Source organism: Cygnus atratus, chromosome 1 (genome assembly GCF_013377495.2).
Source record: "Cygnus atratus isolate AKBS03 ecotype Queensland, Australia chromosome 1, CAtr_DNAZoo_HiC_assembly, whole genome shotgun sequence".
Lineage (NCBI taxonomy): Eukaryota > Metazoa > Chordata > Aves > Anseriformes > Anatidae > Cygnus > Cygnus atratus.
This window is the reverse complement of record NC_066362.1, coordinates 101,704,186-101,814,452: the sequence shown is the minus strand read 5'-3', so window position 1 is coordinate 101,814,452 and position 110,267 is coordinate 101,704,186. Positions and strand designations below refer to the sequence as shown.

General features: G+C 40.2%; 2 protein-coding genes across 4 annotated transcripts; both read left to right on the top strand.

The window, feature by feature from the left end:
• Positions 1-18,108: 18,108 nt before the first annotated feature.
• On the top strand, positions 18,109-27,314 carry PARP11 (poly(ADP-ribose) polymerase family member 11). Of its 3 annotated transcripts, none has more exons than XM_035545674.2 (9): positions 18,137-18,244; positions 20,153-20,260; positions 20,810-20,938; positions 21,034-21,154; positions 21,995-22,070; positions 23,701-23,773; positions 23,865-23,995; positions 25,525-25,676; positions 26,129-27,314. In XM_035545674.2, exons 2-9 carry the CDS (start codon positions 20,198-20,200, stop codon positions 26,440-26,442), a joined length of 1,059 nt encoding a protein of 352 aa, XP_035401567.1. In that variant the 5' UTR covers positions 18,137-18,244; positions 20,153-20,197; the 3' UTR covers positions 26,443-27,314. The 3 variants fall into 3 exon arrangements, with proteins under 3 accessions (XP_035401568.1, XP_035401567.1, XP_050566006.1); XM_050710049.1 differs by lacking the exon at positions 18,137-18,244 and adding an exon at positions 18,376-18,459; XM_035545675.2 differs by lacking the exon at positions 20,153-20,260 and having other exon boundaries at positions 18,109-18,244.
• A 20,116-nt stretch (positions 27,315-47,430) lies between these two features.
• CRACR2A (calcium release activated channel regulator 2A) lies at positions 47,431-103,327 on the top strand. The gene is given in 19 exon segments (XM_035545673.2): positions 47,431-47,614; positions 54,261-54,498; positions 58,357-58,468; positions 60,660-60,825; positions 62,477-62,623; positions 67,151-67,241; positions 70,897-70,992; positions 73,812-73,999; positions 75,965-76,036; positions 78,905-78,950; positions 79,769-79,860; positions 81,297-81,621; positions 86,170-86,302; positions 88,690-88,771; positions 89,831-89,895; positions 89,898-89,944; positions 91,587-91,688; positions 96,675-96,751; positions 100,857-103,327. Coding segments are annotated over 18 exon segments (2,100 nt in total). The 5' UTR covers positions 47,431-47,614; positions 54,261-54,330; the 3' UTR covers positions 100,948-103,327.
• The last annotated feature ends 6,940 nt before the right edge of the window (positions 103,328-110,267 follow it).

Below are 110,267 nucleotides of genomic sequence, written 5' to 3'. Positions count from 1 at the left end.
CTCTAGTCTTCTTCCACTCAACTCACATACTAGACTTTGTAGTTGGCTACAGTTGGGGAAAATATGTGAGGTGAAAGGGAGGGTTGAGAACCCTGGAGCTGGAAAGTATATGCAGTCTGAATGAGAAGATCAAAACCGGATGGAGAAAGAGGAATTGGTATGGAATCCATGTGTGCTGAGAGGAGGAGAAATGGACTTTCAAGTAGAAAAGGCTCTGTGTGCGGAGAGTGTGAGACCAGGAGAAAGGGGTCATGTGCCTAGGACAGAGACAAGGCTGGCATTGGAGGGTATATGCTCAGAGGGAAAGAGACAAAAGGTACAAAATAGTGTAAGATAAGAGGAAGAAGACTAATAAAGCAAGAGGATATCTGTGTTGAGGGCAGCTCTATCCCTTCAGAGACAACAGTCTGCAGAGAAAGACTCTCTTTGCAGCTTTCACTTGGTTTTAGCAGCCCCTTCCCAACTCCACTCCAACTGTCCTTTGCTTTCTCTTTCTGTCAACCCTAACCAGAATCCAAACTGGCCCACAGTCCAAAGACCCCATACCTTGAATAGAGTCAAGAGCTGTTCATAGATGAGTTCCAATTATAGTCTGTATCATCTTGTACAGTCCCTTGCTAGCCCCACTGCACATGTAGCACTCCATATTCTCTTAAACCTTAAGTTCCTTAGGGGCCAGGGACCCCTCTCTCCAGATCCTGTCTTTCTTTATTAGCAGGCCTTTTTCAGTCCCACTCTAACTATAGCTTTGTGCTTTCCTCTTTCTGTCAACACTAACCTGTAGGCTCTAGTAAGACCCCAATTGTGCCAGAAACTTGGTTTCCCTCAGAGTATTTTTATTTGTAGCTATTGCTTTTCTTTTGGCAGTCCTGTTTGAGTCACTATTGCGGTCTTTGTCTGACTTTCAATTCTAACCTAACTCCATGGATTCCATAATCATCAGAAAAGATTTCCTTTGCAGCCCTGACTTTCCTTTGACAGGTTACTGCAACTTCAATGCTGTACTTGCAGATAACTCAACCGTAACCCAAACCTTATGCTGACCCAGAGGTCAAGGACCAGGTTGGATGGGGCTTTGAGCAACCTGATTTAGTGGGAGGTGTCCCTGCCCATGGCAAAGGGGTTGGAACTAGATGTTCCGTGATAAAAGCTCATGGTAACGATGCAAGTCTGAGGCTAAACTAGGCCTCAGTCAATCAATAGGTCAGGGTTAGAATGAAGTCCAGTGATTGCCAGGCTTGTTCATAGTGATAAGACAGGGCTAAGGTCAAGCCAGGAAGTCAGTCCACAAGCTGAGGTCAAGAGGTTTCATTTCCTGCTCATTGGAATGGACCACTCTTGAGCTTGGAGAAGGTGATATCTGAATATTGACCAGCTTTACTGGACCACTCCTCAGGTCCATATCCCATGAGATTCCTCCAAAGATATCCCTGAACAGGTAAAAATTTACTCTCCTGAAGTCCAGGGTTATGATTTTGCTTTTTGCCTTGCAGTACCCTGTCAGGATCCTGGAGTCCTCCATCTCATGATCATTACAGACTTTAATCTTCAAATTCCCTTCCTTGTTGATGAGTATGAGGCTCAGTAGAGCACATCTCCTTATTGGTTCCTCTATCATTTGGGCAGAGCTCCATGCACTCCAGCTGCTCTCTCACCCAGGCAACTCCTGGTCTTCTTGTCCTGTCCTTCCTAAAGAGCCTGTGTCCTTCCATTGCAATGGTCCAGTCATATGAGCTATCCCACCAGCTCTTTGTGAACCCTGTGTTAATTGTAGACTTACAACTGCACACACACCTCTAATGCCTCATGTTTATTTTCTATACAGCATGCATTAGTGTGCAGGCACTTCAGAAAGGCACATCAGGGTGTTGATTTGCCAGAAAAGTCTGTGGGTTTTTTTTTGTTTGGTTTCGTTGTTTTTTTTTTGTTTGTTTGCATGTTTGTTTTCCCATAATGGTGCCTTGTAGCCACTTCCTTGCTTACATGCAGATACTTGAGGTGACCCCGCTTAAGCCTCGATTTGTTGATTTTGTATTCCCTTACATTCACATCACCCCATGCCCTTTGCTCATCAACCCTCTCCACCATTCCCTCATAGGGCTGCTGGTGACTCTCTCCCTCCACCATCATTCCTAGTTTAAAGCTTTTCTTATCAAGTCAGTTATCCTACTGGTAAAGATACCTTTTTTCCACTTAGTGCGGTGGATCCCATCTCTCCTAAGCAGATACTGATTCCCCAACAGGCTCCAGTGGTCACAGAAATCAAAATCTTGTTGCTGACACCAGCTCCCCAAACAACTGTTGACACACAGTATCAGTGCCTTCTTCCTTACATTCTTTTTCCCCTCAAGAGCAGGTTTGAGAACAATGCCTGGGCCCCCCATGCCCGTGACTCTGCCCATGACTCATGCCCCAGCACTCTGTAATCATTTTTAGTACTGTCCACGTTGCCCCTAACAATATCATTGGTGCCCACATGGAAGAATAGCAGGGTGTAATAGGCACAGGGTTGGACAAATTCTTGCAATAGTGTCCCAGATCCAGGCTCCAAACAATCAGTAAACTTCTCTAGATGACAGGCCAGGTCAGCAGATGGGTATCTGTCCATTGCAGAAAGGGGTTCCCCACTGCTATTACTTGCCTCTTCTTCCTGGTGGTTCAGAGTGAGCTGGCCCAGATGCTTTACTTGAAAGCACAACCAGCTCCTCCTCAATTTTGAGGGCAGTGAACCTATTTTGCAGTTGTAAGCCTTTAGGTGGAGCAGAACCTTCCTCTTGGTGCCAGAGGTCATCAGCTTCCATTCTTTGTCTTCTACAGAGGTTGCAGTTACCATTCAATTAGGGACAGACTTTGCCTACGTCTCCACTGAGGTCCAGAGCTCTTCAAGCTGTTGCATCTCTGAGAATATAATGTCTCTCTCTCTTGTCTTCTCTCATCTTCCTTCAACAGAATGTTCTAATAAAAGAAAAATAGGTCTGAAAGATCCACAAAAATAAGAGAATTGTTTCTGAGAGCCTTGCAATATAGAAAAGAATGTGTAAGTGTCCCAGAGGATACAGAATAGCCTAAGAGAGGACAAAGTAGTAGAAAGATTTAAAGACGTTTGTAAGACACTGAGAAATCTCAAAGGAACCATGAAAACTGATGAAATACTAGGACAGATGAAGAGCACAGGATAGTCCTCCAAATGTCTACTGCAAAGTAGAAGATGGTGTTGAAGATCCCCGGACAAAACAGTGGAACCAGGCAGAAGCCAACAAAGGAACAAAGAGTGTGCAAGAAATTCAGAGAAAATAAAGTAGCCTAAAGGAAAGGAAGTAAGCCTGTCAGTGCCGGAGGGAATAAATTGTTGCAGTGTCAGAGAGGCCAAGAAAGAAATCAACAAGCCAAAGGACACCTCCCCTCACCTCCCATCCCCGAGAATAAAGAAGAGCCTCAGAGATAGTAAAGTATCAGAGATTAAAGGACCCTCAAAGCACCCTGCAGTGCCGAAGGTGACCTCAGAAAAGAAACACACACAAAAAAAGTAAAAAGGCAGAAAGTTTGATAGTACCCCAAAAGAGTAGCATCAAAGAAGAATAAAATGAGTCGAGTTCTGTAAAAGTCTCAGAGCGTACAGAGTAGCCTCAAAGAAGCAGGAAAAAAATAGTTGAATGCTTGAAAGAACTATGGGGAATATACCACAGACCTCAGATATAACAAGAAAGCAGCAAAGATTATGAAAGTGCACTAGGGGAACACATAGTACCCCTACAGCTGCTAAGAAAGAACAGAGGCTAAAAGAGTGACAGAGAATAATAGCCTTGGAGTAGAGAAGAAAGAAGCTGGCTTTCTTCCTGGAGAATGAAGAGTAGTTGCAGAGATTCCAAGAACCTTGAAGACAGCCTGAAGCAGCCCCAGAAAACCCAGATTAACCTCATGAAAGTGGAAAAAAAAAAAAAAAGAAACAGCAGTAAGACTGAAAGTGCTCCAGTCATCTTACAGAGAGGAAAGAACAAGACCAAAAGCCTGAAAAGGAGCCATAGCAAGTTTGAAAAGCCAGGGAAGAAATGGAAAGGTTGAAAGAGTCCCAGAGAACACAGAGTAGCCTTGCAGAGGCTGAGAGTCTAAAAGAAAGCCTGAAAGAACTTCAGTGAAGTCTCAGAAAAGGTAAGAAAATAGCGTAAAGCCTGTAAATGTGAAGGACGACAGAGAGTAGATTCAGAAAGGTGGATAAAAGTAGCCAAGGAAGAGACACAGCATACAGTGTCCTTGGAGAGGTGAAAAAACAGAACGAAAACAGAAAGAATGCAAACAGAGCAGAGAGTAGACTCAAAGAGACCAAGAAAAAAAGCACAGGTGTTAAAAGAACCCTAGGAGAACATACACTATCATTGGAGGACAAAGAATGTAGGAGACAGTAGAAAAACGCTGGTGAATGCAGAGTACACTTATGTTTATAGGCATTGGAGCAATGTTTTTTTCTCACTAGACAATATGCTCTTCCTTATCTTCAGAGGAACAAAAATAAATGTGCCTTCAGGTCTTTGTCTTCTGATACTTGTTCAAGTGCATCAATTTATATTTATTCACTCTTGATATATACTATAGATTAAGGTACTTCCTAGACCCCTCAAGAAGGATAGAGATGGATCATCAGAGACCAAGTCTACACCTCAGTGAAGCCAGGAAAGCACTGGTGCACATTTGCATATGATAATAATAATAAATAAAATAATAATAATAATAATTTTAAGGTGGAAGGGACCTCTGGAAATCACCTTAGTAAAACTTTCCAACTTACATCAGGCTGCTCAGGGCCTTAGCCAGTCAAGCTAGGACTAATATCACAGACAGTCTACAACCTCTTTGGGCAACCTGTTCTAGCTTTTGACAACATTAATAACAAACATTTTTTTCCTTATAGCTAACTGGAAATTTCCATGCTCTGACTTAGTCCAATGCCTCCCATCCTTTCACTGTACACATGATAAAAGCCTGACTCTGACTTACCTATACTTTCTTCTTAGTTAACTGAAGACTGGAAGTGAGATTTCCCCCTTTTCTTCCTAAGACCAAACTCAGCTTTCACAAATGTTGCAGCCCCCAAATTATCTTGAGGGCATGCCATTGGACTTGCACTGGCATGTCATTTTCTTTCTTCTGCTGGGAAGCCCAAAACTGGGAACAGTAGTCCACTTCCAGATGCAGTCTCACAAACACCTAATGGAGTAGAATACTTTATCTTCCTTGATTCACTCGCTACACTTTTGTTAATACCACCTGATACACGCTCTGGCTTCTTCATCACAAGGGTTTACTGTTAAGTCATGTTGAACTTGTTCATGAGATTTCTCACGTTCTCTTCTGCAAAGATGCTTTCTTTCAAATTGGCCCCCAATCTGTACTGTTGAATGGGCTTATTCCATCCTAGCTACAGTATTTCTTTCATTTGTCCTTACTGAACCTCACAAAATTCCTGTCAGCCCATTTCTCCAGTCTGGTGAGGCCTCTCTACATGGCAGCCCTTCACTCCAGTGTATGGATCACCTTCCCACCCATTTGATATCATACATGAACTTCCTGTGGGGCACTCCATTCCACTGTCCAGGTGGTTAATAACAATAAACAGTGTTGGCACCAGTACCTACATCCAAAGGGGGCCACTAACAACCAGCCACCCATGAAGTACCTGATGGCAGCAATGAGACCAGGTCACACCCTCTTAAACTCTCTTTCTCTAAATAACTAGTCCAGTTCTCTCAAATTCTCCTTGCAAATCACACGTTCCACTCCCCCGAATGATCCTAGTGGATCTCTCCTGAACTTAATTTGGGATGTCCATGTCTTTCTTCCACTGAGGAACCCAAAACCAAACACAGTAGTCCTGGTGCAGAACCAAATAAAGTGCATGTCCCTTGAATTGCTGTCAAAAAAAATAAAAAATAAAATAAAAAGAAGGCATTAAATAATATTGTCCCCATATCAAGTCTAGCCAGTTCTTCACCCACCTCATCTTTCACTTAGCCAAACTGTAGCTCAACTGTTTGTCTACAAGGTTTCTATGGAACACTGCAGTAAAAATGGTCAAGTCCAGGACACTCTCTGCTCTCCACTCATACAAGTGAAACAGCTCACTGTAGAAAGCTATCAGACTGGTTAGACGTGATTTTTTTTTTTTTTTTTTTTGTCCTTCATGTAGCTGGAAGTAGTTTTCACGAGGATTTGCTCTATGTTATTCCAAGGGGGTGAGATTAGGCTGATAGTTATCTGGATGTTCTTTCTTGGTTTTTGGGGAGATGGAGGATGTACTATATGGCTCTTCAAATCATAAGGAACCTCCCCAGATCAGTATGACTACTCAAGGATGACAGCAGCTTCACAATGACTTTGATCAGCCGCCTCAGCACCTTTGGACACATCTCAGGTGGACCCATGGACTTGTGTATATCTAGCTTGCCTTTTGGTCTCCAATGTAGTCTTGCTCTACTGTGGGTAATCCTCCACATTGCCAGATTTTGTGACTAAATTCAGGGACAGGCTTAAGGACAGCTTCTAAGGCTTAAGGACAGACCTTACAGAAGTAAATACCAAGGCAAGGAAGGCACTGCCTATTTCAGAAAGTCCTCTGTGTCCTTTGTCACTAGGCCCCCTACCCCATTTAGGAGAGGTCCGCTTTTTCTTAGTCTCCCTTGTACTGCTAATGTATTCACAGAAAGCCTTGATGTTGTGGTTTAACCCAGCATGTAGCTAAGCATCATACAGCTATTTACTCACCTGCACATCCCTCTCTCCTCCCCACAATGGGACAGGGGAGAGAATAATAATAATAATAATAAAAAAGGTAAAAGTGCAAGAACTCACAGGTTGAGATAAGGATGGGTTAGTAACAAAGAAAATAAATAAAGATAAGAAGAAGAACAACAAAAATAATAATAAAGTGATGCACAATTTAATTACTTACCACCAGCCAACTGATGCCCAGGAAGTCCCCAAGCAATGGCACTCCCCCCAGCCAGCTCCCCTCAGTTTTATTGTTAAGCATGATGTCATGTGGTATGGAATACCCTTTGGTTAGTTTGGGTCAGCTGTCCTGGTTCTATCCCCTCCCAGTTTGTTGTGCATCCCCAGCCTCCTTGCAGACAGGGCAGCATGAGAAGCAGAAGAGTCCTTGACTCTCTGTAAGCACTGCTCAGCAGCAGCTAGAACATTGGTGTGTTATCAACATTATTTTTCTCCTAAATCAAAAACACATCACCATATCAACTACTATGAAGAAAATTAACTCTATTTCAGCCAAAACCAGGATAATATTGCTTTCTACATTCCTCACTAGCTTCAACTCCAGCTGGGCTTTGGGCTTTCCAGATTCCACCCCACCATACTCAGGCAATGGCTCTATTCCTCCAGAGTAGCCCCAGTTCTGCCTTCTGTGCACTTCCTTTGTGCTATCAATCTCAGAAAGTTCTCTGCTTCTGCCAGGCCTAGTAGGCTTCCTACACATCACAATGGATCCTGCTTGTTCTTTGAGGAGGTTGTATTTGAAGACAGGTGCTGAATAGGCAAGGGTAGGATTCATGATGGCATAGCCCAGCAAGAGTGAGCTGGGGTGCCCTCAAAGGGTATGTCACAGCTTGAATAACTGCATTGTGCAGGTTGACCAAAGTCTGACCATGACCATGGTGGTCTTCCCCTTCCCCATGGTTCTCCAGTGACACACAGACTCACACAGACAGAGATAAAGGGAAGCAAAGAATTCAAGTATTGAATAACACCAACCTATGAATCAGCAAGAATGCCCCTGATGCTAACTGCCAGGGAAGACATGATTCAACCCCACGCAGCTCATCATGAATGGCGAGGGAATTTGGGGGAAAACTGATACTGGAGGGGTGGCTCATAGGACATAGGTGAGAGCAATAGTTCATGCATCTGCATTATTTGGAGAAAGGCCTTACTGAGTCAACAGATTGTAACTACTATCTAGCTGCAGGAAAGAACATTTTTTCTCTCTTTTCTTTTTAACTTTTTTTTTTCTCTCCTCCCTGTTTTTCCTTGACTGACGTTTCTTGTGAACAATTGCTTGATTAGTCCCAGAATAAAAAAGAAATCCTGGACACCCCTCTACTGGTGTGTCACACACAGTTACCACTAGTCTGGATTCAATGGTACTGAAATTCACACTGAACCTGAGGGCTTGCAGAACCCCCAGGATAGGAGGGGAAGAAATAACATGGATTAACAATAACCATATGCCCAGGACACTGTCCATGATTATGGCCAACCTCGGGTTGAACCATTTCCTATGAGGAAAGGAAAGCGAAGAAGCTGACAATGGTGAGTATGCCCAATCATGTTATTCACTGGTGTGGCCACACAGGGCTGAGCAATAATATTCCAAGCCATGGTGGATCAAACCCTCACATCCAACAACCAGCCAGTGCATCTGTACTAGGTGTATCAGTTGAAGCCAGCTCCACCAGCTGCTCCAGTTTTCTCCGGTTTCCTCAGGTGGACATGAACTAAAATGGCTTCTGTTCCTCCCTGCAAGACTCAGAGCTACAAAACAGGATCTTGGGGGAGGTAGACTTTTGGTGCAGCCTAGAGGGGTCTTGCAGGGAGGAAGGTGTTTGTAAATGAGTCCACTGAGTAGGGGCAGTGAAGGGGTGTGTAAAGAAGCACTTAATGTGCACTGATTTGTGCCAGAGGTTCTGACAAGACTCTTGGAAGAGGGATCACTAGGTGGTAGTTTAAGGTACCTTGAGCACATCCCACTGCACAAATGGAACCAAGAGCAAAGGCACCAAAGCCTTCTACAACAAGGGAAGCTGGAGAGCAGGGGAGAGGCTGCAGTCCTTATCATGTGGAAATACCAAAGAGAAAGTTGGGCTGCAGAATGTGGTAATACCAACTCTGGAACACCAGCTCCTTAGTACTCATGTAAAGGACAGGGACAGCAAAAGAAGAGGAAGAATTCGGGGGTAGTTTCAAGGATGCGCTGAGCAGTTTTCACAGAATTATTGAGGTTAGAAGAGATATCTGGAAATCATCTTGTCCAACTCCATTTCTCAAAGCAGAAGCCTTGTCCAGTAAAATTTTGAATAGCTCCAAAGATGAAGACTGCACATCCTCCCTGGGCAACCTGTTCCAGTGCTTGATCATATGTAAAGCAAGGGTTGTTAAGTTTTTCTTATGTTTAATTGGAATTTCCTGTATTTTCATGTGTGCCCACCACCTCTTGTACTTTCAATAGATGCTACTAAGAGTCTACTTCTGTCTTCTTTATTCTGTCCCCACCATCAGGTATTTATACAAATCGGTGTGTTTTACCCTTGCAAACTTTCAGTTCTTACAGCTAAACAATCCCAGCTTTCTCAGCCTCTTTTTATATGTCAGATGCTCTAATCCCTTAATCATATGCATGACCCTTGTGCCACTGGTCACAACCCTTGAGCTCAGCAGTTCAGCCAGTTTTCAGTCCACCTCACTGCATTTATCTAGCTAGTGTTTCATCAGCTTGAGGATGTTATGGGAGACGGTGTCGGAAGCCTTACTAAAGTCAAGATAAACAACATCTACTGCTCCTCCTTCATTTACCAAGCAAATTATCTCACTGCAGAAAACTGGTCAGGCATGATGTACCCTTTGCAAATCCATGTGGACAACTACCAATCACCTTAATAACTTTAGAAATATCTATGGTTCATGGGAGGGTTTTTTCCATCACCTTTCCGCAGATCGATGTGAGGCAGATTGGTTTGCTGTTCCTTGGATCCTCTTTCTTGCCTTTTTTCTCAGATGGGTATGACATATGCTTTCTTCCAGACCTCAGGAACCTGTGATTGCTATCACTTTCCAAAACACCTGAGAGTAATGTTGCAATGACGTCAGCTGGTTCCCTCAGTATTTGAGGCTGCATCCCAACAGGTCCCGTGGACCAATATATGCACAGTTTGTTCAAATGTTCATTGACAAAGGCTTTCAGAGAGACCCTTTGTATCTGGCAGTAGGAAAGGTACTTCCTACAAGGTATTCCCAGAGAGACTTGACATGTGCTCCTCCTGTTTTAAGGAATACTGGGGTTAAAGCATGGGCTCACCCCTTGGAGAACAGTCTTTTCCCAGGGCCTGTGAACTCTTCACAGCCTACAGGTGATATTACAGTAATTTGAGCCGCAATAAATAAAAATGCATAAGAAGAAGAAAATGCATAATAATCAATAAAAAAAAACAGATAATAAATAATAAAGAAAAGGCTGCAAACACCAAAGATTCTGAAAATCAGCGTGACCTTGATTTATTTTTCTCATTCAGAATATCTTGATCAGAGACAATTGTGTGGTCAGCACAGAACGAGAAGTCCTTGTATGCCAGAATTCACTGATGAGATGTACAGCTCTAAGAAACCTGTGGTTATAGACACTGATGTTTGCTTCTACTTCACATTAAGGCCTGGAACTGGATCTCTGTGTTCAGCCCAGGAAGGAGCCACACTGTTACTTTCATCTTGTTCTTAGTGCAGGCAGTAAAGAAAGTCTTGAGAGTGGAACCTTATTTGGGGAAGAAATAAGTTCTTTTATGTTCTCTTTGCTGTTTTCAGAAGGGATCAACTGCAGAGTGGGTGGAAATAAAATCTGTAAGTTGAGGGAAGGGTCTGTGTAAACCATTCTAAATCCTATTCAATTTCTCCAGAGAGACCTGATTACTGTAATAGGCTAGATGTGTTTAGGGACAGAAAAAGATGAGAGAAAAAGGTAGGTAACAGGTAGGAAATGGGTGTGAGAGGGCATGGAAGAAAGGTGTAAAAAAGTGGGAATAAGGGAGTGGATAACAGAAGTGAGGAAGTCTATGGAGGAGAGAAGACAGAAGAGAGAAGGAAAGAATAGAGTGTGTGAAAACATGAAGGCAGGGGGAAAGAGATGGAAGATTTACAAACTAGAAAGATGAAGAAAAAAGGCAAGAGCAGGCAATTAAACTAATAATTTCCTGGGGTGAAAAGGAGAGGACAAGACAATTATAGAATGGTTTGTGGTGAAAAGGGCCTTAAAGATCCTAGTTCCAAACCCTTCCTGGGGCAGGGACACCTTCTACTAGATCAGGTGGCCCAAAGCCCCATCCAACCTGGCCTTAAGAGGGGCACCCGCAACTTCTACAGGCAACTTGTTCCAGTGCCTCGCCAAACTCATAGTAAAGAATTTCTTCCTTATATCTGACCTAAATCTATTCTCTTTTAGTTTAAAGCCATTACCCTTTGTCTATCATCACATGCCCTTGCAAAAAATCCCTCTCCAGCTTTCTTGTAGGCCCCCTTTAGGTATTGGACAGCTGCTGTATTTCTCCCCAGTCTTCTCTTCTCCAGGCTGAACAACCCCAACTCTCTCAGCCAGTCCTCATAGAAGTGCTGTAGCCATCTGATTATCTTCATGGCCCTCCTCTAGACTCACTCCAGCAGGTCCATGTCCTTCTTATGTTGGGGCTCCAGAGCTGAACACAGTATTCTAGGTGGGATCTCACAAGAGCAGAGGCGAGAATCACCTCCCTCGACCTGCTGGCCACTCCTCTTTTGATACAGCCCAGGATACAGTTGGCTCTCTGGCCTACATATGCATATTGTCAGCTCATGTTGAGCTTCTCACCAAGAACCACCCCCAGGTCATTCTCCTCAGAGATGATCTCAATCCATTCTCCAACCAGGCTGTATTTGTGCTTGGGATTGTCCTAACCCAGGTGCAAGACGTTGCACTTGTCCTCATTGTGGTGGTTTTACCCTGTTGGGCAGCTAAACTCCACCACAACCACTCTCTCAATTCCCTCCTCAAAGGAAAAAGAGGAGAAAATATGATGGAAAGGACTCAAGGGTTGAGATAAGGGCAGAGACATCACTCACCAATTACTGTTGCAGGCAAAACAGATTCAGCATAAAGGAGATGAATGTAATTTATTATCTATTGATAGCAGACTAGAGCAATGAGAAATAAAAGCAAACTAAAAACATCTTCCTGCCCCATCCACTCCTTCTACCTCCTCACCCCCAAGTGGTGCAGGGGAACAGGGAATAAGGGTTACTGTCACTTTGTCTTTGCCATTCTTTCATGGTCACTCTCTGCCCCTATTCCAAAGTCAGGTCACTCCCACGGGATGCCATGCTTCCCAAACTGATCTTATGTGGGCTTCCAACAAACTGCAGTTCTTCAAGAGCTGCTCCAATATGAGTACATACCACAGGGTCCATCTGTCAGGAGCAAACTGCTCCAATATGGGTCCCCCATGGGTGGCAGCTCCCCCCAGATCACCTGCTCCTGCATGGACACCTCTCCACAGGCTACAGGTCCATCCTGGAGTCTACTCCAGAGGGGACTCTCCATAGGCCGCAGCCTCCTGCAGGCCACATCCACCTGCTCCACTGTGGACTCCTCCATGGGCTGCAGCATGGAGGTCTGCTCTGCCATAGTACACCAAGGGCTGCAGGGGGACAGCCTGCTCCACCAGGGGCCTCTCCACAGGCTACAGGGGAACTTCTGCTCTAGCACCTGGAGCACCTCTTTCACCTCCTTCTTCACTCACCTTGGTGTCTGCAGGGCTGTTTCTCACTCCTCTCTCCCAGCTGCTACTGTGCAACAATATTTTTCCCCTTACTTAAATATGCTCTCACAGATGCACAACCAACATCGCTTATTGGCTTGGCTCTGGCCAGCAGCGGGTCCCTTCCGGAGATAGATGAATCTGGTTCTTATCTAATGTGGGGATGCTTCCAGACTCTTCTCACAGAGGCCAACCCTGCAGCCCCCTTGCTACCAAAATCTTGCCATGTAATACACTCATTGAACTTTATAAAGTTTGCATGGGCCCACCTCTCAACCCTGTCAATGTCTCTCTGGATGGCTTCCCTTCCCTCCAGCATGTCACCGGCACCACACAGCTTGCTGTCAACTGCAAGCTTGCTGAGGATGCACTCAATCTCACTGTCCATGTCACTGACAAAGATGTTAAACATCACCAGTCCCAATACTGATCCCTAAGGAATGCCACTTTCCTAACGTCATCCCTGGCTGCTTGGACAATTTCTCTGTATTCTTCCCAGGCAACCTGTCCTTGCTTCCTTCCTCTGTGTGCTTCCTTTTTTGAGTTTGTCCAGAAGCTCCTTGTTCATCCAGACATACCACCTGGTGTTTTTGCCTGGCTTTGTCTTTCTTGGGATGCATTGTTCCTGAGCTCGTAGGAGGTGATCCTTGAATATTAACCAGCTTTCCTGGGCCCCTCTTCCCTCCAGGGCTTTGTCCCATGGTACTCTACCAAGCAGATCCCTGAAGAGGCCAAAGCCTGCTCTCCTGAAGTCTAGAATAGTGAGTTTGCTGTCCTAAGGATCTTGACCTCCACCATTTCATGGTCACTGCAGCCAAGGCTGCCCTTGAGCTTCCAGAGGAAAAAGAGTTTCCCCTTTCAAGTACAAGACCATGCTGTGGACATAGGTCCTGTTTGCATGGGAGGTTTATGATCACCACTTTATCACCTGACTCACAGTGTACCTTGACACAGTGTACTGAAAACATGTAGCTGAGTCACATGGCTTCTTGTTAGTTGCCTTGCCACTTCCAGTTAATAAACCACTGGATGCTACTTGGCTTCCTTCACCCCAGGTAACTTGTACCAGTACATGGGGAAGTAAGAAGTCACTCTCAGGGAAAAGTTCATTGAGGGCTATGTATTCTCCCATTCTGATGTTTCTGTCTGTTAGTTTAAGAAGGATGGAATAACCATGAGGAGTGGGGGTATTGTGATAAAAGGCCTTCCAGGGAGTACCTGCGGCATCAGCAGCACATAATACAGGCAGAGATGTGTGACAGAATAATGGACAAATCATGTTGGGGATAGGCAAGGTAGGTAAAGAGTGTGAAATATGACAGTGGTAGACTGGCAGGGAACAGTAAGAAATGATAGTCACGTGCAATTTCAAAAGACATGAATCCTCCATAGCTGGCAGGGTCTATGCATCTGTACGAGCACACACTTGAGTACTGGAACATGTAAGAGCTGTGTGAAAGCCTGACTGTGTGAACAGCAGAGGGACTTTGGAGGTTTTTCTTTCTCACTTTGTGGTGGGTTGACCCCAGCTGGCAGCTAAGCACCACAGTCATTTACTCACTTATCCCCAACCTAGCATGATGGGGAGAGACTAGGAAAAGTAAAAGTGAAGAAAACTCATGGGTTGATAAAGATAGCTGAATAAGCAAAGGAAAGAGGAAGGGGAAAAGAAAGCAACAAATAAATAATGTAAAAGCATCACTCACCACTTCCCACAAAGAGACCAACTACCAGCCAGTCTGAGCTACCTTCCCAAAGTCCCCTTCCCCTTAGTTTTTGTTGCTGAGGATGACTTTATATGGCATATAATATTCATATGGTAAGTTCGAGTCAGGTGTTCTGCTTGCGTTCCCTCTCAACTTCTTCAACCTATTTATTGCAGGGGGTGAGCAAGAAAAAGAGAAAGCCTTAACACTGTCCAAGGACTGCTGAGCAACAGCCAAAACGCTGGTGTGTTATCAACACTATTTTAATCACAAAACCAAAACGCAGCACCTTACAAGCTGCTACAAAGAAAACTAACTCCATCTCAGCCAGACCCGGTATACCCTTCTATGTCACTTGAGTGTTGGAGGAAAGAGATTCCTTGAGGACATACATAGACGTGGGATGTAATTTTGCCTCTTCTTCTGGATGGTGCTCCTTTCCTGACTTCCCAGACAACCACAGGCTCCCAATCCCACAGTTTGTAGTGTATGATTTTCTCTGGTCATCTCAGTCTCGCTCACTTCATTCCCCAGGCTGGGAAGAAACTACTGACAGTTGCTTCTGCTGCCCAGTCTAATGGGACACAAAAGATTTTTTCCCCTCAGAAAAATCTTTGCTCAGCATTGTGAGCAGAGACAGAGAGGCTGCACAAAGAGGCCACTTCCTACAAGAACACTAAGAGTTGAGCTGGACAGGTCATTGAACAAGTTGCTAGTAATTACTGTATCCTTTTCCTAGGGCACTGCAATGAACAGTAGGAAAGAAGTGCACCATGCTGTAGAAAAGCCTCTTTTCCCCTATATATGGAACTAATCTTTGTATTGAAATCTTAGGTTGATGGATGTATTGGGTCTGTCTGGGATGAAGTTAACTTTCCCTGCAGTGGCCCATACAGTGCTGTGCTCTGCACTTGTAGCTAGAACAACATTGGTATTTTACCAGTGTTGTGTCTACTGCTGAGCAATACTGGCACAGCATCAGGACTTCCTCTAACCCCCCCAGGAGCCAGCAGGCTGGGGTTGGGCAAGAGGTGAGGAAGTAACATCACCAGGGCAGCTGACCTAAACCAACCGAAGGGATATTCCATACCATATGAAGTCACACTCAGCAATAAAAGGTGGAAAAAGGAAGAAGAGGGGAGGGGTGGGCTTTCATTGTGAAAACGTCTGTACTCCTGAACAACGGCTATGTGCGTTGAGGCCCTGCTTCAACGATGTGGTCAAGCATCACTCGTTGGTGGGAAGTAGAGGTTAATTTCTTTACTCTGCACTCCCACATGGCCTTTGCTTTTTTGTTGTTTTTGTTTTGTTTTGTTTTTCCTTTTCCTCTTTTCCCTTTATTTAAATTACTTAATATTCTTCCCTTCATAATTATTTTTCCTTTAATTAAATTATTCTTATCTCAACCTGTGAGTTGTTTCTTTCCTTTTCTTCTTTCCCTCCTCTTCTGAGGAGGGGGAGTGAGAGAGTGGTTGTGGTAGAGTTCAGCTGCCTAGCAAGGTAAAACCGCCACAATGGAGTTCAGTGCTGACATGATATGCACACTGGAGCACAGAAAAACTCTAGTACACACACTGTAAGGAAAACAGGTTGAGGAGCAAAGTTTAGTCATTAAAACAGGCAGCAGCCCCATTCAGCTGTTTGTGTCATACTTGAGAAACTGCACTGGTGCTGGCAGCCTCTCTGTTCTTGATGTTATCTCATTTCCTGGCTCTGTCTCACTGTGTTTCAGCTGTTTGACTCTGACTTTAATGTCATTATGCTGGGCTGCACTTAATGGTACATGGCTTTGTTAACCTAGAAAAGGTCTGTATACATAGAAAAGGTATATATTTTAGGCATAAAATAATTGACAGCATCTTTTCAAGGAAAAAAAAATGCATTCTGCAACAGCTAAGGTGATCATCTTCCCTTACTTCTATCCATGTACAGATTAACAAAGCTAGGCCACACAGACAGGACATGTCCCCACAATCATTATGGCTGTTGAACCATGTCAACATGGATATCACGTCTGGAAAAAGATGTCCCTACTTCTGGAAAATTGCTTCATGCCTGAAGCATCGTGTTCATGGTAGTGAAATACCCTCAGCAATTCACTGGATGCTGTTCTACTTTTTAACTCAGAAAAATAACCTTTTCTACCTATGCACTGAGAGGTGAAGTAAACTCAGCCAGAATCTATACTTGTCCTGCGTGACACTCCCTCAGAATATGAGAAACTCATCATTTTAAATCCACCTGTTTTGTTGTTGTTGCTGTTGTTTTGTTTTTGTTTTTAGCTTTCTCTTGTATTGGTTTTGGCTGGGATAGAGTGAATTTTCTTCATCATAGCTTCTATAGTGCTACGTTTTGGATTTGTGAACAAAACAGTGTTGATAACACACTGAAGTTTCAGCTATTGCTGAACAATGCTTACACAACACTAAGGACTTTTCTGTTTCTTATACTGCCCCATCAATGAGCAGGCTGGGAGTGGACAAGAGACTAGGAGTAGGCACAGCCAGACAGCTGAACCAAACTGACCAAAGGGATATTCCATATCATATGACATCATAGTCCGCAGTAAAAAATGGGTAAAAGAAGAAGAGGGTGGTGGGGTGGTGGTAGTGGAGTTATGGCATTTTCTTCCCAAAGTAACTGTTATGTATGATGAAAACTTGCTTTCCTGGAAACATCTGAACATTTGCCTGCCAATAGGAAATAGTAAATGAAGTAATCTTACTTTGCTTCTGTACACACTTTTTGCTTTACCTGTCAAAATGTCTTTTAGACATTTTATCTCAACCTGCTAGTTCTCAAACTTTCACCTTTCCAATTCTCTTCCCCACCCCACTACAGGGAAGTGAGTGGCTGTGTGGTGCTTGGATGACTGCCAGGGTTAAACCACAACAGCTGCTCAATGAAGATCCTTCATAGCAGGATGTACTTTACTGGCTTTGCATAACTTTATGATGATGGCCTATCTGGAAGTTTCCAGCTCAATCTCAAGTGACTGCAGCCTGATGTAGCAGGCCACTATGGATTGGTCACTGCCTGCTTTTCTAGCCAGCAGCTCTCATCTTAGAGTCTCTCAACTGAAAGGCTGGGACGAGCTACATTCATGGCTACATACTCTTACCATGAAGTCTTTCCTATGGCTGCTGCTTCTTCTAGATTTCAACTATAGTGTAAAGGTGCCCACAGAGTGCTCATTTTTTAAGCCCTGAAGGTCTATTTGATGAATGCCTGCAATAGACTGGAGTTTTTATTGATATTTGCACTAGATAAATCTCTTAAAACTGTTAATTTTGCAGCCTGACCTGGTGCTAATATGGTACAAATTCTTTAAAATGCTATGTATAAAGAACTAAATACATGTACTGGTTCATGTGGCCCATGAGAAAAACCATAGACTATGAAAATCTTTTGTAGAGAGGAAGCCCATTGACTACCCACAAATGCAGCCAATAACTAAAAGAACAAATTTGTGAGGTACAGAGAAATGACCCCAGATGGACACTTAAAAGACTCCCAACCCCCACAGAACTGACAGGTGACTGTCACATGGCTTCTCGGGGAGGTCGACAGATTCCCACACAGCCAGCCAGCCCAGCCACGGCCCAAGGCAGAGGCACACTGTGCATCTTCACTGTTCTTCCTCAGGCACGACACATCATCATCATCATCCCTCGTAATCAACCTCCTCCTCCAGCTACCTCGCCAGCCCCGCCTACCCCGCTGGAAATTTGCATGCCAGGCCTCACCCCCCCCCCCCGTGACGAACAGATATAGTGCTACCCCTAGCAGCTGCTGCCCCTCCCCTTTCCCCTGCCATCGGTAACGGAAGCGCCCGGACCCTGAGCAGTGCCGTGATCCGAAGTGCGGCGCCTGGCTCGCTTCCTCCCCGTCCTCCCCCCCCCGCCCCACAACACACACGCTCCTCCCCGTCCTCCAACCAACATGTGGGGAGCGAGCCCGGGGTGGGCGGCGGATGCGGTGAGTGCGCGCGGGAGGGGGACGGGGGAAACGGCCCCTCCTTTCGCCTTGCTGCTGCCTCCGCCCGCCTCCTGGCGCTGCGGGCCGCACGCCGTTTCCCGGGCCGCCCCGCCCCGCCTCGCCCCGCCCCTGGCAGTCGGGGGGGCGACCGTGTTGCTACGTTGGGGAGGAGGAAGTGGCGGCGCAGGCCACCATCTTTGGGGGAAGCGTGGAAGGCAGGTTGGGGAGGCGGGGTGTGGGGGTGGTAGTGATAGGGGTGTTGTGGTTGGATTACAACCCCCGCCTCCCGTGTCCTTGAGCTATAAATGAGTCATCTCTGGGGGGAGTTGGTAAAACGGGGTGACTACAGCAGTGGTCCTCTGTAGTGTAAAGGGGGAAGTGTTGATATAGCTGTGGAGGATATCATCTGCTCTGTCCTGTGTGTGCTTGTGCTAATGTAATTTGCCCTCTCACTTCCCCTTTCCAGCCCTGAACTCTTACTTCAAGTCTCCTGATCAGGTACCCTGTTTGCTAAGGAAGGGCCAGAGAGTCCTTTAACACTGCTTGTGTTCTCATCAGGGCCCTAGATAACATTATTTATAGGCAAAACAGCCTTCAGCAGTAAAGCACAATCCACCAAATGGAGAGTATAAGAAAGCAACCCATCAGGATGCACTTTAATGCATGCTTATTCAAGCTTAAAATTGCAGCTAGGTAAATGAGACCATGCATTAACAGTAATTAAAAAACAACCACAAACATATGTAGTCATAGCACAACACACAAATGAGCATTCATTCTCTTTAGAAGGGTGTTTTTGCTGTCAAAAGTAATTGTGTTGGCTTTAAAACGTTCCTGGTCAATATGGGACCATTAAAAACAGTGGTATTAGTGGAAGTTGAGAGGACTTCTGTTAGCAATAGCATTGCTAATAAAATTCTTATTGCTGCGTCTTTGATATTTGACATCCTGTCATCCAGAAAACCCACTGAGTTCTTTTTGCTAACTGTGCGTACATTCAGAGTTTTTGGTACAAAAAGCTACCTGTTTCTTATAAGTGGTGTGAATATGTTTTTAAATCCATCAGTAAATTGAATAATTTTCTTCAAGCATTTTGGATTTGTATCACTTTTGAGAACAGCTCTTTTGTTGTGTTTTTGGCTTTGGGTCGTTCTTCCATACTACCATACATACCATCCTGGAATCTACCTGTTTACCCTAGACTTTGTGGCTTACTGTAGCTTCAAAAGCTATGGGTATAACTGTCTCATTGATAAATTATTCTGGAGGTTGTGTTGCTCACAAAGGCATACAGATGTGTTGATAGGGCATAGATGAATATGCCTTCTCTGTAACTTGTTTGAAAGCCATTACTGATTTGAATGATCAGATTCAAAGCCCTGAACTAGCATTGGCATGGAGTTGTGGTGTCTGGCCATTTTGGCAGAAACATGAGGAAACTAAAGTTTACTAAAAAAGCCTGAATTGCTTTCCTCTTAGCTGTTAAAAAAAAAAAAAAATGTAGACTACTGTATGTCAGCCTGTAGGAGAGAACATGGCCAAATACTAAGGTAAGCAGAAGAATCAAGTTGAAGGTGGAAGTTTATCATCAAAAGATCTTGGTCAGTTGTGCTTTAACACCAAGTGAATATAGGCTCTATGATTTTGTATTGGTGTGAAGAATGGAAGAGGTGTTGGTAGATGCCCTTTGTAACAGAGGACATTTTGCTTACTCTTGAAAAATATTTTTGTCATGCAGCTGATGTACCTCTGGTATAATTTTGCTGGAACTTGAGGCAGCTCTCTATGTAGTTAGCCTTGCAGGCTCTCATTTCTACTAAAGTACGTTTGCCCTCAAATTCTGTATTTTAGAGATGTTGTATAGGTCTATCACCAATTCTCCTTTTTTTTCCATTTATGTCTTTATAGCCTTCTAGAGCTTTTGATGATAAGGGATCGTTCCTTTTTTGAACTATGGTCTTTAGCTGTTGCCATGAAGAGGTTTCTAAAAAAATAAGGCAGAACAATAGCCCTAGGGTAAGTTTGCTGCTCAACTCCTGTCCCAGTAGTACTGGCCAGTTGTTACCTACTTCTAGTTTCTCATATATGCCTTCTTCAGGCCTCTCTACCTTTTTGTGGGTTGAAGTGTCCAGGAAACAACTGAAACATCTAGGAGATTAAGTGAACTTTATTTGACTTATTTGTGCCAAGTGTATTGTTCTGCTTCTTGGAAGAAAAAGTTTAGTTGAGGAAATTGCTGGGAAGAGTGCCTGTCATGATTAAGCAGTTAGATAAGATGAATTGCTAACCCTTTTTGGGAGGAGGTCATGCCTCTTTCTCTGAAAGATTACCCCGTGCCCCCTAAGCATTTTTGCTGTTTGGTGGGGTGGTGCCATGTTAGGCAATATCATAGAATCATAGAGTTGCTTGGGTTGCATATATGTAGTAGAGTCAAGTACTTTAAGAGTTTTCAAGATTTTTTTGTTGAAAAAGAAAGAACAATCCCAGACAGCTCCTAAAGGTGTTCAGGCATAGCAAGGTCTGGGAAAAGTCTTTTTCATGATACTATGTATGTCAATGTTTCAGGAAGTGCTTCAAAGAACATCTGAAGAATTCTTTCGAAAGATGGAAAGTTCAGTTGAAGAGATGGATACCTCTGATACCCAGTGGGGCTGGTTTTATTTGGCTGAGTGTGGTAAATGGCATATGTTTCAGGTAACTACATACGAAGTTATATTAGTTATGATTTCTGTATGTCAAGCTACCTATTGTTGAATTTGTCTAAATGTGCTTTTTCATTTATTTTGAAGACTGATTCAAACAGTCATTGCTCAGTTAGCAGTGAAGATATTGAAAGGAGCTTCAGAACAAATCCACATGGTTCTCTTTCTTTTACTACTGCAAAATTTAACTACGTGCTAGATTTTTCAGGTATGTATCTTCATTGAGTAAATTTAAATAACAGAGGTGTCAGATAGATGAGTTCATTTGTTGATTGAGGAAATAATTGTCCTCATCTTACACGTCATGTTTGTAAAGTACAGAAAATTACTGAATTCTAATATATGTATCTAATTATTGTGTTCTTTATTTTAAAAAGTGTTCTAATGACTTTTTTAGCTTTTTCATCAGTACATTATTTATCTTTTGAATAAGTTCTGAAACAGCTGTGTGCTTAAATAGAAGCCTCTTCCAAATCAAAGAAAATAACAGTATTTCAAATACGGATAGAAGGGAGTGGGTAAAACAGTGATGTACTTGGCATAAAGTAGCATGTAACAGTACAAGGAGTTTGATGTTTATTTATGTTGAAATGTCTGTTAAAGAAAAAAAAGTTTCACATCTGGAATAAAAGCAACATTAAATGCAAATGTTCAATGACATTTTTTATTGTACTGTTTGTAGATCATGAAATTTTGCATTAAGAACAATCTTAAGTCATCCTAGTAGTGTTAAAGTCAGTCTAACTTTTGCCATTGATTTAATGGGTCTGAATAGCGGCTGTTAGAACAGTGTTCTAACAATAAACATTTGGTTTGTATAGTATTTGCAAGTTTTGTCAACTCATAAATGGCAGAGATCCTGAGGCCAGTATTTCGAGTTTATCTAAAATGCATATTTGTTAATTGCTGAAATAGGAATTCCTGTCAAGCCACTTTTGGTGTAGTAGTTTTATTAAAAAAAAAAAAAAAAAAAAAGATATGTAAATGCTTTATATGCATTCCCTATGAATTCTAGAAACATTCATCCTAACTCTTGTTTTATTCTCAGTGATGAAACAAACCAACCTAACTACCCTTAAACAACGTCCAATAAAGCGAGCTCCCTTTTCTATCAGTGCTTTCAGGTAAGGAAATAAAGTGAAGCCTCCTTATTTTGATTTTAGTCCTGATTTTTCTAAGTAAAATTAAAGAAAAATGTTTTATATGTATTGTTTATATTTATTTACTTTTTGCATCAGACAGTGTGAGAGTCGGACTAAAGTGGGAGAGCAAGTCAAGTGAAAAGAAATTTTAGAGGGAGAGTGACAATTTTTTTTTAAATTTCTTTTATATATATGTATATATTTTATTTTGTTTTAGAAAGTAAGGAACTTGTAGTAGGAGAGGCAAGGCATACTGAGTACTGATATCATTTGGCAAGATTCTTAAATCTGTATCTCACTTTAGCTATTGGAGGCACTTGCTGTCGAATGTACCTGTTGCTGTCGAATGTACCTGTTGCTGTCGAATGTACCTGTTGAATCAGAATTGCTGATTAGAGAACTGGAGAAGCAGCAGCAAAAAGTGGAGTAGTTTGGTCCATTGTAACATGACTTTATAAATTATTTAGAAGGAATATTGTAACAGTAAAAAATTATATTTTCTTGCCTACATGTTTTAATCATTTACTCTAAAATGTTTTGAAATGACCAGAAATTGCATCCTAATGACAAGATTTTTTAATGAGTCTAATTGCTTTAGATTGCAAGTTTCTTACTTTTTGATCAGTGATTGGATGTAAAGCTCTGGTGATGTAAATCTGATATTCAATAAATGGTAAATATGCAGTGATACTATTGCAGATAAAATTGACTATCTGGATTGTGGGTTATTTTTTTCCAAAACAGTACTTAGAAACAATTTTAGTTCTGAATGTTGTCTCATTATTCTTTCAAAAAGAAAATTGGTGTTTATAGTAAGAAATGTTCTTAGCAAACTTTTTAAACTGACATTCAGGAGAGGGCTGGTTTTTTTTTTTTGAAGTATCAGCTGTTTTTCAGTGGATGTTCCCAGAAGTGTACATCCAATAATGAGGCAATTCTGTTTCACTTTTTGTTTATTGAATAATTGCATCCAATACTTTATCAAAATATTCTCTTTTCACATGCTGACACCATTCTTTAGTTTCAGATTGCTTCCTTTTGTGCCTGTTTTTGGGCTTAAAAGATATTACATATGCGGTGTACATGCCTAAAATACATTTTTATTGATGTTGTGAGACCAAATTCAACCAAACTTTTCAAGTGTGTATTTCTACCGTGATGATTTTAAATACTTCAAATGAGGGCTTGATTTTCAGAGGTTTGGACTAGTTTTATTTCCTGATTCGCTGGAACATTTGGGCTGTATGTGCACTCTCACATTTCTAAATCAGTGTTGCTCTCCAGATGTTGCAGACATTTATGACCGTTTCTTTTGATTTAAATTTCTATCTTTTATTGGATAGACGGTGTAATAAAATTGTTCATTACCATGGTTTGTTTATAATAAGCTAAAGCAGAATTTGATTGCAAAGTAAGACCTTTGTGTTTGACCTTACTTGCTGACAACAGGCTTTGTTTGAATTAAAACCCTAAGTAATTGTGTAAGTTTTTTTTTTTTTTTTTTTTTTATTGCGTACTGTATTGTTTGAAGCAAGAGATTGACTGGAGGAAGAAAATAACTCTTTTCCTTGATGTGATGTGTTTTTATCTTTTTTTGTTTGGTTGTTTGAAGCGTCATTTGTGACAATGAAGCTATCCCTGTTCCTTCACACTGGGAGAATGTAAATCCTGAGGAGCCATATCAGGTAAGAGTTGGTATACAAGTTGGACAAAACCACATGATAATGAAATAATACTTCACACTGAAAATGTACTAACCTCTTTTTTTTTCCCCAGCTTATTCCTTTGCAAAAGAAAACAAATGAATATATTGAAGTTTCTGGTCTCTTTGGAAAAACAATGGATAGCCACCGAATTAAAAGAATTAAGAGAATACAAAATATAGACTTGTGGGAGTTTTTTTGCAGGTGAGATTATTTTTAAAGCCAACAGGTTTACAGTTGTTAACAGAGCAAATCTTGAAGGCGTTCAGTAGGAAAATGTTTAGCTGCTTTTATTATTATTTAATTAAAATGTTAGTTTTAACAATTTTTTCTTCATTTGCTCATCTGTCATTCTTCTGATTGTGTTCTGTTTTCAAGACTCTTAACTTCTACAGGTGCAGAACTGTAATACTTGTTTAAATGCATTAGATGTAAATGTAGCACAGATGAAACATGCATTGAAAGATGCTGGAATTTATCATCTTAAAGTATTGTTCTAATCCAAGAAGTTGCATATAAATTGGTATGTAATATCTTGCTGTCACAGTTGTTTGTGAAGTATACATTACTTTTGAACAGTAAAACAAAATAAACATATCTTTCAAGCTAAATACTGCAAGGTTTTCAATCCTGTGAAATGTATTTATTTATAAATCCGGAATAATTGAAATATAATACCATTAATACGATGAAGAATCTTCGCTGCCTGTCTCTTTCCCTGGACTTGGTTGATAGAACTGACTGAATTCTCCAAACTGTAGTCCCTGAGAATGCTTCCCCAGTTCAAGTCTGTACTACAGACTTGAAGCAGATTTATAAGCAGATTGCTTAATTTGATAAACCTAAATATGTGCCTTCTCTTGCTCCAGGCATTGTGGTTTTTATGGGAAGAAAATTCAGGTACATAAGCAAGGACAAAGCTATGATATACTTCAGCTTATCCTTGTCTGGACAGTCAAGGGATCATAGCTATAAACAGCTTAGTGATTTAGATGTGGCTTCACAGTCCAGTTCTTCAGGGATCTTAGGAAAATGCAGTTGATAGAAAGTCGCTTGAAAAAAGGTTGATGAAAAATACATTTGTTCTTTAATTGTAGGTGTTATATGGCTTTCTGCCCATAAATCTGTAATACAGGTTCACCTGTAGTATAAAAGTTTAGTGTTTTTTTCTACCAAAATTCTAGAATGATAGAACACAAGATGTAGCTCTATAGAAAGTATGTGAACCATAAATTCAGAAAACCATGATCATGTTGAAGAAATTCTACCTGAACACTAAGGTCATTTTATTTTTAAGGTTTTTGCTATTTTACCAGGATAATTACTCTTAATAATCTACTAACGTTGCCATCCCTCCAACCATACTATTTAAGCAGATGAAGAGAACAAAAACCACATAATAGGAGAACAGCGCTTTTTATTTTCAAAATGTATGTTCAGGAAATGACTGTATTGAAACTAATGTCACGTGAACGAAGTTGATAAAATTTTTTAAATACCTTTTTTCCTAAATGTAGATTACTTCTGAAAATAGTCTACAACATACAGATGTGCAATATCTAAATATGTACCTAAAGAATTCTGATCTCTTTTAAAAGCTGTAATCATCTAGACACTTGCAAAAGTGGAATTTATGAAGTGTTTTAGGTCTGTTCTCCCTGCAGTGTTTTCAGCGTAGAAACTTGATTTATTTGTGTGAATGTTTGTAATACTATATTGTGTGTTCTCTTTAGGAAAAAAGCTCAACTGAAGAAGAAAAGAGGTGTCCCAACTATTAACGAGCAGATGTTATTTCATGGCACCAGTAATGAATTTGTAGAAGCAATATGTATTCATAATTTTGACTGGAGAATAAATGGGATACATGCTGCTGTGTATGGAAAAGGTAAGTATTTTTGTCACACACAGCAGTTTGGCAATCTGAACAGTTAGTTCAACATTGTTACATGTTCCCTATAGAATGTTCTTTGTACTCTTTGTTTTTCTGGGAGCTGTTTAATGTAGCTTTGCTTTTACATCAAGTATAATTGAGAAAGTTAGGGTACAATAAAGAACGTAATCGGTGCAAGTGGCTGGTAGGGTTGGGGTGGGGGACAGATGAACAGCAGAGCACCGTTGGTTACAAGGTCAGTGTCTCTATTAAAAATGTTCACACTAAATATTTGTTCATGTTACTGTAGTTTTAACAATTTGGGGAAAAAAGTGATTGCTGCTGAACATAAATGGACAGACATCTTTCATTATTCTGATACCCATATCCATGCATTACCTGAATCAGTTAAGTTGTCACAATAAGAATGTCATCAGATATTTTTTTTTTTTTTTTTAATTTGCAAGGGACCTATTTTGCAAGAGATGCATCGTATTCCAGTCGTTTCTGCAAAGAGGACATGAATCATGGAAATACCTTTCAAATTCATGGTGTGAATCTGCAGCCTCATCCACATAGACCAGATAAAGTCATGTTTCTTGCTCGCGTATTGACTGGTGACTATATTAATGGTGATTCAAAATACATGAGACCTCCTTCAAAAGATGGAAGTTTTGTGAACTTGTATGACAGCTGTGTGGATAATACCTGGAACCCAAAGATCTTTGTTATCTTTGATGCCAACCAAATCTACCCTGAGTACTTAATAGAATTTTGTTAAGTTCGAAAGGAGCTGAACTGAATATTTGTTTGTCTTCTTGATACTTTTGTTCCTTTTTCAAAGATGACAATATAAAAACATGAAGTGTAAAAGGAGGGAGGTGAAAGAAAAGCTAGCATATGTTTATGGAGGAGGGAAGCTATCGAAAGTTTGAGAGATTGTCCAGCTGTTAAGATCTGTGAAACAAACTTTACTAATGCCTTTTTCAGATGTAGCAACTACTACAAATCTGAAAGTGCTTAGTGAGCCTTAGATACATTGTGCATTGGTAAGTTTTCAAAGACAAGATTTATGTATAAAAATATATTACAAGTATTTATTCATGTGGTAGAAATATGTTTCCTATACAGTATGTATATGATGAAACTAACCTTTTATAAAGATTGTCTGTAGAACTTAAAGCTAAACTCAGGTGACTTTTCCTATGTGTATGTATGTCTGTGTTCTGTAGTACACATTGCTTTGCATTTGGAGGTCTCTTGGTTTGAATTCTAAACCTGCGAAAGAAATCCATCTGGAGACAACAGATAAAGGACCTACAGTTCACCAAAGCTGCTATGTTTGACTTGAAGGTAAGCTTCAACTATATACTTGCTGGATTATAGAATTGCACTACAATTTCAACTTTTAGTTTTAGGTTGGATATTAGGAAAAATTTCTTCACTGTAAGGGTTTTGAAGCATTGGAACAGTCTGCCCAGGGAAGTAGCTGAGTCATCAACCCTGGAGGTATTTAGAAGATGTGTAGGTGTGGTGCTAAGAGACATGGTTTAGTGGTAGGCTTTGCAGTGGTAGGTTAATTGTTGGACTTGATCTCAGAGGTCTCTTCCAGCCTAAATGATTCTATGATCTCTGATCACAGTTGAAATCTCTAGGTCCTACTGTTCCAAGCATGGTTCACATTTGATTCACTAATATGGTAGCTATGCCAAGGGCACACTCTTTCCCACATTGTGTGAAATAGCAAATCGTGGGGAGCTTCTGCATTACTGACTCCTTTTTATTCTTAACCAGTAGTCTACAGAATATACATTTCATGAAACTAACAAATACACATACTGTTACTTTGATTTGTTCTTTTACTTCATCAGAGGTCTGAACTGACCTTTCTAGGTAAGGAAACTGAATGGGTTTTTAATGTCTCACAAAATATTATCAACTATACTGATCTTAGTATCTTTCCTAATAGTTTGTATTCTGTTCTCTTGCTTACTACTTAAAGAAATTGAATTGTAGAATCTTAATCTCACTACATCACTGCACAATTGTAGTTTTCAGCTCTTCTTTTAATGTACTGTTCTCTTCCTGGTGATCTTTTTGCTGATGAATCTTGATACTGCACATATCTGCAAAGCAGCCATCTTCTTGCTGGCAAGGAGAGAGATTATTAGTGCAAGCAAAGTCCAGAATGGTAATGGTCACCAATACAAAAAATAGTTGGACTTAATAAAAAGAACAGAGGAAAAGGAAAGGAGAATAATTTTTGGATTAAGGAACATTAAAGAAATGAAAAGGGGTTTGGTCAGACTATGGGGAACAAAAGCTGCTGTTTTCAATTACTATTGTGTGTTCTTTTATGTGCCTTAAACTGAGGTAAAATTTTCTTATTAAATTATTTTTGTGGCAGAATGTTTTCATGTGGGCATAACATTTCAATTTGAGCTGATCTTATTTCTATATCATATTGGGCTTCCTCTTCCAGTTTTGCTTTTTAGAATGGATGTGTACTCAGTTATGCTGAATTGCCTCATTTCATCCAAGGCAGTTTAGGAGTTGATCTTCATTCCAGTTCATTTACAGAGGCAGTTTGTGCAAACTTTTAAGTTAAAATCTGCAAAACGAAAAGAATTTAGCTTTTTTGTATAGAAGCTGTCCCAGCACCAAGTGCCTTGTACACTCACATCTAACCTAGATGTTAGATGCGTAATATACTAACTATACTTAATGACTTAAATTCCAGAGTACATTGGATGCTAGTTTAGCTGGTGGTTTGAGGACAGGGCTGATCCATCTTAAACCGTCATCAGCAAACAAGATCCTAGCGGGAAGGCTAAAGTGACCTTATGCAGTCTGCATAGGTAGAGATTATTACTTTCAGGAAGAAGATTTGTCAGTAATTAGTGTGCTTTTAATTGGCTACCTATACAGACTACATCTGATAAACATGTGTTAGTCTTAAAATTCCTTTGACTGGTATGTCGATCTGTGCTGTAATTGTAATGGTTGTTAGGTACTGTCCAAAATAGCATACTCACCAAAATCAGGTCTATTCCAGTTTCCAGTTTTACCCTGCTGGGCAGCTCAACTCAACCACAACTGTTCTCTGACTCCCCCTCCCCATCTTCAAAGGAAAAGGGGGAGGAAATAAGATGGAAAGGGCTCAAGGGTGGAGATAAGGACAGGGACGTCACTCAACAATTACTGTCATGAGCAAAACAGACTCAGCATAGGGATATTAATATAATTTATCACTAGCAGACTAGTACAGTGAGAAACTAAAAGCAGACTGAAAACACCTGCTGTCTCATCCACCCTCTTGTAAATTCTTCCCCAAGTGGCGTAGGGAACAGGGAATGGTGGTTGTGGTCAGTCCGTAAAACTTTGTCTCTGCCACTCTTTCATGGTCACTCTCTGCCCCTGCTCCAACGTCAGGTCCCTCCCATGGGATGTTGTCCTTTGCAAACTGATCCTACCTTGGTTTCCCACAGACAGCAGCTCTTCAAGAACTGCCCCTATATGGGTCTGTACCACAAGGTCCATCTGTCAGGAGCATACTGCTCCTGCATGGGTCCCCCACGGATGGCAGCTCTCCCCAGACCCCCTGCTCCTGTGTGGTCTCTTCTCCACAAGCTACAGGTCCATCCCATAGTCTGCTCCAGAGAGGACTCTATAGGCTGCAGCCTCCTGCAGGCCCAATCCACCTGCTCCACCATGGGCTCCTCCATGGGCTGCAGCATGGAGGTCTGCTCTGCCATACACTATGGGCTGCAGGGGGACAGCCTGCTCCACCATGGTCCTCTCTACAGGCCTCAGGGGAACTTTTGCTCTAGCACCTGGAGCACCTCTTTCACCTCCTTCTTCACTCACCTTGGTGTCTGCAGGGCTGTGTTTCTCACTCCTCTCTCCCAGCTGCTACTGTGCAACAGTTTTTTTCCGTTTCTTAAATATGCTCTCACAGATGCACAACCAACATCGCTTATTGGCTTGGCTCCGGCCAGTGAGTCCCTTTTGGAGCTGTCTGAATCTGGCTTTTATCAAGCATGGGGCAGCTTCTGGACTCTTCTCACAGAGGCCACCCCTGCAGCCCCCTTGCTACCAAACCCAATACATCCACTATACTCCTCTACTGTTAGAAGACACCAAAAAACTGGGAACAAAAAAAGTGGGAACTGAGGGAGACTTTGTAAAGTGTTTTATGTTTCCTCCATGCTTCTCTTGCTTTTTTTTGCAGTGTCACAACCCTGGAGAGTTAGTGATGGAATTTAGAGAGAGGCATGATCTCTGAGCAGCCAAAATAATATTTTTGTTGCTTGATTGCATTTCTTTTGTCTTTGTTTAACAAAGACAGAATCCACTGACATTGCTCATGAATTCACTGATTTGATTTCCATCATTTATAGGGTAGAAAATTTTGTCAGCAAGCTACATTAGAGGTCAATGCTTTTTGTGAAAAACATAATTCATAGCAAATAGCGTGGCCACACGGGATGGTATCCTTGTGGGTTTTTTGCTTTTTCTAGGCTTAGTTTTGGAGAATGATACTCAAACCTTTCCAAATAAAATGAATATAGGGCAAGAGAATGAAATTCATGACCAGTGCAAGGTGATGACAAGAAAGAAAACCACTGACTCTAAATTAAGAAGCAGTGCTAAGGGATGTTGAGTGTGGCTGCCTCTCCCAGCCACTCCAGCCAAGGACTCCCTCCTCCCTGGCTGCTGGAGCTCATCCCAGGGACCTGGGGTCTCTGTCCAGATTTAGGGCTGTAACTGATGATTTTTCCTTTGTAGGTTCAGCCAGTAGTGAAGCCAAGCATGTATGCCACAGGCCCACACAGAGTACTGCCAGAAAGTACTGCCTTCATTAGCACCTACACATAGGACTTGCCTAAAACAAAAGCTGGTAGGGATGCTAGAAGGGTGCTAATGCAGCCATTATATATTTAGGTTCGCAAGCACACACACATTAATAGATCCCTTGAGTACTGGCGCAATCCTTCTGTCTGTCTGGCAGCCCTGCTTGGATCCTGGGCCCTGTTACCTGTCCCCTGGATCTCCTACTTGCCAACTGGTCCAGCTTGATGCTTACTGAGAACGCACAGCACTCACACACTCATCCCACAGGTGCCGCTCACTCATGTCCCTCCTGAATACCAGAATGTGCCCTTGCCCACTTGATACTCTGGCCTGGACCCGAGGCACCCCTACTCACCAGCTCATCTAGCTTGAAGTTTGCTAGTGTATACATACACATGACCTATGTACACCAGATTGTATGAAGATACAGATCCTTGGCCTACCCTCAGCAGCTGGTACCAAGCACGTGGGCTGTGACATGTGACCCTGCACCAGGCACCAGTGCTGAGCCCCTCATTCACCCCAGTCCTCCCAAGCTGCCAGTTTTGGGAGTACACACTGTTGTTGCTCCAGTGGCTGAAAGTTAAAGACCCTCACTCACTCCAATAGCTGATGCTAAGACTGCCACTCGCTCTAGTAGCTGGCATCACAGGCTGGGTGTGCCTAGATCCTCAGTCTGACTCCAGTAGCTGACACCTAGTCCACTCCACTCCAGTAGCTGGCAGTCTGGGTTCAAAGTCTGTAGGACCCTTCCTAGATCCAGAGAGCTATGGTCCCTCCAACTACTGAGGCTAGGACACTCAGTCACTCCGGTAGCTGGCACCAGAGGCCAGATATGCCCACTCCCCCAATCCAGTAGTTGGAGACACACACATACAGGTTCTGCCAGTAGCTGGCACTTAGCCCTTGTAGCATGCATACACATGGGATAGAAGGTGAGATTGCGCACAGGGATAGTTAAGGAAAGGTTTAATAAGAAGATATAATGAGATTGGATTGTCTGCAGCAATCAAGCGCAGGGCTCAGCCAGACAAACATACTGACCATCTCTGTTTTACACATGACCAGCCACTTTTGTACCTTTTTCTATCTAAACCCGCTCTGTTCCTTCATCTTACTGGCGCCAAAGTCCATGCTGATCTTCCTGGAAGCAGCACCTGTAGTTTCTTAATCAACTTACGTGACTAGTGAGATTTCTTTCTTGTCATTGTCTCCATGTTTGTTTTGTTAGGTCTGTGTCTCTGTATACTTTGTTTCCAGTTTCCTCATTTTCCTTTAGTTTTCCAACTGACAGGATCCCTGTTCAGATAACCTGACTGGGATAAGCAATCTCACACTCTCATGTGCCAGTTAGTGCAACTGACCAGGTTTGTCTTCATCGCGGCCTCCCTTACCATGTCAGTCAGGTTTGGTCCCTGTATGTTTTTGTTTATGGCTTCCTCCCTTTCTTACTATCCCTTGTTACATTGGAAAAGTCTTTGATCAGATATCCTTAAAGGTGCAAACACTGCTTCCATGTATTCTTACAGATTATTGTTTAAAGAACCCACTTGAATGTGCAGGTGTAGGAGAGCATTTGCTGTGCAGTGAAATAAGAAAGAATTTGCACTGTAATGAAGAGTGCGTGTACAGTATAGGAAAAGGACTATCTGATGCAACATTCAAACAAAATATGTCTGCCGATGCAGATATTAATCAATTCCATAGAATACTATAAAATGAGTTTCTCTTCCTGGTGTGCTTTGAGTTGTTATGAGTTTGATATTGTTGTCATATTAAGTACAGTAAACCAGCTGGTCCTGGCATTTTGCAGACTTGTTATCACATTTAAAGTTTTCTTTCACACCTACTACATTTAGAGTCTTTTGTGGAAGAGATTGTAACTGGCTTGACAAAGAACTCCACTCCTAGAAACAACTGCCTAAAGTTATGCCCTTTTCAGCTATTGACTTTGTTAAATGGAAATATCATTAAATTCTGGTTTTGTACTTTAGCTGCATTGGGATGCTTTTGAAGTCTTTTTGTTTCAGTATTTTCTTTTTAGAAGAGTGTAATTTGTAGATAGAAAGGGATGAAAGAACAATCAGATGAGGGCCACGAAGTCGATCAGAGGGCTGGAGCACCTTTCCTATGAAGAAAGGCTGAGAGAGCTGGGGATGTTCAGCCTGGAGAAGAGGAGGCTCCGGGGAGACCTCATTGAGGCTTTTCAATACTTGAAGGGGTCTTAAAAAAAAAAAAAAAGATAAAGACTCTTTACTCAGGTAGATAATGGTAGGACAAGAGGGAATAAACAAAAAGTGGATAGATTTAGATCTAGATAGATTTAGATCATTAGGAGAAAATTCTTCACTGTAAGGGTAGTGGCGCACTGGAACAGCTTGCCAAGAGAAGTTGTAGATGCCCCATCCCTGGAGGTGTTCAAGACCAGGTTGGATGGGGCCTTGGTCAACCTGATCTAGTGAGTGACATTCCTGCCTATGGCAGGGGGTTTGGAGTTAGATGATCTTTAAGGTCCCTTCCAACCCAAGCCATTCTACGATCGATAAGAAAACAGAAATCTGACAACATTTCAGCATTTAGGAAAACTGCTTAGTCCATGGGCTGAAAGGGTGCCAGTCAGAAGGCAGAGAGTGGAAATTACATTGTTTCCTGTTAGAAACCAAGAAGGTTTAGACCAATTTCCTGTTTCAGTCTGCTAGCCAGTGAGTAACAAAATTTTACTTAAAGGGAATGAAATCATATTGACATTAAAAGGAACAACCCTAAATGTTTCTTTTCTTTTCTCAGGTTGTCCTCAGATTTGTTTTTCTTCCTTTTGACTAATAAAGAAATCTAATATGTAAACAAATTATAGGTGGTGATTACCTTACCCATGTCCTGGTTTCATGAACAATATAAGGCAACAGAATATAAGGCAACAGCCTGCTCACATCTCTGTTCCCCATGCTCTGTTTGCATTCATTTAGTCATAAAGTGAACTAGATGAAACACCTGGATATTTGTTTAAAACTAATTTGGCATGGGAAAGATGGTACAGCTTAGTTATAGTGCCATTCAGTTCTCTTTTCTGGTCTATCACTAATGCATAAATAAGGTAATGCTCAAATACAGACATCTACTTTTGACAAAACAGAGGAGAGGAGAACGGGAGCAGAAGGTCGAGAAAAAATGTGGCAGAAACAAGAGATATGTGGCTTTGGAAGTAGATCCAGTATATGGTGCACTGCGTGTGAAACAATATCAGCTTTAATGAAAAACTGTCCCCTCAAACTTTGTCAGAAGGCCGTCAGGCTAAAGCAGGAAGACTTGAAGGGCTACAGCTGTACTCATCTGATGACAGTGACTGTTGTTGTAGTCACAGTAGTTTTTTTGTTTGTTTTTTAATTTAAAGATTTAGTCCTTAGAAGAAGGGTTACATAATTACAGTTTTAGGTAATTATATATGTTTTAATATATAGAATCCCTCCATCCAGAGGGACTGCAACAAGCTGGAGAAATGGGCTGACAGGAACCTCTTGAAACTCAACAAGGAGAAGTGCAAATTCCTGTGCCTGGAGAAAAACAACCCCAGGCACCTGTACATGCTGGGGGCTGCCTGGCTGGACATCAGGATGGTTGAAAAGGACCTGTGGATCCTGCTGAACACCAAATTGAACATGAGCCAGCAATGTGCCTTTGGAGCAGCAAATAAGGCTAATGGTATCCTGGGCTGCACTAGGCAAAGTATCATCAGCAGTTCAAGAGAGGTGATCCTTCCCCTCTGTTCAGCACTGGTGAGGCCATACCTGGAGCACTGTGTCAAGTTCTGGGCTCCACAGTACAAGAGAGGCATGGACAAACTGGTAAGAGTCCAAAGAGGGGACACAAAGATGATTATAGAACTGGAGCATCTCTCCTATGAGAAAAGACTAAGAGAGTTGGGACTGTTTAGCGTAGAGAAGAAAAGGCTTGGGAGGATCTTATCAATGTCTATAAATAGTTGGAAAGAGGCTGCAAAGAGAGCAGAGACAGGCTCTGTTTAGTGGTGTCCAGTGCCAGGATAAGAGGCAGTGGGCGCAAACTGAAAGATAGGAGGTTCTGTCTGGACATCAGGAAACACTTTTTTAATGTGTGGAAGACTGAGCAACGGAAGAGGTTGCCCAGAGAGGTTGTGGAGTCACCCTCCTTGGAGATCTTCAGAAACCATCTGGACTTGGTTCTGGGCAACCAACTCTCAGTGGCCCTGCTTTAGCAGTGGGTTTGGACTAGATAACCTCCAGAGGTTCCTTCCAACCTCAAACATTCTGTGAAAAAGCCAACTTTGACTACATTAGTAGCCTTGTATAGGGCTTAAGGTATAGGAGTTGGAGCAGTAGTTATAAAATGCATTTGTGCTTCAAGCTAATTATTCACCTTTCTATGCCTCACTTCCCCCATTTCATCCCTTCTTTTATGTTCATAACACATATGGAGTGCAGCTTGCAGCTGAGCTTGGCTAGCACCTCCAAATGCCCAATATAATAAACTGAGGCAGGTTACACACCCAGTGGTGACCAAGCAGCTAGTACATGTAAGTGTTTTTTCAGTCAGTATCTAGCTTTTAGAAGGTGAGGGTTGTCCTAGAAAGTAATTCTGCCTGAGAAAGGTTGGTGAAAATTAGGCTTTCAAGGGATGATTGTGCTATAAACCAGTGGGATTACTTTTTAAAGATTTTTTTTTCGTGAAATGGCTGGCTGACCCAAATACTTGCATCATACGTGTTGTGTTAACAAAACTGTTGAGAATACTGTATTTCTGTCAAAAAACATCAAGTAACTGTTGGATGTGTATGTGAGTGACTTAAATAGCAGCTCCAGACTGATTCTTTTTATGTTTTTGATTTTTTTTTAGTATAAGGAATATGACCCAAAGCTATGGGATAAGACAGGGACAAGAAAAGAAAAACCTGCAAAAAAATATAAATGTAAGAAAAATGGTTATGTAAGTGAAATGGTGCATTTGTCTGTATGTATACAGGAGCTGGGAGATGGAAGCAAGAATAGGAGAGAATGTAAAAATATTACTGCTTTACATCTGTCAGTTACAAATCTTAAACTCAGTTTTCATGCTGATCATCTTCCTGAATGTTCAGCAACCTTATGTATTCCCAGTGGGACAGAGTATGGGATGGAGAGTCTGTTAAATTTTCATCTCTCTTGTCACTTTGTGATAAGGGTGGACTTACAGAACTGGTATGTGAATGATACAGAGCCAGAAATGAAAGACATCCCATTTGCTATAGTATCTCTTCTAAGGACTGTTGTGAGAAGTGTGGGGAGGGGATAGCAAAGTATTGCTGTCACTGGTCAACTATACCGAGCTGCTATAAGCATGACTGACTTCTCACAGGGCCAGCATGCCTCCTAGAATATCCCCAAACCAGTGATATTGCACACATCTTGTCTTTGTATCTCTTGCTATGACAAGTGTGTGAAATCAGTATTACTATACTTAACTGAACACTCCAGTGCGACAGGAGAAAAAAATGTTCTTTATTATAGTAATATATGAGAAGAAAATGTTACTCTAAATCTTTCTGTTCTATGAAGCATGGACAGCTGTTGTGTTCATATACTAGTTATTGCAATAGATCTCAATTTTTCTTGGTATTTAGCTAGTATGGTGGAACGACTGATCTCACAATATGATTTTTTTCTGTCTCTTTGCATAAAACAGGTTTATATCAAACATTCTACATAAGAGTTAGTTCCTACAAGTTTTCCTCTGATGCATAAAGTCCTTCACTGAACAGTATTCAACACTGTTTATGAAATGTGCATTATGGAAGACAATATTCATTTAAATTTAACCTTGTTAAAAGCTTTGGGTGGAAGAGATGTGACTAAAATAGAGCTTTTAGCTATTAGTGCACTTCAGCTGTTCCTGGGATGGAATCTATAGAACACTTCTTCAAAGATTGCCAGGTTGTGGATAAAAATACACAATTTACCTCCTCTGTATAACTGCAGGGGTATTTGGTTAGTTAGTACATAATTAACGGTGGATATCAGCCAGGATATTTTTTCTTTGGGAAAGTAGGTCAAGATCCTTAATGGCAGTATGTTTTTAAGTCTGGTTGTTTATGGTTCAGCAAACTGGAGTCTTGAGTATAATTAAAGCAGTATCATGGCACAGACTTGGAGAGAATTTCATCTTCTGTACAGGTGGCTCCAGCTATTGCCAGCTACTGGAGCAAGTAGGGGTCCTAGTATCAGTAGCTGGAGGGGCTGTAGCTGCCTGGATCTGAAAGGGATCCTACGAACTCTGAGCCCAGGGCACCAACTGCTGGGGAAACCAGTGTGAACAAACCAAGTGCCAGCTACTGGAGTCAGACTTGGGGTGTAGTCGTCCCTGGCCTGTGGTGCCAGCTACTGGAGCGAGTGTGGTCTTCTACTCCCAGCCATGGGGTTGGAGTGGTATATTTTCCCAAACCAGCTTCTGAGGAGGACCAGAGTGAGTGAGGCGGGTGAGGGCTCTGCACCATCAGCTGGAGCAGCGCCATGGCTTGTAGTTTGTGTGCCCGTTGCCAGCTGCTCCAAGGGACTGAGTGGCTGTATCATCCCCAGACCTGTTGTGTATGTCTGTTCAATAGCAAACTTTAAGCTGGACTAGCTGGCAAGTAGCAGGAGCCTCAGATCCAGGCAGGGGCTCCATGCTGGTGCGCCCAAGGGGCCTGTGAATGTGGTATGCCTGAGGGACGAGTGAGTGAGTGCATGTGAACTTCAAGCTGGACTAGCTGGTGAATAGGTGGGTAAGGGGCCCAGTATCCTGGCAGGGGTGCTAGGTGGACCTCTGTGGGCTGCACTGGTACTCGAGGATCTGAGTGGGGGGTGCTAGACAAACAGAGAGGCCATGCCTGGTACTCAGAGGATCTGTGAATATGCTGTGTGCATGTCTTCAACAGTGAACTTGTATCTCTACCAGCTGGAGAGGAGAAAGGCTATCTATGTCTGTTTTATGTCAGTCCTGTGTGTAACTGCTGTTGAAGGCAGCCCTTCACTGGGGCAACCTGTGTGACCAGTCATGTCAGTGTCCTCTCTCTCTGTTTCTCTCTCTCTCTCTCTCTCTCTCTCTCTCTCTCTCTCTCTGTGTGTTTCTGGGATACTTGCTCAGTTTTGCTACTGGCTAAACCAGCAAAAGGGAAAGTGGCAGCTGCAACCCCCAGCCTGGGCTGGGGGATGTCCCCAGGCATTGGTCTGGGCCGCAGCAGCCGAACAGGAGCAGTCTTGGGCCAGAGCAGATGGTAGAGGCAGCCACATGCTTATTGCTCTCTACCTCACTTAACAGAAAAAAATCCACATGAAGAGCTGATTTGAAGGTCCCCCTTGGAATGCTGTGGTTTTTGGTATTTCAGAAGTGGGCTTGCTTTGTCCTGAGGGAAAGGGACTGTTAGACAGACTTGAGAATGCACAAAGACTGTACTTCTAGTGTTAAAGCAGAAGAAATACGTCACTGTAGATTAGATAGCTAATATGGTTTGCTTTGAAAGCCACATAAGGTAGAATATACTGAACTACAATGGGTGATGAAAAATGAGAGGAGAATATTGGATACTGTCTCCTCAGGGACACGAAAATAACTAATGTAGATCTTTCGTCTTTTTTTGGACTGCTGATTTTCATGCTTTTCAATGTGTTAATTCACGCTTTATTACTGAGTTGATATTGCCTTACTGGAAGAAGTGCCGGTTTATGCAACAGCTTTGATTACAAACAATAAAATGTGCCAATGCTGAGCTACCTATGATTTAAGAAAAACATTTCTAATGCAAGTTATATGGAAAGAAATATTTGTAAGTTCTTTTATTTTTATACATTTATGCTCAAGAATGGTCCATCCCAGAGCCCAAAAATTCAAGCAAAAGTGGCAGCATGCCTGCAGGGATGAATGAAGAGCTGACTTAACTCCAACATAAAAAGGAAACATACATGAGGTAGAAGTGTGGTCAGGTGACCAGGGAGGAATAAAGAGACGCTGTCTTGACTATGTACGGGTAGGTTTAGGAAAGCCAAAACCAACCAGGTATTGAATCTGGCAAGACGTGCAACAAAATGGGCATCTACAAGTAACAATAACAAAGATTAGGGAAACTGTGAACCCTTTTGCTGAATGGGCCAGGGGACCTGGTGACAAAGGGCACAGAAAAGGCTTAAGTACTCAATGCTTTGTTATTGGTAAGATCTGCCATCAGGATTCCCAAGCCCCTGAGGCAAGTGACAAAAGTCTGGTGCAGTCAAGACTTACTCTCAGTAGAGTAGGATAGGGTTAGGAAACATTTAAACAAACTGGATATAAACAAGATTTTGGAACCTGATGGGATACATCCATGAGAGGTGAGGGAGCTAGCTAATGTCATAGCTAGGTGACTCACAATCAGGAGCAATATTGCCAGCAGGTTGAGGAAGGTCATTCTTCCCCTCCACCTCAGTGCTGGTGAGATCACATTTGGAGTGCTGTGTTGAGTTCTAGGGTTCACAGTAAAAGAGAGACTTATAGAGTGAATCCAGCAAACAGTCACTAAAATGATTAAGGGACTGAAACATCTGACATATAACAAAAGTCTGAGAGAGCTAGGACTATTTAGTCTCAAGAACAGAAAGCTGGGGGGATTGTGGGGGTAATGTTATCAATGTGCATAAATACATGGTTGCGAGGTAATAAATACAAAGCAAGACTCCTCAGTACTGCCCAGTGAAAGGACAGGAGGCAACAGACGCATATTGAAATACAGGAAATTCCATCTAAACATAAGGAAAAGCTTTTTTACTGTGAGAATAGTCAAACAATAGAACAGGTTGCTCAGAGAGGTTATAAAGTCTCCATCCTTGGAGATTTTCAAAACCCAATTGCACAAGGCCTTGAGCAATCTGCTCTGGCTGACCTTGCTTTGAGCAGTAGGTTGAAACAGATGATAGACAGATCCATTCTATGATTAAAGCTCAATTTTTGAAAAAGTTTTACTTTATTTATTTATATTGGAGGTTTATTTATTTATATAGCACAATCGAATTTATACTAGTGCAGATCACAATAGCATAAAGTCAAGCATGTATTTGCTTTATTTTGGCAAGTGAGATGACTCAAGAGCAGGTCAAGCTAGAAGACCTGTAGTTTCCTACCTGTCAGTAACTATGATTTGTTTTATAGTCAATCTGTAAATTTCTTGCACTGTGTTTATGATTCCAATTTCGGCAACCAATTTGAATATTACTATCAAGTTCCCCCAGGGTGGTGCAATTAAGGGCTATATCAGTGTGGAAAGATCAAATAGGCCTGTTAACGACAGCATAAATGTAGAAGAAAACTACTCCTTGCAACTGAACAGTATGATGGCTCTCCAGACTGAAATAAAAACCCATCACCACAAATAAACTGTGAAGTGCAGTTTGTTTTATTTCAAGGGTGGGGGTTTTATTTTTATATTGCTCTTGACATTTCCTGACTTAAAGCTGCAAGCAGTCTTCTGCCTAGCACCTGCTGCAGTTTGTAGTTCTGGCATTTGCATAACCCAGTGATTGAGACTGTCATCCAGTTTCTAACTCATTTTACTTTAAGCATAGACTCAGAAGGATCCCGGATCTGGATAATGTGTTTTGCACCCTGGGACTTTTCAAAAGATCTTAGTATTGTTTTGGTCCTTGAAGAAAATCAAATGAGTGTGTACCTAGACTTCAGTGAGGACAATTTTGGACTTGTAAAAATGGTGGAATTCTTTAAAGCATTCTGCTTACTACTGTAATTTTAAGCCTATGCTAAGAAGCCTAAACCGGGATCCACCCAAGGGTGCTGAGGTTGTTGGCAGATGTGATTGTAGGGCCACTATTTGCTGGGAAGACAACACAACCCAGAACAAACAGTCCAGGAGATTACTGCAGAACATTGCGGATAACTTCTTGACACAGGTGGTAGGTGAGCCAACAAGGAGAGGGGCGCTGCTGGACCTGGTACTAACAAGCAGAGATGGTCTAGTTGGAAACATGAAGGTTAATATAGTATTTTGTGTGATCTCTGATTTGTTATTAGCAATAGTAGTACCGTTGCTACTTGGCCACTGTGAAACAGTCATTCCTTCTGATGGTTTCCTCGTTGGGGTGCTGGAATAAAGTTTAATGGTTTTTAGTTAGACTTTCCAGTGCAAGTGGAATTTTGTCCAATATCCTGCCATACTTATTTTCTCAGATTACTGTACCAAGAAATCAGAGAGTTAGAGGTACTGAATTACTGAGAGAATATTATTGTTGCTTCTTGCGCCCTGCGCTTCTTAATTCTCGACATGAGCAGAACTTCCAGGCTCCCAGCATGATAACAAACACTTTTTAAATCAGTTAAGAATAAAGCATTCAAAGCCATGATGTAAGAGGAAAAGGTGCATTTTCACTAAAAACCTAACTACTTACAGTAGCTTTATTTCTCAAGGAGCTTAACAGCACTGGGTAGTTTCATTTAACTTCACTCTGCCTTTTCAGTATGGATCCCTAAGAACTGTTAATATTTAGGGAACAAAAATCAGAGAAGGTAGTGCTGGAAAGGAAATAGGAGGTTATGTGATTATTATTGCCTGCACATTAGTTGTTTTTCATTAGTGTTTCTACATTGAAGGATCAGACTGGGAAGTAAATGAATCTATCTGCTTCCCTTGCTTACTTCTGTTACCTTTGAGCATCTCAATTTTAATCCACAAATGGTTTTGCTTACTGCTTCCAGAGACCAGCAGGAAGCAAGGCAGGCAGCTTTCTTCTCCATCTATCATTTGGGAGAGGAAAATTTTCTTACAAACCCTGTGAAAACTAATTGTTTTGTTGGAGATATTAGAAATAAAAAAGGTTAATGCAGACACAATCAACAGTCAGAGATCTGGGATTCTACATCATTGTGCACAGAAATGACATAGTATTTTTTGTTAACATTAGAGTTTGAATTTGTAGATTCATCTAAGGACAAATGCCAAGTGATCTCTCTCCAAAGTCCTCTTTGGCCTGTTTTGGAATCATCAGTGCTGTCACTTTTAATACCTTTTCTGTTTTTCTCCTGTTTCCCAGTTATATTGTGGACACTGTGCTTCTGATATATGACCTGTTAGGTTTTTTTCCTTCTTTAGTTTTTTGTTTTTACTCTAACCAGTCATCTTCTGAAAATGAGGAATTATGTGTATATGATTATAGCGTCCATAGCCCACAACATCTTTTCCCAGATCTTTTCTCTCCTTGGTTGCTGCTTGTCTCCCTTACCTTGAAGTAAATTGGAAGTAATTTTATGAAAATCTATAAATTTATTGTGATATAAATGAAGCCTTGGGTTTGTGTTATGCAGAATAGAAAAGTAGGTGATTGTAGTGGTTCCCTTAGTCCTTAAAAGCTACAATTAAGATGGTTATTATGCCCTCTTTGGCTTAACGGTCCCACTCTTCTTTCATTCTCTGTAGGACCTGTTTTTTCACTTTTAGATTTTGCTTTGATGTATTTTCCCAATGGGCCACTTGGCCTTAGCAGAGCTAGATAAAATATGAGTTTGCAAATTAAACCGAAAGGATTCTACAACAGAGTTTGTTGCTTGGGCTGAGCCAGGAGCAACCCACCCCACCTCCTTCTCCCCCCCCCTCCCCATCGTACACAGGCATCCCCTGGGGAGCAAGAGCAACCAGGACCGTGGCAAACAGGGTAGGCAAACATGGTGTGGCACAGCAGTCAGGGCGTGGCATGGCAGTTTGTGCGGCAGTGCACGCAGGCAGGGTGCAGCAGCAAGCTCCTGGCAAACAAGTCATGGCAAACAGTCGGCGGAAGGCCACATCCATGCTTAGCAAAAAGGAGGTGGGGATCCAAACTGAGCTTCCGAAATACCATGTAGCCATCCAGAGGTCAGGCTGCAGGGAGTGCCAAAGCTTCACACCATCTTTGGGCAGCTGCAGAGATAACAATTACGTGAGATGTGAGCAGGTGGAAGACCTGCTCAGCATGGTAGCTGAGCTACAAGAAGAGGTGGAAAAACTGAGGGGCATCTGGGATTCAGAGGGTGGTGCCAAGCTCTGGCCTCCGTCAAACAAGAACAAGCACCAGGAATTCCCCAACAAGAAGGGAATGCAGTATCCATTCCCCAGCAGACACAAAGCAGAAGTTTCAAGGATGTGAACAGATGGAAACAAATCCAGGCTCGAGGTGGCAGGAGAAATTTGCCTTCACCTGTCTCATGCTATCACATAGCCCTGAGGAATAGGTGTGAGGCCCTGGAGGCTGAAAGGCAATAGATGGATGGAGAAGGCGACGATTCCTCTCCACCAGAGATATTGCCAGGGTCAGAAAGGCCAACCCCCAGTATCGCAACCACTGGGAGGAGGAAAAAAAGTCATGTTTCAGTTGTGGGTGATTCCAAAATAGGGGGAACAGAGGGCCGCTTGGCCTTAGCAAAGCTAGATAAAATATGAGTTTGCAGATTAAACTGAAAAGACTCCAGTACGTAGAAGGGACCCTCCTCTAAGGGAAGTCTGATGCCTTCCTTGGGCCTGGGTTAAAGACATCACCAGGAGACTTCCCACTTTGGTTCAACCCTCAGACTATTACCCTTTGCTGGTCCTACATCTGGGAGCGGAAGAAGTGGCAATGCTTAGCCCAAAGATTGTTTGGGGGGAATTTAACCACCCCGATACTTGCTGGGAAGACCACACAGCCCAGAACAAACAGTCCAGGAAGTTACTGCAGAACATTGCAGATAACTTCTTGACACAGGAGGTAGGTGAACCAACAAGGAGAGGGGCAATGCTGTACCTGGTACTAACAAGCAGAGACGGTCTAGTTGGAAACATGAAGGTTGAGGGCAGTCTCGACTGCAGTGATCACGAGATGTTGGAGTTCAAGATCTTGCGAGGAGGAAGCAGGGCAAAAAGTAGGACTGCAACCCTGGATTTCAAGAGAGCTAACTTTGACCTCTTCAGGAACCTAATTGGAGGAATCCCCTGGACCAGGGCCCTAGAGGGAAAGGGGGCCCTGGAGAGTTGGCTAATATTCAAGCACCACTTCCTTCAAGCTCAGGATCGGTGCATCCCTATGAGAAAGAAGTCAAGCAAGGGGGGCAGGAGACCTGCATGGATGGGCAAGGAGCTCTTGGAAAACCTTAAACAGAAGAAGAAAGCATACATGTTGTGGAAGAAGGGACAGACCACTTGGGTGGAATATAGGAACATTTTCAGAGAATGCAAGGATGCAATGAGGAAGGCCAAGGTCCGGTTAGAATTAAATTTAGCAAGAGAGATCGAGGATAACAAGAAGGGCTTCTTCAAATACATAGCAGCAAAAGGAAGACTAAAGAAAATGTGGGTGCGCTGCTAAATGAGGTGGGTGCCTTGGTGATGGCAGATATAGAGAAGGCGGAGTTACAAAACGCCACCTTTGCTTCAGTCTTCACTGCTAAGGCTAGCCCCCATGCACTACTGAGCCAAACAATAGAGAAAACCTGGAGAGAGGAAGACTTTTTCTTGGTTGAAGAGGATTATGTTAGAGGTTATTTAGGCAAGCTAGACACCCACAGATCTATGGGCTCTGATGGGATGCCCCCGAGGGTGCTGAGGGAGTTAGCGGGTGTGATTGCTGGGCTGCTTTCCATCATCTATCAGTGGTCATGGTGTGGTGGTTTTACTCGTGTGGGAGGCCGAGCTCCACCACAACCGCTTTCTCACTCCCCCTCCTCAAAGAGGAACGGGGAGAAAATACAATGAAAAGGGCTCAAGGGTTGAGATAAAGACAAGGAGATCGCACAGTAATTATCGTGACAGGCAAAACAGACTCACCGTAGGGAGATAGTAAGATTTATTACCTATTACTAACAAGCTAGAGAAGCGAGAAACAAAGGAAAGAAACCGAAAGCACCTTCCCCCCCATCCACCCTCTTCCACCTCCTCCCCTCAAGCAGCGCAGGGGAACAGGGGGAATGGGGGTTATGGTCAGTCTATAGCGCTTCTTCGCGGCCGCTCCTTCTCAGTCACTCTCGTCCCCTGTGCTGTGGGATCCCTCCCACGGGATGCAGTCCTTGCTGAACTGATCCGGCGTGAGCTTTCCACAGGCAGCAGCTCTTCAAGAACTGCTCCAGATATGGGTCTGTACCACGGGGTCCATCCCTCAGGAGCAAACTGCTCCAACCTGGATCCCCCATGGGCAGCAGCTCCTGCCAGGTCACCTGCTCCTGCGTGGTCTCCTCTCCACGGGCTACAGGTCCGGCCTGGAATCTGCTCTGGCAGGGGTCTTCCACAGGCCGCAGCCTCCGTCGGTGCAGGTCCACCTGCTCCACCATGGTACTCCATGGGCTGCAGGGGGACAGCCTGCTTCACCATGGTCCTCACCACAAGCCGCAGGGGACTTCTGCTCCGGCACATGAAGAACCTCTCCCCCTCCTTCTTCACTGACCTTGGCGCCTGCAAGGCTGTTCCTCACTCCTCTCACTCTCCCAGCTGCTGTGTGGTGCAGCTTTTTTTTCCCCTGTATTAAATATGCTCTCACAGAGGTGCAAAACAACATCGCTTATTGGCTCAGCTCTGGTCAGCAGTGGGGCTCTTACCTAACATGGGGCAGCTTCTAGATTCTTCTCACAGAAGCCACCACCCCTATGGCCCCCTGCTACCAAAACCTTGCCACGTAAACCCACTACACATGGTCATCCGGAGAGGTCCCAGATGATTGGAGACTTGCTAGTGTGATGGCCATCTACAAGAAGGGTTGTAAGGAGGACCCAGGAAACTACAGGCTTGTCAGCCTGCCCTTGGTGCCAGGAAAGGTGATGGAACAGGTTATGTTGAATGCAATTACACAGCATGTGCAAGACAACCAGGAGATCAGACCCAGCCAGCATGGGTTCATGAAAGGCAACTCTTTACTGACCAGCTTCATCTCTTTCTATGACTGGGTGAGCTGCCTGGTGGATGAGGGAAAGGCTGTTGACGTAGTCTACCTAGACTTCAGCAAGGCCTTTGACACAGTCTCCCACAGTATTCTCCTGGAGAAGCTGGCAGCCCATGGCTTGGACAGGTATACTCTTTGCTGGGTTAAAAACAGGCTGGACCGCTGGGCCCAGTGGTGAATGGAGTGAAGTCCAGCTGGAGACTGATCATCAGTGGTGTTCCCCTGGGGTCAGTGTTGGGGCCCATCCTCTTTAATATCTTTATTGATGATTTGGATGAGTGCACCCTCAGTAAGTTTGTAGACAACACCAAGTTGGGGGGAAGCGTCAATTTGCCAGGGGGCAGGAAGGCCCTGCAGAGGGACCTGGACAGGATGGGTCGATGGGCAGAGGCCAATGGGATGAGGTTCAACATGGCTAAGTGCTGGGTCCTGACTAAACCTGTCAACGCTACAGGCTTGGGACAGAGTGACTGGAAAGCTGTGCAGAGGAAAGGGATCTGGATGTGTTGGTCGACACTTGCCTGAACATGAGCCAGCAATGTGCCCAGGTGGCCAAGAAGGCCAACAGCATCCTGGCTTGTATCAGGAATAGTGTAGCATGCAGGACCAGGGAGGTGATTGTTCTCCTGTCCTCTGCTCAGGTGAGGCTGCACCTTGAGTACTGTGTTCAGTTTTGCGCTCCTCACTTCAAGAAAGACACTGAGACCCTGGAATGTGTCCAGAGAAGGGCTATGAAGCTGGTGAAGGGTCTGGAACACAAGTCCTATGAGGAGTGGCTGAGGGAACTGGGGTTGTTTAGTCTGGAGAAGAGGAGGCTCAGGAGAGACCTTATTGCTCTCTACAACTACCTGAAAGGAGGTTGCAGTGAGGAGGGTGTCGGTCTCTCTTCTCAGGTGACAAGTGACATCCCTCAAGTTGTACCAGCGGAGGTTTAGATTGGCTATCAGAAAAGATTATTTTTAGATTGGCTATCAGAAAGGCTATCAGGCCTTTCTTCACAGAAAGGGTGGCTGGGCATTGGAATGGGCTGCCCAGTGTCATGGTGGAGTTGCCATCCCTGGAGGTATTAAAGAGATGTGTGGATGTGATGCTTAGGGACACAGTTAAGTGGTGGACTTGTAGCATTAGGTGGATGGTTGTATTTCATGATCTTAAAGGCTTTTTCTGACCAAATTGATTCTATGATCCTGTGGTCTTTATACCACCTCCTACTGTATTTCTATTTCAGCTGTCCCTTTGATTTTTTTTTTTTATAATTATTTCTCATCTCAAGAAGCTATCCATTCTGGGGTCAAACACAATGGTATGAATTGCACCATTATCATTTTTTGTTTGTTTGGGGGGGTTTGTTTTGTTTGTTTCTTTGTTTTTGCTTTAGGAAGTATGCTGAATTGAAATACATTATGAACACCATGCACAAATTACTCTTCTACAGTTGTGACATGCTGCAGTGATGAGAACAAAGTATATTTATTTTCTAGAGGGGTACTCAGAGAACCTGTTCCCAAAGGTAGACATTAACATACCCTAGCACGACATTTTTCAAAATGTACTTCGGGCTATTTGAAATTTCTGAATCAAATGAATGTGAAATCAATTCTGTCTCCTGTTACCATCTTCTGTGCAAGTGTAACTGCACTTGGGACAATTTGAAATCACAAGCTTGGAAGATCCTAGTTGGTCCATTTAGATTAGTCATCACCTTAAGTTCTTGATTTGGATGAGTTGTCCTGCACCCTTCCAAACCCTTCTGCCCTGTATCATTCAGGTTACAGAGATTTCAAGTCAATGGCCTTACTCCAGAAAGCAAGCCATCACATACTTAGTCCTAGCTGCAGTAGGGATCAAGGAGGGTATTGCAAATTTGAATTCCCCTGGCTCTCCAAATTGACTTACTGCTGGTTCGGAATTAGACCTGCCAGAGACGAGGTGTGATCTGTACTCTGACTGCCCAGCCCCCTTTGCGTGTGCAAGGGCCGGCTGTGGGCGGAGGGAGGCCGGACTGGCTCACTGTCCCGCCCCCGGGGCGCAGCCTGCTCGTCACCGGGTTATGCTATTCGTACCTGAACAAAGTTTAGAAAGTTGTTTAAATCTTCCTGCACTTTTACTTCCACCCTGAGGCGTGTGTGGAACTTCGTCAGTCAGTGCGCAGGGCTCGTTTTGCACCTTCGCCTGGGCGCCTGCAGGAAGTTGCGGGAGGTGAGTTGGGGGAAGGTATCCTGGGCCTAAAGTGTCAGGAGAGGAAAGACAAGAAGAGCATGCAGAGCCAGATCATCCCCCTAGCAATGCTGCTGGAGGAAATGCACAAAGTGGCAGCTGCTTCTCCCTTCTCTCCCTGATGTCTCAACAGTGCTCTGCTCTTCCTCTGTGCTCCTCCTGTTGCAAGCTCTGCTTCCTGTGAGGGAGGTCTGCAAGAGAACACTGCTTTTGCAATTTTATCGGGCCTGGGCAGGGTTTTAGGAGGTTCAGGGCAGCCCGCAAGTGATATCCGTTATTAGCACATTTCCTGTCCCCAAGTGCCAATCAACATTTCTGCCCATTCTGTCGGAGCTATGAGCTGCACACCTTGATGGTATAGACTCCTGCAACATGTGTGGGAGGCACCTACTGGGAAGAAGCTTGGAAAAGCTCTTGTGGGAGAAGCACCTCCACCTGTGTGTGTGGCTGCCCTGCTGACAGTGGAACAGAGGTGGCACAGGGATGTTTCTGGAGCCGCTGTGAGTGTTGCATACAGCACTTGCAGCCCCTGACCCTTTTGTTAACACTCATGCTGGAAGGCAGCAGGATTAGAACCGCAGTTCTAATGCTTCATTTGCTACTGCACTGCCTGCTGTCATGAACTTGAGCAAGTTGCTTTAGCTCATTTTGCTGTGGTTTACATCTCTGTGTAATACTGGTACCAGTACTAGGGCAAAAAGGGGTGAGACGCTTGCAATTGGATTGACAGCTGAGTGTACTGGAGTGCCAGGTGTTGTAACTCCTTCTACATAAAGAATATTTCATAAATGTGGTGCCCAAAAGTGCTGTAACTGATACTATTTGTAGTGGCTCTTCTACAGTCTTCATGTACTAAGGCAAGAAAAACAGTGTCACAGCAAAATCACTTTATGTCCGGCATACTTCTAGAGCTGTCTAGTTGATTTTCATTGTATGCTTCCCTGCAAATACAAAAGATAATTGAAGTTGTGACTGGTGACTGCCTTCAGGGTCTTCACACTGAATGCCTGTGATGACAGTAAATTGTAGTTAAAAAGGATATTTACTGCTACCAAGATACTTTTATATATACCAATCCAATAGATTTTGACTAAATGTAATGTATACCAAGGTCTTTTCCAACCTTAATGATTCTAAGGCCAGGGCATGGTGATAGGGAAGAGAATGTCTTCTTTTAGCAGGCTTATGTCAGCTTAAAATAATTATGGTGTTACATTTTATCAGCTTTAGAAAAATTTCAACATAATGCTAAAAGATAACTCTGACACTAAGTCAGTTCTGAAGATCTCCCTGTTCATATGTCAGTCAGGTTACAGAAGCTGACAAAATAACAAAGGTTATTTTGAAAATGATAGTTTGGTTGTAGGGAAAGTTGTTTTTATCTTCCAGTATCTGTAGAACATAAATGTTGCCTCTCATAAGAATATTTTTTGTATAAATCTATGGTAACCATGGTATTAAGTAAACTTACTACACTTTTTTTCTGATGATTTGTGTTTTGAAATGTACTGCTAAAGGCCAAAGAGAGAAATTCTGTTTCTCTTGTGTTTAGCACAGACCTGAATACAAGGGGTATAGGTTAAAGAAAAATATATGAAGAGTTTCCTGAATGTTGCGGTTGATTTTTTTCTTGCCATACACTAGCAGTCATTTGTGTCAATGTTTGCAGAACTGACAGGGTGTGGCTGTGACTTATAAAGCAGATCTTAACAGGGAAATTCCTTCAAAAATAAGAGTCTGAAAAATTAGGCACAGGGACTGTAAAAGGCGCTGCTACCTTTTTTTTGAAGGAGGCTAAAGCAGGGCTAGTCGATCTGTATGCAGGCATGTGAGTAAATGATCTAATTTCAGAGAATCTGTAGAATTTAACTGTTTTCATTAGTTTCAAGATGTGCAGGGCTGGGTGTTACATCTATCAGCTGAAGGATGCTTTCCTCAGTCAAGCTCTGTGCAGCGAATACATATATATATAAATGTCCTAAGTATATATATGGGTGTGGGTGTGTGCAAGTATGTGTGTGTATATATATATATATATATATGTATGGAGTTATGATTGCAATAAACTATCAGCTTGTAAATTGTATCCCTGGATGATATTGGTGTTTTAATTTTTTTTTGCTATTGTGAGCCATATAATATTTCATAATTATTTATTTATTTTCTTTGTATGAGTGTTGGAAAAAGTCTTCTAAACTTAAAAGATGGGGCAAAAAGTTTTTACCTGTAGACAAATGCTAAAAAATATTTAACTGAAACCTAGAAACTCAGAGAAATAAATGCAGGTAAAACAGCTTGGTAAGTTTTTAACTGTCACAGTTAGGGAGAATGAGGTTGTCACACCTCATGACTTGTGAAATCTGTGCATCAGCACTGCTGTGCAATTCAAGAGCCTGGTGATTTACAGTATACCAGATTGAAAAATCAGGATCAAAATACCAGCAATGACCTACCTTTTGAAGACCAGTCCCAAAATACCTCATGGTTAATAACCTGTAAAAATCTCGTAAAGCCCACATCCTTGGTTAGTACCATTTGGAGCTATGCTCATTTTCATCAGCTTGTGATATGATGTGTTTTTACATGGTGAAATTTTTTTTTTTTTTTTGTAGCTAAAGGAATGGACATGGGGTTTCTTAACAGAATTTTGAATTTGTAAACCATTGAGTTTCTGAAGGGGATGGATGAGTGACAGGAACTGCCTATTTTATTTAAAACTGGCCTTGGAACAATTGCATTGCTGATCTAGTAACATAGGGTAAATTGCAGTTTTAATTTTTCATGTTATTACCAGCATTTGTAAAGTATCAGGACACTTTAGGAATTAAGAAAAACTACTTGCTGTGTAAGCTGCCTTGATGGTTAAGAATATTAATTCATTCTCTATTTTTTTTCTGTACTACGTACTGTTGCTATGTAATTTTTTATGATGTGTATGAAAGGTGGGGCAACTTACAAGAGAGTGAGGCTACCATGATGTATTGTTTCATTTTGTAGTATTTAGAAAACATGGTGATATTTTCTGAATCATATCTGAGCTGTTTACTAAGTGTAAATAACTTTATCAAGCAGTGCATAGTGCCTTTTTATTCCACTTTTTTTTTTTTTTAAATCTGGTTTCATATTTCTCTTCTTTCATATGCAATTGGCTATCTATTATTTGGATAGTTTTCCTTTTTCTTAAGAAAATCTAATAATGGACAGTACTAGCAGCATATACTGTCATGATTAGTCTGGTCTGTTCCTGCAGTTGTGGTCTTTTGTGAAATTGCTGAAATTTGAAAAAGAAAAATTTGATTTTATCTAGTACGCTTGAAATTTGAGACAGATCTTGTCAAGATCATTTTTGGGCTTCACTTGTTCCAGTGAATTTTGATATAATTAAACTCAATTTTATATTACTGTCACTGAGAAGTTGAAACTGATGGCTTGATTTTGGTTACCTCATATCCTGGTTTCAGCCAAGAATGAGCTTTATTGAATTAAATGAAGTTTAGGTGTGTAAAAGCAGTGTCAAAGGAGAATCTCATCTACACTGTTATACCACCGTAGTGTAAGTCTGGCTTGCTGGGGCATTTCCATGTAATACATTTGTGAGAGTGGCTATGTAGACTCAGAGCAAAGCTTCACCTAGCTTATATTGTATTTTTGAGACTGGCTAATACTAGAAATTTCAAGAAAGGGATAAAGAGAGAGAGCAATTAGGGAGTGATCTTTCCCTTAGTGTATATTCCCACAGTGATTGGTCACACTTCCTAAGCTAGAAATTTTCCTAATAAGAGAACGAATATAGCTGACCAGGCAGGTGTAATAGTCAAATGCCCGTGACAACATTTACTAACCTTGTTCATTTTCCAGGGCCTGCAGGAACGTCGCAGGCGCTATGACAAGTTTTGGTGACTTTTGGGGTGTAGAGTGCTATGAGCCCACCAGAGGGCTCACACGCTACGGAAATGAGTAGTAGGTCAGCCTGCTGTGCGCATGCTTTGTTTAAGCATCTGATCTCTGTGCTTTATAAAGCACCCTTGTATGTCGTGTATTATAACTGAAGTAAGGCCCATTACAAGAAGTTTCCTAAAACAGGCTGGTAGTGTATGTAGCCCACTGTTGCCTGCTCTCGGGAAGTTTTTTTGTTCTGCTGCTCCATCATGTGAGGACTGTCTTGGGAAATGTCTTAAGTTTATAACTGCTTAGGAAAGATTTTGACAGCTAAGTTCTTTGGTCATTAAAACATTTTCAGCTTTGGAGAGTATTTGAACTGCAGTACTGGGATGCTCAGAGTTGCAAGAGAGCATGAGGAAAAAAGTTCTGAAAACTGCGTGCTCAGCGACGTTGGGAAGAGCCCTGAAGCTAAATCAGAATGTGCTAGATCTACCAAGGTGATACCATGAAAGTTGGTCAAAGAAACTCTCTAATACTCGGTTAGGAGTTTTAGAAAGCAGGTGTTCTTTAATTGTGGTGCCGGATACCCAGGGGATCTCTCCACCTAGTGTGCGTGCCGAACCGTCCAAACTACAGGGGTTATATGCAGTCAAAACATACATATTCATCATATTTCATAGAAATAATCAACATATTCATACTATTTCCCGTAATTCGTTAAAATATGTAAATGTTTCTGACACATGCACATTTGTTTGACCACATTTGATTGTGGTCTTCCGGCGGGTCTGTGGTGGTTGTCAGTAGTCTTCCTCACTATGTTTGCTGCTTGAACCCAGTTGTTGCATATGCTCAGACCATCTTGTTCTTTCTTGTTTTGTTGTTCCAACTTAGACATGCATACTAAACTAAGTGATTTACATGTCAAAAGACATGTGCACACCATGATTCCTCACCTGTTTTTTTACAGGCACATCTTTCAGGCCCAGGTTATCTTGCCCCCACTTGAGATACAATTCTGTATGGTCTTACAGATAAGGCTGACTAATTAGTCAACTATATGTTCTTTTGACTCGGTATCAAAGGTTTGCAGATTTTTGCCAAATGGAGTTAGAGTGTGAGAGTGATTTGCTCATCAAAATCCGAAAATGGATGGAAGTCCAAGGTTGGTTTACAGTGCTTTTTGTACTTACCTGCAGCATGCAAAGTCCAGTAGCCTGGTCCATAGCCAATATAGATAAATCACTTCGAAAAGGGACAGAATTTAATGGAAAGCTGTTGCAAGCCACAGGTGTGAGGAACTGTACATCTAAGAATGTCTTGAAAGATGGTATGTTTAAAGATGGATAAAGCACTGCCTGTTAGAACTCAAGCACAGAATTGAGTAGACTCTGGATGACCTACTCTGTGTGATCAGAGCCTTTTCTACCTAATAAACAGAGTAGAAAAGCAAAAGTTCTATTTTTCTTAGGTTCTACCTCCACATCCATGCAATGCCCAGGCCTGCAGTCTGGAGACTACAGACATACATTTCAGATTCAAATAATTCTCACTGGCCTCTGTTGGAGTTATTTCAGATTGTGCCAGTCAGGCTTTGTTCCTTCATATGAAAAGCTTCTCAAAATATATTTCTCTCTTAAAAATCATCAGACAAATTTGTGGCTACTTTAGATAGACCTATTTAGAAAAATAGAAAGACAAATCCAAGATACAGATATAAAGTCAAGTTGCTGCATGTCATCTGAGCATTGGTAACTGTATACATTCTTAGGCTGTCACAATTACACAGTACTCCAGCGAAGGAGACTTTTTATAAGCTTGATTTACCCACATGATAACGGGTTAGGGTCATACAGAGAGTCTTACCAAACATAAGGTGAGCCATGGAAAAAGATGGATATTCAAAAGTGCCTTTGAACCTAGTTTGAAGTTTGGAAAAGCCTGCTCCTTTTGTATTGATACTGCATGTTGTACAATTTAGAATAAGTTTGGAGACGAAAAATATTTCCATCAGAATTCCCAGAATGAATTTAAGATAAAATTATACCCAAACATGAGTTAAACACAAGTATTTTCATGAAGAGGAACTAACAAATTTTCACAGAGACTCTGGAATGTGTTTAATTTATGAAGTCTTTCCACCAAGCTCACTAGCAATTATATGTTTCACAGGTGAAAGTCAAACACCTAAGTTATGTTTCAGAATTCCATAATACATTACCTTTCTCTTAATTTTAGTGATTTAAAATATAAGTTAAAACAAATGATCCATCAGATTCCATCAGTCGTCAATCATTTTTCATTCATTAGCTATCATGTGCACATACTGTACTCCAAAGCACTGGATACAAATTGTGATAATGTGGTGTTAAGATGATCAGTCACAAGCATACCAATTGAATAACTGTAGTAACTTTAAATATTTTTTAATATGTTTTTCTTGTGTTTTCTTTTTGTTCCACTTAATTGATTGTCTGTATTTCTTATTAAACTGTCTGATTTTGCTTTGAGATTCCTTTTCAGAACTAGGATACTTTTTGTCTTGTCCTTCACTCAGACTGTCCCCACCTCATTCACCATCCCGTTTGCAGTATGCTTAGTGCAGCCTTAGTGCAGACATGCATTTTCAAAAAGCTATTTCTTCTTCTAAGATTTTGTGCCTAATTAAAGAGATGGTTGCTAAGAGATTGTTGAAAGTATAATTAAGAGAGTCTAATTTGCTCTTTTTCTTATCTTCCATGCACAGAGTTCAGACCAGAATTTGTAAGTAAATGGGATAGCAGCATCCCAAAATATTCAGTGACAAGATTCTGACAATGGACAGAATGCAAGGAGACTGTGCCAGTCCTCTGCCCTCAGGAGATGCAGAGAAGAGCAGGACTGGAGAAGAGGACCCAGGACCAACTGTGCTGGGAAAAGCACATGAGTTCTTTCAGATTTGTGATGTGGAAGGCAAAGGCTTCATCACTTGCCAAGACATGCAGGTAAAACTAAATTGGCTATGTGGAATATACAATGAGAGAAACTCCCAATGCCTTTAATGAGTTGAGACCAATTAATTTAGAGTTAGAAAATGTGATACCCTCCTGATAAGTTAAAGAGATGCATAGGATTTAAAGTAATCTCTTCGAAGTCTTACGTGCTGTTCTGTGATTCTATGGTTCTATGATAATCCTTGCAATTGTTTCCACAGAAAAAGCAACAAATAAATGGAAAGCTGAAGTAAGTGCAGTTTGTCTCAGGAATGCCATTCTTGGGAAAGTTGAAAATCCAGCAAATTCATTGCTTTGCAGTTTGCCCCCATATCAACAATATATTCTGTCCACTAATTTTACCTTTCTGTTTGTTGTTGTTGTTGTTTGTTTTCAGCCAAATTCTGTAAACAGGGTCTTTCACTTTGGTTTCACATTTCAGACAAGTGAAACTCTCAGTTGAATCACATATACATGCAGGAAATGTAGAGAAACAGCATTTTAGCATTATTCAGTGTTCAAAATAAACTAATCAAGTTGTTCTTAAAATAATCGTAGAATTTGATGGGCCAAATGCAGATTTTCTAAAGTTGTTGTTGAAAAGAAGCAACCACACAACAAAATCTTTTTAAAACACACTGCAAAAATGATAAGAAGACTTGAAAAAAAGACTTGAAAGCAGAGAAGGTAGAAACAATGAAAAAAATATGGTAAAAAGCAGGAATGTACTCATGCATGACATGCAAAGCATAATTTCATTGTGGTAATCCATTTTTACATTAGTACTAATAGATGAAATAGAAATGAGGAGCGGTAGCAAAATAAATTCACTACAAACTACAACGAACTGAAGTATCTGAAATGAGGTAAAGAAGCTTTCCATATTCTCAGAAACAAAAACATGTCTGAGTATATGCAAGCGAGAGACTTTTAACTGCCTGTGTTGAAAAAGCAAAAACCTCACAGTAGACTGCTCAATAGTACCTGTCAATAAATTTCTGTCCAGTTGTGTTGCTGAATTTTGTGAAGACTTGGGCTAATTCTGTGAAGCTGAGCAAGATAAGAGTGCAGATGCTTGCTATGCTATAGGGTTTTCCAATATATATTATCTCATTGAAGTAACTGAATGCAAAGTAACAACTATGTTTTTAGGGGTAATTTTGGTAAATCCCAATCCACAGAGAACTTCCTTTATTTTATTCTCATTTTATTGTCTTTCCAAAACTGAATGGCATATATTTTCACCTAGTAAAATACCCTTATATATACATAAAGTTTTAATGTCTGTTTTTGCAAGGACTGTAAAGACCTTTCTTTGATTCTGGGTTTTATGCTTGGATTGTGGAGAAATTTGTACTTGCAGGTTCTAAAACAGATGTTGCAAAAGGTGCAACAGAAAAAGGGTTGAAAAGAACGGATACAGTGTATTTCTTTTATTTCACCCTGATTTTTTGTTTACTCTGTATCTGACAACCTCTGTGTGTATGTGTCTGGTTCATTTAAATACAGAAGTATGGATGCTCAGAACATTTGAAATGATTTTTCTTCGTTTGCTTTTATTTTCTGATGATCCAATTAAATATAAAGCTACAAGTACAGACCTTTTGAAGATACTGGGATTATCATTGTACCATTCAACACCTTAGTAAATCAGGAGTAAATCAGATGAAATCAATGCAATTCCATTGACAAAAAGCTGCATTGAGGCCCATCTCCGTTTGACTTTACAGTGATATAGTAACAGTGAATAAAAAATATAAGCCAAAGTTTTATACATTAGTTCCAGTAATTAAAAAAAAAATGATTAATTGGAGATTTGGACAGCTTTCTCATTGTGGCATCTTCCTTGTAGTTAACAGTAGAGGACAGACAGCTCTCAAGAAGCACTCATTTATCAGGTCCTAAAGATCTGGTAATAGGAGCTGAGTTTCTGTTCTTTCTGAGAGTTAAAAGAGTAATTAGTCTGAAACACCACCCTCATCAGTGCCAAGTAGGTTGTTAGGATTTTACAGAAGAAGCTAAGTTTTAATTTTCCATTTAGACCGAAGTGATAAAAGTCTAAAGCTTTGTGAAGATGGGTGTGTTTATACAATAAACTGTTGAGAAGTCAGGTGTATCTTTGATTAAGTTCTGTGCTTTAGAAGATCTGTTGCTTTACCTTCTCAGAATCACGTTGGAATTTCTTTTACTGCTCTTTACTTCAGCTTGTACAGGTTTATAATCTATACCATAAACCCTTCATTGCAGACAGGGAAGACCTAGTTAAAGAACACAACCATCCCTTACCTTGACTGCATGGCCTGTTACCTTGGATAACAGTTTCTGTTGTTCTTGGGTTAAAGGAGACACTTTCTTTGTGCCTAAAGCCCTTTCCACAGTGGAACAGAGTAGGACTTTTGCTCTGATTAATTTTATCAACTTGCAATTTTAATATATTGTATATACTATAGGAGTTCAGGGAAGAAATTAAAATACTAACAAAGTAGATGACTTCACCAGTTTATATTGCTTTCCAAGCTAAGGAAAGTTTTTATTCTTCCTAGTGCTGCCTTCCAGTGCAAATCCTTGCTATTGTAGTTGTAGGGATTGTAGTTGTATGCCACTCCAATTTCCTCCTATTTCTGTCAGTCTATTTGTCTATGCTTTTAAAAGATGTCCAGTAGAACCGTTATGTTAGCCCTAAGATAGACCAGTTGGGCCAAATTTAAAGTAAAAGGTGTTTTTTGTGTGTTTGTTTGTTTTGTTTTGTTTTTGTTTTTGTTTTCTTCCTGTCTTTAGATTCTCAGGAAAAATAGGTGATTTTTTGAAGGTGGTATAATGAAGTTTCATCTTCTTTGGTATGAGCATGCTCTATTGAAGGAATAGACAGATGGTAAACAAAGTGATTACAGGAGCAGCAGGTTTTTTCCTTCTGTAGCTTTTTTGCTTTGTTTTTTTTTTTTTGTTTGTTTGTTTATTTATTTATACTTTTTAAAGCAGCTTTAATTAGGACACTATTCTTTCTCTAATGTTCTTGGTCAGAGAGTCTCTTGCCTGACACCATGATATGTAAACAGGCATTCAGCTCTTCTGGCAGGTTTGCCCAGGTGCATGATAGTCAGGGCATTTCATGAGGTTGCTGAGACTCCACTTTAAGTCCTAATTCTTCCCTGTGAGATAGGAATACGTTTCACAAGGAGAGTCACAGAATCACAGAATCATCTAGGTTGGAAGAGACCTCCAAGATCATCTAGTTCAACCTCTGACCTAACACTAACAAGTCCTCCATTAAACCATATCACTAAGCTTTAAATCTAAATGTCTTTTAAAGACCTCCAAGGATGGTGACTGAACCACTTCCCTGAGCAGCCTATTCCAATGCCTAACAACCCTTTCAGTAAAGAAGTTCTTCCTAATATCCAACCTAAACCTCCCCTGGCACAACTTTAGCCCATTCCCCTTCATCCTGTCACCAGGCATGTGGGAGAATAGACCAACCCCCACCTCGCTACAGCCTCCTTTAAGGTACCTGTAGAGTGCAATAAGGTCGCCCCTGAGCCTCCTCTTCTCCAGGCTGAACAATCCCAGCTCCCTCAGCCACTCCTCGTAAGACTTGTTCTCCAGACCGCTCACCAGCTTCGTCACCCTTCTCTGGGCTTGCTTGTTCTCACTTTTTTGTTGTAAAGAATTCATAAAGGCAAATCATGAAGTCGTAAGAGCATACCTGCCAAAGTTAATGTTGTTTCAGCCTTTGAGATGTATTTGAATTTTCCTTCTGGGTAAAAAAAAAAAAAAGAAAAGGCCTATATTACAGGGATTTTTGTCTTGTTTATAGCTTCCATTCTTATCCTGTGATAGTGAGTGAAGTTGCAGCATGTTTTGTCATTTCAGAGACTGTATCCTGAGTTACCTCTTAGCCTGGAAGAGCTTGAAAAAGTTTTTGTTATGTTGGATGCGGATGGCAATGGCTCACTTACCCCAAAGGAGTTCACCACAGGATTCAGTGAGTTTGGAAAGCATGTCTCCTATATAGACTCTTATTCGGGTTCTTTACTCTCCACTTGAATCTTTTATCCTAACAGTACACTTATGATGCACACAGGGAAACTGTTCCCCAGATACAGCAGATATATGAAGAAGTGGTCAAACGATGTCTATAAGATGTCTACAGAAGTTCATTCTCATCAAAGGGCTCCAGGGTGTTTCTCTCCTGTGTAAGATGGGAAGTCATGGCACAGTGACACAGTGAAAACTCAATAACCAAAGTTATTAAGCAGGTATTCTTTGTTACGGCGCCGGGTGTGTGTGGGATCTCTCCACCTAACACACGCACTAAGGGTTACTGGCAGTGTGCTTCTATTAGTGGGATATATGCATATTCATTTCATTTCCTGTAAGTCTTTTGCATATTCATCAGGTATGTAAATAATCATTAACATAGGTTCATCAGGTCTCTGAAGAATCATTAACATAGGTTCCCACCCCTATTTGCATGCGTACTGGAGTCCTTGGGTGGATGAACATCATATAATATAACACATATAACACATGACGCTTGATGAACAGCTACTATACTTCTTGTCTTCCTAGTTTTCTTTTTATGAATGTAGCAGAAGGTACAAAACAAAAAGCTACAAAAGAAAAAAACCTTTTCCTTTTCTTTCTTTCTTTCTTCCTTTCTTTCTTTCTTTCTTTCTTTCTTTCTTTCTTTCTTTTTTAGTAGTCTTTGCAGTTCTTAAGATTTTTCACTCTCTTGTTTTTATATCTACCCTCTTTATCTCCAAGATGTGGCTAGCATTTTTTTTTAATGTATTCATTGTAGGGTCCCAGTTTCCCTACTTTTTGAGATCGATACGCTGGATCCAGAGTACTTTTCTACATACTATTCCCTCCACACCCTCCCACTTTGAGAAAAGAATTTAGACTGTTTCACAGTTTGTTAATTTACTTGAGCCTTTCAACCCAGCTGACTTCAGTAATATGTATTCTTGCTTAAACGCATGTTTAATTTAAACTGAAGCAACTCATTTGTCAAACCATGGTTATTTCTTGTAATCAATTCTTCTATAGTGTTCTTCTCTAGTATTTGCCCTTACTAGAGCAAATCCAAGATAACACTGATGCAGTGAAAACTCAATAACCAAAGTTATTAAGCAGGTATTCTTTTTTACGGCACCAGGTGTGTGTAAGATTGCTCCACCCAACCCACACATACACCAAGGCTTACTGGCAGTGTGTTTATATTAGTGGGATATATGCATATTCATTTCATTTCCTGTAAGTCTCTTGCATATTCATCAGGTATGCGAATAATCATTAACATAGCTTCCCACACCTTTTCGCATACGTACTGGAGTCCTTGGGTGGTCATCCGGCATACTACGGTGGTCTTTTAATGAAGGCCAGAAGTCTTCCTTGCTGCTAAACTTCTGACCTTTCCTTTCTTTGAAAGACTTCAGCAGTCAAGCCAGTTCTTGCTGGTTCCATTATCTTATGCATACAGTCTTTTACTCCCTTATCTTTGGGGTCATTAACATACAATTGTGTTAGCTAAGACCTATATATTCAACATCCTTTATCTTGTTCCTTGTCTCAACATGATGTGTTGCTGGATGGTGAATAATTGATGAGAAAGTCTCATGACTTTCATGCAAGTCCCTTGTGATTATGATGTGGTGCCAATAGTCAGGAATACCTGAATCTTGCTATTATTAATAGAAATATCCTGAATAGGTGGAAGAAAAGGTTGTAGGGGTGAAGTCTAGAGGAATTAAAATACATGTGAGTCAAATGGGGGAAAAATGAGCATGAAGAAAAATCTAGCTTTGATATGCAGTTACAAGCAGAAATTTGAAGCATATTAAGAAATTTTAAGCATATCCAGGAGACCACAACACCTATAAAGTGCTTGTTGCCACAGTTTATGTCTTTTGTTTATGGAAGTCTGAACTTTTTCAGTGTGTTTGTGAATTTTGAGGGCAAAACCAGGCACAGACCTCAGGTATCCTCATGTCAGGCCTCATGATTTAGTTGTTTCATGATACTCCCTTTGCTCGTAAACAAGTGGGTTTTCCTTCCTCAAAAATTATATTTACTGTTTAATTTGATCTTTGTTATGTTCTTCAATGACATTACTTCTTATAGTGATTTCTGAAAATGCTAAACTTATAACCTATGCAATTTTTAAATCTTAGGCCAGTTTCTTTTGGGGCAGATTGCTTTAAATAAAGAAATGCAACAATCAGAAGCTGAAACAGCCTGCCTACCTAAAAGTGAAGAGACTGTGAGAGATGATGATGATGAGGAATTCCAGTTCTCAAATCTGATGGATCGTCTTGGAGCAAAAAAGGTCTTGGAGGAGTGAGTTTTCCCAGCAATAGTAATAGATTACACAATCTTTTATGATTCAACTCTGTGGTTTGACTTTAATGGAACTCAAGAGGAATGATGAGAAATAAGGCCTTTCATTAACATGGTGACTCTTTAAAAATTATTTTTCTTAGCCATTAGAAAGGATAAAATGAAATTCAGCCCAAAATTTCCAAGAGCAAAGCTATTGCATTGCAGTCATGTGAAACATGTCTGTTCCATGTGAAAACTATACCGACATACCATGGATTTTGAAAATAGATAATTACTAGTGTGTTGTTTGAGAATTCACAGGTGCTACTGATTTCAAAAAAAAAACAGTGAATGGTGACTTTTTTTGTTGTTGTTGTTTTGATAAGGAATGTGTTTAAAGTGCACCAGTTAACCATAAGCAAGAATGTTTGCTCTGCTCTGCATTTATTTGCATATTGTGATTGTTATGATGACACTTACCTCTTCCAGGACCAGGATGATGTCCTCTGAAACAAAGAATCCAAAAACATCCACTGCCGAAAGAATTTCTTGTGCATTGGTCTGATGTTCATTGGTTAATCACAATCAATGTACTATATCAAAGAAAGCACAGGGACAAAAATTGGAGAGAATCTGGACAGATAATAAAAATGTCTAAGAGATGTATCAGTGATCCTTATCATGAAATAGAAATGCTTATCAGTGCTTTTGTTCACTTGACTGCCTGTTATAGGAAAGAGCTGATTGGCAGTCATCCTGAAAGGCTTTCAATATGAAGAGATTGTTATGTACTTTTTCTATGCTCATCCTCATTTTGTCCTTTAAATATAGCACTCATAGCTGTCTAGGTTCAGCCTAACTGTGCATGTGGAAGAGAACTAGTCAGGAAGAAACAATCAAAAGAAGTTATTCAGGGAAATTTCAGCAAAGTGTTTAAAAAAATGTATCATTCACAGTAGAACATTCTTCCCCCCCCACCCCCCCTCCAGAATGGTTACAGAAGGAAAACATTTTTTTGAAAATCTTTCATTCAAAATTTTTAAGATGTGTTCTGATTTTATTTTTATTTTTATTATTTTTTTTTTAGCAGACCTACCATGGAATTAAAATGAAGTAAAAATGAAAGAAGACACTACAAATGCAATTTATAGTACCTTAGTAACTTAGGAGCCTGAGTTTCATTCATTTGTCATGAGAAAATGTTTTTGATTAGCTTTTCCACTGTCCCTTGCCTAAATGTTTTTGATTAGCTTTTCCACTGTCCCTTGCCTACTGGATTGGTGGAAAATTCTCTGCTTCTAATAAAAGTGATAGGATGGTACTAATCACAGGAGACAGATGAGATATTTATCTCCTTTCTTCTCCATTTCTGGTTAGATGAAGTGTCTAACAAGGCACCCAACAAACAAGCAATTTCTGTGATTCCTTGCAGTCATGCATGACCTGATGTTATGATCAATATTTTAGAATAAAAGTGATTGCTATCATTACCCACCTACCTCATCCTTTTTCAATCTGAGTCTGTTTAAACAGCCCTTGTTTTTAATTAGCCTTGTGTTCTGACTAGTAATGCCTTGAAGCCGACATTCTGTTACTAGGACGCGGCAAACATTTACTGTAGACTGAGGAATGTTCTCTTATAGCAGTCTTTTATAATCTTTTGTTTCAGTGAAAGTGATGTGAAGCAGCTTTGGTTGCAGCTGAGAAAAGATGAATCTCACTTACTTTCCAGTTTTGAAGAGTTCCTGGCCAGAATTTTTTCCCAGCTCCAGGATGCAGATAATGAAAAGAATGAGTTGGAATGGGCTCTAAAAAAGTTAGTGCTTTTCTTTCTTGGTCAGTTTGTGTAGTATTACATCTAGCCTACCTACATTTAAGCCTTTGAAATAAGTGAAGTATTTCAGAGGAGAACTGAGTGCTATAATCACAAGAGATCCTGTAACATGAAGTTTTATTAGTTGTGAAGAGTAAAATTATACATACTGCAGAACTATCTGAAATTAGCTTTTCTTTTCCTGTTCTAGAAAGATCTGGAAGCTCTTACACTTTCTGAATTGTTTTAATACTTTTGTGGGATATGGTATGAACCAGAGCAGTATAGGCTGTGCTTCCAGTAGCTTTTCTGTCTGCTCTGTTAAATTTCAGTGCAATAATATTTTAGATTCATAGAGAGAGCAATCTTCAGACCAGCAGATATTGTACACAGTATCTTTTTTCATTCACAATATCATTGTTTGAAAAATATGTTGAGATAAAGTTGTCCAACATTTGTATATTAGCGGTATTAGAACATAATATATTTATAAGCATTGAGCAATACAGGCAAATATACTTGTTGAAAATTTCATCACTCTTTTTGTTATATTGAGAATGTGACAAGGCTTCTGAAGGAAGAAAAAGGAAAAACACATGGCCATTGAAGACAAACTAGTTGATATTGATTGCAGAATTTTCAAGCGTGATTTTTAAGCCATGAGACACCTTGTCTGTTGGAAACAGCATAGTGAGAGTTGTGTTGTCTGTCTTAGCCTACAGATTATTAATGATCAAATGTGGTAGTTTTTGTTTCTTTTTTTGTTTGTTTTTGTTTTCTAGAATCTTGTCTGTGTTTGTTTGGGAGCTGAATAAATCAATATTTCTATCTAGTAGCAGCAACCATCACAGAGGTGCAGTGCATGGAGCATTAGCATCACATGACTTTTCTGACTTACATGAAATCTCTACCTTAAAAATGCATTGGATCTTTATGTCTTTGTAGTAAAAACAGTTTTGCATTAATTTCTTCTTCCTATTGCTCCTGATAACACCTCTGATGTCAGCACATAAATCCTTGCTTTGTTTGTAATGAATAGCTGGAAGGAGTCAGATCTGTCACAGTAGTAGTGCTGTCTTAGATAACAGTGGGTATGAATAACCTCTCTTGGGGGAAAGAAAAAAAAAAGCACAAATAAGAGCAAAGCTCAAGATAAGACCATACAGAAGGGGATTTTTTTTTTATACCCACATATTTCTAAGCACAAAGTCTGCATAGAATGGTCAGGATTTACTATGGGGACACAGAAGATAAGAGATGCTGGTTATTGAGGTCTCATCATCTCTCTTGTGTTGTGCTTGGTGACAATAAGCACCCTTTGGAAGTTGAGAATGAATATGGACTTTCATTTTTCCTACCTGCCTCAGCTCTGTGTGTCATTAAGCAATACTGCAGTTTACTCTCAGCCTTTTGTCTTCTCTCCTAGATGTAGGCTGTGCTTTTGTCTTAGACTTATTTCTTTTTTTCTGAGCTGGGTTTTCTGAGAACCTTCACGTGCATGTACTGGGATCTTTACGCACTGCCAATCTATGCTATCAACATATGCCATTCTTCTTTCCTTGGATTTTGTCTTTTCTTCTGGAGCTTTCACACGTGCATATTTCTATTCATGTTATGGGGACCTGAATCTAAGAGACCCAGGTTATTTACCCTGTTCTGGTCAAGTAGATAAAGTACACTGCTGCTGTTCCCATTTGTAGGTCCAGCCGGTAGTGAGGCTGAGTATATATGTCCTCAATAAACACATGTGCAGATACACACATGGGGGTTACACAGACTAATACTGATTGGAGAGCAGTGCCTCTACTGGCACCCCCGTAAACACAAGCAGCATTCACATAAACATGAAGGATGTTTCTCCCCTCCCGATCAGGAGTAAATTTTCCTAGTGACAATATACACACATGCTGCCCTCCCCCACACTGATTTTATTCAGAAACAAGCCTGCATCCACATATCCTTTTAATAGTAGCACGATCCTTAGGTCCACCTAATGTCCATGCCTGCATCCTGGGCCCCTTACCCATTGCTCAGCCCTTGGATCTTTCCAGATGTGAGTCTCCTTCTGCTCACTGCCCTGTTCGCGTTGACTGATGTTTGCTACCACAACGTGTTAATTTGCTCACTCATGATTACAATCATTGTAACAACCACAGATCCTTGAAGCAAAGGGCTTTTCATGTCCATCTAATGCCCATGTCAGGACCCTAGTCCCTGTACCTCCAGTCATCAGCTCAGACCTTGAGTCTTTCCAGATGCAGATCTCCTCCTTCTTTCTGGTTAGTTTAGCTTTAGGTGTGCTAATGATTAACGCCTACATGGAATAGATGTTGAGTTTCCACAGAGAATATTTAGAAATGGGATGTAATAAGATGATAGGATAGTCTATGATAAACAGACACAGGGCTTGTCCAGATAAGTATAATGACCATCATATTGCTTACTCTTGACTTAGCCATTTATCCACCCTACTTTCCTTTTTCATATCCACCTTTGTCCCTTTCTCTATCCTTGCCTTCTCATAAATAAAAACATCTTGTTCCTAAATACTTTTGTGACTTCGGTTTTCATGGTGCTGCCAAAAACTATGCTTCAAAACACGAGAGGATTTCAGCAGTTTATTAATATGGGACTAAAGTTATTCTCCCTGTCACACAGAAGCAAAGAAAGTATTTATTGCTGTCATGGACATACTGACTTCTAAGCAGTATGTTCTGCCTGTGCAAAGTTACAGGGTTTTTCATTACATAGTCAATCTAGTTCTGATCAAAGTGATTGCATGAATACGATCTTTTAAATTATGATCTTAGCATGTCTACCATACCTTTCTAAATAACTTTTATGAATATGTGTAATTTTATGTCATTGAAAAATGCTATTATGAGGCATTTTCTTATTTTAAAGAAAATAAAATTTGAGATCAGAACATGATCAGAACAGGGAAGTAAAACAATAAATTGTCTGGATTTTCCAGCACTCCCTGTTTGAAGCATTGCAGTCACATGAAGAGGCCATCATCCGGGCTGCTTTTCTCATCTAGTCTGAGTTTACACAAATGTAGATGACAGCAAATTTTCTCTTTTTCTTTTTTCAAATTGGTATGGGTTAATATACATTTATTGCTGCTGTAAATCCTGAGAAAACACCTTCCACCCTCATTTCTATCTGTTACTAAAAATTGCAAGCTGGCAATGTCAAGTGTTGTGATATTTGAAAGGGGGAAAGAAAGACTTGTTTATGAAGTTTCTCACTTCTTTTAGCCTAGGTAAGTTTTTTCCAGTTTGCTTTGAATTTTTTCAGCTTTATGTGAGAAGTGAGTCAAGCTTTTTATAATTGAAAATACAGACTTTGTAAAGCGTTAGGTACAAAAAGTATAGTAGGTTCCCCAAAGTACAAAATTAATGTTTTATTTTTTTTCCTACTGTATATTCTTTGTATTGCTCTTGTTAATGTGAATGCCCTAGAAGGCTCTTTTCTTTATTTGTAATGGATGCATTTTCCAGATTGCTGAAGGAACACCTCTAGCAAGAGGGATAAGGGGAAACTATGTAGTAATGTCATATAAAGATCCTATTAGTCTCTATTAAAAATCACTCTTGGGTGTGCCCTGAATTTGATGCAAAGTGATTTATGGTTTTCAGTTTCTGGATTAATGAAAATAACATAGCATAGCATAGCAACAGAACAAAGGAACAGCCCTTTCAGTAGTTATTTATTTAATTCTTTTGGTCCAAACTGAAGCATCTACTTGATGTAATTCTTCATCTATCAAACTGCAGTGAGATTGTAATATTATATGGTGAAAAGTGAGCTCTGTCCTTCCTTCCTTTTTCCTACTGTCAGATACATATTTGCATAGCATACTTATGTCTGTTCTTTAGCTGAGCTTTAAAAATTGTTTCTGCAAAGCTCTTAGAAAGGAAGTAAGGCATCTTTCAAAAAGGACTTTCAGGAAGTCCATTCTAGCCAAAACTTCTTAGTCATGATAGAAGTACCTCATTTAATGCTCTTGAATGGTGAACAACGCAGTCCTACAGTAAAAAGTGATGTTGCATTGGAAACGCTTTTAACTGGCAAACTTAGACTCCGGTATTGTTATTAGTGTCACTAGGGAGTTCTATTCCTTAAATCTAAGATTCAGTAGTCATTAAAACTGCATAATGAACAGCTGCTTTATATGGAAACATCAGATGTGTAGCTTTATGTAGTTTTTTTGTGTAGCTTTTTTATTTTATGTAACCTTTGAGCTGTTGAAGCTTTTTTTCCCCCATGATTTTGGTCGTTGCTGTTGTTGTTTGTTTGATTGATGGTTATTTTTTTTAGATCTGTGATCTTTCCTGCACATGAACACCACACTGTATTCTTACCCTCAGTACATTCTCTGGGGACTTATGTTAAGGCAAAAATGTGTAGGGCTTATTTGGTAGTTGTGAGACGTAACCTGAAGTAATGCTACAAAAGTAAAAAAAAATAAAAGTAAAAAGTAAAAGTAATGCTACATACATTCGGTATACTTTTATCTCTTGTTAGAAAAACTGCAGCTTTTGATGAAGAAATTCAAAATCTCTATGAAGAAATGGAACAGCAAATCAAAAAGGAGAAAGAGGAGTTTCTCTTGAAAGTGAGTGTCTATTGTTACTTTGGCCTGAATTCTGCTCCTATTTCCAGTGGTTTAATACTCATTCTGGGCGTGGAATAAGAGCCCACAAAATGTGTTTCACAACAGAGTTATAAAAAACAGCATTTGCCTTACTGATGCTTTTGATCTGATCCAGGCTCCACAGCTTCCAACTGAATGACTTTGATGAATGGAACATCAGTGTACTGTGCTCAGTGGTTGGCATACAGTAGCAGCTGATTTTCTTTTGAAAGTCAATGGAACTACTGCTTCATTGTATTATCGATGCTTCTACAGATCCAACTGCTGGATACAGTTAGCAAAAATGTTTTCTGAGGTTGTTCACAGCAGCACTAATCTTGTTGAGTTCTGCAAGCTCTGCTTTTGTGGAGGGGATAAGTTCTCACTGAACTGCAACAACAGCTATTCAAGTAATGGTAATTTCTGAAACCAGTACACCTGTTTGCATGATAATCTTATGTCAGATTCTTTTGTCACTGCCATAATTCCTCCAGAACACTTAACATCGAATTCCCTTTTCTTCTGAAAAGTCTACTTTAAATCTCACCTATTGCTTTTAATAATCTGTTCTTTTGATTTTTCTTCCCCGCCTCTCCCCACCCCCTTCGAACAAGGAAACTAACAAGAAGTTCCAATACGCTGCAGGAAACAGTCACCTAAGAATCATTTGGGTGGGCACCTCTGCTGCTCTTAACTTTCACACTAGATCAGGTTGCTCAGGGCCTTGTCCAGTTGAGTTTCGAGTATGCCAACGATGAAGATTCCACAGCAGCTCTGGGACAACCAATCGTAAGCCAGTGTTTCATGCCTTTTTGTTTTTTTGAAAGCACTTGTGTCAATGAAAACAATATATGTTTTCATATAACCTATGGTACTCAAAATGTTGCCCAGACTAGTGGATATTCAGCAAAGATCACCTCAATTCTCAATCAGACATGATATCTATAGAAATCCTTTCGTGGTCCAAATGTATAAAGTGGTTTTTTTTTTTTCGTTTTTTTTTCCCCTGACATAAACTGTGTTAGAGCTAAAGGTGTCTTAATCAGTTGTCTAAAGTATCTTCTAAGTCTTCTAAGTCTTTATTTGCCTCAAAGGCAAGAACATGATTCATAAACTTCAGTTTTTACATTCCAAGTTGAGAGCAGTTTTCAGTGGTGGATGAGATGAAACCTTTATATAAAGTTTGCATATCAATTGAAGAATAACAAGTATTTGCAACTTAGCCTGCTGGTGGAAGAATTGGTTTATACCCTATTAACACCCCATAACTGAAGTTGTATTGAAAATTCTAAAACATAAAAACCAACAACCCCCCAACCCCACCCCCAAAAAAAACCACCACCAAACCAAAAAAAAAAAGACTCTTTCTGTAAGCAATGATTGTTGGATCTCCTAATTAGTTGTATTTTTGAGGCAAAGCCGTTTATTTCAAGCTGTTCCATTAAAGCTTCCCACTGAAGCTATTTACAGTTTAGTCAACGTTCACGCTAGTGGCTTAGTCAGCTTTCACACTAGTGGTTGTCCAGATACTGTAAAAGTCGGTCAAAGAAACTCTCTAATACTCAGTTTGGAGTTTTAGAAAGCAGGCATTCTTTGATTGTGGCACTGGACGCACAGGAGATCGCTCCATCTCGTGTGCGTGCTGAATCGTCCAAGTTACAGGGGTTATATACAGTTAGAACATGCATATTAATTAGATGTCAGAGGAATAATCAACATATTCATACTATTTCCCATAATTTGTAAAAATATGTAAATGTTCCTGAGACATGCACATTTGTTTGCACTGGTGATCTTTGGTGGTTGTCAGTAGTCTTCCTCACTATGTTTGCTGCTTGAACCTAGTTGTTGCATATGCTCAGACCATCTTGTTCTTTCTTATCTTGTTGTTCCAACTTAGACATGCATACTAAACTAAGTGATTTCAAAAGACATGTGCACACCATGAATTCCTCACCTGTTTTTTACAAGCACGTCTTTCAGGCCTAGGTTATCTTGCCCCCCTTTCCCCTGTCTTGGGATACAATTCTGTATGGTCTACAGATAAGACTGATTCTTTAGAGAGTAAGGTAGCATTAGACATACAAAGTTTCTAGTCTTCCTTATATAGTGAAATATTTCAAATTTGGTTCTATTATTCTGTAAGGGAGAGAACTATATGTTCTTCTGACTTGGTATCAGTATGACACTCAAGAAGTATTGTTTTTTGACATGACTAATGTGGGGAGATCTGATTGTTAAGTTATTTCTCTAATGCAAAGTCTCACAAAGACTCTACTGCCAGGAGAGATGCATTGATGCCATTTAAAAAGGGAATTATTATGGCTTGAATATAGAATATCTCTTGAAGAATACGTTTAAAGAAATTGTTAGGATAACAAATAAGCACAAATTGTAGCTATTTAAGATACTTAGTACCCTGCTGACTGAAATCTGTATAAAGATCTGTTAGTCTGTCTTTTTCACTTGTATATATATTCTTCCACATAAGAAGCCAGTTACATGCATTTGATTACCCTTTTATATGTACTGCTAAAGGGCAAAATAAAGCAGCATGTTGGAACCACTCTTGTGCTTACTGTCTTCTTGTGGGAATTTTTATTTGGAGGCATCTTCCTGAGGAGTTTAGGGAGTAGAAGCATGCTGTAGAAGAATAGGATAGATTCTGAGCTAATATGAACTGCCTAGGACCCCATTTTACTCAGGGGTGGCCTGATAATTTGTCTCAGCTAAGAAGTGTCTGAAGGAGTAATCCTGATTGGCACTTGGAGTTGACAGTGATTGCAAGATGATTAGATAGCAAAACAGTTGACAGATTCATATAATTGCTAAATGTGTTGCAGCGCTTGAGTCCCAGATCACTTGCTTATATCAGTGGAATATTGGCAAAAGAAATTGTTGTTAGTGATAGATTTTAAAGGTAGCAGTTAATGTTTCTTTTACTTCAACCTGTGTTGCTGTGCAGCAATAGCCTTTATCTCCTGTATCAGTCCTGATACCTTGTATTTGACCTACAGTATGGCTCCATAACAATTTAAATAGGTCCATCTTGGTTCTGTATCTGTTGGTTCTATTCTCATCCCTTCATCGCTCTCCTGTATCAGCAGTTGTCTGGTTCAGGAAACCAAAAATATAGAAAGCTACTCACTTCTGTTTGTTTCTTTGTTTGTTTTTAAATCTCCTGTTTGGTTAGCTCCCTGAAACAGCTCACTGTTGTAAGGAATGAGCATGAATGTTACTGTGGGAGAGGAAGAAGTGTTGTTGGAGATGGGAACCTATATTGTAACTTCATTGGTTTAGGTTGGCTAAGCTCCTAAGTCTCATGGATATATGCTCTGAGTGTCCAAGAAAGACAGAAGAGTTCTGCTTCCACTTTGTAGTGGCTTGAGGCCTATTCATGTGCAGTCAGCACTTGCTCTAGTAACTGCAGACATTAAAGTTGTTGAACACCACCACTTTGCAGAAGCTCAGAGTCTAGTTTTATGTATGATACCATCCTTAAATTGAGTTATATCAGTAGCTAGTCATGTTCACTGCTAAAAGCTTTTCTATTATTTTCACAGCTGATTCCTTATGTTTCTTCCTGCTGATGAAATTGTGCGGTTCTATTAATTTGTTTCCTCTTTGAATTTTGCAGGACACAGAGAGGTTTCAGTCCTACAGTCAAGAGCTGGAGTGCAAGCTCTTGTCGAAAGAACAAGAACTGGAACAATTGGTTCAAAACCAGAAAAGGGTATTAACAGATTTCCTCAATTTTTATCTTTTTTTTTTTTAAAGATGATTTTTTTTTAATTTATTAATATGATTTTTCTTTAGGTGCCATTTTAGGTACCAAAAACATAAGCTGGTGTGATGTGATTCTGTCTAACTGTGACCCTCTGTTGCTTTTGTGTCATGAGTGTAGCTACCTGAGTGCATTTAAAAAATGGAGTTATGACAGCTAGATTTCTATGTGTATGCTTAGGAAAATGTTACCCTATATATGCAGAGCAGTTTTCCTTTTATATAATAAAATGGAAAAAAAATGGTCCAGGTATTCTCCTCAGGTACTAGGTTAGTTTTATGAAATGTAACATGATTCATCTGCCTGCGATGTGCTAATGCCCAGACAGCTCAGGAATAGGCTCTTATATCTTGTATCTTTACTCAAAGTTTGTACCAGCTGTTTCCTTGCTTGTTTGGGAGGATTCAGCACTACACACTTGAAATGCTCTCTTCTAAACAAATGGGCCTGATACACCTCTCTCTAATAGTTACAGCAGTGCATCTTCTTGAATGCCACTGGCATGCCTGCTTGTTGATGTGTTTAAGAAAACAGAATCAAGCCCACTGTTCTTGTCATTAGTTCTCTTGTATGACAACAGCTTGTCAAGTTCCCCTATTAAAAGCATGTTGTGTTTTATTTCTTAAAATGCATGGCCTGCTTGGGAAAGCAGACTATTTCTTCATGTGTAAACTTGCTGTAAAGTCCCTTCAACCCCTTCAAGGTCAGTAAATTAGAAAAGGGAAAAGGAGGTAGCACTGGAATTTAAATGAGCAAACATTTAAACATTTGCCACATTGCAGCACTAGAGCAGAATAACCTGTCCTTTGAAGATGTATGTGGGGACAGATCAGGCATTTTCAGTCTGAAGCTAACTGAAAAACTGTAAGAAAATATTTATTGTAATTTTGTAATGATTTTAATATTCTCCTTTTTTTTTTTTTTAATGTTTAAAGCTCAATTATCAACCAGCAGTTCTGTAAAAGCCTTTTCCTGTGGTTGTCTAATATGTTTGTGTTCTTAATTGGTATAAAAACACAGAAACTCTTCAAATGTTTACACTCAGTTTCTCAGTTTTAAGCCTGGTCTAATCACATAACACTGGATGAAACATCAAAAAGTTTTGTCTTATATATACCTTATATATCTTGGAAAACAAAACAATTCTGTGTTATTTTCTTTATTATTATTAATCTAATTTTATGGTTTCTTTTTTCTATATATTGCATTATTATTGATAGTATTACAGTTTGTAAATTTTATTTGTAATTTCTGTTATTTATAATGTCCTCTGCACCCTTATGAATTTGCTTAAGTCTCAGCAAAAGTGCTTTGGAAGGACAGGATCTTCCTATTACTATAAAAATTACATTTTTATGGAAAGGGAGTCTATGTTGTACAAATGGAATTCTCTACTTCTTATTGTATGATCACTATTTGATTATTTTCTGTTATAGTTGCCTACTCTGAATGCTTAACTCAGTGTTATAGACAGTGTTTTTTACATGTATTTTTCTAATTCCTAATAATCACCTCTGAAGTGGACTCTCATCCTTCCTCAGATCTGCTTTTGTAATACTATAACCCCACCATTTTCTGATATTACTCTTCATTCATCTAGATATCAATGTGTGCTAGGTTAGCTTCTGCCTGTCTAATGTTTGCCTAATACAGAAAGCACTGTGTCACTTTCACCTCCTCCTCTTGCATGGAAATATACTTTGACAATTAAATGGTAGTAATGGTAATGGTAGCATGGTTTACTTAAAATTGCCACGCCTGATTATATGAAAGAACCTCTTGAGAATATACTTTTTTTTTTCAAACTACATTAATAAATCTCTCTCTCTTTTTTTTTTTTTTTTTTTTAATCTCCCGATATAATTAAATTATTCCTGTGGTGGAAATGATTATCAAAAATGTGAAAGGAAACTTACAGATGAATTCAGTGTTGTTTCTGCTGACTTAGCCAGAGGGAGGCTCCCTTTGAGGGTCATCTGCCTGACATGACTGAAATACTGATCTGATTCCATACTGACTGGTCTTCTGGAGGCCAAGGTTCCTTTCCCTAGGCCTTTTTGCTGGCTACCATGATCTTGAATTGTCAGCTTGCTCCCATACTGCGTAGCTTAGACACAGCACAAGGTATTCTCATTAGTGTTCCCAAAGAGATGTGTGACACAGAAGGAAGCACTGGAGACAGAGCATGTCCAGCATAGCATCTAGGGTAATGAGACTTGTATTAGGTAAAGAAGGTAGGTGGGAGCCAAGGAAAGTGCAGGAGAGTTACTTTGCTTCTCACTTAAAATGATGAATTCTGTGCTGATGGGAGTTCAATCTTGGAAATCTGAGTGAGAGGTCCATAAGAACACATCAGCATTCAGAAGCATTCAAAAACGCAAATCAAATGATAGGATTGTTAAGAAAGGCATAAAGAACAAAACAACCCCCAACTGTATAATACTGTATAAATGCTTCATTGTTCATTTGCACCTAAAATAAATAGGGGGTGGGGAGGGATTTGCAGCTCTGATAAGCAGCTAATTACACCTTTTTGCAGTTTGATCTGGTGCATTTTTGAAATGGATGAAGTTCAAGGATAGAGTAGAATGGTTTTGTTTTAGTATGGCATAACTATGTCTCTATGGAGAGCACCACATGTACTACATTCACATGTTGGTTTTGACAGAAATAGCTTCCCTATTCAGCTAACTTCTAAGACTTGAATTGAAAAGCCAAAGTGCCTCAGTCAGTTATAATACTTTCTCTTCTCTTTTCTTCCACCCCAGTTGGAGCAACAATGTACAGAACTTCTCAGTGGCAAACAAGAAACCAAAGTAGAGAACACCAAGCTGAAGCTGACTAACCAGGAGCTGCTGGATGACCTAGTGAGAACTTCTCATGATCTGCACTTGGCTCAACAACAGTTACAGGTTCTTCAGGAGGAAGCATCAAGGCTACACGAGGAAAAGGAAATGTAAGTCATCAACTGCTGTGGTTCTAGTGCTTTTGCTTGGCATGCCGGTGAGTTTCCTTCTCAGGGTGCTCAGTGTTGTGATTTGAACTCGTGTTATAAGCAGAAACCATCAACAAAGCCAGTTCTAGTCATATTTCCCCATGTAACTCAACATGTTGTTTGTTGTAGCATGCTGGCTTCTGCAGAATCTTTTGTTGCTTCTTCAAAATGTGAATGTTCTCCTCATTCCCCCATTTTTTGAGGTTGCTAAGAATAATTAAAAAAAAAATCATCTAAACTAGTTTTAAAAGTATGTTTTAGTTTTGAAATACCAGTGAAATTAAAATTAGTTGTGGCACATTAATCCATGCTCCTCAAAGCTCTATCCATCTGAAGTTCACTTCTCCAAACATATTGTGACTATGAGACAACTAGGATGTACTTCTTCTGTCCATCAAAAGCCAGTCTAGTACATCATTTTTGACCAAGGAGCTTGGCCAGCAAGATAAAAGGCAGCTTATGCTGCTAAATTAAAGCTCACACAAGGCTTTGTGGTGATCCAGAACCATCTTTCTGTTGAAATGTTTTGGATCTCAGATGCTGAATGTAAAAATATTTCTCAAGAAGAAATATTTATGATTCATATTTTGAAGGGTAAAAATGGCCTTTAAGTGACAGATCAACCTGTCTTGTTCCAGCCTTCTGCATAAGGGGAAATTACATTACATTGAAGTTATAATTTGCAGAAGGGTTCATTGGAGGCCTTCTAATAGAAAATGTTTTTTCAAAAATGATCAGGGATCTGTAAAACTCTCTTGTTGACAGTGGAGAGCATATGGATGACGTACAGTGGTGTGCATATCTTGCTAGAAGAAATAAATTTCATCAGTTAACTATGTAACTCAGAGTTGTGGCTATTTGGCATATTTCAAATGTCATATTCTTTTTCTGTTAAGTATTGTGCCAAACTCTAGTTAGTTATCACTAATTTATTTTTTCTTGAAGGTATAAATGATGAACGTTGTTGACAAATGATTGTTTAAAAACTGGCACTGTGTTTAGAAGCCTATTTTTAGGTTTGCATATTTAATGTGTGATTTGGAAGTAGGCAGTAGAAATATTCCTCCTCAAGGCGGTTTGTTTCCTCTTTGAGGCCTCTATTTTCAGATCCAGAGCAAAGACTATGGAATGATCTGGTTTTAAAACTACAGAGGAAATCAGCCCAGTGGTCAGACTGCTGAATACTACTACAACATTTGCAAAGTACTTTGGACTCAATAGTAGTTTATGGAACCAGATCTCAGCCCTACTCAACTGTACCCACAGTGTTGTTTTAAACATCTGTATCAGTCTGGTAAGACCTGAGTTGTTGAAGCAGGTGTAATATTCAGACTGCACACAGGAAGAACTTCACAGAACAGCAGAATACATTTAAGGCCAGACACCGTTGCATGAAGTTAAAGCAAATGGTGTAAATATAGTACAAATATCTGATATTCTGCATTCAATGTTTAAGGTTGTACAACTATTTAAGTCATGAACTGAAAATAACTTTTAGGGATTGGAGACGTGAGCATGACCTGTGGTCCCAGCAGGAAGATAAACTCTAATTTTGGATAAAATGTAAAATGTTGCATGGTCTTCAGTGGCCATGAATGAGAAGGATTTCAGCTGTAGGTCTTCTCTGAATGATGTGTCAGTATCAACATATATTAAGGTCCTTGGATGAAGAAATTATAAACCCTCTATCTTTTTTAAAAAGAACCCCTACTTCTACCTTTGCTAACTTAAGCAGCTGTGATTCTGTGTGCCTTATGCTAAATAAACTTCTTTTCTTAAATTAGTAACCAGTCATACAGAAAAAAGTCTACAGGTTTGGAGAAGCTGAAGTCTGAAATGTGGATACTCCTAGAGGGAAGCAATGGCTGTTTTTAGCCATTTTGCTACCATGGTTAGAAAAATTTTCTACATTTCTTTACATTACAGAGAAGTATACCGTGTGACAGAAACCTTACAGAGGGAGAAGTCAGGACTTCTGAAACAGCTGGATTTCTTAAGGTAATGCAAACCTTACTTTCAAGAACTTCTTACATCATTCTAAAGATGTACATTAAGGGATGAAATGATAGTAGGTTATGTATTCAGTTTATGTGTCTCAATGGGATCTACAGAGTGGCCTCTGTAAGAATAGGCCAGGGGCTTCCCTTTGATGGACACAGCTGTTTTTAGCCAGTTCTAGTGGACCTACTGCAGGACACAGCTGAGCCCTGTAGCCAAGCTGATGGTACCCCTTGGAAAGCATGTTTAATAAAGGGCACAAAACACTGTGCAGCAGTAGAGAGAGGAATGAGAAAAAATATGTGTGAGAAACAATCCTGCAGACAAAATGTCAGTGAAGAAAGAGGGGGAGGAAGTGCTCCAGGCCTCAGAACAGAGATTCCCCTACAGTCCATGTAGAGCCTATACAGGAGCAGGCTGCTTGCAGAATCAGTGACTAATGGAGAGGAGCCCCATGCAGGAGCAGATTTTCCAGCAGGAACTGCAGCTGATGGAGAACCCATGCTGGAGCAATCTTTTCTTGAAGGACCGTAGCCCATAGACAGGACCCACAGTGGAGGAGTTTGTGAAGGACTAGCTTGTGAGAGGGACCCCACCTTGCAAGGGAAAAGTGTGAGGAGGAAGGAGCAGCAGAGAGGAACTGGTGTGGATTGACCGCATTATCCTGCTGTCATTCCCTGTGAAGTGCTTGGGAAGAAGTAGAAGAGTCTTGAATGGAGGTGTGAGTTTCAACCTGAGAAGAAGGGGGAGTGTGGGACTGTGTTTTTATTTTTTTCTTCATTTCTTACCATCCTACTCTATTTTTAAGTGGTAATAAATTTGAATAGTTTTCCCAAAGTTGAGTCTCTTTTGCCTGTGACAGTAATTGGTAAGTGCTCTGCCTGCCTTTATCTCTACCCATGAGCTTTTCCATCATATTCTCTCCTCCTCCTGTCCTGTTGAGGAAGGAGCGTGAGAGACTGCCTAGGTGGGCAGCCGGCAACCAGCCAAGGTCATCTCACCATAAGATAATGAAACAAAAGGTAGTAAGATGGGTACAAAAGGCAATCTAGCTTTTAAGCCCTATTCTTAGGGCAGTAGAAGACAGTAAATGTGAGAGACGTTCTTTGTTTTGGCAATTTGGTAACTGGGACAAGCTCCTTCCATAAGTAAAATGTAAAACGAAACAAGAGTATGAACTGTTCTAAGCTGGCTTTGTGGCAGGAGCCTCGCCACTGGAGACTTGAAGCTTGATAAAAATCTCTGTTATTTCTAAAGTGATGGAAATACTGCCAAAATGAAGACTCTTACCAAATATGTTTATCTGTAAAATTACATAAAAATATAGCCAGCTAATTTTCTCTGTAACATTTGTGTATTGAAAGACTTCAGAGTTTGGAGTTGTGTTCAGACAATTGTAACCCTTTTTTTAATAAGCAGCAATTTTAGTTTTGTTTGTTCACTGTCTGTAGATTGTACTTGCCTGTAGGCCTTCATTCACTACATTTAGTTCAGGAGCTCTGATTTAAAATTTACCTAAAACGCTCCCATGCTAAAGTTTGAGGAATTTTCAGCCTGTTTCCTGTAGGCTGCTCCGTGTGGGATGGTGTTGCCTGTTACTAGTAAAGGGGCAATAGACAGAAACATTCTATCAGTTCACCAAGGCTGCAATGGCACCTCGGTCTCTTCTCTGGCCAGGCCAGCAATAGATGGAGACAAAGAGTGATGTACTGAGCAGGTGTATTGTCAGATTTCATCAGAGCTGGCTGAATGCCTGGAGTCTACATTTCTTGATGTTTTCATCTCTTCTGCATAATGAATGAAGCTGGATGTTCTTTTAGAAGGACTTTTCCATGGCTGTGTGATGATTAAAAAGCTTATGGGCAGCTAAGCTCCACCAAACCGCTCTCTCACTCCCCCTCTTAGAAGAACATGGAGAGAAAATATGATGAACAAAAGAAAAGCCGATGGATTGAGATAAGAGTAGTTTAATGACAGGAAAAGAGAAAGTGAAGGCCATGCAGAAGCAAAAGAAGAAAATTTTTCTCTACTTCCCATCAGCAAGTGATATTCACCCATGTTTTGAGAAGCAGGGCCTCAGTATGCACAGCAGTTGCTCGGGAAGACAAGCACTTTCATAACTAGAACCCCAGATTCTGCTTCCCCTTCTCCAGCTTTTATTACTAAACATGACGCCATACAAAATCTACCTTTTGTCAGTTTAGGCCAGCTGTCCTGGCTATGTCCCCTCTCCACCTCTTGCCCATCCTGAGCCTACTGGCTTTTGTGCGTTGGGAGGAGTTGGAGAGACAGCCTTCATGCTGTGCCAGCATAGTTCAGCAATAGACAAAATATAGGTGCACTACCAGTGCTGTTCTGGCTACAAGTGCAAAGCTCAGCAGTATATGGCCTGCTGTGGAGAAAGTTTCATCCCAGGCAGACACAACTATAACTCTCAGAGGGATGTAACTGACCTTCAGAGATCTCACCAGATGAACAGAGGTGGTGTTCATTACACCCTCTCCTCATTAAGAAGTCATGTATGCTGTGAAAATCTTTAAATATTCTAATTGAGAGTAAGTAAAAGCATATTGACTAGAACTGATTTTGATGTATTAAAGCATTTGTTTTGATAAAGTACAGAATGAGGTCCAGATGCCAGCTGGCTTTGATTGGCATAGCCCCACCGAAGACTCAGTAGCCCAGACAGGGAACTGACTGTGGTACGAATATAAATAGAGCATGATTAAGGGTGGAGATATGCCAAATTAAAGTGCATTTTTCTTGCTTTTTACACAGTCAGCTGTTCAATCTGTCTGTTGATGTTGAGTAGAAAATCCAGAAGTTTTATATACTTGGCCTCAGTGTTTTTGTGTTCCCTCTTTGCAGGGAGAGGAACAAACATCTCAAAGACGAACGTGACATATTTTTACAGGTAAACGCTATAATTTTCAATCCCAGTGTTGAACAAATACATATAAAAACAGCCTTGAAATATGGGTATCAAAAGGCTGTGAAGGAGATAGACTTTTGTGCTACTCCTTTTTTTGCTCCATTCTTAATTTATATTGTGTTCTCTCTTATGTGAGCATATAATTTTTAAATGTACTGAACAATTTTTAAGAGCTACATTTTTGGAATTATGAAGGTGGAGCTATCTTAAGGAAGATGAACCTATTTTATAAGAAGCTAGGGTTGCAATGATGAGAGGATGAAATAAACTAAAAATGGAACAATTACATTGAGGTGATTATTCAGTCAAGAGTAGCTGATCTGAAGCATTCACAGAACAGTACAACATCTGAGTACTGAATTGGTACCTGAATATCTGTCAGTATTGGAAAAGAGCAGATCATATTAACTTGTCATCCAGCAGCAGAGAATGATCCCCTAAGAAGTTCCAGAAGTACCCTGGCTTCAGGAGACTAAGACCACTTAGTTTACAGTTATTTGTGTTCTTATCCCTACAAGAATGTGCTAGGGTAAATTGCCATAGATCTATTGATATTTTTCATGTCATTTTGCGGCTTTATTGTGGTTCACTTTGTTTGCAAAGATGGTTAATTCTTGCAGGGTCTGGCATTTCCATGTTCTGATTGTCTATCAGTCAGAATTTTAAAGCATTTATGCCTCTAGGATGTTTTTTCTACATTTTTTCTGTCATATTCATTGCATTATTTCAGCATAAGTAATGAAGACAGCTAACCATAATGAGCAGGAGTAAATTAGTAAAAGTATTCTATATTTGTGCAGCAATGCAAAACAAGTGCTCGAAAAGCCAGCTGGAAGCAAAGAACAGGGTCTGTCATTGGGAAATACATAGAAGGCAATGTGCTGCCTAATAGGTAAGAACTTTTTCATTTATTCCCTAATTCTTATTTAAGTATATTAGGCTTATATAATGGTGTAGGATAATTTTTTCCAGTATTATTTCCTTCCAATATTACTAAGCATTTGGACTTTTCAAAGCATGTACTTTTAAAGTGTCTTATTTTAAGATTGATGTGCTCTAAGAAATTTGGAAATAAAGAGACAATTTTTCAACTAAAACAAGCGTCCAGTCTCCAAAGGCAAGAGACTTCTGCAGTTGTGGGTGATGGAAAGCACAGAAGTATACCCATTACCCAGTGCTGATATGGTACAATGTCCTTAGTAAGTCCTTGAAAGTGTATGCTTCCTCCCTTCTCATTGTAAGGGACCAATAAGTAGTCCAGTTGTAAAGTATGGGAAGTTGAACTAGTGAAAAATGGGGAATCAACTCTCATCTGTGTGACTGTGAACTTGAAATCAAGAGGAACAAGAGGGTGATCTCACTGAAATACTATCATATTTCTTTTGAGGCAAAAGGAGCTAGAAAGAAGACTGCTGTGTCACTTGGAAATAACAGCTAAGGCAATATCCCCACAAGCCCAAGGTCATGAAACGTAGGGAGAAACAGGATGCAGAAATTAACTTTTGTAAGTTCAGTACTAAGAAGTGGAGTGTGATTGGCAAAAGCAATCATGGCCCAAAAATCCTGTAAAAATTTAGATGGGAAGGGACCTTTGGATGTCTGTAGTCCAACCTCCCTCTCAAAGCAGGAATAACTCCAAAACTAGATGAGGTTGCCTAGGGCCTTATCCAGTTGAGTTTTGAACATCTGGATGGAGTTCCAGAAGCCTTTTGGGGAACTTGTTCCCTTGCTGCACCAGTCTCATGAGGAAATGTCATTCCCCTTATCCGATCAGCATTTTGCTTACTGCAGCTTGCATCTGTAGTCATTGCACATACCTGAGAAGACTCTTTTTCACTAACCGTCGGCGTTTGTAAAATCCCCACTTAGCCTTTTTTTTTTCTCCTCCCTTTTAAACAAACCCAGCTCCCTCCTACCTGCAAAGAGAGAATTAAATCACACATAGAAAGTGTCTGGACTGAGTGGTTATTTTATTTTTCCAGAATAGACAGATGTTTGTGTGTGTGAATGAGGAAATCGCAATAGAGAAACTTACTGTAGCTATTCCATGAGGTTAGAAATGAGACTAAACTTATGTTTTCTATTCTGGTTCACGTTTCCCCTGGAAGTTATTAGCTTTCTCCATGATACTTGTACTTATTAAGCACACTATATACATACACCTTGTGTGATGAACTGACTTTTCAGTAGACGCTAGACTGAAATAAGTGTGCCTGCTGCGAGTAGTAACAACATGGGAGATTAAATTCAGTTATACTAGGAAAAAAACAATAGGAATCTAGGCCCAGTATATTTTTTGTAATCTATTTACTTTTTCTCTCTGTCTAGCTGTTCATTTGAAGATGATGTTTTCAATAACTCATCAAAAAGAATGAATTCTGCTGGATTGAATGGATTTCCCTCTGTTGAGCCTGATGCTGGAGCCACTGGAGGAATGTCTAAAGCATCCCATCTCCAAAGAATAATATCAATTGAGGAAGATCACTTACCCCAGCTTCTTGATAGGTCGTTTGATAAGCAGCTGAGCAAACAGACAGAAGATGAGAGTACTTCTTTTGAGATGGAATTAGATAAGAAAAACACAGAACCATCAATGGAACACTCACCACCATCTTCTAGAGGGCAGCCAGCAGGGAAGGAAGCACTTTCAAATGTAAGGGGGCAAAGGACCTTGGAAAACATGAAATGAAATGGTGTTAAAGGGGTTACCATAACATATTACTCCTAGAATCTAAAATTGTTTAGTTTTCTCTTTGTAAGTAAAGTCCAAAAGATTAGGCCATTGCATGAACAGGGAGATGGAAATGTACTGAGGATTAATTTTGAATGTGCAAAGAAGGGAAACTTGGCCTAAAGAAATGGTAACTGTAGGCAATATCTTTTTACGCCTGTAAAAGCAAAAGCCAGCAAACTAGTAACATATTTCTGGACAGATTTGTTGAGTATTAGAAAACAAATTATGAAGGACTGTTTAGGAAAAGTGAAGTTAAGCCTTCTAATTAATGACAGAAGAAATCCACCGAAGGGTAGCAGTTGTCCAAAAATGAAGCAACTGTCTTTTAGACATTTAAATAGAGAAGTTGCTCTTTTTTTTTTTTTTTGTCAAAAAGTGGTGTTTCTTATAATCTGATAATTTTCAGTCAGCTTTGGTAGCTGTTACATTACCAGAGAAATGATGAGATAAATATCCTTACTTTTTATTTATTATTTGAGAAAACTTTTAATTGGCAAATTGAAATCGAGATTTTTTCCAACTCTAGATTTTATGTGCATGTTAACAATGAATTTGCCATGCAATAACAATCTGTAAAACAATATGCTTGAAGGTACTTTTCTTTGTATTATAAAACCCTGTTGCACTCCTATTGCTTCAGAGCTAGCTGTGCTTGTGATCTAAGTTTAGTATCATTGTTAAGTATTACTCATTGTTAGATTCTTGAAGCACATATTAAAAAGATTAAGGCATAGGAAAAATAGGTACGTTTGGTCATAATTATATAGTTCTTTTAGAAAAAGCAAGTGTATCTCAAAAACTATGATAGAATTATGCCATGGTTGCATAATAACTTCTAAGTGGTACATTTTAATAATAATAATAATAAAATAGGGCACAGAACAGGGTTCCAACCTTTGAAATGATTAATGCAATGCATACTTTTTGCTTGCTTTATGATTTATTTTGTATTGCATTTTCAAAGTATGCGATCATGGGACTTTGGTATAGCAAAAGCCAGGTAGATCATCAAGTCCAGCTAGAACAAACCTGTCATTTTGCTCTGTTTTAGCAGTCGTGCCTTTTGAAAGCATATCCTCTCAACTGGGTATGAAATGGGCCTTCCCTCAGATCTTGTTTCTTTATTTAAAAAATAAAAAAAAATCCCACAAATGGTTGAGAACAAGTGGGGAGAGAAAATAAGAAACCAGAAAATGTCTCCTGCCTGGTTGTTGAAAACATTTAATTTCAGTTTCTAAAGAAGCAATGTGGGGGTAAACAGGAAGGCTATTTCCAAAGGTCACTTAGAACTGGGCATTCCAGTTTTGTTTCTATGAAACGTCAACACATTACACCAATCCTTAATTGGATTGTGGGTTTTTTTTTGGCTGCTCTTTTTTAAAAAAAAAAAAAAGTTAAAAGAAAAACACAGGGTATTCCTTTCTGATAAACTCTTTTTCTGTATGGCACTGAAATATGTGCATGGTCCTCTTGTCCTGCTGACAAGGCTGAAAGAATCAATCCTGAAACATTGCTTGTCTCCAGATACAGTGGAGGAGGAAGGGCCGCCAGCAACTATTCAATTGACAGCATTCCATTGCTTGGAGCAGTTTGCAGGCTGTGTGTATGCATGTCACAACTTTTAGTCTAATTAATTTTTTGTACAGCTTTGCATTTCCTAAATGATGGCTCTTGGGACCCACTACTCTTTGATGATGGGATTTAGACATCAGAAGTGATCTTTCTTCATCCAGTGCTAGCACACTGATTTCCTCTCCTGACAGAGTGAGTGGGCTGGGAGGAGCAGTATTACTTTTTTCAGGTTAGCTCTGCATATAATTTTCATCTGGAGCTCAAGAAAACTTCAGAAAGGTAAATCCCCACTTGCTGCATCATGACTTATGAGGTGTGAGTCTCATGGACATATTTAAACTAGACTGGCTCCTTTCTTCTGCATCCAGTCCTTCTCTCCCCTCATGTCTTGCTGTTCAGGAGGATCTGCAGTTTAAAGTCCTGTAGGATATAGAAATACTTGTGCAGTGATGGTAAAATGATTCCATAAAATTGTTTTGTATGTAGTTCACTCAGATATGAAGTCCAGTTCTTCTCTGTTTTGCACTAGGAAGAGGAAGGACCTGAGACGACCTTTATTTTTCAATTCATCGCCATCTGTTCTTGTAGTCTACATGGCTTTGTATTATTGCATTCCATGATCTCATTCTTTACTATACTGAACTCAGGCTCCTAGCTGCTGGCATTAAACTTCCTATTCACCAAACATTCACAATCATTTAGCTTATAATCCTTTATGATCTACTGCATCTTAAGGGAGAATAGAACCAATGTAAACTTTTTTTCTTTCAGAAATGAACAAGTCCAATTCTATCCTATGGAAAGTGGTTTCTGAAAATGTCTAAGAACTTGCAGCAACAGCTCTTTTATTTTGGGAGATAGTCAGGTAGAGCATTTTTCTAATGGAAGACTGTGAAAAAGAAGCTACAGTTAGCATAAGCAGAAATGTGGAAGAATCATGACGGAAATTAAAATAAGACCTTCTGTCCAAAGCCTCTCTCTGAGATGCAATTCCTCTCCCTCTGCTCTTTCAATATGGAATATGAACCACTGTGTTTATATGTACTGTCTTCCACAATCGTATTAAATTGCACAAAGCCAGGTATGTTACTTGACCTGGCTACACTTTATATGAAGGCCACTCGAAGACACAGCTAGGGAAGCTGTTTTCAGACTGCATTGTAATCTAAAGAAAATTTACATTCTATTGCTCTTCCATTTTCCCATCAGCACTTTGTTGAAGTAGACTATAATCTATCTCATCTCTTTGTATGCAGTGTTCAGGTGCAGTGTTGGAATAGTATTTGATTATTAAGGTGGGTTATTTATGCAAGTGGACTTGATCCATCTAAATGGAAAATGATTGCCTCTGGTGTCTTTGAATCTTAATGCTACTGAGGAGTGTATGACCACACAAGTGACCATACAGCAGACAAGTCATTTCAGGTCATGTAGTACATTTATTTAGTTATTGTTCTCAGAATTACCGTGAAAAGGGTGCTAAGCTGATGGTTGTATGTTAACTTGTTCTATCTCCCAGAGCACAAAGACTTACAAGCTATGAATGTTTTTCAGCAGAGCTGAAAATGTGCTTTAAATAGCACATTTATATAGTGTATTACCAGCAGCCTACAGTTGCAGTGGATTTTGGCATTTTAATATAAAAGAAGTGGATAAAGAATCTCTGTATAAATTTCCCAAAATTTACAGCAGTGAATTAATTTTTTCATATAAAGGAGGACAGCAGCTCTTTTTTTTTTTTTTCCATGTATTGCTTCTGCTTCTTTTTTGTAAGGCTTCAGTATATTTGTAGAAAACATTTGCAATGCAAGGCTTTCAATTGTCTTGTTTGAAAGGACTGTCAGGCAAGGAATCCAGTTCTGATGTGTTCTTGAAATCAGCAGACCCAGAGATTCTACATGTCAAATACCTGGCAGACCTCTCCTTTCCCTTCTCCTTTCCCCTTTTCTCCCAATCAAGCCAAAACCCAGAAGCACCCAAGGCCTTTCTCCTCTTTAGCAGCATTAAGAACATACTCGTTATCTCCCTCCCATCTTTGCGCACATTAGGACAAGAGGCCAGCTAGGGCACTCCCTGCAAACCAGTTGGTGTTACAGTTCTTTTTTAAGCAACTCCTGATCTATGTACAAAAGGAATGGACTTGAGAGTAATGACCTACTTGCCAGAGAACAACTAGTCACTGGATTCACTTAGCTTAGCCTGCAGTAAACAGCACATGGATAGGTAGAACAAATTGTTTTTCCTCCTGCTCAAAAAACTAAATGACAGAAACGTAGATGAATGTTAACAACCTGTTTAACTGGGCCTAGTTATCTTCCTGTCTATCTCTTTCCCCCCATGCCCCACCTGTAATTTTAAACAGATGTAGAAGTACAGTAATTCTGCAGAAGCTCTTGGCTCCATAATAGAGCAGGGAGAAGAGTCTGGTGGTAGATGACACATGCAGAAATTATGACTTTGCTTCTTTTATGTAGGTGAAGATATGCTGTTTCCTCTGTGTCATTGGTATAGGATGAAACTACTGAGCAGAGTTCTGTGAAGTTTATGGGTTTTGACTTGCAGGGGCAAACAGAAATTATTTTGTTTTGGCTGATGTTGAGCCAATGCGATTTCATGCATTTTTCAATGCAGTTTCATGTCAAGGTATATATTCACTATACTCCCAGATCTCTGTCCAAATCACTGCGCTTCAAGTGATCTGGAATAATGCATAGCAAACAACCAAAACCCTGAGTTATTTTAGGAAACAGAATATTGCTTTATAAGTAAAAGAGAACATGACAGGATAAAATCTCTTCTTTTCCCATCCCAGTTAGCCTTTAAAACAAGGCAAGCTGGAGACAACAGTATTTATAGTAAGAGTAGTTGAAGACTAATTTTTGCTCTTATTTGAAGGAGGAGGGAATAAAATCTGTTCCTGACCGCTTATTCAAGATAATTTTTGTGGGCAATTCAAGTGTCGGAAAGACTTCATTCTTAAGGCGATTTTGTGAAGATCGTTTTTTCCCAGGCACAGCTGCCACTGTAGGTAAGTCTAAGAAACGTTATTACTGTTATTAGAGTAAAATAATAAATAAATACTATAAATACTATAAATAATAAAAATAATAAATACGTAAAATAAATACTGTTATAAAAGTATTATATTACTGTTAAAGATCATCTAGTTCCAACCGCTTGGCTGTGGGCAAGGACACCTCCCACTAAATCAGGTTGCTCAAAGCCCCGTCTAACCTGGCCTTAAACACTTCCAGGGATGGGGCGCCCACAACTTCTCTTGGCAACCTGTTCCAGTGCCTCACCACCCTCACAGTAAAAGAATTTCTTCCTTATATCTAACCTAAACCTACCTTCTTTTAGTTTAAAGCTATTACTCCTTCTCCTATCACTACACCTGCTGACAAAGAGTCCCTCTCCTGCTTTCCTGTAGGCATACTTTTAGGCACTGCAAGGCCATTTTAAGGTCTCCCCAGAGCCTTCTCTTCTCCAGGCCAAACAGCCCCAACTCTCTCAGCCTGCCTTTGTAGGATAATCCTGTTGACTTCAGCGAAGCTAGAATTTCATTGTAGATGTCATTGTTTTGAAACTGATATCCTGTCCTGTGGACTGCGGTGTACTGTACTATCCCACCTCCATATCCCATCTCCATCAATCCAAATAATATGACTTTCTTTTAAAGTGAAAGTAAAATATCTGAATTATACTTAAAGATTTAGCATTATACAAAGCCCCAAAGACATATAGTAGACCAATATTTTCAAAGCTAAATGCTTACATTGTACTTGTATTGCCTGAAGTTTTAAAACAAACTTTCAAAAGTCCAACACATAATCAAGGTACAAAAACTAGCGGGTTTTGCAATGCAGCTGACTTACTGTAAATGAGCAGTTCATTATATTTAACCTGTATTTATGCCTTACTTATCCTGCAGGATATAGAAAATGAAACTTTTTAGCAATAAAATATATTTAAATTAATGCATTTATCTTGCATTTGTGACAAGCTAAGAAAATTCAGGTGACCAGTTCCTGTAGTTCCCTTGACTTACAGGGCAGATAAAGGCATCTGAGTTTAAATTTCTATTGGTATGTTAAATGTCTAAGTTCACATTACTGTCAGTGAAGATCTAAGATGTTAGTATGGGGATTTTAACTCATTTTGACACTACAGAATATCACCCAAAAGGGTAATATTGATATGCTTCCCTAGACTCTGAGGTCTTATACAGTGTGCGCTTGCCTGGACCTTCCAGAGAAAAAGCATAGGGATGTACCTGACTTTTTCATCTTTTGGCTTGCCATACAGTGATCATGCAAATGCAATGACAAGCAAGTATAGCTTTGATTTAGTTTTCACATCAAGCAGTTTCACAGCTGTAGATTGTTATCTGGCTGTGAAGATACAGTTAAAAAGCAAACCACCTGGATAGAAGTTTGTTGTTGTTGTTGTTTGTTTGTTTTTGTTTTTATGACATTTCTACAGAATAGTTCAAATTTCTTCCCCTGGGATACAAGCAATGAATATATCCTCCATCCATATTTCTTGATTACGCACTGAACAAACTCAGGCTTGGATGCTTCTTCATTAATGGCAGTGGTAAAGAATCCCATGGATATGGAAGATGAACACAAAGAAATCGTTGATGACCTAGTGTGGTCCTTTTCAACCTGAATTATTCTATGATTCTGTGATACAGTACAGTGGGATACAATAGAGTGCACATTGTCATTAGGAGGAGGCAGTGACTGATTAAGATTATAGTTATTGTTATAAATATCCAGAAGGTACTTAGATCATCAGATGATGGGGGAACTGGTAGAAGATTCATTAAAACTTCAGATATTTTTATCTCATTTCCATTTATCCACATTAAAATTAGGGGATGAAACCTAACTTAGTAAGTTCATCTCCTTCTCTATTCTGCGGAGAACCTCCTCTCTTCATATTCAGTCCATCTATCTTCAGCATTTAGCTTAAGTTCCATTGTCCCCTCAGTGTGGTACCTTGTGTTTTTCCACTAACTGTAGAAGATGTCTACATGGCTAGATGCAGACTAAATGATGAAATTTCAGACTACTGAAGTTATAAAGCATGAATTCCAGCTCAGACTGGAGTTGGAATAAAATATCTCAGACTGCTTTGGACTATCAGGGGAACCTTTGACTCATGTATCCTGATTTGGAAAGTTACCTTATAGTTTTTATAAAATTAAATTACTCTGCTAACATTTAGTATTTTATTACTGAAGAAATTCCAGCAAATAAAAGCTCTTGCCTGATAGTTTTTCATGGACATAAGTTTTAATGTGATACCTATGTTGTTACCTTTCTGGCATTGTTGCTATTTGCTGGAATGTGTTCTCAATGGTCATACTGAATATTTAAAGAGACAACTTACTGTGTATTTCTGTCACAGGTGTGGATTACAATGTGAAAACCATCACAGTAGATAATACCCAGGTGGCACTACAACTCTGGGACACTGCTGGCCAGGAACGGTGAGAAACAGAATGTTTTGCTTCCTTGAAACATCTGTTTAAAGATCAGTAAGCATGGACATAATTCTGCTTTTCATGAAAGGATCAAATATAGGAATATTCCTAACAAAGCCAGTGAATTCACAGTTTAGATCCTTCCCTGGCAACAATAATGTGCTAATTTGGTGCTGAGTTATCCATTCAAACACTGTCGGTCTGTAAAAGAAATTCTTACTATAGCTCTTGAAAGTGTAGTATGGTACGACTTCTTCAGGAGGAAGGCTGAATTTAAAATGTATCTGGAATTATTTCTATAGCAGAAATTGCCTAGTTGGTTTAAATAAATAATATATATATATATATATTTTCCTCACTAAAGTAATCCCTTTCTAGTTCAAGATCTCCAAGGTTTTGTAAATTTTCAGTGGTGTCTCCTCACGCATTCTGTGGTTTTCTATTACTAAAAGCAAGGATGATGATAAAGTTTTGAGTTTCCTACAGAAAATGTGGGAAAACAAACAAACAGAAATCTGTCTACTTTAAGGCAGAACACTTTGTGATGGAGAAATTTCTCCATGCTTAAAATGAAAGAGGGTAAGGAAGGTTAAGATGTGTAGCTGATTATACAGACTAACCCAGAATTGATTAAAGAAGGCAGAGGGTACTTTTCCAAGCTCCTTCTCTCCGAAATATTTTTTGCAAAGAACTTATTTGCTGTTGCAGTCATTTCTGGTAGTAGTGGCCTCTGTAAATCTTTTGCTGAATGTGAAAAGGGGGCTGATTTAGTCAGGAAGATGGTATTGCTTACTACAGTTCATGATATGCCTCATCTTTCAAATAGTATCTGCAGTGAAGAATGGTATCACAGCTCCTTGCTTCTCAAGTTTAAGGAATTTTAGAATTAATATGTAAACAAAATTGATGACATTTTAACCCATATTAAGACTAAATGATTAGAAGAAACTGTATGGCAACATCCCCCTTCTGTGGTGGGTGGGGGTGAATTACTGTACAATTTTACTAACATTGTCACATTGCTACTTCTGCTGAAGAGATGTATAAACAGATTCATACTTGCAGGTACCGAAGTATTACCAAGCAGTTTTTCAGAAAAGCTGATGGTGTCATTGTAATGTATGATATAACAGCAAAGACACATTCACAGCTGTCAAGCAGTGGCTGATAAGCATTGAGGTAACGTGACATAACATTAACTCTAAACTTTGGTGTCACTATTTTCTTCCTTCTTTCAGACAGGGAAGATTAGCAGGGCAAAGCACAGAGAAGTCTGTTTCTTGCGCTGTAACAATTACATTTTTGTTAGTGATTTTGGTCTGTACAATTACCAATAAAGCTGTTTTAGAAACTCTGTATATATAACAATAATCACAGTTCCAAGATTTTAAGGACTTAAAATGAGGGCTGGGGAAAGTCCAAAATGGACTCCTTTACTTTTTCATAAAGGTTATCTAGCTGATGATGTGCATCACTAACACTAGGAGGTGCTTTGATTCAGTGATGATGGTCTGATCACTAACAGTTTAATAAACAAACTATAAACTTATAGTTTACAAACTTTATAGTTACTATATAAACCCATAGTTTATATAGTATCTACATTCAGTACTATAAAACTGGTTCTTAGTAGACAGTTCAGTTTCCTGGGGATCATCCTTTCAACTGCATGAGTAAAAATCATAGCCCATATGCCAGAGTGGCTTCTGTTAATTTTCTTTCTTTTCTCTCGGTATATCTCTGTGGCTCACAGACAACATATGGAGAATGTGAGCAGCTGAATTTGGTTAGGGCCAAAGGAAAATAAAAATAAAACCTAGGCTGCTGCCATTAAGGACTGTGTTGCTAGAGAGAACAAAATGTGACTATCATTGTAAAGTGTTGCTTCTCAAAAAACAGGGAACAAATTGGCCTGCCAAGATCATTTAGACCTGTGTTCTAGTATAATGTACTGGTTTCTTTAAAGGCCAGTAGGTGCTTTTGCAAGTTAAGGACTTAATTTTTCAAATCTTTCCTAATGGGCATAGTTAATCCCCCTTTGAGGAGCTCTACTGAGGTAAGAGTAGTAGCATGCATTTTGTAAGAGCTAGCCTTTGTTAATATATGATCTTAACAAATCAATGGCTGTTATGGTTCAGTATGATAAAAGCTAGAGGAGAACTCCCATTTTTGATTAAGAAAAATCAGCGTTTATGGTCAAAATCTTAGTGTTTGTTTTTTTTTTTCCTAGTTGTACTAGTTCACTCACCTTTACTGACTAATTTTGTTTTATACAAATTGGTGCTAAGTTGAAGACACACAGCCAAGTCCATTTCCTGCTGTGGCATTTGGACCACTATATGAATGTATTTGTTGTGGTAATTCTAATAATTTTCATTTTGAGTTTTAATTTGTGCCTATTCCAGGTATTTTTGTGCCTATTCTGTGTACCTCTCTACTGTTTTCTGTAATTTATTTGGGGTAGCTCTACCCAGTTGTCATTAGTTTCCCATCCATGTAATTAGAAAAGCAGTGGCTATTAACAATGTCAAAGCCTGTGTGACATGATAGTTTTCTCTATCTCATTTTACTATAGAGACTGATAGGCTTCTATGACGGCCTGTTTTAAAAAATGCAAAATCGGTGCAATCTCTAGCAGTCTGTCTTATTTGTGCCTTTTATCCGAATTTAATTCCTGATATGTTTGTACGTAAAGCACCATGCTAATATGTGATGTCTTAAATTTTTTCTTGCAGTGTGACATTTGTCTCTTCTTATGCTCTTGGTCTGCATTTTTTTTAAAGGAAAATGCTTCATTTGATATTTATTCTTCAATCTGCAGGAGGGAACAGGGGAGAATGTACCTGTGCTTTTGCTGGGTAATAAAACTGATAATGAAAAGGAACGCGAGGTCCCTAATGGAATGGGAGAGCATCTTGCTAAGGTACTATACTTAGAAGTAAAGTCCTTACAAAACTTGAAGGTGAAGGCTTTTAAATGGAGTCTGAAGGTATCTAAATTCATAGAAGCACAGATTATTTTTAATCAGACAGGTATTTTTAAGGATGAGCAACCTGATAATGCTTGTCAATTTAGGTGTCAGTAATGTTAGTACTGATAATTATAGTAGTTATAAAATCATCTAGATGAAAAAACAAAAGGTGAGTGGTGCCAAAGATATTTAAGAATTCATTCCCTCTCCTCTCTCCTCTCCCCTCTCTTTTTTCTTTGTGCTTTCTTTTTCTCTATTTTTCTCCCTTCTATTTTTCTCTCTTGTTTTTTCTCTCTTTCCTCTGTGGATTGATTCCTAACAGAAAGATAATCTGGGGACCTTTTCTCCCTCCTACCTCATGTAATACCACAGTAGACCATCTGTTATTCCCATGGATAGTAGGAGTAGAAAATGTGTTTACTTTTAGTATCTTTCCATCCAGTAGAGAGAGAAAATTAGTAGAGTTAACAGTCTGCATCTATGAGAGCACTGGTTTATCCACAGGCCACATGTATAGCATCGAGGGACTGCAAAGATACCTGTTTATAATTCCTTTTTACCATGCCCATCAGTTTTTCTTTTGCATTTCTGTACACAATGCATGTAATTTGGATGCCAATGCCTCCAGAGTAGTCATTTATTTAAAAATAAGTCAGATCAGTGTTCATAAGAATTTAACCGAAGTGGTAGGAATATAGCTAAATTAAACAATCTGTTGGGTTTGGGTTTCATGTATGTACTTGTTTCTCCTTTGAAAACAGATTTACAGCTCTGCTTGCTGGTGGTCAAGAGAGATATTTAAAAAGTTCTGAAATGCAGTTGAATTGTTCTATAGGAAAGAATGCTGCCAGGCACCTCTGTGCCATTGACAGATTGAGAGCCAGATCTTTTTTTATCCCATGTTGATTATTCATACAGCCATTTACAAGCATACCTCCTAAGTTCACGCCCATTATTTTGTTTATATAGGAGAGAAATATCAGCCTTGAACTTAATTTATCAAATTTTCTTCCATTAAGAAAGCTCTTTTCTTTTCTTGTCAGCATACAAATGCAGATAATATTGAGACCTTGGAGGCTAGGAGGGATTCCAGAGTGTAACACGGAGTACTTCTGTGAAAAAACAAGTGACACATAAATGCTAAATGGACAGAGTAGGTGTCTTACATGTCATTTAACTCTCTTAAAATATTGCACGAGTGAAACTAAGATGAATCATTCCAACATACAGAATGCGCAGCCCACCAGGCCATTAGTTGTAACATGTTACGCAAGAAAATAGAATATTTTACTTAAGTAAAATAAAATAGTTTTCAAACGAAATATGGTTATAATCAAATGAGTGGATTTGAATGACTCATCTGAATGTTTGAATGTGCTGTTTGAGGGAACTAAGGCAAGGAATGATTAATGACAATTGATTAATTTAAAAGCAGCATAGACATAATTAAATTATAACAATGTGCTCACTGAGCTAATAATAACCATGTATTTTAATGAAATATTAATTCTTGCTAAATGGCAGTGTGATTCTTGTGAAACCACATAAAAATATCTCTATTAGTGAATGCAATTAAGTTGTTTATTTTGTGAATAATCCCATGAATTGCTCACAAATATTTGCCCAAATACAGAGGGCTAGACGCTGATCTGATACAAATATGCATAGCCATATTATGTGACAATGATCATGATATTACGTGAACCTGGTCATGCAGGAAAAGAATCAGATGAGCCTGTCCACCCAGAAATCCATCAGTTTTCATGGACTTTTTCCAAGGTTTCACAGGATGTGATCATTTTTACCTAACTTTTTCTGAAGTCAGAGTAATGTGTACTTTCAAAGGCCATTCCTGCCCAGCTGTTTTAGCTCAAGCTTTGCTTTAGTCCCAGATCTTACAAGTCAGTGTGCTATAAATTCGGGCAGGACCCCAAGGGCTCCCATTACAATTTATGTCACAAACCTTCTTTGCAAGGCAGGCGTCACAGTTCATTACTAAAAGGAAGAATGGCATCCTGAAGGGGAGAACTGTCTATTCCTCATCATTTGAGAAGACTGGTAGGTGCAGCGTGATACCCCAGGAAAAGGAGAATAGAATGAGGATGGGGATTCTGGACAGTATCGTAGGGAACAACAAGGCTGTGATGAAGCTGATCTGTAGTTAGATGAATTAAAGATAGGTATCATGATGGTAAGGAGAATTAACTTTGCAGGGAAAAGACAGACACAAAACGAAATGTTTACATGTAGTTCAAGACTGACCTGATGGAAAACACCTGAAACTGTCTTGATAGAGTTAATGCAACTATAAAGAAAAATAGACAGAAAAAAGGCCAGTCTATTTGATTTTATTTATTTTTAATAGAGGATCCAGAATGAAATCTCCATTTAATAAATTTCTCTTTAGCTTGATTCACTGATCAAGAAAGAGTTCATATGAGGACAACAACAATACAGAGTGTGTTCAGATCATAATATGGACAATCCCAGAACAGCCAATCCTCTATTTGAGTGGATTGGTGTAATCATTGCTAATTATTCAAATAAAATGGCTTATGATACAGGCATTCAGGCAGCATGATTTTATTTTGGCCCTGCACAGTCTTCCTGAATTATCTTAAATGGGCCAATAAATCCTTCTGTATCTCTATTCCGCAGCTATAAAACAATATGATAATGCCTTTGCCAGTCTTGTCTGTGCAGACTGTGTAAGCTTCATAGGATGAGGACTATTCTCAGAATCATGGAATGTTAGGGATTGGAAGGGACCTTGAAAGATCATCTAGTCCAATCCCCCTGCTGGAGCAGGAACACCTAAATCATGTCACACAGGAACGCGTCCTGTCGGGTTTTGAAAGTCTCCAGAGAAAGAGACTCCACAACCCACCCTGGGCAGCCTGATCCAGTGTTCTGTCACCCTCACCGTAAAAAGTTCGTATGTTTTCATACAGTGTTTCCTTTATTAACCTGGCAGTACCATTGGTGTACAAATATTGCTAATGAAGGGCATATTCTTTTTGGAAATATATTAATTTATAGCACTGAATTTCCCAGCTCCCACTGATAATCATTCCTTCCTTGTTCCTTGGATATTTTCTGATTTATGTATAGCTCTTTAATTAATTGCCAGTGGTCTGCCAGGTTCAACGGCTAACTCCCTAGATGGAGATGGAAGACATTTCTGCAGTGGTTAATTATATGTCCTGCCTTTTGCTACATTCTGAGTGATGACACTTAGCATTTCCAGGCTGACTTCTCCTCCAAAGAAGGATCTGTTTGACAGCTGACAGAAATAGCCAATTAATATCTATTAAGTTTAAATTGTTATCTCTGAAAAAAATTGCTCTGCCACACAGCAGTTGTCAAAAAATCCATTCAGATTCATGCCAGCATAAGGTGTGTCATCACTGAGAATTCTCCTCATGTGAAATCTGTTGTTTGCGGGGAAGAAAGATGTAAGAATAGCATCACTTTCTACACGATTGACTTAAATTAGTTAGATACTGACCACAGTGATTTTTCTATTTGAGTTCTTATCAGTTGAGCAGGAAAAAAAAAAAAAAAGGAAAGAAAGTTTAAAGAAAAAAAAAAAGAGTGTAAATTTGATTTCAAGCTTCTGCTTGTGTTTCCAGTAAGAAATTTGAGCAGGTCAACGTTCAGAACTAACATTTCTTCATTTCTCTCCTCTCCTGGTTTGTGCTTTTCTGACCACCCAGAAATGACTACAAGTGGTTAAACGCGCTTGTAGTCATTAGTTTGGTTTATGTGTCATAGGTTTGGTTCATGAGATTAAACCATATATATATTTACAACATATTGGAAACTGACATTTGGTAACACTTAATCCTTTTTTACAACCGGCTAAAATAAGATACCATATTTATTGTTATGGAAATTACGCAAGTCAATCACCATCATTCAACTTGATGTTTCCACAATGTTAGAAAGCCAAAAAAAAAAAGTGCATAAAATATGCATACGTGATTTTTGTTTCCTGAGCTACTGACTTACTACTTTGAATTTTAAGTTACTGTCATAAATAGCAAGAAGACGCACAGAAAAGTGGAAAGTGAATAGAAGGTGGAAGTACAGATACATAAAAAGGGCATGTAATAATACCATTGAAGGTAGGTGAGCTTCAGAATAATCTCTTGTGCAAGAAGTCAGATACCTGCTTTGAAGTGGATAATCTATCATTCCCTCTCAAATCAGTTGCCATCACTGATTGCAGGTCAGGCTTTTGTGCAGATGACCTCTTGATTTTATTGTGGTAAGTCTTCAGCTGAAGCACGGATAATGTTGCTAGGGTTTGATCCTTTTATCCGCTGATCTTAATTGCAACACTCCCTGAGGCTGCAAAACCAAAAGTGCAGGCTGTCTGGGAAAGAAGGTGCAGAAAAATTTCACAAGTACAAAAAATGAAATAGAATTAATTAGTTGTTATTTTTTGCTGAGGTTTTTAGCTTGTCATTTGACTGCTGGAAAATATTAGTCTCAAACTGTTGAGTACAGAAACGCTACTGATGAAGCTTTCTGAGATTAAAAAAATAAAATTGCTGGAGTTATTTTCACCTGCATTGTCAGGCACTCAGTGATGATTTAATTGCCTCATCATCACAAGGAAAAGTTTCAAAACTTCATTACCTTGCAATGTGTGTTTGCATTTCAGCTTTTGAGAGATCAGGTTCTTACAGTGAAGGACACAGTACAGAACAAATATCTGTTAAGAGATGCATATAGTTGGAGGGGGGGCACACTTAGACTTGTTTTCTTTTGTTATTCTTTACTGTTAGATGTATAATAAAAATGATGTTTCTTTTTTCCTAAAATGATGTATTTTGGTTTATTTGAATATTTCAGTGTATTTGTGTTGCTTTTTTTAAAGTGAGTGAGAAGTTGTGCAAAATTAATTGAAAGAGTCTTTCTCTTTGATCCTAGGACTACAATTTAATTTTCTATGAATGCAGTGCATATTCTGGGCACAATACCAAAAAGTCTGTGCTTCACTTAGCTAGGTAAGAAGAAAATACAATCTAGGAATTCTAAACATGCCTGACTATTCCTTGTCACTGAGTGAATTTTCTTTGCTAAATTAGTTTGATAGGAACTTATGGTGATGAATTCTTTGTTCCTTTTAAATTGTTCTGTAGCCTGACCCTGTTGTGTTCCAACTGAGCAGTCACTCAGGTTCACACAGATTTTCATGTAAACTAATGAGGCTTTACATGGAACCAGAAACACCTGAGGTGACGCTAGGAAAACTGAGGGTCTTGGGTGTTGTGATAACTCTTGCAGGTTTGCAAATCTTGGAGGTTTGGAGAAATGAAAGCTGCTGAGTCCCTGAAGCAGAGCATTGGATGTACTTTTTTCTTTCCTCTGCTCATTGCAGTTGTCTGCCTCAGGGCTTGGAGAGATTGAGAGGTGGATTTTTGAAGTTATATTGTCCCACTCTACTTTGTGTTGGTGCAGCCTCACCTCGAGCACTGTATGCAGTTTTGAGCACCACGATATAAGAAGGATGTAAAACTATTAGAGTTTTATGTCTAGGGTAACAAATATGGTGAATGGTCTAAAGGGGAAAGATGTAAAAGAAGCAACTGTGGTAACTTGGTTTGTTCATCTTAGAGAAGAGAAAGTTGAGGGCTCACCTCACTGCAGTATTACAATGTCCTTACAAGGGGGAGCTGAGGGAGAAGACACTGATCTCTTCTCTCTGGTGACCAGTGATATGACTCAGGAAATAGCATAGTCAGGGGAAGTTCAGATTGGATATTAGGAAAAGGCTCCTCATTGAGAGAGTGGTCAGGCACTGGAACAAATTCCCTGGCAAAGTGACTATGGCACCATGCCTACTGGAGTTCAAGAAGTTGCCTTACAAGCCTGGTGGCCTTCTACAATGGGGTTAAAGCATTGGTGGATAAGGAAAGAGCAACTGACATCATCTGCCTGGACTTGTGCAAAGCATTTGACACTGTCCCCCATGATATCCTTGTCTCTAAATTGGAGAGGCATGGATTTGACAGATGGAGCACTTGGTGGATTAGGAATTGGCTGGATAGTCATGTTCAAAAAGAGTTGCAGTCAATGGCTCAATGTCCCCGTGGAGATCAGTAACGAGTGGAGTTTCTAAGGGGTCAGTCTTGGGACTGACACTATTTAACTTCTACGTTGGTGGCATGGACAGTGGGATTGAGTGCACCCTCAGCAAGTTTGCTGATGACATCAAGCTGCGTGGTGCAGTCGACATACTGGAGAGAAGGGATGCCAACCAGAGGGACCTTGACAGGCTTGAGAGGTGGGCTTGTACAAACCTTGTGAAGTTCAACAAGGCAAAGTACAAGGTCCTGCATCTGGGCTGGAGCAATCATAGAATCATTAAGGTTGGAAGAGACCTTCAAGATTATCTGATCCAACCATCACCCTACTACCAATGTTACCCACTAAACCATGTCCCTAAGCACCAGGTCCAACCTCTCCTTAAACACCCCCAGGGATGGTGATGCCACCACTTCCCTGGGCAACCCGTTCCAAAGCCTGACTACTCTTTCTGAGAAGAAATGTCTCCTAATTTCCAACCTAAGCCTCCTCTGGTGCAACTTGAGACCATTCTCTCTAGTCCTATCACTGGTTATCTGCAAGAAGAGGCTGACACCCAGCTCCCCACAACTTCCTTTCAGGTAGTATATTCTTTCTAATACTACTCACTATTTTTCCTTCCATATTTTTCCAAATAGCTCATTGGATTATTTTTGCAGATACTGTATTATAATATACAGCGTCTTCTAGATCCCCTTTATTCCCTTTTAAAGATAGCCATTATTTTCACCTCTGCAACCTTACACTTTACAAGTTCTCTGAGATCATAGAATCATAGAATGTCCTGAGTTGGAAGGGACCCATAAGGATCATTGAGCCCAACTCCTGGCACCACACAGGTCTACCCAAAAATTCAGACCATATGACTAAGAGCACAGTCGAAACGCTTCTTAAACTCCAACAGGCTGGGTGCAGTGACTATTTCTCTGGGGAGCCTGTTCCAGTGTGCAACAACCCTCTCAGTGAAGAACCTCTTCCAAATATCCAGCCTGAACCTCCCCTGTTGTAGCTTGACACCATTCCCTTGGGTCCTATTGCTGGTCACTAAAGAGAACAGATTGGCGCCTGCCCCTCCACTCCCCCTCATGAGGAAGCTGTAGAGCGTGATGAAGTCTTCCCTCAGCCTCCTCTTTTCCAGGCTGAACAGGCCAAGTGACTTCAGCCTCTCCTCATATGTCTTCCCCTCTAGGCCCCTCACCACCATTGTAGCCAATTTCTGGACACTCTCCGACAGTTTAATGTCCTTTTTGTACTGTGGTGCCCAGAACTGCACACAGTACTTGAGGTGAGGCCACACCAGCGCAGAGTAGAGCCAGACAATCACTTCTCTCGATTGACTAGCAATGCCATGCTTGATGCACCCCAGGATACGATTGGCCCTCCTGGCTGCCAGGGCACACTGCTGGCTCATATTCAGCTTGCTATCAACCACAACCCCCAGATCCCTCTCTGCGGGGCTGCTCTCCAGCGTCTTGTCCCCAGCCTGTACATATGGCCAGGGTTGCCCTGTCCCATGTGCAGGACCCGGCACTTGCTCTTGTTAAGCTTCATGTGGTTGGTGATTGCCCAGCTCTCCAATCTGTGCAGATCTCTCTGCAAGGCCTTTCCACCCTCAACAGAGTCAACAACTCTCCCAAGTTTAGTGTCATCAGCAAATTTCCTCAAAACAATCCCAAGCACAAATACAGGGTGGGCGGAGAATGGATTGAAAGCAACCCTGATGAGGACCTGGGGGGTGTTGCTTGAGAAGAAGCTCAACATGAATCGGCAATGTGTGCTTGCAGCCCAGAAAGTCAACTGTATCCTGGGCTGCATCAAAAGAAGTGTGGCCAGCAGATTGAGGAAGGTGATTCTCCCTCTCTACTCTGCTCTCATTGAAACCCCACCTGGAGTACTATGTTCAGCTCTGGGGCCCCTGGCACAAGAAGTACATGGATGTATAAGAATGAGTCCAGTAGAGGACCACAAAGATGATCAAGGGGCTGGAACACTTCTCCTCTGAAGAAAGGCTGAAACAGATGGGTTTGTTCAGCCTGGAGAAGAGAAGGCTCCAGGGAGACCTTATACTGGCCTTCCAATACCTAAAGAGGGTGGGGGTTGGGGAGCTGGGGGGGGGGGGGGAGCTACAGGAGAGCAGGAGAGGGACTATTTATCAGGGAGTGCAGTGATAGGAGAAGGAGTAATAACTTTAAACTAAAAGAAGGTAGGTTTAGGTTAGATATAAGGAAGAAATTCTTTTACTGTGAGGGTGGTGAGGCACTGGAACAGGTTGCCAAGAGAAGTTGTGGGCGCCCCATCCCTGGAAGTGTTTAAGGCCAGGTTAGATGGGGCTTTGAGCAACCTGATCTAGTGGGAGGTGTCCTTGCCCATGGCAGGAGGGGGTTCAAATTAAATGATCTTTAAGGTTTCTTCCAATGCAAACCATTCTATGATTCTGTGAAAGGTTTGGACAATGTTCTTAGACATATGGTTTAATTTTTAGGTAGTCCTGTGTGGAGCTAGGAGCTGGACTCAATGATCCTTGTGTGTTCCTTTTAACTCAGGATATTCTGTGATTCTGTGATATAAAGGCTGGGGGTAAAACTACTGTTAAATCTGTCCCTGTTGAACTATTTATACAGGTGAAAACACTATTAACGAAGGGGCATATCTTTAACATTGTTGAAGTTAGTGAAATTCTGACAATGAGTCAGGTAATTGACGAACATCTAGATAGCTAGTTGTGTTTTTTTTTTTGCTCCAGCCTCAAAAATAACAAATGAAAGTTACTGCTTTGAATCTATCTAATATAGCAAATGCTAACAATCAGCACCAAATAAATTTTTCTAGCTAAATGAAAAAATAAGTTTTTCATGGAGCCACCATAATTATACTTCTTTGTTTGTTTATTAGTTCATATAAATATGCCATTCTGTTAAACTTTGGACAATTTTATATATTTTTTGTACTTCGGGAAATGTTCTTGTTTTGATCTCTTCTGGGTTTTATTGAATTTTTCTCAAAAGTACTGTTTCTTTCTCCCAGGATTTTAAAGGAACACGAAGATAAAATGAAGGAGAAAACCATTGAACTTCAACCTGATGTGAATAAAAAGTCTTGCTGTATTAGGCCATAATATGCTGAGGGTGTGTTTAGACAAAAGGCTTACATTTATAACACTACATGGCACTATCAGATTTGCCTTATCTTCCAAAAATTTATTCTGTTGTGTTTGGAACGTAGGTGTAAGTGATCCCCAAAATCCTTGTATGTTCTTATCTTCACATTTACACTGATTGTCTTTAGTTAGTTGCAACGTGTTTGGGGCATAACAGTCTTTTATTCTGTTTCATGCCTAACACCACTGAATCCTGCTTTGTGATCAGGCTTATAGAAGCTGCTGCATTATTAATAATAAATAACTTTTATAGGAAGAAAACCACTTTGAATGTGAAGTAGATTTTTACTGGTGTGGATGACATCTGAATAGTTCTGTTTGCTTCACTGCAGGATCAGGTTCTTTCTTCAGATCCTGATTTTGTGCTGACATTTGTTACTTTTTTTTTTTTTTGTGGTGGTGGTGCTTTTTTAAAAATCAAAATAGTCAGCTGCTTAGTTACTTAAAACCAGCACACCAGCAGTTGTGAATTTCAGATGATATTTCAAAACTTAGCATGAAATATACATGAACAAAGAGCTGAAGAACTTTGAGGATTACCATAAGTAGCATTAACTTATTCACACTACAAATTGTTTCATATATGTACTTGATGAGAAGCCCTTCCTCCCACCTAGATGTGCTGAATTAGGTATGTCCATACAGGCCACTGAGATACCGTGGAGCCTTGCCTGAGTTATTACCAAATAATCTGTGATGTTTGCAGGGTGAAGGGGTGCCATGGAAAGATCTAGCTTAGTTTCCAGAAACAAAAAAGTCATGGTGATATACTGGCTAATTAGCATTGCACCTGGACCAAATCAGCCCGGGCTTTTTACCATATTTGCCATGGCTGTATTACATTGTGTTCCAGAGCTTGATGTGAACCTCTATTGGGCTAATAGTTGCATGGTGTCCTGTAGAAGTCCCAAAGCAATCAGGGGCTAGCTTGAACATTCAAATAAATTCACTGCAATAGTTGAAAACATAGAAGTACATAGGAAGCCCATTTCACTGTTATACATGGTTATAGCACAAAACATATTATGGTCAATGGAGCAGCTTTTTGTTTCCAAAAGTCTACCACAGAAGGTTTCATGCCAAATATTCCTGGGGCAGAATTTTCAGAAATGGATCTTTTGAGGAAGATTTTGAAAAACATTGTAGCATTTGAGGAGTACATAACAAAAATCTCACTAATCTCATCTGGTGGGGTTTAACAGTGTTAAGAAAAAATCCCTCCTCATGTACCAAAATGCATGACTGATTTTTTTCTAAAGCATCTGCCATACAGCAGTTTCATTTTGTTTAACTAGAGCCTGCTAACACTGAAATACCGTGCTTGAGAAATCAAATCCATAGGGATTTGTTTTAGAAAACCATGGTCCACCCTGGATCATAAAAAAACTGAATGTCATAATTACGTTTGGAACCATTTATAGAATATAAATGAAAATGAGAAACTTGAGAGTGGGTCACCCAGCCAGCACATGATCAGCAGTCATTCTTGCTGTCATTTGACTTCAGTGAATCCAGCTATTGTGATAAGCATTCGAGAATGATTGTTCATGATGGTGAGTTTGTTAGCAAAGCAGAACCCATGGCATAATTTATTTCTTTAAAATATGAAGCAAAACTGTAAATATTTTATATGAGAATGTTAGACATTACATTTTCAATCCATTTTCTAAATGTTTTTAAAAAGTTATTTTTCATTTGAGTAATGAATTTGAAACTAAATGGTAAAATTAAGCAACAGTTCAATAAGTAATAATAAGTAGAATTTTTCAAATAAAAACTTTGTCAGTACATAATTGTACTCTTTGGATTTCAGTCTGATCAAAGGTATTTATCTAGTGACAACAATTATAAGGTAAAGTTTGGAAACTTCCACTTATAACAAATTCCACACCAGCACTTAAATGTTCTTTCTCATGAGTTGGGACCCAGCTATGACCCCTTTCCCTGTCAAGTAGAATAACCAAGATTTTTCCTCACATTATCAATGTCAGATGTACCAAGTAGTCCTAGATGAGCTTAGTTTTTGCTTTTTCCTAGATGATTCCCGGGAATCTGCTCACCCAAATGAAATACCCCTCCCCTTGCCTTCATTGAAATGCATACAAACCCCCAAAGAACAAAAAGAGCATTCATTTCTGAATAGGAACAGGTTTTCTGTTGGCTTCCCAAGACCAATTCTTGATGTCTGTTACTTATTGTGAAGGGATGTGCCATGTTATCAACTGTTACACTTTATACATCATGGGAATCTAGCCAGACTTGAATTGCTTGTGTCCAGTTTTGGCTGAAGGTGAACTAATGTAACCCCCTAATTTAAACCTCAATAAAAACGACTATTTATCCCAATTTCAATCAGGGAAGAAGCATCATTGATTTAAATATTGGCTTTGCTAATTGACTGCAAATGTTCTTTTCCCATGCAGTAGGGTGTTTCCTACCCCATCAATGTCAGAATTAGCAATGTTTCTTCCAACCTCTATCGGCCTCAGGAAGACAGTTTCAAGGCTTAATACCAGCTTTAATACAATACCGCTATATTTCAAATTTGGGTCCTTAATTGTTAATTCCCTGAATTGTTAATTCCCTGTTTTTGCAAGACAATGACATGTGAGTTGGATCTTCCTCGTGTGACTTTTACAGGAGTGCTTTTATTTGGATGTATTTTAGTGTGCACGGGAAGTCTGCAAGCAGGATAATACAGAACTTGAGGGCAGGCAATGGTAAGGAGTGGCTGAATCCTGGGACCAAGTGGATTTCTTTTTCTTTGTTCACCAGAGGCAAATTTGGTGCAGTCTAATATCCATGAGCTATCTTTCATCCCAGCCTAATAAGTACGTCTGCAGTTGTTCTTTTTCTCAAGTCCAACAAAACCCAATCTGAATACATATTGCAAAGATACAGATACACAACACTAACATCATCAGCTGCACAGATAACAGAGAGCTGTGTCTTCACTGCTCACCACAAGCAGTGAAGCTTGTGAGCTACAAAATTTACAAGAGAGACAGGCAGTGAAGGAAGGGTGGGGGTGTTACCCTCTACGTTAAGAAATTGATAGATTGTGAAGAGTTCCCTTTAAAAAACAGCCGAGAGCAGGTTGAGAGCCTGTGGGTAAAAGTTAAAAACCAGACCAACAAAGTGTGTTGTGGCTGGGGTCTACTACAGGCCGCCTGACCAAGAAGAGTCTTTTCAAGAGGCCTTGCTCCAACTACAGGAAGCATTGCGCTCACAGGCTCTCATCCTCCTGGGGGATTTCAACCACCCGGATGTTTACTGGGAAAGCCACATGGCAGAAAAAAAGCAATCCAGGAGATTCCTGGAGTCCATTGAAGACAAATTCCTCGTCCAGGTATTAGACAAAACAACCACAGGAGAGGCATTATTTGACCTGGTAATCACCAACGCAGCAGAGCTCATTAAAGAAGTCAAGATTGGAGGAAGCCTAAGTTGCAGTGACCACGCCCTGGTTGAGTTTGTGATCTCGAGGAATATAGGCCTAGCTAAGAGCAAAGTCAAGACCCTGAACTTCAGAAGAGCCAACTTGCAACTGTTCAAAGAATTAGTAGATGAGATCCATCCCATGGGACATGGTCCTTAGGGACAGAGGATCTGATCAGAGCTGGCAACTCTTCAAGGATATTTTCAGTGGAGTGCAAGAGCTCTCTATTCCCATATGTAATAAATCAAGCAGGGAAGGTAGGAAACCAGTGTGGCTGAATAAGGACATGCTGGTCAAACTTAGGCAAAAGAAGGAAATGCACAGACGGTGAAAACAGAGCCATGTGCACTAGGAAGATTACAGAAATGCTGTCTAGATGTGCAGGGATGGGATCAGGAAAGCCAAGGCACTGACAGAACAAAACTTGCCGAGGGATGCAAAGAATAACAAGAATAACAAGTTCTACAGGTACACTGGCGGCAAAAGAAAGACTAAAGAGAACATATTGCCTCTGCAAATGAAGATGGAGAACTGGTAATGACACGTGGAGAAGGCAGAGGTACTTGACAACTTCTTTGCCTCGGTCTTAACTAGTGATAAGGCTTCCCATATCTCTCGAGTCTCTGAACCTCTAGGTGGGGGCTGGGGGAGCAAAGTCCCTCCCACTATAAGTAAAGAGCAAAGTTCGGGACCTCCTGATGCAACTTAAAAACTACAAGTCTGTGGGCCCTGAAGACATGCATCCCAGGGTCCTGAAGGAATTGGCTGATGTAGTCGTCAAGCCACTCTCCATCATATTTGAAAAATCATGTCTGTCAGGTGAAGTCCCTGGTGACTGGAAAAAGGGAAACATCACTCCCAGTTTTAAAAAGGGTAGAAATGAAGACCTGGGGAACTACAGAGCAGTGAGCCTCAACTCCGTGCCTGGCAAGATCATGGAACGAATCCTCCTCGGAGGCAATGTTAAGGCACATGAGGGACAAGGAGGTGACCAGGGGCAGCCAGCATGGCTTCACCAAGGGTAAATTGTGCCTAACTAAACTGGTGGCCTTCTATGATTGAGTAACTGCATCAATTGACAAGAGCAGACCAACTGATGTCATCTACTTGGACTTCTGTAAGGCCTTTGACATGGTCCCACATGACATCCTAATCTCTAAATTGGGAAGATATGGATTTGAAGGGTGCACCATCTGGTGGATAAGGAACTGGCTTGATGGCCACAACCAGAGCATAGTGGTCAATCTTTCTATGTCCAGGTGGAGGTTGGTGACAAGTAGTGTCCTTCAGGCGTCTCTTAGGACTGGTGTCTTCCAATATCTTAATCAGTGATGCCCCATCCCTGGAGGTGTTCAAGGCCAGGCTGGATGGGGCCTTAGCCAACCTGATCTAGTGGGTGGCATCCCTGCCTATCGGAAAAGACTTACTCCACAAGAATACAAGCCAAAGGAGTCAAGAGAGGTTTTAACCAGTGCCATTGTGTAACGATTTTCAAGAAGACATTGTAGAAGTAAGCCTCAGTTTTGGGAGGAGGATACCAAACACCTCTTATATGTACCTACGCTCTTATATCTGCAGCAGGAAGAAGTTGTATTGTTGGAACTGCTAAGGTGGTTGCATATCAGGTGATAATCTCTTGCATGTTAAAGGAGTAGATTATTACATTCAGACTGATGAAGATGGAGCTAGGCATATTTTATTCTAGTAGTTCTGACATAGAAAGCTATCTGGCCCAGCAAATAATTATACTTTCGGATATCGTGAAACTATTTGTTTAAAAATAAAAGAGAATGCCGAAAGTTATTCATATTAAGCTGTAACACCATTCTTAATGAGTGTTGTTTCTTAATGAAAGGATAGACATTAATGAAAGGGTAGACAGAAGATATTGTTAACCTCTTCAATGCCATTAGAATGCCATAAAAGATTAAGAATTTGACAAGCAGAAAACACTGTGGCTTGAACAACAGTTTTATAAGTATTTGAATTTTAACTGCCAGACCTGCGTCTCCCAAGCAATGTCAAGAAACTGGCATTGAAATGCAGGTTTATTTTTACTCCATACACCTCAGCTTTCGTCACAAACCTCCTAAAAAGAAGTAGTGCGTATTTCCCTTTCTCAGCCCCATCTTACCTTTCTGTAGGTAGACCAATATACCTAAAAGACTCAGATTTTCAAAACAGGTTGACTACCAAGGTAGTCTTGAATACCCAGTTCTCTTTTGTGTTATGGGAATTGTACATCTAGGTAGCCTCCTCAGCCCATGTTGACCTAGGTACCTAAGTTTTCAAGAAAAGAGAATTTCAACACTTCCCATTGATGAAAATGGACAACTCCACATATCTAAATTTTAGATTTTAATTTTAGATTTTTAATTTTTAGATTTCAATATTTTTTTTTGATTTTTGATTTTTTTTTAATTTTACTGATGTCAAGGTATACAAATGTGAGATTTTGAGAAATGAACGACAGTTATGAATCTTGCCCTCTGTAAGAACACAAAGCTTTTAAAAAAGTGGTCCCGTACTAATATCTTTAATGCAGCTGTAGTCTGCCAACTTTGTCCACAAATAAAAAAATAAAAAAAAAAAAGGAATTAAACTTTCTTTAATTTTAAAATACAGGAAAATACTTAGCTAATTTCCTCTGACTTAAGTGTTGAAATGACATAGAGTACCAGGATCTAAGTCCCATAGTAATGGTAGAAAAAGATTCCTTCTGAGATCCTTCAGATCCTCCAACTGCAACAAATGGGAGATGGAAAACTACAGGGATGCATGTTTATCACAGTGATGAATGCATTCTGAAGCAGCTGCTTGCATTCTTTCAAACTGTATTGGCAATGGCATTGGCCAATGTTCTGGAACTCTGTGCAGCTGGCTGGAATCCATATTTTTAATAAAAATGATTTACCCAGATCTAATTTATTAGATCACTTAATTGATGTGAGGTTCACATCTTGCCCAGATGCTTTCCCTTTCCAGGACTTATTCAAAAGATATGTTTTTAACAGGTAGGGTATGTGTGTGCTAGGCTTGTAAATCGTATCATGGATTTTTTTCAGTTCTGGAAGGGATACAGGAAGGTATCAGTGATCACCCACATACACACAAACATCACTCAATAAACACAGATAACAACATCCTTCTTTTCCTTTCCAGCTGATCAGGTTCATGCAGAAACTAGTTAGAAATAAGATTTAAATAGTCTGCAGTTTGGGTGCAGGGCTTAGTCAGATGAGCTCTCTGACCAATACCCTGTTTGCATAAAACTAGCCCTTTTACTACACATAATTTTGATTTTACCATGCTTGTTCTTCCCCCATCCACCTTAGCCCCACCCTTTCTCTACCCTTCATCTCTCAAAAAAAAAACACTTTATATTTCTGATACCATTACATGGGTAACTTTGACTTTACATGGTATTATTGATGCAGTTACGTAGATGCTGCTGGCCTTGCAATTTCTACTCACAAAAAAGATCCTTGTTATTCCCCTCCAATTATCCGTGAATTTAGCCATCACATAACCATATAACTCCTCCTTAATCACCTGTGAAGTCCAGACATCACTCATTGTGATATCTGTAAATATTAGCTTCTCACTTTCTTATTTGTTATATTTAGACTGTCTCTTGTCATGTCCGATAGCTACTCACAGTCTGTTTGGTTAGCTAAACCTCAGACCAGGTCCTAATCATCTCTCTGAATGCCTTAAAAAACAATTATTTGTTGATTAATGCTCACAGAAGATAGGTATGACTAACATGCTACAAGGCTTTACTTTTAGAAAGCTTCATCTGGCCAGCTGGTCATCAAACAGATGTGGGAATTGTAAGCCTCCAGTATTTCTTGATATTAATTGATCCTCTGTCTTGCTGGATTGCTGTTTTCTGACTCTTCACCAGGGTTTTATACCTCCTGTCAGTATTTTTCTCAAATCCATCAGAAACCTAGTACTGTCTTAATAGCAATGATGCTTTATTCATCTTTTTTTTTTTTCCATCTTTTTGTTTGTTTGTTTGTTTGTTTTTCCTTTTCCTTTTGAATTTAGCTTGTTCACAGCACCCCCATAAAAGCTCGTTGGTAAAGATAAGCCAAGGTCATAATGCATTTGTTCATCATGAAACTGGACTCTGCTTCATGAAGCCTCCTCTGGTGGGCTACACAGATTTTTGGAAACACAGATGACGGCTTTGTACTGGAACAGATAGGAATCAAAAGCCAGTAGGAAGGGGCATACAGAGCACAAGTGTATTGTGCATATTCCTACTATGCTGTGAGAGCACAAAACCAGTTTAGAAGTGACTAAAGTGCTGATACAGAAATTTTGAATACAAGAATTGGCAAAGCTACAGGACATTTTAGCTACAGAACATTGTTTTGTCTCATGTCAGACTCTTCCTAACAGTCTTTGGACAAAATTCGTAGCTTGTGTAATTTCAGTGATGGTAATATCTTCCTTTAGGGATGTAAACTACTCTTGCAAATTTCTCTTACTGGAAAATTGCCAACAAGAGTGAATAAGTAATTCTGCTGAAAGATTGCTTCTTACACTCAGCCAAATTCATCCGTCTTTTAAGTTCACAAATGTAACTCCTTGACTTAGTAATCTTTCTTCTGATGCAACTTTGTGTATAGTTAAGTTCACAAGTAGTGCTCACCCATGTGAACCTTTTGAGAGGATGATCAGCTGGTAGGAGAAAGTGGAAGAAATGAATCTTCTCCAACTTGTCAGGTACCCTGTATTGACTCATCTTTGTGTATCACACATGATGCAAATACTATCACAACAGAGCACCAGCTCAACATGAGCTGGCAACGTGTGCTTGCAGCCCAGAAAGCCAACTGTATCCTGGGCTGCACCAAAAAAAGCATGGCCAGCAGGTCAAGGGAGGTGATTCTCCCTCTCTACTCTGCTCTCAGGAAACCCTACCTGGAGTACTGCGTTCAGCTCTGGGGCTCCCGGCACAAGAAGTACATGGACGTATAAGAACAAATCCAGAGGAGGGCCACAAAGATGACCAAAAGGCTGGAACACTTCTCCTCTGAAGAAAGGCTGAGAGATCTGGGGATGTTCAGCCTGGAGCAGAGAGAGCACCAGGGAGACTTTACAGTGGCCTTTCAGTACTTAAAGGGGGGAGGGGGGGCTACAGAAAAGCAAGAGAGGGACTATTTATCAGGGAGTGCAGTGATAGGAGAAGGAGTAATAACTTTAAACTAAAGGAAGGTGGGTTTAGATTAGATATAAGGAAGAAATTCTTTTACTGTGAGGGTGGTGAGGCACTGGAACAGGTTGCCAAGAGAAGTTGTGGGCGCCCCATCCCTGGAAGTGTTTAAGGCCAGGTTGGATGGGGCTTTGAGCAACCTGATTTAGTGGGAGGTGTCCTTGCCCACAGCTGGGGGTTTGGAACTAGATGATCTTTATGGTCCCTTCCTCCCCAAACCATACTATGAACCTATGACCAATAAAATAACATTTATGTCTCCACCAACTAGCACAAAAGAAATACAAACTTTCTTAGTGTTTTTTGTTTGTTTGTTTGGTTTGGTTTGTTTTTTTGAGGATGTCTTTAACAAATTGGAGACATTTGAGAATATATATTACAAATTACAGTCTGATTGTAAGCCCTGGATCCAGTGACACGGAAGAACAATTACAAATGGGGCCCTGAGCAATGAGAAGCCTTTGAACAAAGTACAGTAGCCCTTGGGCCAGGCTGGACAGGACAAGGTGAAAAAAAAGTGCTTTACACCACAGCAGGGGAGCAAGGCCCCACCAAGAGCCTTTGGCAGCAAGCACCCCTTTGGAATTTTGGAGTCAGGGATACGGATAATCT

Bases quoted from the DNA above. Each gene is read 5' to 3' on its own strand.
- PARP11 (XM_035545674.2), top strand. From the start codon at position 20,198: ATGGTCTTTAGCTGTTGCCATGAAGAGGTTTCTAAAAAAATAAGGCAG. The intron at 23,996-25,524 runs GTGAGATTATTT...TGTTCTCTTTAG, and splicing joins TTGTGGGAGTTTTTTTGCAG to GAAAAAAGCTCAACTGAAGA. The intron at 25,677-26,128 runs GTAAGTATTTTT...TTAATTTGCAAG, and splicing joins TGCTGCTGTGTATGGAAAAG to GGACCTATTTTGCAAGAGAT.